General features: G+C 47.9%; 3 protein-coding genes across 5 annotated transcripts; all 3 read right to left on the bottom strand.

The window, feature by feature from the left end:
• Positions 1-10,614: 10,614 nt before the first annotated feature.
• NUPR1 (nuclear protein 1, transcriptional regulator) lies at positions 10,615-12,042 on the bottom strand. Its single transcript, XM_059692406.1, has 3 exons — positions 11,758-12,042; positions 11,211-11,358; positions 10,615-10,895 (listed from the first exon to the last, which is right to left on the bottom strand). Exons 1-2 carry the CDS (start codon positions 11,870-11,872, stop codon positions 11,222-11,224), a joined length of 252 nt encoding a protein of 83 aa, XP_059548389.1. The 5' UTR covers positions 11,873-12,042; the 3' UTR covers positions 10,615-10,895; positions 11,211-11,221.
• Positions 12,043-43,141: 31,099 nt separating this feature from the next.
• LOC132232793 (acyl-coenzyme A synthetase ACSM1, mitochondrial-like) lies at positions 43,142-129,856 on the bottom strand. 3 transcript variants are annotated; one of them, XM_059692392.1, is made up of 14 exons: positions 129,769-129,856; positions 78,764-79,001; positions 71,227-71,437; positions 67,833-68,040; positions 59,275-59,415; positions 56,267-56,426; positions 55,504-55,583; positions 53,076-53,199; positions 51,135-51,215; positions 50,569-50,670; positions 47,471-47,598; positions 46,379-46,478; positions 45,181-45,300; positions 43,142-43,477 (listed from the first exon to the last, which is right to left on the bottom strand). In XM_059692392.1, exons 2-14 carry the CDS (start codon positions 78,953-78,955, stop codon positions 43,382-43,384), a joined length of 1,743 nt encoding a protein of 580 aa, XP_059548375.1. In that variant the 5' UTR covers positions 78,956-79,001; positions 129,769-129,856; the 3' UTR covers positions 43,142-43,381. The 3 variants fall into 3 exon arrangements, with proteins under 3 accessions (XP_059548375.1, XP_059548374.1, XP_059548376.1); XM_059692391.1 differs by having other exon boundaries at positions 78,764-79,004; positions 129,769-129,851; XM_059692393.1 differs by lacking the exons at positions 55,504-55,583; positions 56,267-56,426; positions 129,769-129,856 and having other exon boundaries at positions 78,764-78,955.
• LOC132232797 (acyl-coenzyme A synthetase ACSM1, mitochondrial-like) lies at positions 95,285-129,382 on the bottom strand. Its single transcript, XM_059692405.1, has 13 exons — positions 129,226-129,382; positions 121,916-122,126; positions 118,420-118,627; positions 116,466-116,606; positions 113,319-113,478; positions 112,249-112,328; positions 109,093-109,210; positions 104,744-104,824; positions 104,154-104,255; positions 100,416-100,543; positions 99,312-99,411; positions 98,132-98,251; positions 95,285-95,620 (listed from the first exon to the last, which is right to left on the bottom strand). The coding sequence occupies exons 1-13, from the start codon at positions 129,232-129,234 to the stop codon at positions 95,525-95,527; spliced, it is 1,554 nt and encodes a 517-aa protein (XP_059548388.1). The 5' UTR covers positions 129,235-129,382; the 3' UTR covers positions 95,285-95,524.
• Positions 129,857-132,332: the final 2,476 nt, after the last annotated feature.

Here is a 132,332-nt window from a genome sequence, read left to right as displayed (position 1 = left end):
TGGAGAAGGAACAGTGTGTAAACAGTGGACGCTCGGTCCATATTTACTGAGCACCAAGGCGGTCAACAATGGGATACTAACAACAATGTCCCAGGCACTGTTCTAGGCACCAGAGCTACAGCAGTGAATGAAGCCAATAGAAACTTCTGCCTTCGTGGAGCTTATACTGGATGGAATAAAATTAAAATTATAACTAAAAAATTTACCCAAATGCTTATATGTCCCAGGCACTTTTCAAGAACGGGCATTTAACCCTATGTTGTGGATATTATTGCTCGTGTTCATTTTATACAAAAGAGGACCCTGAGGCCCAAAGAGGTTAGGCTTTGTGCTCAATGTTAAGTTAGTAAGTGGCAGCTCTGGGATTTGAACCCAGGATATCTGGTGTTCTTAACCACTATACTGTACTGCCTAGGACAGCAGTTAGCATTTGCTGAGCCTTCTCTGCATGCCAGTCGCTGTCCTAACAGCTTTACACGCATAAACTCACGTAATCCTTAAAACAATCCATGTTACAGGTGAGGAAACTGAGCAGCGCCGCCTCCAGCTCTCTGAGCTCCAGCCGCAGGAGAAGGGGGGTAAGTAAAGAGGTCTCTATCCCATGGCTCCTACAAAGCAGACTGCCCGCAAATCCACGGGCAGTAAAACACCAAGGAAGCAAATGGCTACCAAAGCCGCTCGATAGAGCGCGCCCTCTCCTGGAGGGGTGAAGGAACCTCACCATTACAGGCCTGGTACCATGGCATTTCGTGAAATTAGACATTATCAGAAGTCCGCTGAGCTTCTGATTTGAAAACTTCCCTTCCAGCGTCTGGTGTGAGACGTTGCTCAGGACTTAAAACAGATCTGCGCTTCCAGAGCGCAGCGATTGGTGCTTTGCAGGGTCACGTGAGGCCTGTCTGGGTGGCCTTTGTGAAGACACCAACCTGTGTGCTATCCATGCCAAACGGTAACAATTGCACCCCGACGGGGACCCAACCTGCACCGTGGGCATGTGCCCTGACCGGGAATTGAATTGGCGACCTTTTGGTGCATGGATGACGCTCAACCAACTGAGCCACACAGGTCAAGTCACACTTACTGGATTTTTAAAAAACAGGTAAATTTCTTATTGATGGCAGCTAAATGGTGTTTTAGCATTTTAATCATACAGTGGACTCCATCCATCCACTATACTTTCTGAGTTGTCCTACGTGTAAGTAGATATTTTTTAAAAAATATATTTTATTGATTTCAAAGAGGAAAGGAATGGGAGAGAGAGATAGAAACATGAATGATGAGAGAGAATCATTGATTGGCTGCCTCCTGCACAGCCCCCCCACTGGGATTGAGCCCTGAAACCCATGCATGTGACCTGACCGGGAATCGAACCATGACCTCCTGGTTCATAGGTCAATGCTCAACCACACCAGTCAGGCAGTACATGTTTTTAATGTTGTGTGTTTTCTGGGCTGTTTCTGTAAGTTTGCTATTAAGATATATTAAACTAGAACAAACCCCAACAATAGCAGAACTGAAATTTGAACTAAAACAGTATGACTTGAGAATCCACACTCTCTTTCTTCCCAATTTTATTGAGATGTAATTGACAAATAAAATTATGTTATTTAAAGTATACAATGTGATATATGCATACATTACAAAAGCTTTCCCCCATCGAGTTAGATAGCACATCCATCACCTCTCAAACTTATTTATTTTTTTGTGTGAGAACATTTAATTCTATTGTCTTAGTAAATTTTGATTATATAATACAATGTAATCAACTATAGTTCCAAGAGTCCACACTCTTTTTTAAAAAAAAATCTATGTTTGTATTGATTTCAGAGAGGAAGGGAGAGGGAAAGAGAGATTGAAACATCAATAATGAGAATCACTGATTGGCTGCCTCCTTCACACGCCCTACTGGGGATCAAGCCCACAGTCTGGGCATGCGCTCTGACTGGGAATCAAACTGTGACCTCCTTGTTCATCGTGGTTCAACCACTGAGCCGCACCAGCCAGGTAAGAGTCCATACTTTTTTTTTTTTTTTTTTAATCCTCACCCGAGGATATTTTTCCATTGATTTTTAGAGAGAGTGGAAGAGAGAGGGAAAGACAGAGAGAAATATTGATGTGAGAGAAACACATCAATTGGTTGCCTCATGCATGCGCCCCAACCAGGTCCCAGACAGGGAAGAGCTTATAACCGAGGTACGTGACCTTGACTGGAATCAAACCTGGGACCCTTCAGTCTGAGGCCGACACTCTATCCACTGAGCCAAACTGGTTAGGGCAAGAGTCCATACTCTTACCTACTAGTCACACCACCTCTAATGAATGAACAAAGAATGAAAGGGCCAGAAAACAGAAACATTCACCCATAAATGAAGGGGCAGTGCCCTGGCTGGTATGGCTCAGTTGGTGATGAGATGAGAGGTCACTGGTTAGATTCCCAGGCTCAATCCCCAGTAGCGATAATGCAGAAGGCAACCAACAGATGTGCCCAAGCCCTGTATTGATAAAGCCATGGTCCCTCCTGTATTCATTGAGAGTGCGATGGGCCCTAACTTGCCCTGCCTGCCACTCACGGTCTAATATCTTGCCAGGATGGGTATAGTGAGCAGCACAAATCAGAAGAATGCAGGGAACAGCCCTGGCTGGGGAGCTCAGCTGGTTAAAGAGTCCTCCCCATATGCCAAGGTTTCAGGTTTGATCCCCAGGCAGGGCACATATTCTCTCTCTCTCTCTCTCTCTCTCTCTCTCTCTCTCTCTCTCTCTCCAATCAATCAATCAATCAACAAAAAATTTAAAAAAAGAAGAATGCAGGAAACAGAAACAGTGAGAGGGCAGAGGAGAGAAGAGCAAGTCAGGAATCCCATGGCCATCCCCTCAAATTCCAGAATCGCTTGCCTGCCCAGGTGTAGGAATATGCCGCCCAAGCTTTCTCAGTAAATGCCAGGAAGCACGGAGGGAGGAAGGCAGGGACCCTGGTGCAAGAGCAGGAGCTGGGGCAGAGGTCAGCTGCCCCTCCTCTTCCATGGCCCCCGTCCTGTCTCATACTCACCTGGGTGGGTGACAGGTCTTGTGGGTAGACGGGCCCACTCAGCAGGACCCTCTCGCAGAGCTGGTTGGTCAAGACCTCAGTGCCCTCACGCTGTCTCCGTCGGCCTGAGAAACGGATACCACTGCCGACCTGGCCCTGGAGGAGGAGGGCAGAGCAGGTCCAGCCAACTCGGTTAGACGCAGAAGACGTACATGGACTCCCCTTCACTTCCTTTCATTCCCAGGGAAGCAGGCGCCCTCAGATCGGCTGCAGGGCCGCGCGAGTGGGGAGGGGCCCGGAGGGTGGGGACAGGGCGGCTCCTGTGAGAGTCTCTGTCTGGACTTGGCTCAGGGCTCCAGCTCAGTGGCCACAAAGCTGCCGCAGGCCTCCTAGCGAGTCACTGTCCTTTCATGCCTCAGCTCCCGGGTCTGTAAAACGGGATGGCGACGCCCCTTGCTGGATGAGCTTACTGGGAGGCCAGACCTGTTGGAGGACCAGGGAGGGGAACTGTAACGTGGGAAGGCAACATTATGCAAACAGGCTCATTTTTTCAGAAGGAGTGGGACTCTGACCGGAAAAGATGAGAAGAGACACGTCCCCAGCAACAGGATGGTGTGAAGAGAGACCGTTTCTGACACATTCACTCATGGATAGTTACTGTGCACCTGCTGAGTGCCAGGGACCAGCCCTGAGGAAGCGGCAGCGAAAGGCGCTTAGACTAAGTGCAGGTGGTTGAGATCCTGTGTCAGATGGGCAGTGGGAGCCCTGCTGGGAAGGTGGTGACAGAGTGGCTCGACAGGGCAGCCGCGGAGCCCCAGGGGGTGCGTCTCCTCCAGGAACAGGGCAGCAGCTGACGGGGGGACAGCGGGCTGGGCCGGGGGAGGGGGGAAAGGTGGAGGGGAGCACTTAGGCCTCCTTGCCCAGCCCCAAGCCCACCCCAAGCCCGCTCTCTGCCTGTGGCCACTCAACTCCTCTCCTTGCCTTGGGTTTCCCAGCTGCCAGTGGTCGCCTCCTCTGACCCCAGACAATAAATTAATAAGTAAAATATGCAGTTTGTCAGACAGTACTATGTGCTCTTAAGAAAATAAACAGGTCCTAACTGGTTTGGCTCAGTGGGTAGAGCATCGGCCTGTGGACTCAATCCCCAGTAGGGGGCGTGCAGGAAGTAGCCGATCAATGATTCGCTGTCATCATTGATGCTTCTATCTCTCCCCCTTCCTCTCTGAAATCGATAAAAATATATATACAAAAATAGGACTATCATCATGAGTCACTCCCTACCTTCCCTCTGGCCTTTGCTTAAAGGCCACTGTCTCGGGCAGGCTTCCCTTGACATTCTTATTTCCTTTGTGCACCTGTACTGTTTGTCTGCCGCCCGAGGATGCGAGCTCATGAGGCAGAAAGTAGTTTACCTCTGTACCCACAGCTTTTAGAACCCTCCCTGGCTCAAATACTTGCTGAATGAATAAATGATCATCTCCTCCAACAGTTAAAAACCAAACCAAACCAAACTTTCCCACCCTGTTCTCCAGAAAATGGAGACAGGCAAGGCGCACGGAGCGGTGTGAGCATTCTGGGAAGTGATACAACCCAACTTTCGTTTTATAACTTACATGTTTCGCAAAAGCTGGCAGGAGGGGATGTTGGGTCATTCAGGGGGGCTGAACCCGAGGTTGGGGGTCATCTTCTGGTTCCACAGCATGAACTGCTTTTGTAATCAGAAAAGCAAGGAAAACCTTGTTTTACGGAGAAAAGGAAGTGCTTGCTTCGGGTGGAGAGATGCCTGGGTTCTGGGTCTGGCCCCCGGGAGCGGCCTCCTTTGTCAAGGCTGGCAGCTTGCACAGGGATCTGGGACTGGAGTCCCCTGCTTCTTTGCCTGCCCCCCCACCCCCAGGCGCTCCCTGAAGTGCACAGAGCTCTCTAGATTCTAGAACAGCCGTGGGCAAACTATGGCCCGCGGGCCGGATCCGGCCCGTTTGAAATGAATAAAACTATTGAAAAAAAAGACCGTACCCTTTTCTGTAATGATGTTTACTTTGAATTTCTATTAGTTCACACAAACACTCCATCCATGCTTTTGTTCCGGCCCTCCGGTCCAGTTTAAGAACCCATTGTGGCCCTCGAGTCAAAAAGTTTGCCCACCCCTGGTCTAGAAGGTTTGAGCATGGCTATCAGCACACCCGGTCGACTTCTGGCTCACCCTGTGGCAGTGATGAGCACATGGCCCAGGTCTTTTCTCTCTCACAGAGCTCGGGAAATATTCAGTGCGATAACGATTAGGTCATGCATCTGGTGTGAGGTCACACAGTAAAAGAGCTGAGTCCAAACTCTGTGCTGTTAGTCGCTACCCTGCTATCTCCTCAAGTTCTTTTCTGGCTCTGGAACTCTGCTAAGTGCTTGGAAAACACAATCTCCTTGTGTTCTCAAAACCATGTCCGGAGGTGGATGCGCTTTGCATCTCCTGTTTACAGTGGTGCAAATCGAGACGCAGGGGAAGCGCTAACCTGTCCCAGGTCACAGCCAAGTTTGCAGACAGGATCTGGACGTAGGTCTGAGGGACACTGAGACCGTTTTGGCCCCTCTTGCTGTGTAACACATCACCCCCAAACGCAGTGCTGGAAACACAATTTTGTTATGCTCCCAGGTTTTGTGCTTGGAAATTACCCTGTCCCTGCTCCACAGAAGCTCAGGCCTCATCCCGGAAGACGCAGTTGCTGGAGGTGACTTGACACCTGGGCCTGGAACCCCTGCAGGCTCCCGTCCCTCACGTGCCTGGACCCTGAGGATGGCTTTCAGCTGGGACCCCACTGAGCTGAAGGCCAGCCCGCCAACATGCGTCTCCACCTTGTCTCTCCACGTGTGCAATCTTGGACTTCTGCACAGCAGGGTGTCGGAGACCCAGGAACCCCAGGGAGAAAGGGGGGTGTGTGGCACTCCCAGATGGCACCACCTGTGCCATACTTCATCAGCCAAGGCAGCCGTGAAGGATCTTGCGCGTTCAAAAGGAAGGCACACGGTCCCAGGCCCCTCGAGGCCACACCATGTGGAGAGCACGTGGGGTGGGAACTCCTGCTGGGACTGTCGTTGGTAAATACAATCTGAGACAGAAGCCTGGCATCAGTGGTCCTCAACTTCACTGCACACTACAATCACGTTTCTTTTCTTTTTTTAAAAAAGTATTTTTATTGATTTCAGAGAGGAAGGGAGAGGTAGAAACATCAATGATGAGAGGGAATCATTGATCGGTTGCCTCCTGCACGCCCCACACTGGGGATTGAGCCTGCAACCGGGGCATGTGCCCTGCTCAGGAATCGAACCGTGACCCTCTGGTTCATGGATTGAAGATCACCCACTGAGCCACGCCGGCCAGGCTAGAGTCACCTTTCAAAGCTACAATGCCTACGCTGTACCCCAGACCAATGACAGCGACGCTGGGAGTGGGAGCCACGCACCAGGATTTTCTTTAACTTCCGTGTGCGATCAACGAGGCTTTCTCCCAGGTTTGCCAAGCACCTGGCAGGGTGGCTGGCTCATGGACAACCAGCGCTTCTCCAAGTGTGAAAACCTATGGCTCTTTGTACGCAAGGTCATGGTAGGTCATGCGCAGGTGGACTTGAAAGTCATAACATGATAGTTAGGCATTTCTCTTTACTTATCTTCTGTGACAAGTGATTGTGGGTTTCCATCTTTGGTGGTTGCGCAGTTTCCTTTTTAAATACATTTGAGTACAGAAGGGAGGAGGTGGAGGTCATGTTTAGAATTCTAAGTAGTGGCATAGGGGGAATGCACATGGGGCAGCAATCACAAAAGTGCTGCATGAACGGCGAGGCTGGGAAAGCCTGCGGCAGGGCGTCAGGGGTGGCCGCTGTGGCTGTTGCCACGCCCAGCATCGTCTTGAAGGACTGCTAGCTGCACATCGACTTTGGGTGATTCTGAAATTTTAAAACCCGACATCTGAGAGCTGGCCTTGGAGAAAGGAATGGGCAGGCGGGGGCCGGGGTGCTTGTGAAGCAAATTCAGAGCCCAAGTAAGTGTCCTGGTTCTGCCAGGAGCTGGGAATCCTTTGAATGAATTGCGGCAGCCTGAGGGGAAGTTTCCGTAAGCCCTGAGGGGGAGGAGAGGTCAGTCATCTGTCTCTTTCTCGGGAGGAACCCAAGAAATTGGGGAAACAGATATCACATGCGACCGGAGGTGAAAAAGAAAGAGTGTAGGAGAAGAGGGGGTGGAACAGGAGGGAGGTTCTGGAGGGGAGAGTCAAGAGTGGGTTCTTGTTGCTCGGCCGGCGAGGCTCAGTGGTTGAGCATCGACTTATGAACCAGGCAGTCAGGGTTTGGTTCCCGGTCAGGGCATAGGCCCGGGTTGCAGGCTCCATCCTCAGTGTAGGGCGGGCAGGAGGCAGCCAATCAATGATTCTCTTTCATCATTGATGTTTCTATTTCTCTGTCCCTCTCCCTTCCTCTCTGAAATCAATAACAATATATTAAAAAAAAAAAAAAAAAGAGTGCGACTCTAACCCCAAGGTCCTTCCTGACCAAACATTCTGTAATTCCAAGAACTGCCTGGTTCCTGGAACACCCGCTTAAAGGCCTCCAGGCATAGGTTGTGCCAGGGAAGGGCGAGGCCAGGGAAGGCCAATCAGAGGCCAGGAGCGAGGGGTGGCATGTGGGACCTCCTGGCCAAGTGCCATAGGACCCAGTATCCAGGGTGTGGTCACAGCCAGCGAGGGACAGTGCACTTCCCAGCTTGTTTTTTCCTTTGACATAGACAGAGGGGAGGGTAGTCTCACCATCTGGTAGGTTAGAAAACGGAGGTTCAGAGGACTTACTGACCAGAAATTAACTAGCTTCCAGGATTCCTCATTGTCAGTATTCATGTTTCTTCTCAGGCATGTAGCATAAAGGGAAAAGCCCAGAGGTAGAAAATCAGATAGACCTGAGTTCAAAATCCCAGCTTCTGCAGGTTTTGGCTGTGTGACTTTGGGCAAGTTACTTGACTTCTCTGAACCTCAGTTTTCCAGTCTGTAAAGTGGGGTCAATAGTGGTACACCTATAGGGTTACTGTAAGGATTCAGTGACACAATGCCTATAAAGCACCTATCACAGAGGGACAGCCCAGTGCATGGAAGCTGTGGGCTATGATTTTTGAAGCTGACATAGCAGATCTGTGCTGAGCTGAGAGCTCACTGCCCCATGCTGCTCCGCCATTTGCCTCCTGAGTTCAAGAGCTGACAGTGGCCCTAAGGTCTGGTTCCAATCATACCAGGCTCCTATTTGTCCCTCCGTGCAGTGCATGCCTTCAGCCAGGCCGCTGTACAGTAGGCATCCAGTAAACATTAATTGATCGAATAAGTCACATGTGGGAAGAGGAGTTGGAGGGGGAATCTCAAGGAGCTGTATGGCAAATGGCGGTGCGCTCTGGGCACAGGCTGCCTGGGTGAGATCCAGAGACGGGGACGGGCTATGGGGGAGGCGAGGGGACAGGCGGTGAGGGCAAGTCAGGGACGACTTTGAAGAGGGGGAGGCATTTGAGCTGAGCCTCCTGGGATGGGCGGGATGAAAGGCAGCTCGGACAGAAAGGACCAGGAAAACAGGAGCTTGCTCTGGGGTAGGTGGGAGTCAGGTTTCAGTAGCTCTGAGAAGGAACCAGGCAGCTCCAGGCAGCAAGTTTCCTGTCCCAGTGATGGCCAAGCAAGCAGGTGACTCCAGCAGGAGCAGCTGGGGTTGGGCTGGGTGCCATTTATTTATTTATTTATTTATTTATTTATTTATTTATTTATAAATATATTTTTATTGATTTCAGAGAGCAAGGGAGAAGGAAAGATAGACACATCAATGATGAGAGAAAATCATTGATCAGCTGCCTCCTGCATACCCCTACTGGGTACCGAGCCCGAAACCCAGGCATGTGCCCTTGACTGGAATCGAACCTGGGACCCTTCAGTCCACAGGCCGACGCTCTATCCACTGAGCCAAACCAGCTAGGGCTGTCTATTTTTTATATTTTTTTTATTTTATTGATTTTAGAGATGGAAAGAGGGAGAGGGAGTTAGAAGCATCAGTGATGAGAGGGAATCATTGATTGCCATGCCTCTCACTGGGGATTGAGCCTGCAACCAGGGCATGTGTCCTGACCAGAAATCGAACCATGACCTCTTGGTTCCTGGGTCGACACAGAACCACTGAGCCACACTGGCTGGGTTAGATGCCGTTTCATCCCCTCAGTCTGAGATCCTGTGTGACACAGACAGGAACAGTCCAGGCTGTTCCCAGGCTGGACTCGGGGGAGGCCACTGGATAGAGATTCCAAAGGCGCAAGCTGGCCTCAGTCGGCTGTGCATGTGTATCTGGTACCGCTCCAGCAGGCGCTCACTCCTCTGTCCATATTCTCGGGTCCCTAAGAGCCATTGGTGCCCAAGTTCTGCAGCCGAGGGCTGGCATGGAGGGGTCAGGAGAGGAGAAAAGGCTCCACTCAGGGCCTGACTGAGTGGTTTCCTCCCCCCACTTACATTGTCTGTGGAAAACGCTTCTTGCTAGTTTTATCCAGTATTCACTCTCTCCTGCTTTCCTTAATAACAAAACCCGCCCTCCCCCAGTTTGGCTAACACGTGGCTATGCAGCTAAATACTAGGTTTTCCGAAACTTTCTCGTAGCTGGGTGTGGCCATGTAACTAAATTCAGAGCAGATGTGCTGTGTTGTTCTACTTTTAGGTTATGGCCTTAGAAATGAGCTGCTGTGGCCCGCCCTGGCCCTTCCCTGTTCTCTTCCCACAGGCTGGCCCTGGAGCAGCCAGCGTGGGCCTCAAAGTGGAAACCATGTTCTGAGGTGGCAGAACCAAGGACTGAAGGAGCTGGAATCCCTGACACGTGGCGTTGCCATTTTGGTCCGGCAGTACTTGCCCTGGGAGCTGGTCTGTGCCAATGAGATGCCTTTCTACCCATTTGGTTTGAGTCTTCAAGACAGCGGCCCAAACGCGTATCTCAATCAGTATGTCCGCTCAGCTCCCATCACTCCTCTAATTTGCCCCACGTTCTTCTCAAACCTGGTTCCGAGACGGGTAACACCAGGTCAGAACCTTCCTGCCCCGGCTGACCGCCCAGAGCCCTGTCCTGGCGGCCCCCGAGCAAAGGGACCCCCTCACTTGAGGACCTTAAGGATCCTGGGAGCCCTGCGGCACTTGGGGTGAGTCCCTCAATGGTTTAAGTCTCGGTTTGCTCTGTTTTGGCACCAGTAAAGAAATTCCCTCCAAAGGTGGTTTTATAGGAATACAACATGATCAACAAGGTTGTTGTTCTGCTGGGGAGGGGACTGTGTCATGGGCAGATTAAAAAGAAGCGGAGGATTGTCCTTGCACCCAGAAGAGATCACAGGACCGTCTGCACCAAAGCACATGCCCACCCAGACCAAGCCAGAACACACACACACTCCCCGCTGCAGGCCCCTGCAAAGTCAGACCCCCCCCCCCCGAAAAGTCAGATCCCTCCCTCCCCCGCCCCCACAGTAACCGAATACAGACCCGAACCAAAGCTCTCGGTCCACGCGGCCGCAGACACAGGGAGCCGGCGCGCAGAGCCACACCGAGAGGACAAGACTCACAGCTGCTGCTGCACTTTATTGCCGCGCCGCCCGGGGAGCTCCGGTTTCCTCGGCGCCTTTCTCTTTGGGGCACCTTCGTGGCTTTGCCCCTTCACGCCCGCCCTGCCTCTTGCCCCCTATCTTGCCCTTGTTCTGCAGGTGCTCCCTTGGGGGCCCCTCAGAGCCTGAGGCAGTCCTGGGAGTCGGGTGGGCGAGCAGGCCCGGGGCCTGCCTCCGGGCGCGGGGTCCTCCGTGGTCCTGCCAACGTCGCCGTGGGGGGTGCGCGCTCCGGCCTCCTCTGGGGAAGGAAAGCAGTTGGTGCGGGGGACAGAGGCCTGGGCCATTCTGCCATCACTTGCTCCGTGACTCCAGAGAAAGGCCCTCTCCTCTCGGCCTCAGTTTCCCTCTCTGTAAACCACATTTCCCTCCAGTAGGAAAGGGTCTGTCGACGTGTCCCCCTTTGCACCGGTCACTGGGAAACTGAGTCAAATGTATGTCTCGTTTACTTCTGTGTGGAGACACCAGGTCTTTAATCCCTCCTCCCCACCCAACCAGCACCTCCCGTCCTGGCCCTCCAAGCCCGTCTCCCGGCCCTGGGCCCCTGGCACCTCACCTCCCGCGGTCTCAGGGCCGCGCCCCTCGCTTGTTCCGCTCCGTGTTCTGCAGCTTGGTCACCAGCTTCCTCTCGTGCCCACCAGGGCTGGGGCGGTTGGTGTGGGCAGCGGCTTCTCTCTTGGTGCGACCTTTCCGGCCTCCCACTCCTGGGAACGCAGGCGAGAGCAGAGTGAGCAGCTGGAGGCAGGGGGAGGCGGCGGTGGAAAGAGCTGGGGTCTGAGTCGGGAGGCTGGGGTTGCCACCACATAGCTTTGGGGCAGTGGTTCTCAACCTTCCTATGCCGCGACCCTTTCATACAGTTCCCCATGTTGTGGGGACCCCCAATTTCATTGTTACAAATGGAACATAATTAAAGGATAGCGATTAATCACAAAACAATATGTAATTATGTGTTTTCCGATGGTCTTAGGCGACCCCTGTGAAAGGCTCATTCGACCCCCAAAGGGGTCACGACCCACAGGTTGAGAATGGCTGCTTTGGGGTATAGTCCCTATTCCCCGCCGGAGGAAGGAGGGTCAGAGTGGAGGGGCAGGGCCAGGCCTTACCCAGCTGGGAATAGGCCAGGCTGTAGAGGTCGGACTCGTCCAGGCTGGGGTCTTCGTCCTGTGGTCCCAGGGGCTGCTGCGACGAGCTGGCTGCTCTGGGGAAGGTGGCCATCATGGCTGGCTTACTAGTACCTCACGGTCCCTCTGGCCTCCTACAGCTCAGTTTGTGTCTGGTTTCCTGGCACCTCCCAGCTCACTGGATCCGACTTATAAGGCCACGTCTCCTCCTCAGCGGCCGCGGCCCAGCCCCGCAGGCCCTGTCTGATGCAATCTGGCCCTTTCCCAGAACCGCGGTAAACACCCAGTATGAGGGGGGAAAAGTCAGTCTCGTGAGTCCCAGCCCTTTGCCCCCCCACCCGCCCTGGTGTTTTCCACAGAGGAGATTCCCTGCCCCTCAGCGAGGAGGGGCCTGGCAAGGTCTGGCCATAAATAGTCCTTGGGAACATGGCCAGCAGGGACCTGAGGGCGGCCCACTCCTTCCTGTCCATCTGCTGCCCTCGGCCACGTGCCCCTTCTGGGGTCGGGGTCATGGTCACACGGCTGACCCTCACTCCCACCCCAGTTGTGGCTCAGATTCAGGACTGTGTGGCAGCATATGGGGTAAGGAATACGGGGAGAGGATATCAACAAACTAGCGCTAGGTCAGTGGTTCTCACCCCTATCACTCCTTTTTTTCCAAGAAACACCTTGGAAAGCCCCCTGAATATCCTGACTGGAGCCCCTCGGTCATTCCCTTCACCTGAGAGGGAGGCTAGCCGAGTGGTTACGGGTGCAGATTCTGGAGCTGGATCTCAAGCCCCTGGTCCACTATTCCTGTGTGACCCCAGACAAGCCACTTTACCTCTCTGTGCCTTGGTTTTTCCCTCTGTAAAACGAGGACGGTGGTAACTGAAGCTGCATAGAGCTGGTGAGAGGAGCATGTGGGAGGGCACTTGCAGCAGTGCCCAGCCCCGGCCCCGGCCCGTGCCCACCGCACTGTGTGAGAGTTAGTCACGCCCCTCACAGCTCAGTAGAGCGAGCCCTACTGTCATATAGAGGAACCAGAAGAGATTAATTCATCATAAAATAATATGCACTGCAAAATATGGTTACACCAAAGCAGAAGACGTTATGGAGCAAGCCGATGTTTGTAGCGATTTAATGTGAATTAAAAGAGGGGGTTCAGATACGAAATGTGTGAGAGTGGAATTTTCCACTCCTGCCTGAAGGATCTGGGTGGGTCGAGTTGCACCAGCTCCCAGCTCCCCTGTTTTTTGGTGTGTGTGTGTGTGTGTGTGTGTGTGTGTGTGTGTTTAACTCTGTGGTTTCTAAGGACAGGACTTCTCTGCCAGGCCCGGAGCTGGTTCTCCCCTCACGCCGCACCCCCCCCCCCCCCAGCTGTGAGCCTATTGAAGCGTCATCCCCTCTCAGGTTACCTGAACTCCATCCTCCCCCAGCCCAGGAATAACCCCGCTGTCCTCTGTTTAACAGGAAGCAGCGCTTCTGCTTGCATTTCTCCGGGGCCTGAGCCAGGATTAAGTTTAGCTTTTGTTTCCCAGATCTGGGTGATTTGTGAGTTCTTGAACACCCAGGAAATGAAAGTGAAGACTGGACGACACATGGATCAAATCAGAGTTGGGCTGATAGCAGATCAGGTGTTAAGAGAAAGAAAGAAAAATAACCTTCATTTAAACAAAGATCACACCAAGACAAATTCAAGGTGGAGACAACGCGGAGACAGGCGTTCTTGCGAAGGGGCGGGCTGTACCGCTCAGTGCCGTCCGTCATCATGGCATCAGGTGGGGTAGGAGGAGGCGCAGGTCGTCACGGTTAGTACGATTTTTAGCTTCATGAGTTTCTAGCAGGACCGTCCAACGTTGTGCAGGGTGTGGGGCAATTCTGTGGGCCACTGCTCTGTGCTGCCCCCCTTGTGATGACCAAGAGCCCCCCACCAATTCCAGAGCTGCCCCCCGAGGGTGGTCTTCCACTTACTCACCTCTGCCCCCAGGACCCCGCCACTGGTGAGATGCCGGGCTCACTTCTGAGCCGGCTGCCCTGTGAAGTGAAGCCAGCCACACCCCAGTGTGAGCCGCTGCCACGGGGCCTCGTCCAGAGCCCGCACGTGATGCGCTGCCCCCTGCCCTGCCCCCTGCCCTGCCCCGGCCCAGTTCTTCCAGGAGGGAAAAGGGAGACTCAGAGTGACTTGCTCAAGGTCAGGCGGCTGGTGAGGGGTGAAGGCCCCTCCCACGGCCCACCTGACCTTCTTCTGGGGCTTTCTCCATCAGCACAGCTGGCCAAACACTGGCAGGTGTGTGTGGAGGCACCTGCCCGGACCCCTCCTTCCCTCGCCCCCTTCCCCCACCCTCCTTCCCATCCCTAACACTTGGTGCCTGCCTCGGACCAGGCTGAGAGCTGAGCAAGCTCTGTGCCCTGAGGCGGGAGGGTCTTTGGCAGCTTCGTGCGCATCGCTGTCCAGAATACCACGCATGCCCCGGCGATCCTGCACCCACCCCCTGCTTTTACCTTACTTTCTCCGTAGGATTAGTTCCCGCCAATGGAAATATCTTTTTTTAAATGTTTATTGATTTTATTTATTTAAAAATATTTTTAAAAAATATATTTTATTGATTTTTCACAAAGAGGAAGGGAGAGGGAGAGAGAGTCAGAAACATTGATCAGCTGCCTCCTGCACACTCCCCACTGGGGACGTGCCCACAACCAAGGTACATGCCCTTGACCGGAATCGAACCTGGGACCCTTCAGTCTGCAGGCCGATGCTCTGTCCACTGAGCCAAACTGGTTAGGGCTAAAAATATTTTTTATTGATTTCAGAGAAGGGAGAGGGAGAGAGAGAGAAACATCAATGATGAGAGAGAATCATGTTTACTGATTTTAGAGAGAAACATCGATGTGAGAGAGAAACATTGACCAGTTGCCTCTGGGTATGTGCCCCGACCGGCGATTGAACCCGCAACCTTTCGTGGTACAGGATGGTGCTCCAACCAACTGAGCCACACTGGCCAGGGCTAGGAATATCTTTTTTGTTCGTTTGCTTCCTCAGGATTTGTCCCCACTAGGATGCGATGGTTGGTCTGCTTTGGTTAAAGGAGCAGGCAGCCTGCCTGAGTCCAGGTTTGGTTCCTCCACTTGTTAGCAGTGTGGCCTTAGACAACTTATTTAGCCTCTCCGGGCCTCCATTTCCTCCTGAAATGGGATGGATAATAGTATCTACCTAGTGGGCTTGTTGTGAAGATTAAAATACTAATTCTCATAAAGGCTTGGCACAGCCCTAGAAGATAGTAAGTACTTAATATATGTTAGCTATTATTATTATTATTCATGAAGGAAGGAATCTTATCTATCTTATCATTGTTGTATCACCAATGCCTGGCACACAGTCAGCACTTAATAAGTGACTAGTCGAGTACCTGAAGCTATGCTATGGTCAGCACTGCTTTTTCAGCTTCCAGATGCTCTGCTCTGAGGGAATGGAAACGCTCAATCCTAGCCTCCCCCGCCCCCCAAACCCGGAGCTGTGAGGTCACTGTGGCATCCTCCACAGAGCCAGGGAAGGAGGTCTAGGAGAGGGAAGACCAGGCCCTGGGGGAGGGCTGGGTAGAGGGAGGGTGGCCAGGAGAGAAGGGACTTTGGGAACCCACCACCTGTTGTACCAACATTGAGTAAACAGTGGGTGCTCCTACCATGTCGTGAGTTGGGCAGCTGGGCAGCACCTGCAGGAAGACAGCCAGGCGAGACACTGGTGAGCAGGTCAGATGCTGAACTCACCGGCAGCACAGTGGTTACCAGCATGGGCACTGCTGCTGGAGGGCCTGCGTTTAAGTCCCAGCTTGTTCCCTGTGTCTGTTTCAGGCCAAATGAGCCCCGATTCTCATGTGCTCTCAAGCCAAAAGTAACACAGAAATGGCCACCTAGCATCACAGAGAAAAGGTCCAGGGCTGATTTGTGGCATTTTTGTCAGATGGAGCTGCCTAGTCCTGCCAATGTAATGCCTTGTCCTCATATCCACACCGTCAGGCTACGTAAACCCCAGTCACCCAGGGAGGAGACCTGCCACTGTTGCAAATCGGCTGTGTGGTGTTCGTTACGTCCCTTCACCTAGACCAGCTTTTTAATAGATTCATTCAGACAGAAAACTGCTTTGAAAAGTTAAAAGTGCCTTAGCGACATTTCAGAAGTGCTACTAAAATGCAGCTGGTAATCAATACTTGCCAGACCCCGTGCTAGCTCCTGCATTTCACAATAACCGCATGGAGTTCGTATGCTCACCCCACTTTGCAGAAGGGAAAGCTGCGACACAGAGGACTAAGTGACTTGCCCAGGTCACACAACCAGCCGGTCGTGGAACCAGCATTTGCAGCCGGTGCTCTTAACTGCTATGTAACACCTCCTTTGTTCTATGCTTTGCTCTGTACAGAATTTATTTTATGTACAAGATTTATTAGAAAGAATGACTTAGGGCCTATGAAGCAGGAGGTCATGGTTCAATGTCCCGTAAGGGCACAAGTCCAGGTTTTGGACTCGATCCCCAGTAGGGGGCATGCAGGAGGCAACTGATCAATGATTCTCTCTCATCATTGATGTTTCTATCTCTCTCCCCCCTCCCTTCCTCTCTCTGAAATCAATAAAAATATATTTTAAAAAATGACTTAAGAAAAAAATGTCTAGAAAGTTATTTAATCATGCAACTATTTCCTCCAAGTACTCCTTTTTTTTTTTTTAAATCCTCACCTGAGATATGTTTCGATTGAATTTTCTAGAGAGAGAGAGGAAGGGGAAGAGAGAGAGAGAAACATTGATTAGCTACTTCCCATACGTGCCCCACCCAGGGATAGAACCTGTAACCTAGGTATGTGCCCCGACTGGGAATCGAACCTGAAACCTTTTTTGGTGTATGGGATGATGCTCCAGCCAACTGAGCCTCTGGGCCAGAGCTCCTCCAGGACTCTTGATGAAATCATCACACTTCCCTTATTGCCTTGCCTTACAAGAAGCTCAATATGCAATTTGCTGTACTTCTCCTTACTCTTATTAGTCTCCCTACTCCACAGCTCCAATCTACATTTTCCTAATAGGTTTTATAATTTTTAAAAGAATATATTTTTATTGCTTTCAGAGAGGAAGGGAGAGGGAGAAAGAGATATAAACATCAATGATGAGAGAGAATCATTGATGGGCTGCCTCCTGCATGCCCTACACTGGGGATGGAGCCCGCAACCTGGGCCTGTGCCCTTGGCCGGAATCGAACCCGGACCCTTCAGTCCACAGCCGAGGCTGTGTCCACGGAGCCAGACCGGCCAGGGCATACTTTTTTTTTTTATTGTCTCCTTTAGGTTTTATAATTTTTAAGTCGGTTTTCCTGTTGTTTCTGTTTGTGACACTTAACAGAAGCCACATCAAATCGTGTTTGAAAGGAGACAGAGTCAGAGTTTGTTTAAATCAGAGAATGAAAGAATCATTGAAGAGAATCTCCCGAGAGAGCCCATGCCTGACCTTTGACCCCGAGGATGTCATTTATGCCTCATTTTGCTCTTGGGGTATCTGCTGACAGCCAAACAGAAGTCTGGGTGGGCCCTTGACTCCTAAGAGATCTGGAGGCCCCAGGAGGTCAATGGCCCAGCTCCTCATCACGAATAGTGTCCACCATCGGCTGCGCCTTGCAAGCAAAACGAGCCCATTTCCACGGCTTTGTTGGCCCAGGTCAGGCCGTTTGCTGGTTTTATTTAGTGGCTGCCCTATCAAGTTCCACAGGAAAAACTCGTGTTTATTCTCCAAACTCCTCATAGACAATAGTCCCAAACTGGCAGTAACCCTAATGTCCACCAACAATAGGATGGAAAAATAAATTATGATTGATACACAGAATGGACTATTATACAGCAGGCGGGAAGAACAAACTGCTCATCCATGCAACAAGAAGGAGGGCACTCACAGAGAATATGTTGAGTGAAAGAAGCCAGACACAAAATATTACGTGTTATGTGATTCCACTTATATGAAGAGCAAAAAGAGGCAAAATTAATCGATGGAGATGGAGGGCAGAAGAACGATCGTTAACTTACGGAGTGTGGACGATGGCATGAGGTGCATGAGCACCTTTGGCAGTGATGTCTTGGTAAAGTGGTGGCTGCGTGGGTGTCTGTCACAGACTGACCGCTGTGTCTTTCCCAATTCATATGTTGAAGCCCGAACCCCCATGTATGTGGGGTATTTGGAGGTGGGCCCTACGATGGGATTAGTGCCCTTATAAGAAGAGAAAGCCTTCAGAGCTCACTCTGTCCACCATATGAGGACACAGCAGGGAGGCAGCCGTCTGCAAATCAGAAAGAGACACATCCTGGTCCCGCTCCTCGCCTCCAGACCTGTGAGACCTGCTGTTTAATCCATGGTATTTTGTTACAGCAGCCCAAATACAGGGTCTAACATAGGTAAATTATTTGCAAGCTGTAGACTGAATAGTACTCTATGCACTTTACTTTTAATCTGTGCTATACTTCAAATAAAAAAGGAGGCCTGGCTGGTGTGGCTCAGTGGTTGAGCATCGACCCATGAACCGGGAGGTCATAGTTCAATTCCTGGTCAGGACACAAGCCCAGGTTTCGGGCTTGATCTCCAGTAGGGGACACATAGGAGGCAGCTGATCGATATTGCTCTCTCACTCTGGATAGCTATGTATGCTCCTGATGGCCAGGGTTTCAGGAATGAGCTCAAGGTGTTCAACATCCAAGCTGTGTCTGACAAGGTCCATATTAGGTCTGAGGCTTGCAGGCCTGTCCACAGGCTGAGAAAAGAGAGGAAACACATGGACATCTACAACAGTGCATGTCGGGGTGAACAGAGCACGAGTGTGTATGCATGTGAAAGTAGGGGCAGGTATGCAGGCTCAGGTGAGTGTGTTTGCACACTTCGTAGGAGTGTGTGTAAGCAGAAGCCGGCAGAGGAAAGAGAGTTGTTCTATTCCCATATTCTGTTTCAAGAAGGGCAGGGTATTCAAAAGGTGTGACTTCAGCTGACATGACTAAACAGAGAATCGGGTTTCATTCTCATTTTATCCCCAGACTGTAGTACAGTTTTTGACATGTGGTAACCACCCAGGAAATTTTACTCACAGAAGACATCTAAGTGGTTATTCTAACAAGTAGCCTCGCTAAGTTCAAGTTCAGCTGAGCAGACTTTTGGTTCTCTTTTCTTGAAGCATCGCAATGGCCTAAGCTTGTTTCCTTTCTCCTTTTGGGCCAGAATAAAAGGTATTAGGCCCGCCTTAAAGCAGCAACACTTTAGGCTAGACACGAAGAACGTCCCCATGGCAGGAAATCACCGCAATGCGCGTCCCTTCCTGAAGATGGTTTATACTCTCGGTGCTGCAAGGAAACTAGGTCATAGCCTATTAGGAACAAATTTGGGGAGTGGGGTGGGAATTAATATCTTAGTTACATTTTTCAAAATATATTTTATTGATTTTTTACAGAGAAGAAGGGAGAGGGATAGAGAGTTAGAAACATCGATGAGAGAGATCGACCAGCTGCCTCCTGCACGCCCCCTACTGGGGATGTGCCCACAACCAAGGTACATGCCCTTGACCGGAATCGAACCCGGGACCCTTCAGTCCGCAGGCCGACGCTCTATCCACTGAGCCAAACCGGTTCGGCTCTTAGTTACATTTAAGTGATTTATCTTCCATACTTTCAAAACTATATTTTACCATAGCTCTTCTACTGAATTATTTCTATTAATAACAGGAACCTGGTAAGCAGCATGATGGGGCTGATGGAAACAGGTGTGCTCGGGCACGGGACCTTCACTTTGAAAGGTTTTAAAGGCTGGGAGTTGCGGGGGGGGGGGGGGGGGGGCGGTGTCTTGGGGAGATTCTCAATAGAATATTCATTAGCTTTCTGCTGATGTGCCAAAATGAGATTTATTCCCTTAACTTCATCTGTCCTTGGGTGTGGTTGGCAAAAGGCACTAATCATTTTGTTTTTAAATATATTTCTATTCATTTCAGAGAGGAAGTGAGAAGGAGAGAGAAACATCAATGATGAGAGAGAATCATTGACCAGCTGCCTCCTGAACGCCTCCCTCCCCCGCCCCACTGGGATCGAGTCTGAAATCCGGGCATGTGCCCTTGATCGGAATTGAACCCAGGACCCTTCAGTCCACAGGCTGCCACTCTGAGCCAAACCAGCCAGGACACAAATGGCACTAATTGGATTTCTGCTCCCTATCTCCCGAGTTGGGGTGACTTAAGCTGTTTACCCTCCGGCTGGGGAGAAGTGTCAATTAAGCGTCCTTGGTCACAGAAGACGAGATCTGCGAGAGGGCTGTGAACTGCTTGGCGGTTTAACTATCTGCCTGGGTTCCCATTCAGCGATGGCGCCACCCTCTCTTCCCTCCGGAGGCTACGGCTCTTCTCCATCTTTTTCTTTTTTTCTTTTTAAAAATTGTTTTATCGCTTAAAGTATTACAAATAGTATTACATATGTCTCCTTTTTTTCCCTGCCCTTGACAATCCCCTGGCCTCCCCTACCCCCAGTGTCTTATGTCCATTGGTTATGCTTATATGCATGCATACAAGTCCTTCGGTTGATCTCTTACCCCCGCCGCCCTCCTGCCCCCCAACCCTCCCCAGCCTTCCTGCTGCAGTTTGACAGTCGGTTCGAGGCTGCTCTGCCTCTGTATCTATTTCTGTTCTTAAGTTTACAATGGTCTTTATTATCCATGAATGAGTGAGATCATGTGGTATTTTTCCTTCATTGACTGGCTTATTTCACTTAGCATAATGCTCTCCAGTTCCATCCATGCTGTTGCAAATGGTAAGAGTTCCTTCTTTTTTATAGCAGCATAGTATTCCATCGTGTAGATATACCACAGTTTTCTAATCCATTCATCCACTGATGGGCACTTCGGCTGTTTCCAGATCTTAGCTATGGTGAATTGTGCTGCTATGAACATAGGGGTGCATATATCCTTTCTGACTGGTGTTTCCTTTTCTTTTCTTAAGAGGATTGTTTTCCGAGTTCTCTTTACAGTTGCTTCCTTCACCTTCTCCGTGCGTGCTAGATTCCAGCCTCGTAAGGGGGCTCGCTGGGAGCCCTGGTCTGGTCTCTGCCCAGGTGGGGGTCACCGCTCAGCAGAGGTTCTGTGCAGGAGAGCAGCTGGGGGGGGGGCGGGGGGGTAGGGGGGGGCTGGAGAAAGGCATCGTCGCTTTCCCCTGACCCGTTACCTTCGCCTTTCCCTCTCCTAAGCTCCAAGGGCCCTGCTTTTGCTTCTGTAACTTGTTTCCGAGCCTATGCAGCGCAGCCAGCTCATTTCTGCCACCCCTGTAACTTTCTAAGTAAACTTTCTCTTCTAATTTGAGTTCTTGGCTCTGAAATCTTTCTTTGCCAGCTCCGCTAACTCGGCGGGTAACACTCGGCGCTGTCCGGCTGTCTGGCCACCTGGGTCAGTGTTTGTTGGTCAAGAGATGAAGAGCCGCCAGGTGACCGCACAGCCCAGATTAGAGTCCCCGCGCGTTCTCCGCGGGTCCTGAGCGGCGGCCGGGGGTGGGGGCGGGCGATTTCGCTGCAGGAGGGAAAGGGCAGGGGGTGGACGCAGAGGCGGGCGGTCTATTCCGACCCCGACTTGAAGCCTCCGCTTGTGATCGCAGGAGGCGGTCGCCTGTGAATTCCGCGTGGGCGCCGCCGGGTGTGGAACCGGCGGCGGCCCGGTGCGCCCGGTGCTCGCGATCTCCGCGGGGCTGGGCGAGGCAGGCCGGGCCGGAAAGAGACGCGCCCTGGGCTCCAGCGACCCGGTGCACACCTTCAAAAACGCTCTAACGCAGGCGGGGCTGGGAGCCTGGGCTGGGCCCCCCGCGGCGCCCAGAGGTGCTCCCGAAACCCGCCCGAGCCGGAGGAGGGGCGGCGAGAGGAGGGCGCGGGCAACAGGTCTCGCTGGGCCACGGCGGGCGCGCTGGACGCCGGCGGGGCGGAGCGGTGCCCCTCCAGGACGTGTGGAGCCGCAGGACAAGGATGCTGGGACCGAATAGGTCGCGGGGTCTGAGACGCGGGCAGGCCGCTGCGCTCGCAGAGGCACGGGCGCCGCCGGTGGCCTCTCCAAGTTCCGAGCCTACTGACCGCCTGCGAGTCCCATAGCCCGGCCGCCTCCCCGCCTGGCAGGCCGCGGGAGAGCCCTCGCGTCGCGTCGTTTCTTTTCTAAAAGCCGCTTCTGTGTGTCTAGAGGAAAGGGCACCGCTGCGCTTGCTGGAGACGCTCTCGCGCGCCATCCCTGCCGGGGCGTGTGCCGGGGAGCCGCGAGCTGGTGCTTGCGGAGTGTGTGTGTGTGTGTGTGTGTGTGTGTGTGTGTGTGTGTGTGTTGGGGGGGGGGGAGTTCACTCAGCCAGCTAGCCCACCTACTCAGAATTCAAATTTAAGAGCCTTTACTAAGCTGGCCAGCTGACTACAGTCACAGCACCCTGCCGAAGCAGAGGCTGAACTGCAGCCCAGACTACAGGATTACAGCGTTTTTATTTGTAAAAACCACAAAGTTACCAAACCTTAGTTCCCGACACAGTATAGCATCATACAGTGACTACCTTCCTATCTATGTGTTCTAGGAACAGAGAGTACAGCGTGCTGGGAAGGGGCCATGAGACCATATCTCAAGGCCTGGCCTGATGTCAGTACCTTCCGATCTGTGTGTTTTAGGAACAGACAGCACAGCATGACCCGCCTGGCAGAAGCCCAGATATGCAGCCCAGCACATTCGCACAGCCCGGAGGCTCTGACTCTCCAGACGGCGACACTGAACCGCACCCCCGCCACCTGGCGTTTGGTTTCTGGGCTTTGGTTTTGTCCGGCCGGCACCCCGCTTTTCACCGTCAGCGGGAACCTGAATCACTGGCCCGCGGGCGACCTGGGGGCCCCGGGCTGTGGGCATACTCACAGGGGGCCCACTCTGCCGGGCGTCCCGCCAAGGTGGAGAGGTGGCAAGGGCGCTCGGCTTTCCGCCCTCGGGGAGGGCACGCGGCGCCGCAGCCCCCGCCCCCACAGCCCCCGCCCCCGCGACCGGAGGGCACGCGCCTCGCCAGCCTCCGCTCTGGCTCCGGCGTCAGAGAAGCGACTGGAGCCCGATGGGGTGCACCGCCACCTGCCGCCACGCCCGCTGCCACAGGGCTCCGGGCTGGGGCCGCCGAGGGCGCGTCCTCTCCTGGCCCTTGGGCTGTGGGCGCGGCCTAGAAGCCCGGTGACCCGCGCGCGGGGAGGCCTGCGGGGTGTTAGAGGCGGAGGTCGGCCTCAGGGCATCTGCCTTCCCCGCGTCACGCATCCAGCAGCTGCAGAACGCGCACAGGGACAGTCACGCTGGCCCACGCGCAGCGACCGATGCCCTCAAGCACCCGCTCACCTGGCAAATCCGCCGCAGGGCTTCCTGGGACCAGGAGGGTAAACGCCTGGGGTCTTGAGTAACCTTCGCAAGGCTTTTTTCATCTTAGAAATTCCCAACTCGGGGACACCTCGGCTGGCAGAAGCCCCCTTACTCCATAAAGGGGCGCGGGTGGGCCCCAAATCAGCTGGCAGCTCCATTCCGCAGCTGGAGCGTGTGTTCATTGGCCTCGTCTCCCCACCCGTCAGCCCTCTCCTGCCCCGACCCCTCCGTAGTGCCTGGGGTGCCACCCCCCGGCGCGCAGGAAGGGAACTGGGGGAAGGGGGAGCAGGTGAACTGGGGAGACCCTCCTGGTTCTCCCCAGCAGCGCCCTCCCCCTCGAATCCCCCCCCAAACTGGCAGCAGGCCAACCTGCCCTAAATGCCAGAGCAGAGGTGCGGGCTGCTGGGGTGGGGGTGGGGGGGTGGGGAAGGCATTGGCACCTTTGTGCACCTTCCACCTGCAGGTGGAACCCACCACCTTCATTCAGGTAACGCCAGGGGACCCCCAGTGCCCCCTCCCCAGGTGTATTCTGACAACCACTGGGAGGCATCACAGCAGAGGGAAGGGAAGATGCAGGCCAGTGATTTTGGGGGCGCTGCATTGGGTGTTTTATTTCATTTCCCACGTTTAGATGTCAGTCAAATTTTTATTTCCAGAAAAAAAAAGCTACCGAAAATAATAGGCTGTTCTAAAATCAACAAGGATCAACAGAGGGACTGGTCTCCCATAACCAGCTGCACACTATGCTCCTCCGTTAAAAAAAAGGTATTTTTATTGATTTCAGAGAGGAAGGGAGAGAGAGAGAGAGAGAGAGAGAGAGAGAGATCAATGATGAGAGAGAATCATGGATCAGCTGCTTCCTGCATGTCCTCCACTGGGGACTGAGCCCACTACCTGGGCATGTGCCCTGACCCGGATGGAATCATGACCTCCTGGTTCATAGATCTACGCTCAACCACTGAGCCATGCTGGCTGGCCATCCCTCAATTTTACGTCTTCAGTCAGCCATAAATTTCTCTCACTCACCCAATTACTGTTCACCCAGGTTTTCATGTTTTACGTTCATGGTTTTAAAGACATCAGTCACTTAACCAGCAACACCTTTGCCCTCATGGGCGGGGTCATCCCTGGGCTACAGGAATGCCGTTAAGAACAGTTCCTTTGCAGCAGCCAGAAAATTCCATTTCAGGTGTTCAGTGGGGAGGTGGCGTGGGGGAAGATTGTAAATTTTAACCATAGGCCAACGGTACCTCTTCCTTTCGGATGCGCTCTATTACATCAGTAATTTCTAATGAAAACCTTCATTCTCTATGCACTGTGGTTAGGCACCATCAAATCAGTACTGAAAAGACTGATCGTACTTGCAAGAGGCACTGTAATGAACTTTCACCGTCCAAGATTTCAAAGTCTGTAATGAACACTCTTGACAAATCCCTGGCGAATCTGTCACCTCTCAAAGTCTTTAACCACAAAGTTCAAGACCATCAGATGGGTAGTCCCTACACTTCCCACCCAGTGTGGTGTCGTTAGTGAAGAAAAATTTTCCTTTGACTTTGCATTAGGGAACAACCAATTTTTGTCATATATTCGACACTGGGGGAGATGCAATGATTTGAGTGAGTGTTGCGTGGCAGAGTATAGGTTTGGTCTGTCTGGTGCCGAACACAGAATAAGGGTCTAAAGTTGTATTTTTTACAACCTGCAAAATCAGAAGAAAATAGATTAACTTTAAGAAGAAGGAATTGAATGGCTGGTGCAGAAGAAAGTCGCCTCGCTCGCACTTGTTCAGGGAGTAACACCTCCAATGACGCTCTGATGAGGAAGCTGTGTGAAGGGAAAGGCCAGATGCTGACTGCTAAGATTTTTTCTAAACCCAACTTCCGGGCCTGTCTAAAATACTCCTCTCTCTTTCACTGTTTCTCACACGTGGCAACAGGAACCCAACAACCATTAGGGTCTCGATGCAAGGATCAGGCATGGTTCCTGTTATAACGTGTTTCAAGGCGATCCGGGCATTCTCCCACCTCTGCCTGTGAGGATGACGATGATGATGCTCATCCGTTCACTTACAGCGTATGCACTGGGGTCCTCGCCGGCTTTAGGGACCATGCGGGGCACTGGAGGCTTCGAGGTGCGCTCAGTGGGACTTTGTGCAAATATGATCTTAATACAAAATAAACTTAGGTAGTTAAGCATTTTTTTTCATTACCCGGGAGCCCTTTAGGGCTAACCAAAGTACCATGAAAGTTTAGTTTTCTTACCAAACCCACACTTCCATATAAGTATTAAAATGGTGCATATTGTAGGACCCCCCCACCCCATCTTGCCAGTATGTGACCTTAATTATGCTGGGCAGAGCACCCCAGCTCACCATCCCTTTACAAAGAAAGTGATGGTGAATAGCTTTTGAAAAAGAACATGAACAAGTTATAAATTCTTGCAGAACATTTTAAAGAGGACAGACCCGCCCTAACCGGTTTGGCTCAGTGGATAGAGCGTCGGCCTGTGGACTCAAGGGTCCCAGGTTCGATTCCGGTCAAGGGCATGTACCTTGGTTGTGGGCACATCCCCAGGAGGGAGTGTGCAGGAGGCAGCTGGTCGATGTTTCTCTCATCAGTGTTTTTAACTCTCTATCCCTTTCCCCTCCTCTCTGTAAAAAATCAATAAAATATATTAAAAAAAAAAAAGAGGACAGACCCAAAGCAGAGGCGGCATCGCTCTAAAAACAGTAAGAGCCTAAGAGCCACTGGAACTTCCCTGGGAGTGGAATTTGAGAATGTCTACTTTAAAGAAAGCAGAAACACGGCCCGCATGGGGCAGCATGTGGATTTTCAGGGGGAGATTTAGAACATCATTCTGGTTCCCAACCCCTGCCCAGCAGCAGTAGGTTACTTCTTTTCCTCCTCTGTTGACTCTCCCTGCATTTTCCTTGTTCAGGTTGGGAGAGTAGGATGGCCCAGGATGGGCGAGGGCTGGGCTTTGCAGCCTGCTAAGCAAGCCCTATTTCCCATGGTGCTTAGGGTGGGAGGTGCCCAGTGCACTTGCAGCAACACCCCAGGTATTCCTGGGACTCTGAGTACAAGGCTTTCCTTCCTCTTTCCGTGCCCCCCACCTCAGATTGTGTCGAGCACCTTCCCCCAACTTGAAATGACCCTCAACCAACCCCTTTCTTACCCGGCGGCGCTGAGAGAGTCTGTCTCTATCCCTTGGATCCCATTGCCTGGGACTTGCCTTGACCAATAAAATGTGGAGGAAGTGACACAGGGTGAATTCCCAGAGTGTGGCCTTTTTTTTTTTTTTCCCATGAGGATTGGAAAAGACTTTTATTCTTTTCACAAAGAAGGAAGAAACGATGACCTGTGTTTTTTTTTTCTCAGACATTCTGTAAAGGAGAAGGTCTGAGTGAGGTAAGAGTTGAGATTTTTCTTTGGTTTCAATGGTATCAGTGTTGTTTTCATTTCCTATCTCAGGAGGTAAAACCTATAATGAGTTCTTTCTGGTTATGTGCTGGGGTCCAACCCCAGCAGGTCCAGGGGCCCCCAAAGGTGTGGACGGAGTCGGCGAAGAAGGAATGACACGGAGACAGCATTCAGTTGGTCAGCAGCCTAGCCAGGATCTCTAGCCAAGTTCTGGTTCGGTTCTCTCACTAGGTTCTCCAGGTTCTCCAGCCAGGTTTGGTCGCCAGATTCTGTAGCCAGGTTCTTCAGCCAGGTTCTGTTGCCAGGTTCTGTCTAGGTTCTCCAGCCAAGTTCTGTAGCCAGGTTCTGTCCAGGATCTTTTGCCGTGTTCTCTCGCTAGGTCCAGCCAGGTTCTCTTGCTAGGTTCTGTCTCTAGGTTCTGTCGAGTGTGGCCTTTTAGAAGGCTTGCAACAGCCACCTTGCTCTCCTAGAACCCTGACGTCACTTCCTGGCGCCCCCCCCCCCCCAGGATGAAAGGCCATGCGTCTATAAATAAGAATAGTGTAAATCCATAAACGTTAAGAAATATTTATCTTTTACATTTTCATTGAATTTCATGGGGTGACATTGGTTAATAAAATTATATAGGTTTCAGGTGTACAATTCTATAAAACATCATCTGTATATCATATTGTGTGTTCACCACCCCAAGTCACCTCTCCTTCCATCACTGTTTATCTCCCCTTTACCCTCTTCTACCTCCCCCCACACCCTTTTCCCTCTGGTAATCACCACCCTGTTGTGTGTCTGAGTTTTTTCTTTCTTTTTAATCCCTTCACATTTTTCTCCTAGTCCCCCAATACCCTTCCCCTTTGGCAGCTCACTGTCAGTCTGTTCTCTGTATATATAAGTCTTTTTATTTTGTTTGTTCGTTTATTTGTTCATTAGAGTCTACATATAAGTGAGATCATATGGTGTTTGTCTTTCTCTGACTGGCTTATTTCACTTGGCGCAATACTTTCCAGATCCAGCCATGCTGTCACAAAAGGTAAGATTTTCTTCATTTTTACAGCCAAGTAGTATGCCCTTGTGTAAATGTACCACAACTTTATTATCCACTCATCTACTGATGGCACTTGGGCTGCTTCCAAATTTTGGTGAACATAGGGATGCATATATTGTTTCAAATCGTGTTTCAGGCTTATCCAGGTATATTCCCCAAAATGGAATTGCTGGGTCATAAGGCAGTTCCATTTTTAATTTTTTGAGGAAACTCCATACTCTTTTCCACAGTGGCTGCTCCAGTCTGCATTCCCACCAGCAGTGCACCAGGATTCCATTTCATCCACATCCTTGCCAGCACTTGTTGTTTGTTGATTTATTGATGACAGCCATTCTGACAGGTGTGAGGTGCTATCTCATTGTGTTTTTAATATGCAATTCTCTGATGATTAGTGATGTTGAGCATATTTTCATATGACTATTGACTATATGTCTTCTTTGGAGAAATGTCTGTTTAGGTCCTTTGCCTATTTTTAAATTAGATTGTTTGTTTTGGGGGATGTTGAATTGAATAAGTTCTTTATAAATTTTGGATATTAACCCATTATCAGATGTGTCATTGGTGAATATCTTCTCCCATTCAGTGGGTTGTCTTTTCATTCTGTTGATAGTTTCCTTTGAGATGCAAACACTTTTTAGTTTGACATGGTCCCATTTGTTTATTATTTTTTGTTTCCCTTGCCTGAGGTGACATATCAAAAGAATATTGTGCCCTGGCTGGGCAGCGTGGGTTGTTGGAGCAATATCCCATGCACCAAAATGGTTGTGGGTTCCATTCCTGGTCAGGTTACATACCTGGTTTGAGAGTTTGACCCCTGTTCAGGCTACATACAAGAGGCAAGCTATCAATGTTTCACTCTCACAATGATTTTTTTTCTCTTTCTCCCTTTCACTTCCCCTCCCTTAAAATCAGTAAAAACATATCCTCAGGTGAGGATATGTATAATATATATTATACTAGAGGCCCAGTGCACGAGATTCGTCCCTCAGCCCGGCCTGCGCCCTCTCGCAGCCCGGAACCCCTCGGGGCATGTTCACCTAAGCAGGCAGTCAGACATCCCTCTCGCAGTCTGGGGCTCTCCTTGCAGTCCCGGACCCCTCCCTCCATACCGCCCACCTGCAGCGGAGGCAAGAGTGCTCGCCAGATGTGAGCCCGGCTTCTAGCTGAGCAGAGCTCCCCTTGTGGGAGTGCACTGACCACCAGGGGGCAGCTCCTGTGCTGAGCATCTGCCCCCTGGTGGCCAGTGTGTGTCATAGCAACCAGTCGTTGCACTGTTTGGTTGATTTGCATATTATGACTTTATTATATAGGATTTTATATATATTAGTAGAGGCCCAGTGCAAGAAATTAGTGCACAGAAGGGGGCGGTTCCCTCAGCCCAGCCTGCACCCTCTCCAATCGGACATCCCTCTCGCAATCTGGAACCTCTGGCTCCTAACTGCTCATCTGCCTGCCTGCCTGATCGGCCCTAACTGCCTCTGCCTGGCAGCCTGACCACCCCTAACTGTTCTCTTCTGCCGACTGGTTGCCCCCAACTGCCCTCCCCCGCTGTCCTGATTTCACCCCAAACAGCCCTCCCCTGCGTCCTGATCTCACCCCCAACTGCTTTCCTCGGCTGGACAATTTGGTTCTGATTCGTCAGTTTCTATGCCAGTAAATGTCAAAAGCTCTGCCTCCTAAGGGGCCATTAGTTCTTCAGAGCACATTTGGTTCTGATTGGTTGGTTTCTATGCTAGTCAGTGTCAAAAACTCCACCTCCTTGGCAGCCATTGGCTCCCCACAGCACCCAGATTTGGTTCTGATTGGTCGGTGTCTATACCAGTCATCGTCAGAAGCTCTGCCTCAAGGCAGTGATTGGTTCTTCAGGCACCCACATTTGGTTCTGATTGGTTGGTACTGATGCCAATCAGCATCAAAATCTCCACCTCCTAGGCAGCCTTTGGCTCCCCACAGCACTCAGATTTGGTTCTGATTGATTGGTCTCTATGCCAGTCAGCATCAAAGACCTATCTCCTAGACAGCCATTGTTTATTCTCAGCACCAACATTTGGTTCTGATTGGTCAGTTTCTATGCCAGTCATGGTCAAAAGCTCCACCTCCTAGGCAGCCATTGGCTTTCCACAGCACACACATTTGATTGGTTGGTGTCCATGACAGTCAGCATCAGAAGCTCCACCTCCTAGGCAGCCATGGGTTCTTCAGTCACAAACATTTGGTTCAGATTGGTCAGTTCCTATGCCAATCAGTGTCAAAAGCTCAGCCTCCTAGACAGCCATTGATTTTTTACAGCACCCAGATTTGATTCTGATTGGTTGTTTCCTATGCCAGTCAGCATCAGAAGATCCACCTCCTCAGCAGCCATTGGTTCTTCACAGCACCCACTTTTGGTTCTGATTAGTTCGTTCCTATGCCAGTCAGTGTCATATTATCTGCCCCCTAGGCAGCCATTGCTTCCACACAGAACCCATTAGTTCTGTTTGGTTAGTTTCTATGATAGTCAGTGTCAAAAGCTCTGCCTCCTAGGCAGCTATTGGCTCTCCACAGCACCCAGATTTGCTTCTGATTGGTGGTTCCTTTGCCAGTCAGTGTCAAAAGCTCTGCCTCCTAGGCAGCCATTGGCTCCCAGAGCACCCAGATTTGGTTCTGATTGGTCAGTTTCAATGCCAGTAAGCGTTCAAAACTCTGCTTCCTAGACAGCCATTGGTTCATTACAGCATCCACATTTGGTTCTGATTGGTTGGTTCCTATGCCAATCAATTTCAAAAGCTTCACCTTCTAGGCAGCCATTGGCTATCCACAGCACCCTGATTTGTTCTTATTGGTTGGTTTCTATGCCAGTCAGCATCAAAAGGCCCACCTCCTTGGCAGCCATTGGCTCCTTGGAGCAACCACACTTTGTTCTAATTGGTTGATTTCTATGCCAGTCAGCGTCAATAGCTCTGCCTACTAGGCAGCCATTGGCTCCCAGAGCACCCAGATTTGGTTCTGATTGGTCAGTTTCTATGCCAGTCAGCGTCAAAAGCTCTGCCTCCTAGGCAGCCATTGGCTCCCACAGCACCCAGATTTGGTCCTGATTGGTTTGTTCCTATGCCAAACAGTGTCAAAAGCTCCGCCTCCTAGGCAACCATTGGCTCCCCACAGCACCCAGGTTTGGTTCCGATTGGTGAGTTCCTATGCCAGTCAGCATCAATAGCACCACCTCCTAGGCAGCCATTGGCTCCCCACAGCACCCAGATTTGTTCTTATTGGTTGGTTTCTATGCCAGTCGGCATCAAAAGCTCCGCCTCTAGGCAGCCATTGGCTTCCACAGCACCCAGATTTTGTTCTGATTGGTCTGTTCCTATGCCAGTCAGTGTCAAAAGCTCCGCCTCGTAGGCAGCCATTGGCTTGTTGCAGCAACCACAGTTGGTTCTGATTGGTTGATTTCTATGCCAGTCAGCTTCAAAAGCTCTGCCTCCTATGCAGCACCCAGATTAGGTTCTGATTGGTGGTTCCTTTGCCAGTCAGCGTCAAAAGCTTTGCCTCTTAGGCAGCCATTGGCTCCACACTGCACCCACATTTGGTTCTGATTGGTCAGTTTCAGTGCCAGTCAGCATTCAAAACTCTGCCTCCTAGACAGCCATTGGTTCATCACAGCATCCACATTTGGTTCTGATTGGTTGGTTCCTATGCCAATCAATTTCAAAAGCTTCACCTTCTAGGCAGCCATTGACTCCCCTCATCACCCAGATTTGGTTCTGATTGGTCGGTTCCTATGCCAAACAACTTCAAAAGCTCCACCTCCTAAGCAGCCATTGGCTTCCAAAGCATCCAAATTTGGTTCCGAATGGTGAGTTCCATGCCAGTCAGCGTCAAAAGCTCCGCCTCCTAGGCAGCCATTGTCTCTGCACAGCACCCAGATTTGGTTCTGATTGGTCAGTTTCTATGTCAGTCAGCATCTCCAGGCCGATCTCGGGCCTGTTCAGAGAGGCCCGGCTGAACAGCAGCCCCCCGGCCGCTGGGAGAGAAAGAAATGCCCCACTGCTGGCGAAGCTGGAAGGAAAGAGGGAGAGAAAGAGAGAGGCAAATACTGATCAACAGCTGCCACTGAGGCTGGGATCAGACCCTGCCTCTCTCTCTGGGTCTCAGCCCCCTGGGCAGTCAGTGCTGAGTCCTCACGAGCTGACTGAAGGACTTCCGGGTTGGTCAGCCTTCCGTTGTGATCAGTGTTACAACCCTGGGCTTTTATATATTAGGATAAATATATATATTTTACACATATTGTATATAGACATATATATATATATACTAGGGGCCCGGTGCACGAAATTTGTGCACTGGGTGTGTGTGTGGGGGGAGTGTCCCTCAGCCCAGCCTGCCCCCTCTCACATACTGGGAGCCCTCAGGCGTTGACCCCCATCACCCTCCAATCGCAGGATTGGCCCCTTGCCCAGGCCTGATGCCTCTGGCCTAGGCGACGGGCCCGGGCAGCGGGGACCTGCAGTGGCAGCGGGGGGCGCTGCGATTGCGGGGGCTCCACCCCTGCCCCTGCAGGATGCCTCTGGCTGAGGCGTCCAGCCCGGGCAGCGTGGACCCGCAGCTGCAGCGGCCCCGCGATCGTGGGCTTCGCTTTAGGCCCAGGCAAGGGACCCCTAGCTCCTGGGACTGCCAGCTTGGACCGTGCCCAGCTCCCATCGCTGGCTCCACCCCTACTTCCTGCTATCACTGGCCAGGGCGGAAAAGGCACCTGATTCTCCGATCATGGCTGGGGGGCAGGGCAAAGGCGGCCCCAGGGCCGCCTTTGCCCTGCCCCCCAGCTCTTAGCTCCCCCCTGGGTTTCCGATCACTGTCAGTGGCAGGGGGCTTCTTCCTGCTTTCCCTTTCGCCTCCCTGCATTGTGCCTACATATGCAAATTAACCGCCATCTTGTTGGCAGTTACCTGCCAATCTTAGTTGGCAGTTAACTGCCAATCTTAGTTGGCAGTTAATTTGCATATAGCCCTGATTAGCCAATGAATAAGAGTGGTGAAAGAGGACATCCCTGACTTGTTCCTGATCTCAAGTTAAACATTTTTAGTTTTTGCCCACGGAGTATGATGCTGGCTGTGGGTTTGTCATAATTGGTCTTCACATTGAGGTATGTTCCCTCTATTCCCACTTTGCTGAGGGTTTTTAAAAATCATAAGTGGGTGTTGGATTTTATCAAATGCTTTTTCTGCACCTATTGATACGATTATATGACTTTTACCCTTTATTTTGTTTATGTGGTGTGTCACATTTATTCATTTGTGACTATTGTACCAGCCTTAGACCCCCAGAGTAAATCCTACTTGATCATAGTGTATGATGTTTTTAATGTATTGCTTTGTCTGGTTTGTTGAGGATTTTAGCATCTATGTTTATCAGGGATATTGGCCTACAATGTCCTTTTCTTATAGTGTCTTTATCTGGTTTTGCAATTAGGATAATGTTGGCCTCATAAAATGAGGTTGGGAGTCTTCTGTCTTCCTGAATTTTTTGGAATAGTTTGAAAAGGATAGGTGTTAGTTTTTTGAATGTTTGGTAAAATTCACCTGTGAAGCCATTCAATCCAGGACTTGCTTGTTGGGAGGCTGTGTTTTTCTTTTAGTTTTTTTTTTTTTTTTTTTACCGCTTCAATTTTTTAAAAATATGTTTTTATTAATTTCAGAGAGGAAGGGGGGGGGGGAGAGAGAGAGAGAGAGAGAGAGAGAGAGAGAGAGAGAGAGAGAGAGAGAAACATCAATTAGGAAAGAGAATCATTGATCAGCTGCCTTCTGCACGCCCCCAACTGGGGATCGAGCCAACATACAACCCTGACTGTGAATCGAACCATGACCTCCTAGTTCAGTGGTTCTCAACCTTCCTAATGCTGCGACCCTTTCATACAGTTCCTCATGTTGTGGTGACCCCCCATTTCGTTGTTACAAATTGAACATAATTAAAGCATAGTGATTAATCACAAAAACAATATGAAATTATATGTGTTTTCTGATGGTCTTAGGCGACCCTGTGAAAGCGTTGTTTGACCCTCAAAGGGGTTGCGACCCACAGGTTGAGAACCGCTGCCCTAGTTCATAGGTCAATGCTCAACCACTGAGCCACACCAGCCGGACTATTGCTTCAATTTCATTAGTTGTAATCTGTCTGTTCAGATTTTCAGATTCTCCCTGACAGTTTTGGAAGATTGTATATTTCTGGGAATTTATCCACTGTTTCCAGATTGTCCAATTTGTTGGCATATAGTTGTTTGTAATATTCTTACAATCCTTTGTATTTCTTTGGTATCAGTTGTTATTTTTCTTTCATTGTTTATTTTATTTATTTATTTGGGTCATTCTCTTTTTTTTCCTGATGAGTCTGGTTAAAGGTTTGTCAATCTTCTTTATCCTTTTAAAGAACCAGCCCTTGGTTTCATTGATATTTTGTATTGTTTTTTAAGACTCTATTTTGTTTATTTCTGCTCTGATCTTTATTATTTCTTTTCTTCTACTCACTTGTGCTTTGTTTATTGTTCTTTTTCTAGTTCCTTTAATTGTAAAGTTAGATTGTTTATTTGAGATTTTTCTTGAAGTAGGCTGGTAATGCTATGACTTTCCCTCTCAGAATTGCTTTCCCATGTACCCTAGATTTTGGGTTATTCTCATTTTCACTTATTTCAAGGTACTTTTTAATTTCTATGTTGATCTCATTGTTAATCCATTCATTGTTTAGTAACATGTTACTTGGCCTCCATGTCTCTGGGTGTTTTTCAGGTTTTTTTCTTGTGATTGATTTCTAGTTTTGAAGCATGGTAGCAACCATCTCTGGTAAAAATTGCTGTTTAATATTTTAACCCTGCTGTTCTGGCTTCTGTAATTATTTGCTTGCTAAAACAATAGAAAAGTTATTTTGATTTTCTGAACTATATAAATCATCCCATTTGATTGAATACCCCATTGATTGTGGTTTGAATACCCCATTGATTGTGTTCTTACTGGTCTTAAAAAACACATTCCTCTGCACCTGGAGACCAGGGCAGCACAATTACTTTAAATTACCTCAGTGGCTCCAGATAATGTGTTTCCGTTGACTCGGTGGTCCAAAGACCTGAAACTATAATTAATCTTTGTCGATAACTAATCTGCTCAATCTAGCTTCTGTAGCAAACTGCTTTTTGCAAACCAGGTTCCTCATTCCAAACCTTGGGATGTAATCAATACCTTTGTGATATTTGCCTCTATAAGTCTGATGTTTCGACCAAGGGGGCACTGCGAGATTTGGAGCCCCTTCTTCCTTGCAGTCGCCGGCTTTATTGATTAAATGACTCATTGATTTGATCTTGCATCCTGTGTGTCACTCGTGGGGACATTAAAACAGTTTCATACCATTATGGTCAGAGAAGATGCTTGATATGATTTCAATTTTCTTAAATTTATTGAGAGTTGTTTTGTGTCCTACAATGTGGTCTGTCCTTCTCTGGTTAGTGTGGCTCAGCAGTTGAGCATCAACCCAGGAACTAAGAGGTCACCAGTTTGATTCTTAGTCAGGGCACATGCCTGGGTTGTATGCTTGATCCCCAGTAGGGGGCATGCAGGAGGAAGCTGATCAATGATTTTCTCTCATCATTGATGTTTTCTCTCTCTCTCTTCCTCTCTGAAAAATCAATAAAAATATATTAAAAAAATAAAATTCCCTCCTATGGGTGTATTACTGTCAGTCTCTCCCTTTATGTTCAAGATATGCTTTACATATTTGGGTGCTCCTATGTTGGATGCATAAATGTTTACAAGGGTTATACCTTCTTGTTGGATTGCTACTTTTGTCATTGTGTAGCGTCCTTCTTTGTCCCTTACTATTGCCTTTGTTTTAATGTCTACTTGATCAGATATAAATATTGCTACTGGGCTTTTTCCCCCTTCCCATTTGCATTAAATATCTTTAAAAATAAATATATTTTTATTGATTTCAGAGAGGAAGGGAGAGGGAGGGAGAGACAGAAACATCCATGATGAGAGCGAATCATTGATAGGCTGCCTTCTGCATGCTGTACCCTGGGGGCTGTGTCCACAATCTGGGCATGTACCCTGACCGGGAATCGAACTGTGATTTCCTGGTTCATAGGTTGATGCTCAACCACTGAGCCACACCGACTGGGCTACCCTATGTCTTTTGATTGGAGCATTTAAGCCATTTACAATTAAAGTGATTATTGAGAGGTACATATTTATTGCTATTTTATTCTTTTAACTATGTTCCTCTGTTTCTTCTTCTCTGCCTCCTCCTTCTTTTTCATTGTCTTCTTCTTCAGGAAGACCTTTTAATGACATCTTGTACTATTGATTTGGTGGTAACAAACCCCTTTAATTTTTTTTTTTTTTTTTTTTTTTTGCCTAAGAAGCTCTTTATTTCTCCATCACTTTTAAATGATAGTCTTGTTGGGTAAAGTAGTCTTCAGTGTAGGTCCTTGCTTTTCATCACTTTGACAATTTCATGTTAAGCCCTTCTGGCCTGACATGTTTCTGTTGAGAATTCAGCTGTCAATTTTATAGAAGGTCCTTTGTAGGTAACTGACTTTTCCTTACAATCAACCTGGCTTGGATCATGCTTCGGACTTTCCTAAAAGCTCTTAAAGTTTCACAAACCCTAAACTAGTAGCATCTGGCCTCTGCATACCCAATACCTGTTGCTACAAAGCAATCTGTAGGTGGCTGCTACTTGTGCGGGGCTTGGAGGTACCCAGGAAAGGCTAAGCTGAGAACCAAGGCCGGCTGCTGCTAGTGTCAGGGCTGGGGCCACTTAGTAAGAGGTACAGGGCATGCTGAGGCCAGATACTGCTTGTTTGAGAGATTTTAGGAAAGTCTGAAGCATTAACCAAGACAGACCACTCATATGGAAAAGCAACTGGAGACAGCTTGGATGGGCCTGAAAGTTGGCTGGGATGGGGCCTTGGAATCCACAGGGCAGGGCAAATAGTGTGAGCCAGGTTGATGAAATTTCCAATATGGCAACTGCCTGCTAGCTGGGGGAGGGAGGGGCTTATCTAAGGAGCAATGACCTCTGCCAGCACTTCAGTCTGGCAGAAAGCTGCCCCCAGGTCTTGCCCTGATGCTCAACAATTCAGTTCCTCACAATATGTCTCTGGTGCCCTTCAAATTGCTGCCCCAGTGCTGGAGCTCAGAGGGAGAGAGTCTTTCAGAGGAACTGCCTGGGACTCCAGCAGCCTGTGTTTCCCTCAGCCTCAATTCCCACTGGTTTTTATAGCCAGAAGTTATAGGGACTTCTCTCCCTGGCACTGGAATCCTGGGTGGGGGTTAGGACCCATTTGCTACCTCCATAGTTGAGATATCCCTTTCAATTTTTAGCCACCACACTGGGTACATGACCGGCCTGTTACACTGTCTGCCTCTCCTAATTCCCTAATTGTAGGACTTCCATTCAGCTTGATTTCAGGCCATTCTAAATGACGGTTGTTCTATAGTTCAGTTGTACTTTTGATGTGGTCGTGGGAGGAGGTGAGCACAGTGTTTATGCCACCATCTTGCCCAGAAGTCTATGATTAAATTTTGTTGAAATAACAATACCAGTATTATTATAGTCTATCTCTGTCCATTATGTCCATATATATAAACATCTTTATATATATTATTCTCATTTGTATATTTATCATACATTTTTTGTGGTTACTGTGTTCCATTTTTTATACAGTTTAGACATGTATTTGGTGATGTTCCAAAGGATTTAATCCAGGTATACCATGAATATACAACAGAAAAAGTAACCTTCCCTTCCACTATAAGTTGGTATTTGTTTTTTAGTTTTATGTTTTCTTGTAAATTCATAAGTTAAGCTTTTTTAACTATGTAAAAAATATATGCAATGTGTTCGTCAACAACATAAAATCCTTACTAGTTTTTGTATCAGATTTTTTTCCCTATAGCTTAACTGTAATATAATTTATGTGTAATAGCACCTTTTTCATAAATAAAGCTTGTTGATATTTGACATATGTATGCATCAAAGAAGCCATCAGCACATTAAGGTAGTAATCACACCCGAAAGTGTTTTCCTGCTCCTTTTAAAAAATATATTTTTATTGATTTCAGAGAGGAAGGGAGAGGGAGATAAAAACATCCATGATGAGAGAGAATCATTGATCAGCAGCCTCCTGCACATACCCTACTGGGGAATGAACCCAAAACCTGGGCATGTGCCCTGACCAGGAAGCATGTGCCCTGACCAGGAATTAAACGCTGACTTCCTGGTTCCAAGGTTGATGCTCAGCCACTGAGCCACACCAGCCGGGCAGTACCTTAATTCTTTTTTTTTAAAAATTAAATCTTTATTGTTCAGATTACTACATTTGTTCCTCTTTTTTCCCCCCCATAACTCCCCTCCACCCAGTTCCCACCCCACCCTCCGCCCTCACTCCCTCACTGTCCTCATCCATAGGTGCACGATTTTTGTTCAGTCTCTTCCCGCATCTCCCTCACCCCTTTCCCCCCCAAGAATAGTCCACTCCCTTTCTATGCTCCTGATTCTATGATAATCACCAGTTCATTCTGTTAATCAGATTATTCACTTGATTTTCAGATTCACTCGTTGATAGATGTGTATTTGTTGTTCATAATTTGTATCTTTACCTTTTTCTTCTTCTTCCTCTTCTTAAAGGATACCTTTCAGCATTTCATATAATCCTGGTTTGGTGGTGATGAACTCCTTTAGCTTTTCCTTATCTGTGAAGCTCTTTATCTGACCTTCAATTCTGAATGATAGCTTTGCTGGATAAAGTAATCTTGGTTGTAGGTTCTTGGCATTCATCACTTTGAATATTTCTTGCCACTCCCTTCTGGCCTGCATAGTTTCTGTTGAGAAATCAGCTGACAGTCGTATGGGTACTCCCTTGTAGGTAACTGAGTTTCTTTCTCTTGCTGCTTTTAAGATTCTCTCTTTGTCTTTTGCTCTTGGCATTTTAATTATGATGTGTCTTGGTGTGGTCCTCTTTCGTTTCCTTTTGTTTGGGGTTCTCTGCGCTTCCTGGACTTGTCTCTTTCTTTCACCAGGTGGGGGAAGTTTTCTGTCATTATTTCTACAAATAGGTTTTCAATATCTTGCTCTCTCTCTTCTTCTGGCACCCCTATAATTCGGATGTTGGTACGCTTGAAGCTGTCCCAGAGGCTCCTTACACTATCTTCGTATTTTTGGATTCTTTTTTTCATTTTGCTTTTCTGGTTGGGTGTTTTTTGCTTCTTCGTATTTCAAATCGTTGACTTGATTCTTGTGCTCCTCTGGTCTGCTGTTGGGAGTCTGTATAATATTCTTTATTTCAGTCAGTGTATGCTTAATTTCCAGTTGGTCCTTTATCATAACATCGAGGGTCTGACTAGATTTCTTGAGGATCTCACTACATTTATCAGTGGTCTCACCAGTCTTTTCGAGGGTCTTACTAAATTTATCGGCGGCTTCTAGAAAGTTCTTGAAAAACCTTAAAAGTGGGGTTTTGAACTCTGTATCCAGTAGTTTGCTTTCCTCCATTTCTGTCATTTGTGTCCTGTTTCTTTGTCTCCACATTTTTTATGCTTCCCTGTGTTGATAAAGTGGTTTTCTGTGCTAAGTGTACTCTAGGGCCCAGTGGTTCAGCCTCCCCAATTACCTGAGGTGGACACTCTTGGTGCACCTCTTTGTGGGCTTTGTGCACAGTCTTATTGTAGTTAAGCCTTGATTGTTGTAGTTAACACTGGGAGGGAATGACCTCCAGGCAAATTGGCTGTGAGAATCAGCTGTGTCTGCAGTGGGAGAACTTCTGTGCTGGAGACACTCCTGTAGGGCAAGGCTTGCTTCAGTGGGGCTTTGGTGCTCACTGGGTCTGCCCCCTGAGTGTGTCCTTTAAGGGTCCGAGAAGCTGCAAACTGGATGGTCCCACTCTGACCTCTGGGTTTCCTGGCTCCTGGATCTCTAGGGAGGTGCTAATCTAGCCTTTGCCTGAGGCTATCCAGCAAAAGCCTCCCTGCAGGGCTTGGTCGGAGAGGGTCCCACGGGATCAACAGGGCAGAGTGAGCAGTTATGGCTGCTCTCAGTCCTGCCCTCAGAGGCTCTGCTTCTCAGTGTCCCGGTAATCGCTGCAAGCACCTCTGAGAGAAAGCTGCCCTCGAATTCTGACCGATGCCAGACAGTCCCGCTTCTTCTGTATGAGTCTGGGTCTCCAAAGACTCGCCCGGAACTGGAGCTCAGAGCCTGAGACTCCCTCCCGATTGAAAAAGACAACCATGCCCTCAGCCACCAGCCCGCTCCGTGTGCGCCTCTGTACCTTAGTATTTTCTTCCGCACCGCACCTCCTCTGAGTCTCGGTATGCTTTTCTCTTTCCTTCTAGTTGTAGAGTTTCCACTCAGCCAGCCTTCCTGTGGTTCTGGATGATGTCCATTCCGTCTTTTAGTTGTATTTTTGAAGTGGTTGTGCGAGGCAGCAAACTCCGGTGTTTACCTATGCTGCCATATTCAGTACCTTAATTCTTTTTTTTTCTTTTTTTTATTATTAAATCTTTATTGTTCAGATTATTACATTTGTTCCTCTTTTTTTCCCCCCCCATAACTCCCCTCCTCCCAGTTCCCGCCCCACCCTCCGCCCTCACTCCCCACCCACTGTCCTCATCCATAGGTGCACGATTTTTGTCCAGTCTCTTCCCACATCTCCCACACCCCTTTCCCCCCCAAGAATAGTCAGTCCATTCCCTTTCTATGTCCCTGATTCTATTATAATCAACAGTTCATTCTGTTCATCAGATTATTTATTCACTTGATTCTTAGATTCACTTGTTGATAGATGCATATTTGTTGTTCATAATTTGTATCTTTACCTTTTTCTTCCTCTTCCTCTTCTTAAAGGATACCTTTCAGCATTTCATATAATACTGGTTTGGTGGTGATGAACTCCTTTAGCTTTTCCTTATCTGTGAAGCTCTTTATCTGACCTTCAATTCTGAATGATAGCTTTGATGGGTAAAGTAATCTTGGTTGTAGGTTCTTGGTATTCATCACTTTGAATATTTCTTGCCACTCCCTTCTGGCCTGCAAAGTTTCTGTTGAGAAATCAGCTGACAGTCGTATGGGTATTCCCTTGTAGGTAACTGAGTTTCTTTCTCTTGCTGTTTTTAAGATTCTCTCTTTATCTTTTGCTCTTGGCATTTTAATTATGATGTGTCTTGGTGTGGTCCTCTTTGGATTCCTTTTGTTTGGGGTTCTCTGCGCTTCTTGGACCTGTAAGTCCATTTCTTTCACCAGGTGGGGGAAGTTTTCTGTCATTATTTCTTCAAATAGGTTTTCAATATCTTGCTCTCTCTCATCTTCTGGCACCCCTATAATTCTGATGTTGGTACGCTTGAAGCTGTCCCAGAGGCTCCTTACACTATCCTCGCATTTTTGGATTCTTTTTTCATTTTGCTTTTCCGGTTGGATGTTTTTTGCTTCCTCGCATTTCAAATCATTGACTTGATTCTTGCGCTCCTCTGGTCTGCTGTCGGGCGTCTGTATAATATTTGTTATTTCAGTCCGTGTATGCTTAATTTCTAGTTGGCTCCCCAATATAAGATACAGGGTCTTATTAGTTTTCGTGTAGATCTCATTAAGTTTATCGGCAGCTTCTAAACAGTTCTTGAGAGACCTTAAAAGTGTGGTTCTGAACTCTATATCTTCCATTGACAATTTTGTCCTGTTTCTTTGTCTCCGCATTTTGTTATGCTTCCTTGGTGCACCCCCTAGTGGTCTTTGTTCGCAGTCTTATAGTTAAATCTTGATTGTTGTAGCTAATTCCAGGGAGGGTTTGACCTCCAGGCCAAGTGGCTATGAGAATCAGCTGTGTCAGCAGTGAGAGAACTTCTGTCCTCTAGGGAGGTGCTAATCTAGCCTTTGCCTGAGGCTATCCGGCAAATGCCTCTGTGCAGGGCTTGGGTAGGGCGGGTCACACAGGATCAACAGGGTGGGCCGGAGAGAGCAGTTATGGCGGCTCTCAGTCCTGTCCCCAGGGGCTCTGCCTCTCTGAGTCCCAGCACCCGCTGCAAAGCTCGGAGAGAAAGCTGCACTCGCTCTGACCGAAGCCAGACAGTCCCGCTTCTCCCGTTTGAGTCTGGGTCCCTAAAGACTCGCCTGGATCTGGTGCTCAGAGTCTGCGACTCCCTCCCGATTGAAAACAACAACCGCGCCCTCAGCCGCCGCCAGCCCGCTCCGCGCACTCTGCACCTCAGAATTTGACTTCAGCACTGCGCCTCCTCTGAGTGTCCGTGTGCGTTTCTCTTTCCTCCTAGTTGTAGGACTTCCACTCAGCCAGCGTTCCTGTGGTTCTGGGTGATGTCCCTTCCATTTTTTTGGTTTCACTTTTGAAGTAGTTGTTCAAAGCAGCAAACTCCGGCGTTAACCTATGCCGCCATCTTGGTTCTCCTCAGTACCTTAATTCTTAATGTGTTGAATTAATATGACTCAGTATTTTGGAAGTGTTTGTTTTGCGTGCGTGTGTGTGTGTGTGTGTGTGTGTGTGTGTGTGTGAATTTTCTGCCCCTTTGGATGTTCCTGATTGTATCTGTGTATTTGTGTTCCTCTTTATGTCTGTGTTCTGTTTCCAAGTATGTTTGTGCTGGTGTGTGTGTGTGTGTGTGTGTGTGTGTGTGTGTGTGTTCTCCTCAAGGTGCTGTTGCCCATGTTTACAGTGTGAGTCTGTGTGAGCCTGGCCATGATCCCTGCACCTGAGTGCCCAGGTGGGCCTTGGGGTGTCTGTGTCTGGCTATCTCTGTCTTGTGGTGTCTGTATATTTCCCTGTGAGCTTGTGTGTCTGTGCCCCCGGGGAAACAGCAGCTTTAGAGGCGATCTCCCTAAGAGTGACTCCCAGGGGTGAAGGAGAAGGAGACAATATGTGCTCCTTCCCCACCCCAGGCTGAGCCCCTTCTGCCCCTGCTGCTCCCAGCCTGTGATGTGCCCCTGAGGGTCTGATCCGAAGGATGGATGAAATGAAGGGTTAGTTCATAGAACCCCACGACCAGGTTGGGGGAGAAGGTGGGGAAGACTCTGGTGGCAGAAAGAACTTAAAGAGTGTGGAGGGGGAGTTTTTAGGGAGGACTCTGGGCCCTGGGAGAAGGGCTGGAAGACCCTGGATCCCTGAGAAGGAATGCGTGGGCTGGTGCACATGGGGGAAAGCTGAGGGGTAAGACCCCTACGCCCCTGGCCCCTCCTAGGAATGAGGGACGGGGCACCTCTGGAGAAGCTGGGAGAGTCCTGTGGAGCCCGGTCCCTGGAGAGCTGGTCACTCCCTTGCCCACCCCGGGCCTAGGCTGGGACCCAGCTGAGGCAGGTGCCTGGGTGCTCAGAGCATCACTCCCGGAACTCTGGGTCCTGGACATTGACTGGACGTGCAGGGCCACCTGGGAACACTGGGGCGTGTGCGGGAGGCAACAGGAGCGAGAATCAGGCCCTGTGCTCTCTCCGGGGGGAGTGGGGAGAGCAAGGGGGGACCGCATTCAGCACAGGTTCATGAGCATGATGAAGGCACAACGCAGGAGCACCCTGATGTCATGTCAGCACTTTATTATCTTCAGCCCTGATCTGAGCGCCCGCCTGGGCATCCAACAAAACAAGAGCCTTGAAGGCAGGGTAGTGACTGATGTTCACTTAAAAGAATAGAAATGCGGGAATGCTGGCTGTCCTGGGCCCTTCCCCATCAGCCCTCAACATCCCCCCTCGCCGCGCGATATGGGGGCACCGAGGCAGCCAGGGTGTGTGCCCAAGGTCACACCCAGAAGGGATGCTGAATTTACTGCCGTTGCATCTGACCGAACTCCTTTTCCCGAAGTTCACTCCTTTTGATCTTGCCGAGGACAGTTTTGGGCAGCTCAGGGACAAACTCCACCTGGGTGAGGAGAAAGCAAACCATCCTGAGTCCTGCTGTCACTTCCTACCAGTCCCCACTCCTCCCTTCACCCTGCATGTCCCCCATACAGGCTGCAGCAGGTGGTGGCCTCAATGGTGGGGCCAAGTATGTCAGGTCCTCCTCCTGACCCCCTGAAGCTGGCTGCAGCCCTGTGACGCGCTCTGACCAATGAAATGTGGGGGAGTGAAGCGTGCCACCTCGCACAGGAGAGTCGGAACCTCTGAGCCTGGCCACCCTCTCTGTCCCTCTCTGACAGCACCAGGCAGGTATCTATGTGGTGGCTGCTTCTCTACCTGGTCCCAGGAGACCAGGGTGGGCATGTGGCATGAGCATGGCAGCTGCCTTCCCTAGAATAAGCCACGTGGCTGTGGGGCTGACTGTCACAGGGACATAGCCAGTCCTAACTGGTACGCATCCCTGTTCTATCTCTAGGAGGCAGCAGAGTCTGACATTAAAAGCAAGAACGCTGCTGCTGTTGGAGACACGTGGTTCGAGGTCCAGCTCTGCCTGTATTAACTCTATTCTCTGAGCCTCAATTTCAACTCTGTAAAATACTTGGTTAGACCATCTCAGGCTGCGGAGAGGATGAAATGAAATAATAATGCACGTGAAGCATTGAATCCAGGGCCTGGCACAGGAACTAAATATTCAGTAACTGTTAACTACACAGCTTTACAAGATGCACTGACTATAAACATTCAGACAATGTAGGAAATGTTAACTGTTGGCATCCGTATCTTTTCAATCTTTGTTTTTAAACAAATACAATAATGTTATGCTTATTCTCTCATCGCCCAGTTTTTGTCTTAATAATATATTGTGGTATCTTTATATTAAAAATAAAAAATCTACATCGTTTAAAATTACCAGATAATATTACGTTTCAGAAATAATTTTATAACTTCTCTATTGGACAAATGCAGCCCTGGCCAGTGTTTCTCAGGGGTTGGAGCGTCGGCCCACACAGCGAAGGGTCTCAGGTTTGATTTCAGGTTCAGGGCATGTGCCTGGATTGCCGTTTCCATCCCTGGCTCTAGTTAGGGTGTATACAGGAGGCATGCAATTGATGTGTCTCTCTACGTCAATGTTCTCTCTCTCTCTCTCTCTCTCTCTCTCTCTCTCTCTCTCTCTCTCTCTCTTGTCCTCCCTCTCTCCCTTCATTCCACGCTCTCTAAAAATCAATGGGAAAAATATCCTCATGTGAAGATTGACAATAAATAAATCTGTAAACAGAAAAACCAATGCAGTTGAATAAAAAGTATAAGAATGGACTGCATGTTCTAAGGATAAATATAATTTTGTTAACACTCGTTTGTTGTGTACATAAGTGTTAACTGACAGTATTGAATGTATTTCTTAGTATGAATCATGCTTAGAAATAGTTAGAAAGCGGCTGATTTGGATGTCTTTTTCAAATTTTGAAGGATGTTAAATAGCCTCCTTGGATAGCTTTGGGCACTGGTCTGATATTTTTTGCCCTCAGGGGAATGTGCAGCACGTTTTGGGGTCCGATCCAGAATAGAGGTTCCATCCCATTCAGTTGGCTGCATCCACCCCTACGCCAAATTGCTTCTTCTGCAGAGAAAAATGCTCCTTCTATGTTCGGTTTCAGCATCTCCCGGCCACCCCACCAGACTTGGGGCAGCAGAGCTCAGGAGGGCTCGAGCATCGGCCCCACTCACCTTCCTCGGGTACTTGTACGGGGCTGTCACTGCCTTCACGTGCTCCTGCAGCTCCTTGGCGAGCTGGTCCGGGTCATGGGACAGAAACTGTGGGGTCAGGACAATGAAGGCCTTCACCACCTGCAACGCAGAACCAGAGCCGGGGCTCAGGGTGAGTGCCACCCAGTTGCCCGGTTTAAAAGTAAGTGTTTATGCAATGAATGGCAAAGCAAGCTGACACCTGAGCCTTTGGAAAAGGACAAGACCAGGTTCAAACCCAAATACTCCCAATTTCTCCTCTTTCCCTTGCAAAATTACTTAACCTCAAATTCCTTCTCTGTGACCTGCGCAGAGTACAGGCTCATCCCATGGAGCTGGACATGGTGGCCTTATGTTCAGATTCCATGAGATGATACACATAAAACATTCACCCAGTGTAACTTTATTATTACCCCCACCATCATTGTTTTCATCATCATTTTTACCACTAATGTATGTACAGTTCTGTGTCTAGAACCTTGTGGGCATTTAATAATTGTTGGTAACTTATTGGTCTTATTGTTTTTATTTTTAAGTAGTTGTTGATTCTTTTTTAAAAATACATTTTTATTGATTTCAGAGAGGAAAGGAGGGGGAGAGATAGAAGCATCAATGATGACAGAGAATCATCACTTTGCTTCCTCCTGCAGGCCCCCTACTGGGGATCTGGCCTGCAACCTGGCATGTGTCTTGACCAGGAATCAAACCTGGTTCCTGGGTCGACACTCAACCACTGAGCCACACAGGCTGGGCTGAACTTATTGCTTTTATATTGTTATTTATGTCCCCATTTATGTTATTTATGTCCTTACAATGCACAGGCCTTGAACATAGTAGGTGCTCAATAAATCCAATGAATGCATTGGAAACAGAGTGCTCAGATTCCCATCCTGGCTCCACCACAGTGCAAACTGGGCAAGTTATTTAACTTCTGTGTGCTGTCTCTTTGTTTATTAAAAGATATAATAAGTAAGAGTCTCTAACTCAATAGGTTGTTGTGAGGGTTAAATGAGCCAGCTCACCCAGTAGCTAGTCAGGATGTCACGGATGATGCCACAGTGCCTCCTGCTGCCCACACGGTGTAAGTGCGCCACGCACACCAACTGCTCTGGAAGTTTCTCCTGCACCAGCCTTCCAGTGCCCACACACAGACCCCATGACGTCCTGTCCTGCTCCTCACCTGCCCTCGGATCGGGTCCGGGCTGCTCACCACAGCTGACTCAGCCACCGCCGGATGCTCAGCCAGGGCGCTCTCCACCTCTGCCGGCCCAATGCGGTACCTGCGGAACCAAGGGTTCCTGCTCTGGGTCTGAGCAGATGCCAGGGCTGGAGTGACCCAGGCCTCCAATCCCATGTTTGGGAGTCACACCTTCCCTGGGCACAGAGGGCAATTATCACGAGAGCCAGAGGCCTGTGAAAAGGCTCTGCAATGGGACCAGGATGTGGAGACCTGGGCATTCCAGGCTCAGATGCCCCCAGGTCTCCCTGCACTGCCTCTGGTGGGTGGGTGGGGGTGGAAGGCTGTCCTCCTGGGGCTGTGGGCGTGGCACCATGAGCTTCCCAGCAGGACTCTTACTGTACTCTTGGGAGCCTCAGACTTGGTCTTAAATGTTTAGAGAAATTCTGTCTCACTACATCAGCATCTCATTTAGAAACTTAAAAAGTAAAACAAACTTAATTTCCCTGATGCATCCAAGGGAAGTTGTTACTTGTGTCACTTTTTCTCCCTACATCACCTAAGCGGTAGGAACAACAGATGGGGAGCCGCACTGCCTCGGTTCAAATCTGGGCTTCTCCCTGCACTACCTTGGGAACTTTCAGCAACTTAGTTCACTGGTCAGTGACTCAGTGTTCTCATCTATAAAATAGGCACAATAATGGCATCTACTGGGTTAAACAAAGCACAAAGGAGTGTACTTGCACACAGTTAGGACTCCATAAGCTTAGCTGCTGTTGTTGTTGTTCTGTGACATGTGTCCCATTCAATTAGAGGAACACAGAGAATAATTTCCCCAACCAATGGGGACAAAAAGGGGCTCAAATAAGCCTCCCTTCCCAACCCTATATCCCCTCTTTAAATTGCACAGTGTCTACTGTGGTTGCACTTCCAGGCCTTGAACTTTATTTTGATGTTGGGGGAGATGCACAGATACCCCGGCCAGGGCCCTGTAGACATGGCTGCATCAGGAATAGCCTGAGGGTCCCGTCCCCAGTGCATGGAGGAATGGTGAAGCAAGCTACAGCTGCCAGGCCCCAGGTCAGCCACACCTACCCAGAGGCGTTGATGATGTCATCGTCCCTCCCCAGGAACCAGATGTAGCCCTCTTCATCTATAGTTGCTTTGTCTCCAGTGTTGTAAAAGTCCCCACACTCCACTTTGGCTGTCTTCATTGGGTCATTCTGCAAAGAGAAGGGCGCTCTTGTTAAAGGTAGTGAGGTTAGAGATGTTGAGGTGCAACCTGGGGCACAGATCTGGGTTTGAATCCTGCTTCTCACTCCACCAGGCACCTGTGCAAATTTTGTAAATCTCTCTGTGTCTATTTGCTTTAAATGCAAACACTCAATGCATGCTACTGGTCAGTTAATGCACAAAACACACTGGCAATTGATATTAATATAACACAGTAGCTGAATAGACGAAAGGTGTCAATAAACATTTGCTAAATGAATTTTCTTCCCCAAGTGCTATCTCATATCTTCCTCAAAGAAAGCTTGTGGCTCTGGCCAGTGTGTCTCAGTTGGTTGAGCATCATCCCATGTACCCAACGGTTGCCAGTTCACTTTCTGGTCAGGGCACATGCCCAGGTTGTCGGCTCAGTCCCTAGTATGGGCCGTGCAGGATCTAGTTGGTCAATGTTTGATGAATTAATGGCAGACTTCTCTAACCAGGTGGAGGAAAAAGTCACATAAGTTCAGAAGGCACATAGAACCCCATGTAGAAGAACCCAAACAGGCCTGTGCCCTGACACATCTTAAGTAAAATGCCAAAAATTGAAAACGAAGAGAGAATCTTAAAGGCAGTGAGAGGAAAGCAAACTGTTACCTACAAAGGAGTTCCCATAAGGCTGACACCTGACTTCTCATCAGAAAATCTATAGGCCAGAAGGGAATTGCATGAAGTACTCAAGGTAATGGAAAGCAAGGATCTGAAACCAAGATCACTATAACCAGCAAGGCTATCATTAAAAAAAAAAATGCCCAAAGGATTACATCACCGCCAAACCAGCATTACAAGAAATGCGATAGGCACTGCTGTAATGAGAAGGAGAAACAGAGAGAGAAACCTACACATACAGAATTAAAATGGCAACAAATAAGTACCTATCAATAACCCTAAATGCAAATGGATTAAATGGTCCAATCAAAAGGCATAGGATAACTGAATGGATACAAAAATATGAGCCAACCTCAGAACAAAAGACATGCACAGGATGAGAGTGAAGGAATGGAAAAAAATGTTTTCCATGCAAATGGAAAGGAACAAAAAGCAGGAGTAGCAATACTCATATCCGAAAAAATTGAGTTAAAAATGAAGGCCATCCATCACAAAAGACAACAAAGATCACTTTAGTACATAATACCAAAGCGATGGATCCAACAAGAAGATAGAACCCTGGTAAACATATACACACCCAATATAGGAGCACCTAAATATATTCCAAAAACTGCTAGAGGACTTTAACGGAGAGATTGACAACAATGCAGTCATAGCAGGGGACTTTAACACCTGCTGACTTCAATGGATAGATCTTCCAGACAAAAACGTGACAAGGAAACAGTGACTCTAGAGGACACACTGGATCAGATGGATTTAATTGACATTTATAGAACATTTCACCGCAAAGCAGCAGAAGATACATTCTACTCCAGTGCACATGGATCATTCACAAAGATAGACCACATGTTAGGGCACAAAACAAGTCTCTACAAGTTCAAGAAGATAGAAATCATATCAAGCATCTTCTCAGATCACAGTGGAATGAAATTAGAAATCTACTACAGTAAAAGCCCCCCAATAACATTCAAACACATGAAGGCTAAATAGCATGTTATTAAACAATGTATGGGTTACCAATGACATCAAGAAATAAATAATAGACCTAACTGGTTTGGCTCAGTGGATAGAGCGTTGGCCTGCAGACTGAAAGGTCCCAGGTTCGATTCCTGTCAAGGGCATATACCTTGGTTGCAGGCACATCCCCAGTGGGAGGTGTGCAGGAGGCAGCTGATCGATGTTTCTCTATCATCGATGTTTCTAAATCTCTATCCCTCTCCCTTCCTCTCTGTAAAAAATCAATAAAATGTATTTAAAAAATAAAGAATAAAGCCTTTCTGGAAACAAATGAAAATGAACACACAACTCGAAATCTCTGGGCCACAGCAAAAGCAGTCCTGACAGGGAAGTTCATAGCACTACAGGCTTACCTCAAAAAACAAGAAAAATTAACAATAAATTATTTAAGCCTCCAACTTAAAGAACTACAACGTGGACAACAAGAAAAGCCCGGAGTAAGTAGAAGGAAGGAAATAATAAAGATTAGAGCAGAAGTTTATGACATTGAGACAAAAAACCAAAACAAAAATACAAAAAATCAATGAAACCCAGAGCTGGTTCTTTGAAAAGATAAACAAAATCAAAGAATGGTTTAGCCAGTGTTTTTTACTGTTGGTTGATAGTATAACATGAGGAGCAATGCCCCCTGGAGGCCAGAGTGATGACAACAGTGAAACCAGGAGAGAGACCCTCTGATGGCTGTTCTTTGGGAGAAAGGAGGTGGAATCTGAGATCAATTTCAGGTGTGCCCACCCTTCCAGGGCCCATCTTGGAAGCTGAGAATTTCCGCTCAGTGGCCTCTACTACTCTGGGAGGGGTAGGGGTTATCGGGGCAGTTTCCTTAGAGCCCATCACAGGCTCTGTAATCCCTGGATTTCCCATTAGGCCTTGGGGCTGAAAGACATGGGTTTAAATCTTAGATCTGCCGTTTATTTGTCATGGGGAAACCCATGACTCCTACGGTCTGCAGGCGGTGTGTCTGAGAAGTGGGGGAGGGGAGGCCTCAGGAGGCTCAGGACAGTGACTAGGTTTGTTCCCACCCTGTTGGTAAACTGGATGGTAGGACGTGAACCCAGCCGAAGCCGGCATTCTAATCATCAGCCCCAAGTCCGATGATCCCGAAGCCAGGCTTCTCTACCCCATCAGCCACATGGGTTAGGAGGGGAAAGGCTGTGAGCTTTGGGGGAACTAGACCTGGCTTCACTGAACTGGGGCACATACGGAGATGGGAGGAGTCTCAGGATGCAGAGTTGAGTCCCCTCCCTTCTCGCTGCAGGGGTACCCGGGACAGGGAATGGCAGGCGGGGCACCCTCACCTCATACAACATGAACAGGCCAATGGGCTTGGTGGGCTTGATCCTGATGCCAAGGTTGCCCTCAGTGTTGGGCGGCAGGATGTTGCCCTCGTCGTCGATGACCTGGAACAAGAGGTGTGTGAGTCCCCCTGCAGGGCTCCCAGCACTCCTGCCCACCCAAGCTCTGCCTGGCTTATGCGTGTGACACCAGTGGGGACCATGGGGAGGTCCCTGGCAGAAAACAGGATGAAACTGTCAAGTCTTTGAAATCAGCAAGTCTTGGGTGTGTTTGTTTCCTGGTACATGGACATTGCATGTGTCTTCAAGCTACAAAACAGGGTCAGGACAAGCTAAAAGCCCCGGCGGGTGGACAGAGCTGCCAGCGCTCCTCCAGGTCCCGTGTGCCACGGCTGTGTGCGGCCTCGGCTGGGAGTACTGAATCCTCCCAGGAAATCAGAGGGAACTCGGAGGAGAGGAGGAAGGACACCGCGGGCAGGGGGCACGGCTGCTTCTGCCGCCTGGTGTCACACGGAGTTTGTTCCCAGCTGAGCCCTCAGTGGTCCCTGGCCCCGCCTTTAGCACCAAACCTGGACGTCAAAGGGTGGGATGGCTTTCCCCATGGAACCGGGCTTGACCTGTGATCCCCGGAGGGTGGCGCATGTGAATCCCTGTGCACAAAAGGAAGAGAATACCAATGGTCAAAGGGTGCAGGCGGATCACAGAGCAGCAAGAGTCCAACACAGCACCCCTGCTCACAGAGCCTGTGGGGAGCTGGGAGCTCTGCATCCTGGGCCACAGGGTCCCGTGGGGGGGGGCCAAGAAAGGAGCAAAGGGCTGAGCTCGGGGCTGTGGGCAGGTTGTGGGTGGGGGAGTGCCCACCGCACGCCAGGCTTGTGTCCATTTGACCAACACTTACTCCAGGCTCCCTGCCCCATCTGCCCTCGGGGCTGCGCTGAAATCACTTAGGTTGCTCCTCTGCCACCACTCCCACCCCATTGCCCTCCTGGTGACCTCTGCCTCCTTCCTGGTTCTCTGAAGCTACCATCTGTCCTAGAGGGAAGCCTTCACAGTCAGAAGATGAGGTGATGCCCTGGGTCTCCTCTGTCAGAGGGGCTCGGCCTGCACCCCCTCTCAGAGCCTGGGGGGTGGGGAGCTGCACAGGCCACACCCATGAGCTCACCTGGCTCCTCAGGGCAACCAGCCAGACTCAGGCCCCAGGAGAAGGCCTGGGCGACCCTCCTTCGGTGGTACTTTCCCCCATTTCTGTTGTCGCCAACAGGGCATTATACTGACTTTTGGGGGTGTTTCCCTCCATAGAAAACAAGTGTCTGTGCGGAGAGATGGCCCCTTGGGCTCTGCACCCCTGACACCTGGCGCACGACCCCCCACATCAGTGAGGACAGGGGGCCGGCCCTGGGGGATGTGCAGGCTGGGCACAGCCCGGGGGGGGGGGCAAACACACCCTTCCCCTCCCCTCGCCACCACCCGCAGGGTCAGCATTCTGTTCCCAGTTTGGACACTGGGAAGCCCAGCTTCTGGCGGGTCCCACCTATGCCTATGGGCTTGAAGCTGCCATGGGCGATGCTGAGAGGAACTGACACCTGAGCTCCTGGGAGTGGAAGGCCTCCCTCTCCAAGCTGCTGCTCACACTTCAGGACACGGAATCGCCAGGTGAGCGAGCGGGTTGCAAGGGCTTTGGGAAATGAGGCTCCAGGCAGCGAGGAGGGAGTATTCTGTGGCTTCAAGCAAAGGGACTGGGGTTATGGGTGTAGCGTGTGCTTCTCTGTTCAAAAGTGAACTGGCAGCCATGCAAGGTCAGGCCTCGAGCCCTCACATTTCTCAGGCTGGAAGCAGACCACTTAACTGACTAAAATAAAACATTATTTTTTGCAAAAAATAACACACCATCAGACAAATAAGTGAATTAGGACCAAAAGAGCCTGCCCTACGCATCAGGGGGTTGAAGATGCCAGCACGGCAGATTGCACGGCCTGCCCACTGCTCAGTGATCGCCTTGGGGGTGACAGTGTGTGTGTGTGTGTGTGTGTGTGTGTGTGTGTGTGTGTGATGCCTGTGCTCCCTCCTCCCCTCCTGCTCGTGCCCCACAATAAAACCTGTGTGCTGCCCTCATACACCCAGAGGTGAGCTTCCGGGCCCAGCTCCTGCCTGGCCCTGTGGCTGCTGTTTAGGGAGGGAGGGTGACGTGGGCAGCACTCACAGACTGGGCCTCCGTGAGGCAGGAGGCGCCTTTATTGCCATCGCTCCTCCCGGCTCCCCTGATCCCAGGGACCCAGCCCCTGTCCTCAGACGCCTTTGGGAGGTTTTGTCCAATAGTCGTCAGCACACTGAGGTCTTGACAAGTCAACGACTGTGTGTGAATCCTCTCTCTGCAAACTTTTGGGGCCAATTAGCCTGGAACTCCAGAGCAGCCCTCTGCTGGCTTTGGGCACAGTGGGGCCTGTGCACACGCTCTGGCAGATTCAGCTCCTCTGCTGGGCTGCGTGGCCCAGAGGGGCCCGTCCACCTACTGTTTCTGACTGTCCGTAGACCTGGTGGACCAGAAGGCCTGTCCGTTGTCTCCACTTCCCTTGCTCCTCCGGCAGCACGGCCTCCCCGCCAGCAGCGCAATGCTCCAGAGTGGGGAACCTGAGGCTTGGGGGAGACAGAGCTTCAGGGCAGACATCTGGCTCTCTCCCCTCCCTCTCACCACCCTCCCCAACACCTCTCCTGGGACACAGAGTCAGGAGTGGTGGACAAGGGGCTGGTTTCATTAGGGGTGTCTTCCTCACTCATCTGGAGCTTTCTCCAAAGTAGGTAAAATTAGCAGAGTCTCCAGTGGAGTCATTAGTGATGCCCTGATTGGATTTTTACTGGGTTTGGACCAAGTTCATCATCTGAGGAATGTTGCAAATAGTGGCTGTCATAGGAGCTTTGAAATACAGATCGAGGCAGACTCCAAGGTCATGCTGTGATGGAGGCTTTGTGAATAAATGCAAGTTGTATTTCAGAGTTAGCTTCATAAGGGTAGTTGTTCAACTCCTTGACATTTTAACTCTGTGTCTAAAAGTTATTAGGTCTGATTTTTGAGGCAGCCATTCCCATTTTAGAGTCTCTAAAATATACATAAGTGCCCATTAGGTTCAAAGACAAGATTAGCTCAAAATTAATCTACAAACACAGGGAAATACAAAAATAATACTATAGCAAAATGACACTACCTGCATCAGATTGGTAAAAATTAAAGACTCTGAGAAGAACAAATGTTGTCAAAAATGTAGAACAAGGGAATCCTGCCTCCCTGCTAGTGGGCGCACACGCGATTGGATACTTTGGAAAATGGGTGGTAGGATGCGGTGTCAGTGTGACTCAGCAATTTCTCCGAGAAAGACCCCCCACACAAATGAGTGCTGATGTGCACAGGGTGAATGCACAAGAACAGTGTCAGTCATCAGCAGCCCTCAACTGCAAACCACCCAGATGTCCATTAGTGGTAGAACAGAATGAAGAAAATATGGACTTTTTATAAAATGAGATATTATACAGCAATAAAAGTTAGCTACAGCAACATGATGCAACATGGGCACATCTTAGAAATATAACATTGCAAAAAGAAGCCAGACATTACAGAATAATATGATTACAAAGCTCACAAGCAAGTAAAAGAGACTAATATTTCCTTAGGAGGTAAACTACAAGGGAGAGAGGGGGAGAAAAACACACACAAATGAGTGGACACCATAAAAGTCAAGATAGTGAGTTCCTGTAGGGAGTTGGAGAGGTCTGAGTAGGTCACTGGGGACTGGCGATGTTCTCTTATTGTGATTTGAATGAGTGGTTACATATTGGTATAATTCTCAACAATTTCTTAATCTACAAATTTTTGTCTTTTGTATTTTTCTGTGTGTTTGTTATTTCACAATAAAAAAGGTTAAAAGAGGGGAAAAGGCCACGATGATGCAAGGCTCACTGTTTCATTTGTATCTGAGTCCTGCTTAATTAACTGATTAGACTGGCTGATAATTATCGCTACCCGCATTTCACACACACACACACACACACACACACACACACACACACACACACACACACACACACACTAGCTCTCACTGTCCTCAAAGAACCAGAGTTAAAACAGTCAGGCTGTTACCATCCTTGTCTGGTGATTGAAAGAAACAGAGCCAGGGCAGAGGCTGACAATGTGGAGCACAGGCAGCTGGGAAGCAGAGGCCTGTTTGCTTCACCAGGAAGCTCCAGTTTCACACCCAAGAAATGGCAGCACAGTCCCCCCAAGGGGATTATCACCCCTCTCTCCCCCTCTGGGTTGGGATTGTGTGTGGGAGGGGGCACAGGGGAGGTCAGGAACTGCCCAGTAAAGTCAAAATGGCGCAGGGGGAGGTGTGGGACCACAGAGACTGTCAGTCTAACCTGGGAAAGATCGTTGGCTGGGGGTGGGCCCAGTGCATGCCGCTGGAATCTTGGGAAGTTAGTGGGTTGTTTTGAAAAAGCTCCTGGTTGAGACCCGGGGGGTAATGCTGGCTGTCTCTCTTGCCTGGGACCCCAGTGGCCCAATTTGTTCCTGTCCCCTCCCGCCCAGGAGCAGAGGACCATGCAGGTCTGGAGGCCACCTGGGCCGGGGGAGACGTCCAGGCCGAAGGATCATGAAGCAGAAACTCCGGGCATTGGCCTTTGCGTTGGCTGTTGAAGAGGAGACTGGACTCTTTCCAGGGCAGGGCCCAGGGAGATGGGGCATTGGGAAGCCGGGAGGAGAACTCTATTGATGTTACCTAACAAATAAACCACATCGCCACATTGCAGTCTCCCGGGCGTGGATCCTTGGGATTCTTTCCTCCCAACACCGTGGAAGAGCCTGTTCCCCACCAACAACAAGACCACAGTGAAATAGACTCCTTAAAATCCTCCCAAAGATTGTGATTACAACAAGCTATGTCTACATACCTGCCAAAATTCTGCTGCAGAATCATTCGATATACAGAGGGCGCAGCAAAGTACTGGGTGATGGGGTATTTAAAGAGTGTCTACAAAGCAAGCAGAGAAAAATTTTATTTTTATGGTTAAGATGAGAAACACTGGCCAATTATTCCATTCTTTTGTTGTTGGTGGTGGTAACTCTATTTTTTCAATTATTACCATTTTAATTCTGATCTCCCTTCTAGGAGAGCACATTTATTCAGGATGTGCTCATGACAATAATAGCAACTGCTACCAGTTCCTGCATGTTTTCAGGTGCAGGCCTCAGGGCTAGCACTTTACACACTTTGCCTGTATCATCTCATTATTCCCAACAATTTTACGAGGTAGTAATTATTAAAACACCCATCTTACAGGTGAGGAGACTGAGCTCAGAGAGGTAAGGTTACCTCTAACAATGTTAAAGGTGTGAAAAGGAACTAGAACCATCCTATTCCAAGGGCTCTGTTTTTAAACACTTCAATAAATTCACACGCACACACCAGCTACCCAGCCCTGGAGGAGCCATGAGACCTGAGATTGTTCTGGTTGCTTTAATTTCTCAAAATGTGTATTCTGGGAGACTCACTGACTGATTCAGCGCCTCACATTTGAGACCCCCAGAGCCCAGGTTCTATCACCTTAATGGGCTTCTTTGTTACATACTCTCTTCTCAGCAGGGGCCAGCTTTTGAACCTGAAATATGAGTTTCTCTGGGAGTTTGTTGACACTGAGAGATTAGTCCTCTTACCTCCACAATGACCTTAGGGTCAAACTGGGGCAGATGGTGGATGAAGACTGTAGACCCTGCTGTCCATGGTTCAAACAGGGTCCCCACGGCAGCCACAATCCAGCCTGGATCTGACAGGCACCAGAAGACATCAGAGGCCTTCAGCTGCAGTAATTTCCTGCTGACTCCAAAATACAGTGGCCTCAGCTTTGTAACCACAGTTGCATTCCCGGTCAAGGCACATGCCTGGGTTGTGGGCACGATCTCTAATCATTGATATTTCTATCTCTTTTTCCCTCTCCTTTCCTCTCTGAAACCAATCTATACTAATAAAAGGGTAATATGCTAATTAGACCAGAAGTCCATCTGAACAAAGCCATCGTGGTGGGGCCAAGGCTGAGGGGGTTACGGGTGATCAGGCTGTCAGGGGAGAGCATTTAGGAGGATCAGGTGACAGGGGAGAGCAGTTAGGGATCAGGCTGGAAGGCAGGCAAGTGGTTAGGAACCAGCGGTCCCGGATTGTGAGAGGGATGTCTGACTGCTGGTTTAGGCTTGATCCTGGCAGTGGGACATCCCCCAAGGGGTCCCAGATTGGAGAGGGTGCAGGCTGAGCTGAGGGATACCTCCCTGACCCCATGCATAAATTTCATGCACCGGGCCTCTAGTTAAATAAAATTTTAAAATGTGAAAGTTTGAGTCCTGCACTGTCATTCATTAAAAAAATAATAAAAAATAATAATAATCAACGGGGGGTGGGGGAGTATGTCCTCCAGTGAGGATTAACAAAAAAATTAAAATAACAGAAACAGCTGGTAGATGGAAAATTGAATCCAGTGGCTACTCAGCTAGGTCTGAAGCATTTCTCCACCCTACTCTTACTGTTTCTGAGGGACCTCTGTGTGCATAACTCCTTGAGAAAAACTCAACTCTCCCATGAGGAGCTATGGCTTTGAAGTGCTCATCTATTAGTAGGGAGGGGCCTGGAGAGCCATTCACACTCCCTGTTCCCATCTCTCTGAGGGCTGTGGCACACCCACAGGAAATTACATGCTAGGGACCTCTGTTCTGAGCTTCAGACTCAACTGCCCACTGAGCATCTTTTCTGGGATGTCTCTCGGGCATCTCAAACCCACAGCATCCTAATCTCTCCTGCCTCCCGGGACTAATTCTTCTCCAGTGCTCTCTGTGTTTCAGTGAATGTCATTACTGTGCAAACTCAAAACCTGGGAGTCCACCTTGATTCTCCAGCCCCTCCTCCCTCCCACATCTAGCCAGCACACCCTGCAATTCTAGCTCCAAAATTCTCAGCCATCTTAACTTCCTCATGTCCCCAGCACCTTGTCCAAGCCACCACCATCTTGCACCTAAATTATTCTAAGACCCTCTAACAGGTCTTTCTAAATCTACTCTTTTTCCAAGCCATTCTCCACCCCGCAGCCACAGTGATCTTTTCAAAATACAAATTGGATTAGGTCTCTCCCTTGTTAACAACCTTTCAATACCGCCCAGTGTTTTCCCAATAAGCTCACTCTCTACACCAAAGTCCCCACGACCCTGTGTGCTCTGGGCCCCACTCACTTTCTCGGGTCCTCCCATCTGTGCCTCTCTGACACCCACAGCAGCAGCTCCTCTCAAATCTCTGTAGTTCTATGAGTGCTACTTTTTAAAAATATTTTTTTATTGATTTCAGAGAGGAAGGGACTGGGAAAGAGAGATAGAAACATCCATGGTGAAGAGAATCATTGATTGACTGCCTCCTGCATGCCCTACTCCACGGATGGATCTCGAAACCTGGGCACGTGCCCTGATCTGGCGTTGAGCCATTGCCTCCTGGTTCCATAGGTCGATGCTCAATCACTGATCCATGCCAGCTGGGCTATGAATGCTACCTTTTATATCTTTGTGCCTTGGCTTGTGTTATTCTGGCCTCACAGAAAACTCTCCCCTTCTTTCCACCCCCATTCCTCCAAGGTTTTGTTGATCAAGTGATATCATCAGCACAGATACCCAGTGTCCACAAGACACCTTCTCTGCCCCCTGCTCTGCTTTATAAGGTACAAAATACATAGAACTTTGCCAGGGCTGACCAGCAGACCCTGAGAGATGGATGGACAGATTACTTTGACACACGTATCTGTGAAAGAGAAGGCTAAGGGGCTTGTTTGGCTTTAGGAACCAAAAGAGCCTGAAATGCCTGCCCTGTGAGCCTTTTATTGTAACAACGGCTTGAACTAAATTTAACCTCTAGATACAATCAGCAGGGTAAAATGCTTCTTCAAGGTTGTGTCTTAAAGAATAAACATAGAGATTCCAGCAAAGCACCCAGGAGATCGGACTTTTTTGGAAAAGTCAAGGTAGGGGCTGCCTCCTTTGGGAAGGTCCCCCCAGAGGCCCTCGACCTTTTGGAGAATCCTCCTTACAGACTTGCCAACCAAGGCCCATACTTCCCCACAGAACTTGGTCTGGTCTGAATATTACTCCTTGGGGAGGAGGAAGTAGGAGGGAAACGATGTTTGGTTTAAAATTGTTTACATGGTTAACCCAAGGCTGTGTCTTCAGCATCTACAATTATTTATTTTAGGTTAAAGGCAGTGGCCTGGTTCCAGGTATTACTTCCCCCTAATGGTTCATGATTGGGAAACTCCACCTCTGTATCTGTTCACTTCACATAGCTAGAACTTTCTGTCCTCCTCCCACCAAACCTGGATGGAACCAGTGACAAAGACACATGGTTTGCCATTTGTGCAGCTTGCAGAATGCCTGCTGCCTCCACCCACGTTCCCTCCACACATGTGAAGGTGCTCAGGCAGGACCCCCTTGTCACTGGGAGGCTTCTGTCAACACACACTTAGAAGTCCAGACCTTCGCCTCGGAGACCCTCAGTGGTCTGAACCAAAGAGAGCAGAAGGGAGAAGCAGGATGGACTCAGTTCTACTTAGAGCACCTTTCCCAACACACACACACACACACACACACACCCCTTGCCCCAGACTGTGACCCAGCCTCTAAGTTGCTGCCCTCTTTCCTACCATGAAGGGAAGGAGTGTCGCAAGGAAAGTCCATGGCTGTGTTTTGCCATCTTGGGGAAGCCGGTGGTGCCACTGGTAAAGAAGATGACCATTGGGTCCGTGGTCTTTGACTTAATACAGGTGTGATCTGGGGATGCTGATCTACAAAGGGATGGAACAGAAAAGGAGAGAAGTCAAGTCTTCTGGCTCCACCCTCAGGGTCAGCAAAAGACACAACATGAGGCTCAAAGTCAGAAACCTGGTTTGCTTATATAGATTTTAGAGAGAGGAAGGGAGAGAGGGAGAAGGAGAGAGAGAGAGAGAGAGAGAGAGAGAGAGATGGATTTGATGTTCCACTTATTTATGCTTTCATTGGTGGATTCTTGTATGTGCCCTGACCAGAAATCCAACCCACAACCTTTGCATTCTAACCAACTGGCCAGTGGAGAAACTGGGGTTTTGCAACACTGGAGGAAGAACTGGTCTCCAGGTCTGAAGCATCAAACAGAGTTTATGGGTGACTTGGGTAAGAAGACTGACATTTCTTCATTTAAAAAATGGGGAAACACAGCCAATTATTTTATAATTTAACAAACATTGAAATAGAACTTCCTGTTTCCGAAAATGCTCTAAATGACTTACAAATAAGAGCTCATTCAATCTTCAGAGCAATCCTAAGAGGTGCCTATCCCCAACTTGTCATGCTCTCTTTGTGGATGAGGAAACTGGGGCTCAGAGAGGTTAGGTAACTTGCCTGAAGACACACAGCCAGCAATTGGCAGAGCCAGGGTTCAAACCCTGTGTGATACATAGACTGTCCTCTTACTCCCACTGCTAAGCTTCTTTTCACACAAACTAACTTTGCAGGAAGTTCACTCCATAACCTTGGTGATAAGGGGTGGGGAGGAGTGGGGAGGATCGGAGAAAGAAAGGGAGAGTGAGAGTGAAAGAAAAAGAATCATTTGGCCTTGATTCCTGGGAGCTTCTACACTCAGTTTTCCGGGCCTGCGATGATTGGGTTTGCGAGCTTCGTGTGTTATCCAAATAAACTTCAAACCATCCAAATGCTGGAGGGAACACTGGCTCTTGCTGAGAAATGGTACCATCCTGACTCTGAGCAATATAAGGGATTTTTCAACAGTATTATTTTTTAAACTATGTTGTATTGATTTCTGAGAAGAAGGAAGAGGTAGAAACATCAATGATGAGAGAGAATCATTGATTGGCTTCCTCCTGCACACCCCGCCTCCCCACCTTGGTTCCAGACTGCAACCTGGGCATGAGCCCCGACTAGGAATGGAACCTCGACTTCCTGATTCATAGGTCAACACTCAGCAACGGGCCATGCGGGCTGAGCAACAGTTTTATTTATTTATTTATTTATTTATTTATTTATTTATTTATTTATTTTTATTTTTAGTTTTATTTTTTTAAGCTCCTTGAAGCAAGACTATACAGAGACAAGACCCCAACCTCACTGATTCTAATATTTGTGCTCATATTTGATATTTTCAAGATGAAAAACACTATTCATTCACTGCTCTTTTGAGGGGAGCTTGATGCAAAAGGAATCCTTTTCGTTTTTTAATTAAAAATTTTTATTGTTTAATATATTACATAAGTCTCCTTTTTCCCCCATTGACCTCTCCCCGGCCAACCCCAATCCCCAGCACATGCCCTCACCATCCCCCCTCCTGGTTATGCTCATATGCATACAAGTCCTTTGGTTGATCGCTTACCCCCTCACTGCCCACCACCACCCGCCCCCACCTCCTACCCTCATAGGTTAGACAGTCGGTTCGATCCTTCTATGACTCGGGTTCTATTTTGTTCATCAGTTTATGTTGTTCATTATATTCCACAAATGAGTGAGATCATGTGATATTTATCTTTCTCTGACTGGCTTATTTCGCTTAGCATAATGCTTTCCAGTTCCATCCATGCTGTTGCAAATGGTAAGAATGCCTTCTTTTTTACAGCAGCATAGTATTCCATTGTGTAGATTTGCCACAGATTTTTTTAAAATTAAATCTTTATTGTTCAGATTATTACATTTCTTCCTCTTCCCCCCCCATAACTCCCCTCCTCCCAGTTCCCACCCCACCCTCCGTCCTCACTCCCCACCCACTGTCCTCATCCATAGGTGCACGATTTTTGTCCAGTCTCTTCCCGCATCCCCCACGCCCCTTCCCCCCCCCCAAGAACAGTCAGTCCATTCCCTTTCTATGTCCCTGATTCTATTATAATCACCAGTTCATTCTGTTCATCAGATTATTTATTCACTTGATTTTCAGATTCACTTGTTGATAGATGTGTATTTGTTGTTCATAGTTTGTATCTTTACCTTTTTCTTCTTCCTCTTCTTAAAGGATAACTTTCAGCCTTTCATATAATACTGGTTTGGTGGTGATGAACTCCTTTAGCTTTTTCTTATCTGTGAAGCTCTTTATCTGACCTTCAATTCTGAATGATAGCTTTGCTGGATAAAATAATCTTGGTTGTAGGTTCTTGGTATTCATCACTTTAAATATTTCTTGCCACTCCCTTCTGGCCTGCATAGTTTCTGTTGAGAAATCAGCTGACAGTCGTATGGGTATTCCCTTGTAGGTAACTGAGTTTCTTTCTCTTGCTGCTTTTAAGATTCTCTCTTTGTCTTTTGCTTTTGGCATTTTAAAGCTGTGCTTTTACCTACTCAATGGGACTATCTGCCAGAGCAGCTTTTGGCATTTTAATGATGATGTGTCTTGGTGTGGTCCTCTTTGGATTCCTTTTGTTTGGGGTTCTCAACGCTTCCTGGAGTTGTAAGTCTATTTCTTTCACCAGGTAGGGGAAGTTTTCTGTCATTATTTCTTCAAATAGATTTTCAATATCTTGCTCTCTCTCATCTTCTGGAACCCCTATAATTCGGATGTTGGTGCGCTTGAAGCTGTCCCAGAGGCTCCTTACACTATCTTCGTATTCTTTTTTCATTTTGCTTTTCCGGTTGGGTGTTTTTTGCTTCTTCACATCTCAAACCTTTAACTTGATTCTTGCGCTCCTCTGGTCTGCTGTTGGGAGTCTGTATAATATTCTTTATTTCAGTCAGTGTATGCTTAATTTCTAGTTGGTCCTTTATCACAACATCGAGGGTCTCATTATATTTCTTGAGGATCTCACTATATTTATCAGCGGTCTCACCAGTCTTTTCGAGGGCCTTACTAAATTTATCGGCGGCTTCTAGACAGTTCTTGAGAGACCTTAAAAGTGTGGTTTTGAGCTCTATATCCAGCATTTTGCCTTCCTCCATTTCTGTCCTGTTTCTTTGTCTCCGCATTTTTTATGCTTTCTTGGTGCACCCCCTAGTGGTCTTTGTGCGCCGTCTTGTTGTAGTTAAGCCTTGATTGTTGTAAGTAACACCGGGAGGGATTTGACCTCCAGGCAAACTGGCTGTGAGAATCAGCTGTGTCTGCAGTGGGAGAACTTCTGACCTCTAGGGAGGTGGTAAGCTAGTCTTTGCCTGAGGCTAACCAGCAAATGCCTCTGTGCAGGGCTTGGGCAGGGGGGGTCCCAGGGGATCAACAGGGCGGTCTGAGGGAGCGAGCAGTTATGGCTGCTCTCAGTCCCGTCCCCAGAGGCTCTGCCTCTCAGTGTCCCATCGACCGCTCAAGTACCTCGGAGAGAAAGCTGCCCTCGAGTTCCGACTGATGCCAGACAGTCCCACTTCTCCTATTTGAGTCTGGGTCCCCAGAGACTCACCCAGAACTGGAGCCCAGAGCCTGAGACTCCCTCCCAATTGAAAACGACAACCGCGTCCTCAGCCGCCAGCCCACTCCGCACGCACCTCCGCATCTTAGTATTTTACTTCCGTACTGCGCCTCCTCTGAGTATGCTGAGTATGCTTTTCTCTTTCCTTCTAGTTGTAGAATTTCCCCCTCAGCCAGCTTTCCTGTGGTTCTGGGTGATGTCCGTTCCGTCTTTTAGTTGTATTTTTGAAGTGGTTGTGCGAAGCAGCATTCTCCAGTGTTTACCTATGCCACCATCTTGGTTTTGGCCAACAGTATTATTTATTTAAGTTTTTTTTTTTAAAAACTCTCTGACTTTATTTATTTATTCAAATTATAAAAGAAAGCTTATCTAGAAAGCCACAGAGGTAGTAGAAGTGAGCCAGCTGGGCTGCATTGGCTCAGGACACAAGTTTGGGGCAGAAGAAGGGCCCTTGGTGTTGAGGAGAGAGAAAGGCAAAGGTAGCACCAGGGGAAGGTGAGGGCGTGCTCCCTGGGGGGAGAGCCCAACTCTCGGACCTTAGAGTCCAACACAAGGTGTGACTTTGCTGTGTTTGCCTTTTGGGGTTGAATAACATTTTACTTTAAAAACAGAAGGGTTACTTTAAGAAAACAAACCCAGTACAACTTATATGTTATAAACCAATGTTACCTCAAAAAAACAAAAGAGACAAAGTAAAGAAACCTAGCAAGTTTTGAGCTGTGGGTGGAAAAGGGGGCTCTTGGAACGAACCTCACAGGTGATCTGATTATAAATTCCTGACCTGGCAGGGCATGGCAGGGATTCAGACCCCTGACACATAATTTCTCTGGTGAAAGGTTTATCATTGCCTTAAACAAGCCTGTCCATTGTTCTTGTGCATCTAGGTTAACATACCCTTCCTACAAAACTGTTTTTCTCCGGAGCATTTGAGGTCTTGCTCCCCAGCATATGTAGTCAGTTTGGCTCAAATAAACTCATAAAAATTTTCTACAGGTGTGGAATTTTCTTAGGTCAACAGTGTAAAATATCCCTTTGGATATTCTGAAGGCTCAAAGAATTAAAGGATTGGAGCTGGAAGGTCTTTCTGACCTCCTGTCATTTTTCTAGCTTTCTAAGGGAACCCAGAACCTGGGAGATGTTTGCCCCCAAAACCCTCTGTCAGTCACAACCTCATTTTTTTCTTGCAGTCTCAACTTTCACCTTCAAGATCCATTTTAACCTCTCATTCAACTTATCTATAATAATAAAATCGTAACATGCTAATTAGACTGGACGTCCTTTTGGACGACCTTCTGGATGAAGCTGGGGTTGTGGGGGAAGCCCAGGTCCCGGGTGCCAGAGGGAAGCTGATGCCAGCAGCCGCGGGAAGGAAGGCCTACTCTTGTACGAATTATATGCATCGGGCCTCTAGTTCGTATATATCCTATCTAATAATAGACAAACATGGCAATTGACCATACCTTCGATACACCTCCCATTGGCTAAGCAGAATGATATGCAAATTAACCACAAACAAAGATGGCAGTTAATTTGCATATACCGGCTGGGAGCGAAGACTGAAGACAAAATGGAAATGAAGCGCTACAGAAGGGAGCAAAGTAGAGGCAGCGGAGACAGGAATGGAGCCAAGACTGCGGACGTGGGAGGCGGGAGGGCAAACCCAGCCAGATGGCTGGGAGCGGGAGGGGAAACCCAGCAGGAGTGGCTGGGAGCGGGAGGGGAAACCCAGCAGGAGTGGCTGGGAGCGGGAGGGGAAACCCAGCAGGAGTGGCTGGGAGCGGGAGGGGAAACCCAGCAGGAGCAGCTGGGAGCGGGAGGGGAAACTCAGCAGGAGCGCCTGGGAGCGGGAGGGGAAACCCAGCAGGAGTGGCTGGGAGCAGGAGGGGAAACCGAGCAGGAGTGGCTGGGAGCGGGAGGGGAAACCCAGCAGGAGTGGCTGGGAGCGGGAGGGGAAACCCAGCAGGAGTGGCTGGGAGTGGGAGGGGAAACCCAGCAGGAGTGGCTGGGAGCGGGAGGGGAAACCCAGCAGGAGTGGCTGGGAGCGGGAGGGGAAACCCAGCAGGAGTGGCTGGGAGTGGGAGGGGAAACCCAGCAGGAGTGGCTGGGAGCGGGAGGGGAAACCCAGCAGGAGTGGCTGGGAGCGGGAGGAGAATCCAGCCACAGTGGCTGGGAGCAGGAGGGGAAACCCAGCAGGAGTGGCTGGGAGCGGGAGGAGAATCCCGCCACAGTGGCTGGGAGCAGGAGGGGAAACCCAGCAGGAGTGGCTGGGAGCGGGAGGGGAAACCCAGCAGGAGTGGCTGGGAGCGGGAGGAGAATCCCGCCACAGTGGCTGGGAGCAGGAGGGGAAACCCAGCAGGAGTGGCTGGGAGCGGGAGGAGAATCCCGCCACAGTGGCTGGGAGCAGGAGGGGAAACCCAGCAGGAGTGGCTGGGAGCGGGAGGGGAAACCCAGCAGGAGTGGCTGGGAGTGGGAGGGGAAACCCAGCAGGAGTGGCTGGGAGCGGGAGGAGAATCCCGCCACAGTGGCTGGGAGCAGGAGGGGAAACCCAGCAGGAGTGGCTGGGAGCGGGAGGAGAATCCCGCCACAGTGGCTGAGAGCAGGAGGGGAAACCCAGCAGGAGTGGCTGGGAGCGGGAGGGGAAACCCAGCAGGAGTGGCTGGGAGCGGGAGGAGAATCCAGCCACAGTGGCTGGGAGCAGGAGGGGAAACCCAGCAGGAGTGGCTGGGAGCGGGAGGAGAATCCCGCCACAGTGGCTGGGAGCAGGAGGGGAAACCCAGCAGGAGTGGCTGGGAGCGGGAGGGGAAACCCAGCAGGAGTGGCTGGGAGCGGGAGGGGAAACCCAGCAGGAGTGGCTGGGAGCGGGAGGGGAAACCCAGCAGGAGTGGCTGGGAGCGGGAGGGGAAACCCAGCAGGAGTGGCTGGGAGCGGGAGGAGAATCCCGCCACAGTGGCTGGGAGCAGGAGGGGAAACCCAGCAGGAGTGGCTGGGAGCGGGAGGAGAATCCCACCACAGTGGCTGAGAGCAGGAGGGGAAACCCAGCAGGAGTGGCTGGGAGCGGGAGGGGAAACCCAGCAGGAATGGCTGGGAGCGGGAGGGGAAACCCAGCAGGAGTGGCTGGGAGCGGGAGGGGAAACCCAGCAGGAGTGGCTGGGAGCGGGAGGGGAAACCCAGCAGGAGTGGCTGGGAGTGGGAGGGGAAACCCAGCAGGAGCAGCTGCGAACGGGAGGGGAAACCCAGCTGCAGCAGCTGGGAGCGGGAGCGAAGCCCGCCTCAGTGGGTTTCACTCCCTTCTCTGCTTCGCTCCAGTCGCAGGAAACCCTATTCTTGCAGGAATCTTCCTGCAATGAGCCTCTAGTGTATTTATATTTATATATGAACTAGAGGCCCAGTGCACAAAAATTTGTGCACTCGGGGGGAGGGGGGGTCCCTCAGCCTGGCCTGTGCCCTCTTGCTGTCTGGGACCCCTCAGGAGATGACCACCTGCTGGCTTAGGCCTGCTCCCTGGGGGATTGGGCCTAAGATGGCAATCAGACATCCCTCTGGCAGCCCGGATGCCCACTTGCCAGCAGGGAGTAGACCTAAGCTGCAGTCGGACATCCTTAGTGCTGCTGAGGAGGCAGGAGAGGCTCCCACCACCACCGTTGTACTGGCAGCCATCAGCCTGGCTTGTGGCTGAACAGAGCTCCTCCCATGTCAGAGTGCCCTCACCACCAGAGGGCAGCTTCTGCATTGAGCGTCTGCCCCTTGGTGGTCAGTGTGTGTCATAGTGACCAGTCATTCCCAGTCCTTCTGATGTTAGGGTCAGTTTGCATATTACCCTTTTACTATATTGGATAGAGGCCTGGTGCACGGGTGGGGGCTGGCTGGTTTGCCCTGAAGGATGTCCCGGATCAGGGTGGGGGTCCCGCTTGGGTGCCTGGCCAGCCTGGATGAGGGGATGATGGCTGTTTGCAGCTGGTCACATCCCCTTCAGGGTAGGCGTCTCCACTGGGGTGCCTGTCCAGTCTGGGTGAGGGGCTGAGGGCTGTTTTCAGGCTGGCGGGTGACTGAAGCTCCCAACCTCTCCTTTTTTTCTTTTTTTTTTTATTCTGGGATTTATTTACCTTCTATGGCTGTCACTGGAGCTGAGAGCCGGCTTTAGCTCTGAGGCTCGGCTCCAGCTCTGAGACCTCGGCTGCTGAAAGCAGGTATCTGCATTTGTTTGGGTTCTATAATTGTAACACTGTTGCGATCTTGCTAGCTCCAGCTCTGACGGCTGAAAGCAAGTTTCTGGGGTTTTGTTTAGCTTCTATAATTGCAACATTGTTTCTTAGACTGCAGCTCAGAGGCCGGCAATGGCAGGCGGGGAACCTTGGCTTCCTCCATCACTGGAGCAAGCAATCCTCCTGTTTGCTTCAGCCGGCCGCCATCTTGGTTGGCAGTTAATTTGCATACCTTGCTGATCAGCCAATGGGAAGGGTAGCAAAGTTACGGTTAATTACCATGTTTCTCTATAATTAGATAGGATAATCTTTTAGGTTCCCACCTACAAGAAGCTTGAAACACAGTAATCCTCTGACGTGACACCTCCTTTCACATCCCAGGGGTGATCAAACTTTAGGGAGAGAAGCATAGAAGCGCACTGTCCTGATATTACAGATGAAGCAACCTTGGCTAAGAGAGGGGCAGGAAGGAGCCCAGGGGCACACAGCAGGTCAGGGACATAGCTGGGAGGAGGTTTCTGGAGCCAGGCCTGGTGAGCTTCCTCCCACCAGCTGTCTGTCTACAGCGCTTGGGTGCGGAGGGCCTTCTCCCACCGTTCCTCAGAGAGCACCTCCGTCAGACCCGAAACTCACTGAATCAGAGATCGGAAGTCCAGCCACCCCTCACGGCCGTGGTCAGACACCAGGAGCTTGGTTTTCAGAGCGGGACACTCAGAAGCCACAGAGTCCACCTCCGGGGCAAGGGCATCTGTGGTCACGATGCTCTGGGCATTGGACTGCTTTAGCCGGTAGAGGATGTCCTTGGCCTTCAGCTGGGTTGTCCCTGGCATGAAGATAATCCCTGGGGATGAGAAAGAAATTATCTGTTTCATTTCCTCTTTCACAACCATGGGCTTCAGGCCTGGTTTATCTGCATAGAAATCCCCTAACCTCTTGGTATGCAAAGACCCTCAGTATCAGCACCACTGAGCCACACCCCAAACCTACCGAATCAGAACCTGCATTTAAAAAAATATATTCATATTGATTTCAGAGACAAATGGAGAGGGAGGTAGAAATATCAGTGATGAGAGAATCATTGATCGGCTGCCTTCTGCAAACTCCCACACTGGGGATTGTGTCTGCAACCTGGGCATGTGCCCCAACCAGGAATTGAACCATGACCTCCTGGTTCATAGGTCAATACACAACCACTGAGGCAAGGCAGCAGGGCAGAACCTGCATTTTAACAGGACCTCCAAGTGATTCCCATGCACATTAAAATTTGAAATGCTTGCCCTCAACCTGTCTACTGTAGATGGGTGCAGCCAGTAGACAGGTGGGTCCTACTTTGCAAGAGATTACATGGGACCTGGGAGCACAGATGCAAGGAGGACAGAGTCTCTGACATCAGGAATAGCTGCATCCCAGCCCCCACCTTTCTGCTCCCACCCCCTTCTCTCATCCCTGTGTCATTGGGAATCCCTTCTTTCCTTCATCCCTCACATGCAAATTAACCATATTGCCCCTTGAACTTTCCTACCCTCCCTCCCATCTTCTCTCGCCAACAATTAGTCCCAGTATTTGTGTGCACCTATTGGATTCTAATCTCCCCACCAGATGCCTTGCCCTGGAACTTCTGTGTTATTACCTGGGTAAGTTCCCCAGACCATCAACGTTCCCCTCACATTTCCTGTTGTTAGGACTAGAAGGCAATACAACCCTTGACAGCCATTTGGAAGCTTCCGGCCACAGGAGAACAAAGACCAGGAAATGATTGCCGGGCACCAGGAATCAGTCCATGTAAGGAACTGGAACTGTCCTGAAGCCCCCTGATCCCACACCTGCATTCCATCCCCATTCCAAGCCCACCAGCTCAGCCCCCAACCCACTGACGACAAGAGATTCCCACCCGTGACTGCACATCAGGATGAAACTGCAGCTGCTGGGTGCCCACCAGCCCCTTGGCTCCTGGCTGTGCAGCCCTTCCCTTTGGATATCCCACCCCCACCCTCCTTTCCTTAAATAAACCCAGTTTTCTTTAATCACTTCTGAGATGGCCATTTAGCCTGCCTGCCCACCACGTTCACCTTCACTTCTCTTCACTAACACCTGTGTCCTCTCTCCAGGAAAACAGCTCGCTCCCCATTCTGGCACTGAAGACGCTGCCCACGCTCCACCTTTCTCTCCCACACCTCTATTCTCTATTTCAAAATGGCCATTCACATGGGCAACTCCTGTCTCTAAGCCTTTGCATGTGCTAAGCCCGTTCTTGGAATTCCCTTTCTCTGCTTCTACTCCTCTTCAATTGTATTTACCCCCGAGGGCTCAGCTCACGTCTTAGCTCTACAGATGACACGGCTTCTTTATGGTCCCTCTGCTGTTGCTATTAACGTTTGATTCCACATGACTTTGATTGATTAATCCACTATTTTATGAGGGAAAAAAGAGAGAGAATATATAAGCAAGAGCATGAACAGACTGTTGTGTAAATATGTGATTCAACTGAAGTGATTAAAAAAAATCCATGAGTCCCATTCTGATTCTAAATTAGATAGATACATAGATAAGCAATTAAAAGGGAAAGGGAAATTCCTACAGAAGAATGCTAACTAATGAATGTAGAGGGGGTGATGTAAACAGAAAATCCTCATATAAAACCACCATAATAATATTCAACTCAGTCAAGAATCATCAGGGGATACTCAAACCACGGGGTGAAAGACAGTGGGGGAGCAGGGTAGTCACTAGTCTCATATGTGTTACCGCACAGACTACTTACTAGTCAGGAAGAGAAAAGGTTTCCTGACAAAGTTGAATATCACCCTTCTAATGAGATAAACAGTATCACTGATGGAAGAGAAAACAACTGCAGAGATCCCTCATGTGATGCACCAACAAAGACACAACACTGTCCTCCCAGCACTCCTGCTAAGATGTTTTAAGATGAATATAATCGTGAAGCAAGAGTCAGAAATACCAATTTGTGTGCACCTCCTGCAAAGCAACTGGCTTAGACACTTCAAAATGTCATTGCCGTGCAGAAAAGGCTAGAGAGCCCTTCTAGATTAAAGGAGACTGAGAAGACATGACACCTAAATGCAATGCATGATCCTCAATTGGATTTTGGACTTAAAGGAAAGAAGTGGCAGTCAAGGACATGATGAAGGCAGTTGGGGAATGTTGACTATGGTTAGCTATCAGGTAACACATATTGTACCAATGTCAGACGTCTTGTTTGATAAGCCTGCTCTGGTGATGGTGAAGGAAATGTCTGGGATCCAGGGTTTATGGGTATTTACATGGTATTTATGGGTGTCACAATGTCTGCAACTGACTCTGTAATAACTCAGTGGGGGGCTCAAATATGGCAAAAGGTTAACAGTCAATGAATTTCAAAAAAGTAATGTCTGAGACTGTGCAAAGGAAAGTGTGTGTGTGTGTGACATTGCATTTGAGCATATGTGAGGGTGAGGGAGAGAGTGAGGGATAAGGGGTAAAATATGTGAGGTCTGAGAAAGAGAAATACTGTGAAGAAGAAAGAATGTAGGGACGAGGAAGCACCTAGTGAAGCATCCATCTTATATAAAAACTGCTGTTTGAAATTTTTACCCTGCATTTTGGCTTCTGTAAATGCTTGCTGGCTTAAATAATAAGGAAAATAAGACTACTCCCATTTCAGAGAGGCCATCAAACCTTCCCCAGACAAAGTTATCAGTGCTGACACCAGGCCAAGCCTTTGGTTGAGGTCTCAAAGCCCCAGCACATAGGGGCTCTTAAAGAACTTGCAAAGGGGGCCAGAACAGAACCCCATATTTGGGAGACAAAGAGGGTAAGAAAGTATAAATACAGGAAACTTTCTGTGTGACAGGGCCCAGAATTTGAGAGGTAATTTTCCTCTGGGCCCGCGTGAAATAATAATAATAAATGTAACTCCATCTCTGTAAGCGTTGCTTGGTTCTTCTCCCGTTTTCTGTAACACTAGTATTCCTGGACCAGTTGGCTCCAGGACACCCCTAAGGTCTCTATGGGTCTCTGAGTCACTGACCTGTTCGGATGCAGCCCACGGCCACCAGCCACCACTCAGGCACTCGAGGCAGAATCAAGGCGAGACGGTCTCCCTGCTGCAGGCCACAGGTCTGCGTGAAGACGTTGGCTGCGCGGCAGGTGAAGTCTGTCAGCTCTCTGAAACTCCACTTCACTTCGTCTCCTTGGCTGTTCACCCACCACAGGGCTGGGTTGGGGCCTCTCTTGCCTTCCTGGTCAAGATCACACACCATGTGTTACTTCTCGCTTCAGAGGAAAAGGGCACTTATTTCCTCAATTCACTGTCACAGTCACATTCTAGTGTGAGCATAGCTCAGGAACCGAGACCCCATTTTATTTTATTTATTATTATTATTATTCTTTTTAATCCTCACTCTAGGATATTTTCCCATTGATTTTTAGAGAGAGTGGAAGAGGGAGCAAAAGACCCATTGATTTTTTGAGATTGTGGAAGAGGGAGGGAAAGACCGAGAAAAATATCAATGTGATTGGTTGTCTCCTGTATGGGCCCTGACCAGTGCCCGGGCCAGGGAAGAGCCTGCAATCGAAGCATGTGCCCTTGACTGGACTCGAACCTGGGACCCTTTGGTCCATAGGCTGATACTCTATGCACTGAGCCAAACCAGCTAGGGCCTGATACCTCATTTTAAATCATTTAAAGAGCCAAGGAAAGTTAGGGTGTGATCTAGCCAACTTCTTCTGGTCTACTGTAGCCACCTCCTCTCAAGTCATATGAAACCATGAATAGCTTCATGTCTCCAATTGAAGACTTAAAGCTCCATCCCACGTGTCTTAATTCCATGCAGACAGTGCGTTCCTCTTTGTGCCCCAGCATTCTCATCTAGGAAGTGACAACAATATTACCTAGAAGGTCGCAAAGTCTAAATGAGTTATTTAATGAGTGAAGTGTACATAACAGTAGGTGCTCCATAAATATGACTATTATCATAATTGCTACACAATAGAAGTGGCTAATTTAGCCTCTGAATATCTTGTGGAATTAATTTTTAAAATTAACTTGCCTCTAAAGGTGAAATTCATAAGAAGCAGACTGGGAAGGTCGAGGCCCCTATTAGAAACATCTAGTAAACAGACTAAAATGGCTTTGTCAAGGCTCTTAAAACAGTCAAGGATCTGCAGCAACCAACAAATGCCCAAACAGCTAAAGCCACACTCAGAACGGTAGGGCATGTGACGTTTGTGCTCACGTTTTTTAACAAAAATATGTTTTATTGATTTTTTACAGAGAGGAAGGGAGAGGGATAGAGGGTTAGGAACAGCGATGAGAGAGAAACATCGATCAGCTGCCTCCTGCACGCCCCCTACTGGGGCTGGGCTCACTTTTGCACCCCCCTTCTCTGATGTGGTGCCCCAGGGTTGGGAGGACGTGTTGCCAGGTTCCCAGCCTCTTTTTGGGACAGACATAGAAGAGTGAAATTTGTTTGCAATATTCAGTGGGGAGTGAGATGTAGCTGGAAAGGAATTTACTTATTCATTTATTTATAAATTCCCTAATAAAAACTAATGTTGAGTATCTTTTGTGCTTGTTTGCTGTCTGTGTGACTCTCAAGTGAGATGTCTGTTCAGAATCTTTTGCCAATTTTCTAAGTGGGTTGTTCCTTTTTTATTGTTGAGTTTGAGTCCTTTGTATATTTTGAATATACAAAATATATTTTTTTCTTTTCTTTTTTATTTATTTTTTTAATATATTTTTATTGATTTTTTACAGAGAGGAAGGGAGAGAGATAGAGAGTTAGAAACATCGATGAGAGAGAAACATCGATCAGCTGCCTCCTGCACATCTCCTACTGGGGATGTGCCCGCAACCCAGGTACATGCCCTTGACGGGAATCGAACCTGGGACCTTTCAGTCCGCAGGCCAATGCTCTATCCATTGAGCCAAACCGGTTTCGGCTTTTCTTTTCTTTATATATCTTCAAAGTTATTATTAGTTCTAGAGGCCCAATGCATGAAAATTCATGCACTGGAGGAAGCGTCCCTCAGCCTGCCCTGCCCTCTCTCACAGTCTGGGAGCCCTCAGGGGCGAGAGGTGACCCGGCGATCAGGAGAAGGCGATGCCCATCACACCTCTGCTGCTGCCACTGCTGGCAGTGCATGCCTCGGACGGCCCTGGTTACCTGAGCCTTGGGTGGCCCTAGGTGGCTGGGCAGCGGACATCTGAGGCTTGCCTGTGCCTTGGGCATCGGTTGGGCAGCCACCATTTGAGGCTTACCTGCACCTAGGTCTGGCCCTGGGAGGTTGGGCAGCTGCCATCTGAGGCATGCCTGTGCCTTGGGTCAGCCCTGGCCAGCTGGGGGGCTGAGAGGACTGGGGGACTCTGGAGGCAGGCGTGTGGAGTGGCCGGGTCTGCCTGAGGCGGGCCTGGCCTTGCCACATGCCTGCCACCCCAGCGTGGCTGAGGGGACTGGATGCCACCATCTTGTGGCTGTGGGCATCGCCATATTTGAGGGCATAACAGTCAATTAGCATATTCCCTCCTTATTGGCTGTGGGCGCCACCATCTTTGTGACCGCATGAGGGTCAATTAGCATATTCCCTCTTTATTAGATAGGATTATTCAAATTTATCTAGGAATATGGTTTTTATAAGCAATTGAAGGTAAGTTGTTATTAGATTAAAATAGATTTCTATAACTTTAAGACATTATATGTAATATACACAGTTCACAGAGTATACACAGAAGGAAATGAGAAGAGAATCAAAACATACCACTACAAAAAATATCTACCAAACACAAAAGAAAGCTGTAAAAGAGGAAATGAGGAACAAAAATAAAAGCTATATCAAGAAAACATTAACAAAATGGCAGTAGTAATTCCTTCCATATTGGTAATTACTTTAAATGTAAGAGAACTAAATTTCCCAATCAAAGACAAAGATTGGCAGGATCTAACTATATGCTGTCTACAAAATTATAGAATTAATAAAACCATTTTTTTGCAATAAAATGCTAACAATACATCAATTTATATAAGCAAAACCATATTTACATTATAATTCAAATTGAATAATAATTATTCACTTATTCATTCAATATTAGTTAGATCTTATTATTTCTTAGGCCCTGTTCTTAGACCACAAGGATTCAGGCAATACAGAAACTTATGAGTAGAAAAGGTTCTCAGAAACAAAAGGATTTCTTCAAATTTCTCATCACATTTTTCCTCCCTGAATGTTAGCACTGAAAATGGTTTAGTGTACATTTTTCCAGCAATTTTTTCCTGACAGATGCACAAAAATGATCCTTTGAGTCAGATGACTGAAACCAAAGAATGTATCTCATCTGAGATAAGATTAATATATGTGCATATTTGTGCTGCTCCAGCATGGCCAAGGGTGAACCTGAGGAGGGGCAGTGAAGGATTGAAGAAAAGACAGACAAGAGAATACAGCTGGGGCTCGGTATATCTCCTGTGCCTGGATGAGGACACAAAACACCCAGCCTGCAAACCAATGCTTTATTTTATAGTCTGATTAAAACAAGGGTAGATTAACATGTATACAAATGTTCTTGTTTTGGCAACACCTGCTGCACCTCCCACAGCCCACTAGCTACTTAGGAAGGAATTAGAGAGGGCTACAAGGTCAGGCTTAATTATGCTAGGAGAGCTCTGCCCCCCAGGCTGGGACTTGTTTGTGGCCCTGTCACAGGTCAGCCAGAGGCTTGACCCTAGAGCCGCTCCCTACACATATACATGTGTGTCATACAGCTTTAAAAAAATCAGTGCTGTGAAAAAAATTCTTGCCCAACAGATTAAAGAATATTAACAAGTATTGATGACAAGTTGTGCACTGCTTACATACAGGGAGCCTAGTACAGTACACAAGATTTCTGCAGGATTTTAAAAATGATGGAAAAGCTGGTATATCAAGTAGAAAACAATTGTTGCTCAGAATTCAGTCTGTGTTAGATCCTAACTCCTGCACCTTGAAGAAGATATCACTTTAGTAGTTATGTATTTTTGTGTTAAGGATTAATTTGATAATGTGATGTTGACATGAAGCTGTTTTCAAGAAGATAAAATACAACCCTTAAACTAGATTTGAAATTTAAAGTTTTAAGGGGTGAGATGAAACTAAGAGATATTGAGAAATAGTTTTAAAAGATAAAACACTGAGTAAGTAAGTCAGCAGTAGAAAGAAATGAACAGCCCGGGCCAGTGCGGCTAGAGTGTCTGCCCTTGCTCCAAAGGGTTTTGGGTTTGATTCCTGGTTAAGGGCAAGTCCCAAGGTTGCAGGCTCGATCCCAGTCGGATACCAACTCATGGATGTGTCTCTCACATGTTTATGTTTGTCTCTCTTTCTCCCTCTCCTTTCTCCCTCCCCCTCCCAATCTCTTTAAAAAAAATCAATGGGAAAAATATTCTCTGGTGAGGATTACAAAAGAAAAAAAAAGAAAAAGAAAAAAGAAATAAACAAACAACTAATCCACAAAAACATTATGCTAAGTGAAAGAAACCAGACACAAAAGGGTGCAAGAGCAGGTCTGTGGTTGCCTGGGGCTCAGGGTGGGGTGGGAGGGGATTGTCTGAGAAAGGTCAAAGAAAGCTTTTGGGGTGATAGAAATAGTCTAGAACTCCGTTTCAGGTGTACAACCTAATGATTAGACATTTATATAACTTATGAATATAACATTGTATGTCAATTATAATTGAAAACAATTTTTGATTATAAAAAAATAAAGCCCTGACAAGTTTGGCTCAGTGACAAGTTTGGCTCAGTTGTTAGAACGTAGGCCTGTGGGCCGAAGGGTCTGGAGTTAGATTTCCAGCCAAGGGCATGTACCTCAGCTGTAGGTTCATTCCCAGACCCTGACAGGGCAACTAATTGATGTGTCTCTCTCACATCAATGTTTCTCTCTCTCTCCTCTTCCTCTCACTCCCTTCCCCTTTCTCTAAAAAATCAATGGGAAAAAATATCCTTGGGTGAGGATGAATAAAGATATCCAAGTCACAATAAAACAAACAAAACCTTCACACATGTGAGTTTATTGCATGTAGAAAAGGTTTGCCTCATATTCTTTAAAATTTTTATTTATTGATTCATTTTAAAGAGAGAGGAAGTGAGAGAGAAACATTTGTTGTTCCATTTATTTATGCATTCATTGGTTGATTCTTGTATGGGCCCTGACCAGAAATCAAACCCACAACCGTGGTGGGTTGGGACGATGCTCTAACCAACTGAGCTACCCAGCCAGAGCGACAAAGCACTTTCTTTTGTTTTATAATGAATTCCTTGCCCCCCCCCCCCCCACACACACACTCAGGAGAGGGCACACAAAAATGCTGGATTTCTAACTTAAGACTGTTAGGTTTTGAGGGAAGTTCATGGAGCAGAGTGGACCCCAGTGGTGTGCCATCTGCAGAGTCTTTAATAGCAGCAGCACCAAGATCTATGAATTGTAAGGCAGGTTTCAAAATTAATTTACTCCACACACGTTTGTTGAGAAACTTGTCAGACAACCCACATCCCTAGAGAGACGCTGATCATGCTTAAGGCAATTGGAAAAGTGAAACAGACAGATCAGAAGTGTTGTGAGAATGAAAATTAATGGAATGAGGGTGCTGGGGGACAGTGGGAGATACGGAGGAATTGACAATCACTGATAACAATGATATAAAACCCAACAAGAACAGGTATTCCATGGGGAATCCTATGTGCTTGGTGGTTATCTCCATAGGTGGATGCATGAACTAATGAGTAAGAATATTATGAAGATAATTGAGAAAATGAAGTGCTGGGCCCCTTTCCTCCTCTCTGCCTCCTCCCACTCCAGCCCATCTCATGGTCCACAAGGTCTCCATCAGATTTTTGGTCTGGACAGTAATGGAAGTCAATTTATAGTCTGAAGGCAAAGATTTGGCATCTTCAGATCATGAGACCAAGTTTAAAAAAATGTATTTTAGAACTAGACAATTTGGACCCAAATTCTGCTCCTCTACTTCGGTATGTAATTTCTGTAGGTAATGTAAAACTCAGATCCTCAGTTTTCTCATGTGGGAAATCCTATTTAATGAAGAGGGAATATGCTAATTGACCCTCACACCATCACAAAGATGGCGGCACCCACAGCCAATAAGGAGGGAATGTGTTAATTGACTGCCCCGCCCTCAAAGATGGGGCTCTCACAGCCAATAAGGAGGGAATATGCTAATTGACTGTCCCGCCCTCAAAGATGGAGTTCTCACAGCCAATAAGGAGGGAATGTGCTAATTGACTGCCCCACCCTCAAAGATGGTGGTGCCCACAGCCAATAAGGAGGGAATATGCTAATTGACTGCCACGCCCTCAAAGATGGCGGCACCCACAGCTGCAAGATGGTGGCTTCCAGTCCCCTCAGACCCCTATCCACCCAGGGCTGCCATAGGCTCAGGAAACCAGGGCCTGCTGAGTCTTGCGCTGCCGGCAGTGGCGGCAGCAAAGGTGTGATGGGGCATCGCTTTCCCTTGATCACCAGGGTGCCTTCCACCCCTGAGGGCTCCCGGACTGAGAGGTGGCAGGCCTGGCTGAGGGACCCGCCCCCTCCAGTGCATTAATTTTCATGCACCGGGCCTCTAGTGTGGATAATAAAAGTGCTCCTCATAACCAAGGCTCTATTTTCCTGGGAGTTCTTATGGAAACTCAGAGACAGGAAAAAGAAAGAGGGAGAAGAAGCCCCGTGAAAGGCATATAAGCCCTGAACACTAACACGTGAATGCGTATGTTAAATTCATGGGAAACTTAAACATTCCATCAACTCTCTGACTGCATTGCAGGTGGATTCGCTCTTTGTACAAAGATAATGTTGGGTAACTTTTCACACTGTGATCATCATCAGCTCGGACTTAGTAGCTGGAACACCACCCATTGTCCACCCCAGCCCCTGTGGTTGACATCACCGCTCCCCTTTTGGTTTCAAGCACTTGGTTTCTTCTGAAGAGACCTGTAACTCTAGAGGCTGCAGGGACTGGTTTCTCTGGACAGACCCCAATGCCACACCCACGTAGGAGTTGGTAGTGAGGTCTGCAGTGACCTTCCTCTCCCCACAGGAGGACGGCTGACTGAGCTCTAGGTGTCAGGTGCGCAGGGGCACCAGCAGGGGGCCTGTCCCTTCCCTCTGAGTGCAGCCTGAAGTTGAGTCCCAGTTTGATGAGATAAATCCCAGTTAGGCGCACAGTCCCATTAGTGGAAGGTCAGAATTCACATTACCGTCAAGTTGCTGACCTTTAGTTAGAACTTTGCATTTGGTCACAATTATCTGACTGTGTACCAGGTACACTACCTGCTGTCTTGTTTCTTAAGTGAGATTATCCCCATTTCACAGATAAAACCACTGAGGCTCAGAGAAGTGCGAAGTGGCCAGGATGAGAATTGAGAATTGAACCCAAAAACATAAGCTTCTCCCATGACACTGGTAAGGTGAGGTCTGCGTGTATCGGCTGCATTGGGTCTGTGCCCTTCAGCCTCTGAGGAGCAAGATAAGCCAGAGAGATCAACCTATCCCCTCCGCCCCCGCCCCATCACAGGCGCCCCCTCACCTTCTCCATTTGAGTCCAGTAGTTCAGAACATCACTGGCAAAGTTAAATTTCTCAGGTCTATCATGGTCATTCCATCTCGGGGCACCAATTGCTGATACAGACTGGAAGCGCAAGGTCCGAGGGGCCAGGTGGAAGGCGTGGCAGGATTTGTGGGTGCCCCAAAGGACCCGGAGCCTCATCAGCCACTGCATGGCGGAGCAGTCCTCAGGAAGCAGGCACGGACTTCTCGGTCACCACCTGCTTCGGGAACAGATGGCTAATAGGTCAGTTGGTTCATGGCTGCAGTTCTGTTTCAGCTGACCAGTATTTGGAGGCACAACTTGGTGACTGAGGATTTAGGATTTCTCTTCCCAGCTCAGGAACCACAGGCAGAGAATGATGGGGAGGTATTATATAGGGTGTCCCAAAATTCACGCCAGATTTGAATTTTGTGTGAGCAACAACAACAACAACAACAACAACAAATAAAATCCTAATTTTACTTGGTTTATTGAATCAGATTCTAATATCTGATGTTCTTTGATTTCAATCCTTTCAATTTGATAAGCATTACCAAGGACCAATTATGGCCCAGGGGCGGGGACAATGGAGACCAATGAAGACCACGTCATTGTGTATGTGCCAGCAAAGCTGTGGAGGCCATTTACCCAATGTGCTATTCCATACATAAGCCTATACTGTATACTTTATGAATCAATAAAAAATTTACAATTTTCAATTATAAACCTGTGTTTTCTATCAAAATTACTTCTTGAGTGAATTTTGGGACACCATATAGCTACTAGATGAGATTGGTACACCTTCCTGAGGGTCTACTTCCTTCTCTCTCACCCCCTGGGAGTTAAGCTCAGGTCGGCAGCCATGGGACCAGCCCCTTTGTGGGAAACTCACCATTAGAAAGTCCTGTTCTCCACACTAGCCTGGCTCTAAGACCTCTCTTCCTGCAGAGCCCAACTGTGCCGTTCTCATGGAACCTGTTATATTTTTAGATGATCCCAGCCCCTGTTCAAAGTTCATTGGTCCAGGGTTGAGCAATCATCCCTTATGAATTTTTAATCCAGACCGAGCTACCCACAATCCCTTTCTCAAATGTGTGTGTGTGTGCTTCTTACCGAGGTACTCTCTGTAACACTCTAAGTCTAACCACTGAGCGAGCAACCAGCCAGGTCTGGAGGAAGAATGTTTAAAGAGGTAATTAAGTTAAAATGAGGTCACTAGGTGGACCCTAATCCGATATAACTGACGTCCTTCTAAGAAGAGATCGGGGCACAGACACATTGAGGGAGAATGTGGTGTGAACATGAAGACGGACAACTTCAAGCCCAGAGCTAAGCCCAAGAAGAGACGCCCCCCACTCCCCGTTGACCTTGATCTCAGACTTCTTGCCTCCTGAACTGTGAGAAATAAATTCCGGAGGTTTAAGTCCCCGAGGCTGTCGTAGTTTGTTGTAGCAGCCCTAGCTATCCAATACACTTCTCTTAATCAAATAACAAAAAAATGACTTTGGCATTATCTTATCCTGTAAATGTGTTTGAAATTCGGATTTAATCTTCATCATGCGAGGGGACCAAGTGCCGCAAGCACCCAGCTGGGAGGACTGTGGGAGCTGACAGGGTGCCCTTGGGAGCCGATCGGCACAGGTTCAAACCCAGCCCCTGCACTCCTCACCTACACAGCTTTGGGCAATTTACTTAACCTCCCTCTAAACTATGGAAATATTAGCAACACCTGGAGTAGTGAATGAATGACTTCCTGTGTGAAGCATGTGAGCACAGACTCAGCACAGGTGAATAATCCAGGCATGGGGGTTTCTGCTAACAAACACTCTGTCTGAGGAAACTCAATGAACAATCAGGCTTCAAAAGAGATGGCTGCTTGAGCTTTGGGATTAGCGTCTAATGAGAAGGAACAGGGATACGTTGCTGAGCAGACAGCACAGCGTCCAGCTTCTGCATTAATAGGTTAAGAAGGCTAAACATGGAGAAATCCATACTTACATGTCCATCTCTATCTTCATGTATATGTCTTAACTGTCAATATCTATATCTATAATTATGCCGCTATCTGCTGTCACTATCTGTAGCTTTATCATATCTATACTTATAACTACATCGATAGCTGTATTTCTATCTATATCCATGTTGATATTGATATGTCTCACTATGAAGTACTATAGTGATATTTACAACCACATTTGTATCTGTGAGGGGGTCCGTGACTAGACTACGCTGGGTGTTTGAGGCTAATTTGCTATATGTATGTGCAGAGGCATCGAGACAGTAGTTTTACTGTACACACTGCGCAGGTGCACCATTATCTTATTTAACGAACGACACTATTTGGCAAGAAGCCTCTCTTTTCTGAGTTGGTGTAAGAATGTGTTGCTGACCAGCCAGTGTGCGGCTGCTTTGCGGGACTACATGGAAGAACGTGGCTGGCATGGCTCAGTGGTCTGATAGGTCCTGTGTGAGCAATGGCTACTTTGTCTGCAATAAAGTCTCTCCTATATGCCTGCGGCGACTCATGTCTTCTTCTGATTCCTGCGTCCACGGAGGTCCAGTCCTTAGCAGAGGGGCTGTGACCAGACACTGTGTCTATATCTCTGTACTGCATTTTTCCGTGTATAAGATGCGAACTTTTTCTAAAATCATTCGACTGAAAATCGAGGGGCGTCTTATACACCGATGTTAGCCTAGGAAGTTGCTGCACCTATACTTTGTCAAACAGGCTTCCTCCAATCAGGAGCCTTATTGTTACTGACGTCAGCTGATGCTGTATTTGGATGTGGAGGAGAGAGTGCGCAGTTGCAACAGGGACCGGAGCGTTCTGAGCCCATAAAGATGTCAAAAAATAAAAAGATACATACCGATAAGCAATTGCCTTACTCTGCAAAATTCAAACTGAATGTAATCAGCTGTGCAAAACAGCATGGAAACAGAGCAGAAGAGAGACAGTTTGGACCTCCTCCCACTGAGTGTGTGATCATCCAGTGGAGAAAACAGGAAGAACAACTCCTTAAGATGCCAAAAAAAGGGAGAAGGCCTTAAGAGGAAAACCGGCAAAATGGGCAAATTTGGAGCAGAGGCTTAAGACTTAGGTTATGGAGTAGGACCAGAGTGGCAACCAAGCTTATTCAATGTCAGGCAAAATTGTTTGCAAGGGAAATGAACATTGTTGATGTTACAGGAAAGGCAAAATGGTGCTTCAATTTTATGAGGAGAGAAGGGTTGGCCATGAGAACAGAAACAAAGTTAGCTCAGAAAATGCCACCAGTTTATGAGGATGCTCTCACATATATAGACTGTGACTCTGAAGACAACAGTGGTACAATAGAAGTTGGAGATATTGATATGTCTGGAACTAATAGTGATGAAGAAGAGAGCAGTGATGCAACAGAGGCTAAATAAAGTGACATGCTGCAAAATATCATAGTACTGGTATGTAAACATTGCCTGCAGTTAATTACTAAATAAAAATGTGTTCTGTTTTGTTTAAAATATTGATTTCTTAATATTGGGTTGGAAAAGTGGGAGGCATCTTATACATGGGGCATCTTATGTATGAAAAAATACGGCATATGTATATGTATTTGTTAAGTGTATGTGTATATGTATGCACATTCCTCACAATATTTGACATTGGAACTCAATAAAATGTTAGATTTTCCTTTTCTGCCATAATTGGGAAAACTAAAAGATGAAAATTGGGGGAGAAGATATAGTGTGTCTATAAAAATGTGTGAATTACAGATAAATATATTTTCCACTCATCAAATATTCTGTGCCACGCATGGTTTTAGAACATCAGAGATTATTTAGGCTGCAAGAGTTCTTACCCTCTTGGGCTTTATAATCTAAGGCATTAATTTTCATCCTGTGTACCACAAGAATTTTTAAAATATGCAATACCTTACTATTTAGTCAGTGGAACTGACCTCTTTTCCCTTAGAGTGTCAATTTTAAAAAAGGACAACATCCAACACAACAATAGACAGCCAGTGTTCATGAATAAAAATTATAACAATTTTTGGTCAGATCGGAAAAAAATATAGTATAGTTTTTGGTGTGCCCCCGAGTTGTAGTAATTAGTTGATGTGTGCTATGGGATAAAAATGATGAAAAATCACTCGTCTAAGGACATCCTACAAAATAGTTTTAAAGAACAATGATTTAAACCTGGCTGGCATGGCTCAGTGGTTGAGTGCCGACCTATGAGCCAGGAGGTTGAGGTTTGATTCCAGGTCAGGGCACATGCCCAGGTTGCGGGCTGAATCCTCAGTGTGGGGCGTGCAGGAGCAGCCAATCAATGACTTTCTCTCATCATTAATGTTTTTATGTCTCTTTCCCTCTCCTTTCCTCTCTGAAATCAATTAAATATATATATATATATATATATATATATATATATATATATATATGTATAAAAATATGTAAAAGAATAATCCTTTGAAATGCTTTAAGGTGGATTTCAATTGGGCACTGGGTTTTGAGAGGTGGCTCGGCCCACTACTCTATGCCTAGGCCCACAGTGCCTTGAGATCTAGCAACAAAGCTCTGAGTTCACGAGACTTCAGCATCAAAAAACTATTTATTTTATCACATAACAGACTTAGTGTGTCCCAGGGGATCTTAGAGTTACACAGCCAGGTTCGGTTCCACTCCCTACCAGCTGAGTGATTTTGGCCACTATTTGTGTCTCTGAACTTGAGGGCATAGTAACAATACCTACCACCCAGCTGCCCACAGGATTAGTAAGATCATCTACAAAAATCTCTTTGCCAGTGACAATCCAAGTGCAATAGACACTGTGTCTAATAAGGGTAAGGGCTCAATAAATGTGAGGTGCCCTGTAGCAACCAGCAAATTCTAAAGCCGACCCCCCTGTTAGATATGATCTTTTAGGAAATAAGAGCCACAACCTTTATATAATGTGAACCCACTACTGCATGGTGCAGTCTTATTCCAGATATTCACCCTCTGGGTCTTTTTAATCCCCTCTGCACCCTCCACCCCATGCACAGCTGTCTAACATTACATTGATCACCTGCTATGTACCAGCAACTGTGCTAGTTACAGCCTGTGCATATCCCCATGGATCCCCTACTCAATATCACCACCTTCATTTTGCAGTTCAGGAAATGAAGTCTCAGAGAGGTTGCTGCTCAGATGTGTCCCCTGGGCACACCTAATCTCCTATGTGTTTTTTTAATTGATGAGAGAGAGAGAGAGAGAGAGAGAGAGAGAGAGAGAGAGAGAGAGAGAGAGAGAGAGATTTGTTGTCCCATTTATTTATGCATTTATTGAGTGCTTCTCGTATGTGCCCTGACTGGACATTGAATCCACAACCTTGGTATATCTGGATGACACTAACCAACTGAGCTACCTTGGTGGGTCTGGATGACACTCTAACCAACTGAGCTACCCAGCCAGGGTATGGTTGTTTTGTTGAGGTTCTGATTAGATGGAATAATTTGTGGGAGCATATAGCACAGTGCATGGCATAATCAATGTTGGTTGTTTGTATCAGTTTGGGATTTGAAGTATAACATTGGTGTACTAGCAAAATGCAGGGCCTTTGGAATCTCACAGCTAAAATTCTGGCTCAGCCACTTCTAAGATGGCCCGTGTGCAGGCCATTTGCTATTCTAACCTTGGTCTTCTGGCCTGAGAAATGGAGGTGTAAGGGCTGCTGCTCAGATGTGTCCCTGGGCTCTCTGAAAGGGCTGCATGAGGAAATGCCTGGGAAGCACCTGGCCTAGGCATGCAGATGGGAGTGGGTACTGTCACAGGTAGTGGCTTGAACTGTTAGTTCTCTCCTAGAGCCATTTGGGGGTGTTGTTGGGCGTATTGTTGGGGGGTAGGCGCGTTTCCACTGTTCTGGCCCCACTTTCCTATTACATTTTATCTCCCATTGAACCAGGAGAGAAATACCACTGTTCAAAGTCACCAGCAAAGATTATTGTAAACACCTAGAACACCCCTGTGGTGGCTGAGGGAAACCTCGCTCTGAGCGTGGGTCTTGTTCTTCCTGAGTGATTCATTAATGATGAACTTTTTGCTCAGACAGACTTTTATTTCATGGAACGAGTGAAAGAGAAGGCAGGGCTAGTAAAGGTTAAACACCAAAACTATCAAAGTACAAAAAAACCCCCTGTCATTCAAGCAGAAAAAGCAGTCACTCATCACTTTTGAGAAGAGAATGGAGACAGGAAGAAAAGTCCATGGGATCCTCTCTGGATCTCAGTGGATCTCCTGTGGGGAACTTAACAACAGTGTTGAGGTCAAGGAGACAGGGGCCAGGAAGCCTGGGTTTCAGTCAGTTGCCAGTTGCCAGCTCTGTGACATTGAGAAGGTTTCTTGTCCTTTGGTGCCTCAGTTTTCTCACCTTTGACAATGGGTATATGGTAGAGATGTAGAACTCTCTGAAGACTGCGTGCACACGTTTCTTTCATTGCCAAGCCTCTCTTGCAGTGAGAATGAGGCCACTGAATTCCAGTTCTGGTTCGTGAACCCCAGTTGAAGGTGTCACAACTCACTGGTCTAGGGCATTTCAGGTCAGGTCTGAGTTTCGACACTCTCTTCCCCGACTCATTAGTCCTGGAAACCACGTGTGAAGGTGGTAAACATCAAAACATGGCAGAGAATCATCAGCCCAGTTCTCTGAGTAACTGTGCAGCCCTCTCCTGTCAACCTGAACACATTTCACCCATTAACTTTCTTAACCTTATGACAAACCTACGGAGCATTCGTTCATGCAATAGACATATAATGGGCACCCTCCAGGTATGGATATAGCTTTGGACATGTCTATCAAAGTTACTGCTCTCAAGTTTATATTCCCATGAGAGGGAGGCAGAAGACTGCAAACAAAAAAATCAATCAATCAGAAAGAAAGGAATCAAGATAGCGGCATAGGTAAACACCTGAACTTGCTGCCTTGCACAACCACATCAAAACTACAACTAAAAGAAAAAATGGATATCATTCAGAACCATGGGAAGGCTGGCTGACTGGAAGTTATACAACAAGAAGGAAAGCGAAAAGCGCACTGAGACTGGGAGGAGGTGTGGAGGTGCGGAAGTGTGGAGGTACAGAGGTGCGTGTGGAAATGGACTGGCAACTGGGAGCGCTGTTGACTTTTTCATTTGGGAGAGAGACACAAGCTCCTGACTGCTCTGAACTCCAGTTCTGGGCGAGATTCTGGAGACCCAGACTCATATGGGGAGAAACTGGACTGTCTGACATTGGGGCGGAACACGAGGGCGACTTTTTCTCAGAGGTGCTCGCAGCGATCATTGTTCCTGCACTGTGCTGAGGGACACAGAGACCCAAGGACCTCTTCGGGGCAGGGCTGATTGGCAGCCATTGCTGTTTTCTCCTCCCTGGTGATTCTCTGAGACCCCATACCACCCAATTTACAACCCTACCCAAGCTGTGCACAGAGGCTTTTGCATATGAATGGCCTGGCCTTTTGCAATCTAAAACCTAACAAACTGCAGCTGCGTCAGTGAGCCCAGGGCTTCCAAAAGAAGGCTCAAGGCTCGATAGCAGCCTGCATTGTTTCACAGCTGGACCTCATCTGGGCACCTCCAAACCCCAAACAAAGAGGAGGTATCTGCAGATCTCTCTGTAGCTCCTGCTGGGTGGCCTCAGGCAGTGGCTGACTCTGCATCTCCTTGGAGATCTAAGAGCCAGTGTAACCAGTGGTCAGAGTGAGATCATACCAGATTACAACTCTTCACATCCATAAGAGACACACTCATGGGGAAGACTCAGTGAGCACCAAAGCCCCACTGAAGCAAGTCCTGCCCCATAAGTGTGTCTCCAGCACAGAAGTTCTCCCATTGTAGACACAGCTGGTCCTCACAGCCAATTGGCTTGGAGGTCAATTCCTCCCAGTGATACCAACGGCAATCAAGGCTTAACTACAATAAGACTGTGCACACAAAGAGGTGCACCAAGAGTGTCCACCTCAGGTAATGAGGGAGGCTGAGCCACAAGGCCCTATAGGACACCTAGCACACAAAGCCACAGGAAGCAGCCAAAATGCAGAGACAAAGAAACAGGTCACAAACGAAAGAAATGGAGGAAAGCAAACTACTGGATATAGAGTTCAAACCCACGGTTATAAGGTTACTCAAGAATCTTCTAGAAAACTCTGAGAGATTTAGTGAGACCCTCAAGGATATGAAAAAGGACCAATTAGAAATTAGGCATACACTGACTGAAATAAAGAATAATATACAGAGATCAAACAGCAGACCAGAGGATCTCCAAAATCAAGTCAAAGATTTGAAATACGAAGAAGGAAAAAACACCCAACCCGAAAAGCAAAAAGCAAAAAGAATCCAAAAATATGAAGATAGTGTAAGGAGCCTCTGGGACAACTTCAGGCATACCAACATCTGAATTATAGGGGTGCCAGAAGAAGAGAGAGAGCAAGATCTTGAAAACCTGTTTGAAGAAATAATGACAGAAAACTTCCCCTACCTGGTGAAAGAAATAGACTTACAAGTCCAGGAAGTGCAGAGAACCCCAAACAAAAGGAGTCCAAAGAGGACCACACCAAGACACATCATAATTAAAATGCCAAGGGCAAAAGACAAAGAGAGAATCTTAAAAGCAGCAAGAGAAAAACAGTTAGTTACCTACAAGGAGCACCCATACGATTGTCAGCTGATTTCTCAACAGAAATGATGCAGGCCAGAAGGGAGTGGCAAGAAATATTCAAAGTGATGAATAGTAAGGACCTACAACCAAGATTACTCTACCTGCAAAGTTATCATTTAAAATTAAAGGTCAGATAAAGATCTTCACAGATAAGAAAAAGCTAAAGGCATTCATCACCACCAAACCAGTATTATATGAAATGCTGAAGGGTATTCTTTAAGAAGAGAAAGAAGAAAAAGGTAAAGATAAAAATTATGAACAACAAAGTGACAACAAATACATATCTATCAACAAGTGAATCTAAAAATCAAGTGAATAAAAAAATCTGATGAACAGAATAAACCAGTGATAGAAAGGGATTGGACTGACAATTCTCAGGGCAAGGTGGTGTGGGGTGGGGGGTGGGGGGGTGGGAAGAGACTGGAAAAAATTGTACACCTATGGACGAGGACAGTTGGGGGGCGGAACTAAGGGCATGGGATGGGGTGGGAACTGAGTGGAGTGGAGCTATGAGGGAAAAAAAGAAGAGCAACTGTAATAATCTGAACATTAAAGACTTATTTAAAAATCAATTAAATTAACAAGGGAATCCCAAATGGTAGTATGTGTCCAGAAGAAAATAGAACAAGATAATAGAACAAGTGTGACTGGGCGGGGGTTGGGGGGCTGACTAAGGTTATCCTCTCTTAGGAAGTGACATTTTGTCACAGGAGAAGGAGGAGAAGATGCCAGCCATGCGAAGACCATGGGAAAAGCGTTCCAGGCAGGAGGAGCAGCAAGTACACAGGCTGGAGGCTGAGCTTTCCTAGATTGAAGCTGGGGTGGCCGATTAGTGAGTGAGGAAGATGAGTCTGGGTTCAGAGACACAGGCAGGAGACAGAGCACAAAGGAGACTCTTTTGGGCCATAATTAGGAGTTTGGATTCTGCATGAAGTATGATGGGGTGTCTTGAGAGGATTTTAAGAGAAAAGAGACACAATTCAGTATTCAATTAAATGGCTGATGTCCTTGGTTACTTAATTTTGAAATAAATTAGCATGGGAAAGGGGTAATTCGGAAGCGACATGATCAGGTTTGTATTGTAGAGAGCTCGCTGGCAGTTCTGTGAGAAGGGCTTTCAAAGTGAGGAGGATGCTGGATGGCCTAAGCTGTGATGGTGGCTTGGGCAAGCTTGACACAATGATGACAGAGAAGTGGCGGGTGTGAGGCAGCATTTCGAGACACCATCAGGAGGACTTACTAGTACTGATGGTTGGATAGAGGAAATGAAGAAAAGAGGGATTGAGGTGACTCTCCAGCTTTTGGCTTCTGCAATGACACGTGTAGTCGGTCATGTTATACCGCTGTAGAAGCATGCTGAAGAGATTGCCTAACATGGCCAAGGACTTGAGGCCTGCCTTTCTTTAAGGCGGTCTGCCTTGCTCACATCTCCAGACAATATTCTGCTTCTATCCTACCTGCCACATGTCTCCATCTCTGATTTCTGGCTTCTTTTATCAAAAACAATAGATATGAGCTGCTCAACTGAGAAACTGGGTACTGGGTGAGAGGGAATCCTACTTTCTTTACATTTTCTGATCAACCCTATCTGCTCTGGAAGGAAAAAAAAATTTGACTCTGGAATTTATGACACTACACAAACTGGGTTGGTTTTATGTTTGGCTAAGGCATAGGAATTCACCAATGCCTTCCCCAGCCATTTCAGATCCAATATTGCATCGACTTGTGTCCCAGAGAGGGAGCCATTTGAGATAATGTTTGGAAGACACTCAAAGTGGCCTAGCATATGGAGCAATGGAAAGTGCTTTTCAAATGTCAGCTGTTGTTGTTTTTAAAACAGACTCCAGTGCCAAATAAGCAAAGCAGAGATTCTCTTTACCAGTTACCATATCACAAAGATCCTGAGAAAGTCATTGCAATGCTGTGCTTCAGTTTCTTCACCCAAAAATAAGAATAGTAGTACCTACCTGATAGAATTAATATGAGAACTAAAGGAGATAATACATGCAGACTGCTTGGAACAGTGCCCAGCACATAGTAAGAATAATAGTAGTAGTAGTACTGTTAGAGAGGAAGGGCAGTGCGAAGAGAGAAGATATAATTACTCCTTTAGGACTTCTTGCCTCAAGGAACATAACCTCATTTATACATATACATATACTAGTGACCTGGTACACAAAATTTGTGCACATTTAAAGGGAATTAATTAGAGGAAATATTTTAATATTGCTATTTGCCCTTTCTCTATAATAGAAGTGTCAGAGATGAAAGAAAATTAGTAAAATGTATATGAAAATCTTCCTCCTGTCAGAGTCTGGGGCTTGCCACAGGACCCAGAATCAAGTCCTCGCCCACCAACGTGTGCCTCGAAATTGTTCGAGACCCTGAACTGGCCGGCCCCACCCCCATTCGGCTAGATTTAGACCTGGCCAGCCCCAACCCATCAAGCCCCACCGGGTGGGGGTATGGCTTCAGGTTGCCTGGCCCGGTGCCAGGGTGGGTGCACAGCCTGAGATCCCCTGTCAAGTCCCACCATGCGGGGGGCACAGCCTTAGGTCCTTGCTGATTGCTCATTAAGGCTCATTATGGGAACTCGGCCTCCACTGTTGGTGCAGCCATCTTGTGTTACAGAATCCGCCTCTGCTGTGGGCACTGCCATCTTTGTGATGGCATGACGGTCAATTTGGATATTCCCTCTTTATTAGATAGGACTAGAGGCACGATGCACAAAATTTGTCTAAAGGGACTGCCTTGGCCCTGGCGCCCTGGCTGCCTCATGGCCCCACGGACCTGCCCACTGGTTGTTTTGGAAGGTTGTTCTGCCGTCCTGTCAAATTAGCATATTGGTTCTTTATTATATAGGATTAGTACCTTGTTTTTCTTTTCATTAAAGAAATGAATTAAATTGAGACTGAAACTTCTCATGAATAAAAAATATTGACTCAAATTTATTGAAAATTGATTATGTTACAGGCACTGTAACAAAACATTTACATGTCATCTATAATAATAAAAGCATAATATGCTAATTAGACTGGACAGCCTAACAACCATCTGGACATCCTTCCGGACGACCTTCCGGACTACCTTCAGATGAAGCTGGGGCTGCAAGGGCCGAAGCAAATAGCCGAGGTTGCAAGGGGCTGTGAGAGCTGGATGAGGCTGTGAGGGGCTGCAAGGGCCAGCCAAGGCAGCTGGGGATGCGAGTTCCAAGCATTTTGCACAAATTTTGTTCATCGGGCCTCTAGTATAATATAAATATTATTTGGAAATTACAATTATTGACTCAGAGGAGATTAAAAATGGGGGTGGAGTAAGTGGATGCTGCACAGACAAACTGGAATTACTAGGTGTACTGGTTAATTACTAGGTGTAATGGATTTTTTTCAATAGATGGAGTTACACATATGGGGATATATATGCAATTTGATATGTATGCTATTTTGTTGTATTGACTTCATATGTCAAATTTGCTGAAGTTGTTAACATCATAGATATTTTTACACTTAAAAATATTGAATTTTGGCCGAAACTGGTTTGGCTCAGTGGCTAGAGGGTTGGCCTGTGGACTGAAAGGTCCCAGGTTCGATTCCGGTCAAGGGCATGTACTTTGGTTGCTGGCACATCCCCAGTGGGAGATGTGCAGGAGGCAGCTGATCGATGTTTCTCTCTCATCGATGTTTCTAACTCTCTATCTCTCTCCCTTCCTCTCTGTAAAAAAATCAATAAAATATATTTTAAAAAATATTGAATTTTGTGCCAAAAAAAAGAGCATTTGTGGAAAGTTATAATTCATTAATTTATTTTGAAGAAAAGTGGTGCTGAATACTTAGGGAAGCTTATGGTGAGCATGCTCCATCTCAAGATACTTGTGAACGCTGGTTAAAAAGCTTTAAAAGTGATGATTTCGATGTGATAGACAAAGAATGTCTGGGTCAACCGAAAAAGTTTGAAGACCAACAATTACAAGCATTATTGGATAAAGATGCATGTCAAACTAAAAAACAACTTGCAGAAAGATTAAACCTTGCTCAGCAAACAATTTCTGATCATTTACAAGCAATGGGAAAGATTTTCAAGAAAGGAAAATGGGTGCCACATCAACTGAACGAAAGACAAATAGAAAACCGAAAAGTCATCAGTACAATGTTGCTGCAGTGATGAGAAAGAAAGTCTTTTTTGCATGGAATTGTGACTGGTGATGAAAAGTGGATTTATTTTGAGAATCCCAAATGCACAAAACCATGGGTTGGTCCATGTCAACCATCAACATCGACTGCAAGGCCAAATCACTTTGGAAAGAAGACAATGATCTGCATTTGGTGGGATCAGGAAGGTGTGGTGTATTATGAGCTTCTAAAACCAGGTGAAACTGTTAATATTGATCGGTACTGACAACTACTAATCTGTTTGTACCAGGCTTTGATCATGAAACGACCAGAATGTTTCAGAAGACACGGCAAAGTAATTTTCCTTCATGATGAAGCACCATCACACACTTCAAAAGCAGTTAAATACACTTTAAAAGATCTTGCCTGGGAAGTATTAACCCACCCGCCATATTCACCAGACCTTGCTCCATCAGATTACCACTTGTTCTGATCGATTGCACACTCACTTTCTGAGCAGTACTTCAAAACATACGAAAAAGTGGAAAATTGGGTCTCTGAATGGTTTGCCTCAAAACAAGAAAAGTTCTATTGGGAAGGTATCCACAAATTACTTGAAGGATGGGGATATGTGTAGCAATGGACATTACTTTGAATAAAGCACTTTTGATGTTTCTCTTGAAATTATGAGGTTTTTTTTTATTACAAAATCCACCATTATTAACTGCTACACCTAGTAGAAATAAAATACAGAAAAACTGCCTTAATAATCAATGTATGACTCGCTAGAGAGAACCCTGATAATGGAGGACCAAAAGTGGAGACTGCATAGAGACTGGTAGGAGGGGCAGAGTGGAGAAAGATTTGGCCGGGCATCCACGGATAGCAACTGGAGTTCCCGAGAGATATCTCAGCTGTGGGGTTTGCCAATGAGAGCTCTGGGTTCTAATCACCAAGCTGTCCTCCCACCCCCCTGTCCCTGTAAAGAGCACCAGAACTGAGAAGGGTACCCACATAACATCTGGGTGAAAAGCACTGGAGTTGCTGTCTGCCAGGAAGACATGGTGGAAATTCAGGCACCCTCTTAAAGGGCCAACACACAAAATTCCCTGTGTAGCCACCTACTTTGTGCTCAGGCAGAGGGAGGGCAGAGTGGACTGGAGCTGTGGGAGTAGAAGCCAGGATCAGGGGCTCTGGGGTTAGAGCTCAGAAGGAAGACACCATGGTTTCCTGTGCTGAGTCAGTCCCCTATGCAGCAGAGGACATCTTTCCCACACGGACATTTGCTGTACAGCAGGCTTTGCCTGGGGGTGGACAGTTGACCCACCCTATTGAAAAACACCTTGCTCCACAGTGCTGAGTTCCTGAGGTCACTTAAGAGGCTAAAAATAATAGTTAGCCTCCAAGTAGAAGCATCTGCCCCACCCTGTTAAAAAAAACCTCTTGCCACACCTGGTGACAATTGCCTGAGGGCAATTCAAGTCAGAATCCTTTCAGTCTGCAGGCAGAGGCTGTCTGGAGGCTTTAAGTCTTTGCCTGATCTAATTAGTTAGAAAAAGCATTTGACACAGTTCTGCACTAGAAGTTGAGAGGCATAGCAGATGTACTTAATACAGTGACAAACCCAAACACACAGCCAAAAGGAGGAGACAAAGAAACCACCCCCAAAAGAAAGAACATGAGACTTCTTCAAAAGAAGAGATAAATGAAGCACAGATAAGAAATTTATCTGAAACAGTTCAGGGTAATGATGGTAAAGATGCTCAACACCATGAAAAAAAGGTACAGTAACTCTGACTCTGAAAACAGAAATAACAAATGACATACACAAATAAATAACACCTTGGAAGGAATACACAGCAGATTGGGGGAAGCTGAGGATGGAATAGTGAATTAGAAGACAGAGTTGAAAAAAAATCACTCAATAAGAGAACCAACAAGAAAAACCATTAAAAAACAATAGAACAGCTTAAGGGAACAGTGGGACAACATGAAACTGAAGCATAGTTGTCCCTCCTTTGGAGAAACTGCTGTTATTCTTAGTCTCTTATTCTGTAGGTCAACTCTGTTATTTTTAGACTGTAGAATAACTTTTTTTTTGCTTGAATAATATAAAAGATAAACTTAACTGTCTGACCTTGCAAGCTAGCCATCTGAAGGGACTGATACACTGATACTGATAATAATTCCCATATTCTCATGCCAAGTGTTTGTTCATCCAAGGTTACAGGTGTCTATATAGCTATGTACTCAAGGTTACAAATTGTCTGTACAGATATGACAGGTGTTTGTTAGATATGACATGTGCTCAAGGTTACAAATTGTCTGTAAAAATAACTTACACAAGGGCATAAAAGAATGTAAAAAGAAAATGCTTCCTCCTTTGGGTGTTCAGAATATGACAGAGGTAATCTGCTCTGAACCTGAGTGCAATAAAGATGCCTCCTAACTAACTGGCTTATTAACGCGTCTTGTCCAGCTCACTGATTTGTGATACAGCAAAATGTAGCAATGTTCACATAGTAGGTGTGCCAGAAGAGGCACAAAGGGAGGAACTGACAGAGAACATGTTTGAAGGAATAATGGCAGAAAACTTTTCTAACCTGGTAAAGGAAAAAGTCACACAAGTCCAGGAGGCATAGAGAACCCCAAGCCAAAATAACCCAAATAGGACCGCCACCAGACACATCATCATTAAAATGCCAAAAATTAAAGACCAAGAGAGAATCTTAAAGGCAGCAAGAGAAAAGAAAACTGTTACCTACAAAGGAGTTCCCATCAGGCTGACACCTGATTTCTCATCAGAAACTCTACAGGCCAGACAGGAATATCATGAAGTACTCAAGGTAATGGAAAGCTAGGATCTGAGACCAAGATTACTATATCCAGCAAAGGTTTTCATTCAAAATAGACGGTTAAATGAAGAGCTTCCCAGTGGGGGTAGCGGGAAGGCTGAAGGAGTACATCACCCCTAAGCAGTACCTGTACATTTCGCTGTGAGTTTGTGTGTCCGTGCCCTCTTGCAAAGGGCTTTAGAGGCGATCTCCCTAAGAGTGACTCCCAGGAGTGAGGGAAAAGGAGACAATATGTGCTTCTTCCTTACCCCCAGGTTGAGCCCCTTCTGCCCCTGCTGCTCCAAGCCTGTGATGTGCCCCTGAGGGTCTGATCCGAAGGATGGATGAAGTGAAGGGTAAGTTCATAGAACCCGACGACCAGGTTGGGGGAGAAGGTGGGGAAGACTCTGGTGGCAGAAAGAACTTAAAGAGTGTGGAGGGGGAGTTTTTAGGGAGGACTCTGGGCCCTGGGAGAAGGGCTGGAAGACCCTGGATGCCAGGGAAGGAATGCATGGGTGGGTGCACATGTGACGAAGCTGAGGGGTAAGACCCCTACGCCCCTGGCCCCTCCTAGGAATGAGGGACGGGGCACCTCTGGAGAAGCTGGGAGAGTCCTGTGGAGCCCGGTCCCTGGAGAGCTGGTCACTCCCTTGCCCACCCCGGGCCGAGGCTGGGACCCAGCTGAGGCAGGTGCCTGGGTGCTCAGAGCATCACTCCCGGAACTCTGGGTCCTGGACATTGACTGGATGTGCAGGGCCACCTGGGAACACTGGGGTGTGTGCGGGAGGCAACAGGAGCGAGAATCAGATCCTGTGCTCTCTCCAGGGGGAGTGGGGAGAGCAAGGAGGGACCGCATTCAGCACAGGTTCATGTACATGATGAAGGCACAACGCAGGAGCACCCTGATGTCGATGTCAGCACTTTATTATCTTCAGCCCCAATCTGAGCGCCCGCCTGGGCATCCAAAGGAACAAGAGCCTTGGAGGCAGGGTAGTGACTGTTGTTCACTTAAAAGAACAGAAATGCGGGAATGCTGGCCGTCCTGGGCCCTTCCCCATCATCCCTCAACATCCCCCCTCGCCCCGCGATGTGTGGGCACCGAGACAGCCAGGGTGTGCCCAAGGTCACACTCAGAAGGGATGCTGAATTTACTGCCGATGCATCTGACCAAACTCCCTTTCCCGAAGTTCACTCCTTTTGATCTTGCCAGTGACGGTTTTGGGCAGCTCAGGGACAAACTCCACCTGGGTGAGGAGAAAGCAAACCATCCTGAGTCCTGCTGTCACTTCCTACCAGTCCCCACTCCTCCCTTCACCCTGCATGTCCCCCATACAGGCTGCAGCAGGCGGAGGCCTCAATGGTGGGGCCAAGTATGTCAGGTCCTCCTCCTGACCCCCTGAAGCTGCCTGCAGCCCTGTGACGCGCTCTGACCAATGAAATGTGGGGGAGTGAAGCGTGCCACCTCTCACAGGAGAGTCGGAACCTCTGTGTCCCTCTCTGACAGCACCTGGTGGGCATGTGGCTGTGGGGTTCTTTGTTACAATAACATGGTTTCCAACATGGGGCACATGCCCCACAGGGGGTCAATATGATTTTTAAGGGGAGCAACTGGAGAATGAGTTACCAACAGTGAATTTTTTCCATTTCTTATGGTTCTAGGGGCCTCATATACAGTATATAAATATATATTGTGTCATAGCTATGCATTTCAGTTCTCCATTATGTTTTAAAACTTTAGTTGCTATTTTTTCACATCACTTCATATTATTATTATTTTTAACAATTTCTTAGTGATTTCTTCTTCAGTACTTCAACTGTCCTTTTGTTCTTTTATTTTTCTCTTTCATGGGTGCCATGTTCTTTGGAAGCTTGTTTAGACCAAGTTAATGGCCTTTTAGGCTTCCTTCACATGAGTAGGAGCTCACTTTTCGAATAATAAGAATTATATGTCACAAGAGGGACCTCATGATTTTAGAGATGCTTAGATGGGGCATGGTCCAAAAAAAACGGTCCTAACTGGTACGCATCCCTGTTCTATCTAGGAGGCAGCAGAGCCTGACATTAAAAGCAGGAACGCTGCTGCTGTTGGAGCCACATGGTTTGAGCTCTGCCTGTATTAACTCTATTCTCTGAGCCTCAATTTCAACTCCGTAAAATACATGATTAGACCATCTTAGGCTGCGGAGAGGATGAAATGAAATAATAATGCACATGAAGCACTGAATCCAGGGCCTGGCACAGGAAGTAAATATTCAGTAACAGTTAACTAGACAGCTTTACAAGATGCACTGACTATAAACATTCAGACAATGTAGGAAATGTTAGCTGTTGGCATCGGTATCCTTTCAATCTTTGTTTTTAAACAAATACAATGATATTATGCATATTTTTTCATGGCCTGCTTTTTGTCTTAATAATATATTGTGGTACTATTATGTTAAAAATAAAAATCTACATCATTTTCACTTACACGATAATATTGCTTTTAACACATCATTCAATAATTTCTCTATTGGATATTTTTGTTATTTTTACACAATAGTTAAAACAAATGCAGCCCTGGCAGCCTGGCTCAGTGGTTGGAGCATCAGCCCACAGAGCGAAGGGTCTCGGGTTTGATTCCAGATCAAGAGCATGTACCTGGATTGCAGTTTCCATCCCAGGCCCCAGTTGCGGTGTGTACGGGAGGCAGCCAATTGATGTGTCTCTCTGCATCAATGTTTCTCTCACTCTCTCTCCCACCCTCCTTCTCTCCCTCATTTCCTCCCTTCCTTCCACTCTTTTTAAAATCAATGGAAAATATATCCTTGGTGAGGACTGACAATAAATAAAGATGTAAACAGAAAAGCAAATGCAGTAGAATAGAAAGAATATGAATGAACTGCCACAGATGAGATTTAAAATGGCGGCAGAGGAAGTGGGTGCTGCACAGATATGCTCCCAGGAGCAAACTGGTATTACAACTAAAATGCAGAAAAACTTCCTGAATAATCAACAGAAAACTCGCAGGAGAGAACCCTTATATCTGAGGCCCGAAAGTGGAGACCGCATAGAGACTGTTGGGGCGGGGGGCGGGCAGAGGCTCGAGAGGGCTGGCTGGGCGCCCAAGGACAGCAACTGAGGCCCCGGAGAGATAGATATCTCAGCTGTGGGGGTGCCACTGAGAACTCTGGGGTATCTTCCCCAAGCTGGGCTCCTCAGCTGAGAGATCCTAACTGAGGAGGGTACCCACATAACATCTGGCTGTGAAAAGCAGTGGAGTGCTGTCTGCCAGGGAGTAACAGCTGAAAATTCAGGCACCCTCTTAAAGGGCCAACACACTAAATTCCCTGTGGAGCCACCCACCTTGTGCTCTGGCAGAGGGAAGGTGAAGTGGACTGGAGCTGTGAGAGCAGAACCCAAGACCGGGGACTCAGGGAATAGAGCTCAGAAGGCAGACACCCCAAGTTTCCTGGGCTGAGTCATTCCCTCAAGGGGACACCGTGCCCACATGGACATTTGCCTCACCTGGAGGGAGACAGTTGATACACCCTATTGGAAAACACCTTGCCCTCAGGGGAATGTGCAGCACGTTTTGGGGTCCGACCCAGAATAGAGGTGCCATCCCACTCAGTTGGCTGCATCCACCCCTACGCCGAATTGCTTCTTCTGCAGAGAAAAATGCTCGTTCTATGTTCGGTTTCAGCATCTCCCGGCCACCCCACCAGACTTGGGGCAGCAGAGCTTGGAAGGGCTCAAGCATCAGCCCCACTCACCTTCCTCGGGTACTTGTACGGGGCTGTCACTGCCTTCACGTGCTCCTTCAGCTCCTTGGCGAGCTGGTCCGGGTCATGGGACAGAAACTGTGGGGTCAGGACAATGAAGGCCTTCACCACCTGCAACGCAGAACCAGAGCCGGGGCTCAGGGTGAGTGCCACCCAGTTGCCCGGTTTAAAAGTAAGTGTTAATGCAATGAATGGCAAAGCAAGCTGACACCTGAGCCTTTGCAAAAGGTCAAGACCAGGTTCAAACACAAATACTTCCAATTTCTCCTCTTTCCCTTGAAAAATTACTTAACCTCAAATTCCTTCTCTGTGACATCCGCAGAGTACAGGCTCATCCCGTGGAGCTGAACATGGTGGCCTTACGTTCAGATTCCATGAGATGATACACATAAAACATGCACCCAGTGTAACTTTATTATTACCCCCAGCATCATTGTTTTCATCATCATTTTTACCTCTAATGTACGCACAGTTCTGTGCCTGGAACCTTGTGGGCATTTAATAATTGTTGGTAACTTATTGGTCTTATTGTTTTTATTTTTAAGTAGTTGTTGACTCTTTTTTTTAAATGCCTATTTATTGATTTCAGAGAGGAAAGGAGGGGGAAAGATAGAAACATCAATGATGACAGAGAATCATCACTTTGCTTCCTCCTGCAGGCCCCCTACTGGGGATCTGGCCCCCAACCTGGTATGTGTCTTGACCAGGAATCAAACCTGTTCCTGGGTCGACACTCAACCACTGAGCCACACAGGCTGGGCTGAACTTATTGCTTTTATATTGTTATTTATGTCCCCATTTAATTGCACGGGGCCTTGTACATAGTAGGTGCTCAATAAATCCAATGAATGCATTGGAAACAGAGTGCTCAGATTTCCATCCTGGCTCCACCACAGTGCAATCCGGGCAACTTATTTAACTTCTGTGTGGTGTCTCTTTGTCTATTAAAAGGTATAATAAGTAAGAGTCTCTAACTCAATAGGTTGTTGTGAGGGTTAAATGAGCCAGCTCACCCAGTAGCTAGTCAAGATGTCACGGATGATGCCACAGTGCCTCCTGCTGCCCACATGGTGTAAGGGCGCTGCACGCACCAACTGCTCTGGAAGTTTCTTCTGCACCAGCCTTCCAGTGCCCACACGCAGACCCCATGACCTCCTGTCCTGCTCCTCACCTGCCCTCGGATCGGGTCCGGGCTGCTCACCACAGCTGACTCAGCCACCGCCGGATGCTCAGCCAGGGCGCTCTCCACCTCTGCCGGCCCAATGCGGTACCTGGGGGACCAAGGGTTCCTGCTCTGGGTCTGAGCAGATGCCAGGGCTGAAGTGACCCTGGGCCTCCAATCCCATGTTTGGGAGTCACAGCTTTCCTGGGCACAGAGGGAAACCTTCACGAGAGTCAGAGGCCTGTGAAAAGGCTCTGCAGTGGGACCAGGATGTGAAGACCTGGGCATTCCAGGCTCAGATGCTCCCAGGTCTCCCCTCACTGCCTCTGGTGGGCGGATGGGGGTGGAAGGCTGTCCTCCTGGGGCTGTGGGTGTGGCACCAGGAGCTTCCCAGCAGGACTCTTACTGTACTCTTGGGAGCCTCAGACTTTGTCTTAAAGTTTAGAGAGATTCTGTCTCACTACATCAGCATCTCATTTAGAATCTTAAAAAGTAAAACAAACTTAATTTCCCTGATGCATCCAAGGGAAGTTGTTACTTGTGTCACTTTTTCTCCCTACATCACCTAAGCGGTAGGAACAACAGATGGGGAGCCGCACTGCCTCGGTTCAGATCTGGGCTTCTCCCTGCACTACCTTGGGAACTTTCAGCAACTTAGTTCACTGGTCAGTGACTCAGTGTTCTCATCTGTAAAACAGGCACAATAATGGCATCTACCTGGTTAAGCAAAGCACAGAGGAGTGTACTTGCACAAAGTAAGCACTCCATAAGCTTATCTGCTGCTGCTGTTGTTGTTTTTCTGTGACATGTGTCCCATTCAATTAGAGGAACACAGAGAATAATTTCCCCCAACCAATGGGGACAAAAAGGGGCTCAAATAAGACCTCCCTTCCCAACCCTATATCCCCTCTTTAAATTGCACAGTGTCTACTGTGGTTGCACTTCCAGGCCTTCTTGACCTTTATTTTGATGTTGGGGGAGATGCACAGATACCCTGGGCCAGGTCCCTGTAGACATGGCTGCATCAGGAATAGCCTGAGGGTCCCGTCCCCAGTGCATGGAGGAATGGTGAAGCAAGCTAGAGCTGCCAGGCCCCAGGTCAGCCACACCTACCCCAGGGTTTTGATGATGTCATCGTCCCTCCCCAGGAACCAGATGTAGCCCTCTTCGTCAATAGTTGCTTTGTCCCCAGTGTTGTAAAAGTCCCCACACTCCACTTTGGCTGTCTTCACTGGGTCATTCTGCAAAGAGAACAGCGCTCTTGTTAAAGGCAGTGAGGTTAAAGATATTGAGCTGCAACCTTGGGCTCAGATCTGGGTTTGAATCCTGCTTCTCATTCCACTAGGCACCTGTGCACGTTTTGTAAATCTCTCTGAGTCTGTTGGCTGTACATGCAAACACTCAATGCATGCTACTGGTCAATAATGCACAGAACACACTGACAATTGATATTAATATAACACAGTAGCTGAATAGATGAAACATGTCAATAAACATTTGCTAAATGAATTTTCTTCCCCATGTGGGTCTCATCTCATTCTCAGAGAAAGTCTATAGGGCCCTGGCCAGTGTGGCTCAGTTGATTGAGCATCATCCCATGTACCAAAAGGTTGCCAGTCACTTCCTGATGAGGGCACATGCCCAGGTTGTGGGCTCAGTCCCTATTAGGGGGCATGAAGGAGCCAGCTGGTCAATGCTTGAGGAAATAATGGCAGAAAATATCTCTAACCTGGTGGAGGAAAAAGTCACACAAGTTCAGGAGGCACAGAGAACCCCAAGCAAGAAGAACCCAAACAGGCCCATAACCCAACACATCTTAATTAAAATGCCAAAAATTAAAAACCAAGAGAGAATCTTAAAGGCAGCAAGAGAAAAGCAAACTTTTACCTACAAAGGAGTTCCCATAAAGGTGACACCTGACTTCTCATCAGAAAATCTATAGACAAGAAGGGAATAGCATGAAGTACTCAAGGTAATGGAGAGCAAGGATCTGAAAGCAAGATTACTATACCCAGCAAGGCTATCATTCAAAATGATGGTCAAATGAAGAGCTTCCCAGACAAAAAGAAAAAAAAAGGCCAAAGGAATACATCACCACCAAGCCAGCATTACAAGAAATGTGATAGGCACTGCTGTAATGAGAAGGAGAAACAGAGAGAGAAACCTACACATACAGAATTAAATTGGCAATAAATAAGTACCTATCAATAACCCTAAATGTAAATGGATTAAATGGTCCAAACAAAAGGCACAGGATAACTGAATGGATAAAAAAATATGAGCCAACTATATACTGTCTGTAACAGGGGTGGGCAAACTTTTTGACTCGAGGGCCACAATGGGTTCTTAAACTGGACCGGAGGGCCGGAACAAAAGCATGGATGGAGTGTTTTTGTGAACTAATATAAATTCAAAGTAAACATCATTACATAAAAGGGTACGGTCTTTTTATTTTTTAGTTTTATTCATTTCAAACGGGCCGGATCCAGCCCGCGGGCCATAGTTTGCCCACGGCTGGTCTATAAGATTCCCACCTCAGAACAAAAGACATACACAGGATGAGAGTGAAGGAATGGAAAAAAAGTTTTCCATGCAAATGGAAAGGGTTAAAAAAAAGTGGGAGTAGCAATACTCATATCTGACAAAATAGACTTCAAAATGAAGGCCATCACAAAAGACAACCAAGATCACTACACAATACTAAAGGGATGGATCCAACAAGAGGATAGAACCATGGTAAACATATACGCACCCAATACAGGAGCACCTAAATATATTCCAAAAACTGCTAGAGGACTTTAACGGAGAGATTGACAACAATGCAGTCATAGCAGGGGACTTTAACACCCTGCTGACTTCACTGGATCTTCCAGACAAAAACGTGACAAGGAAACAGTGACTCTAAAGGACACACTGGATCAGATGGATTTAATTGATATTTATAGACTATTTCTCCCCAAATCAGCAGAATATACATTCTACTCAAGTGCACATGAATCATTCACAAAGATAGACCACATGTTAGGACACAAAACAAGTCTCTACAAGTTCAAGAAGATAGAAATCATATCAAGCAACTTCTCATATCACAGTGGAATGAAATTAGAAATCTACTACAGTAAAAGCACCCCCAAAACATTCAAACACGTCGAGGTTAAGTAGCATGTTATTAAACAAAGAATGGGTTACCAATGAAATCCCATATAATAAAGAGGTAATATGTAAATTAGCCCTCGTGCCCTCACAAGATGGCTGCCTAGGACCAGGCTGGCAGGGGGGTTAATGAGAGACAACCAAAGGACTCAACAAGAAGGCTGAGTGGGGCAACAAGGCTGGCAAGGGTTTAGTAAGGGACGACCAAACAACTGAGCAAGCACGCTCTGTGGGGAGACCAGGCCAGCAGGAGGGGCAGTTGGGGGTGATCAGGTCAGCAGGGGGGGAAGTTGGGCACAACCAGGCCATCAGGGGGACAGTAAGGGATGATTAGGCTGGCAGGGGAGGCAGTTAGGGAAAACCAGGCCAGCAGGAGGGGCAGTTAGTGGCGATCAGTCTGGTGTGTGTAGGGGGGAGTTAGGGGTGACCCGGCAGGCAGGCAGGTGAGTGATTAGGAACCAGCAGTCCAGGATTGTGAGAGGGATGTCCGACTGCAGGTTTAGGTCTGATCCCCAGGATTGGGCCTAAACCTGCAGTCAGACATCCTCCTAGGGGCCCCATATTGGAGAGGGTGCTGGCTGGGCTTAGGGGACCCCCCGCCCCCGCCATGCACGAATTTTGTGCACGGGTCTCTAGTCAAGAAATAAATTTTAAAAAACTTACTGGAAACAAATGAAAATGAACACACAACAACCTAAAATCTCTGGGACACAGCAAAAGCAGTCCTGAGAGGGAATTCATAGCCCTACAGGCATACCTCAAAAAACAAACAAAAAAATTACCAATAAACTATTTAACCCTTCAACTTAAAGAACTAGAAAGAGAACACCAAGAAAAACCAGAGTAAGTACAAAAAGGGAGATTATAAAGATTAGAGCAGAAATAAATAACATAGATAACATTGAAAAAATACAAAAAATTAATGAAACCAAGAGCTGGCTCTTTGAAAAGATAAAGAAAATTGATGAATGGTTTAGCCAGTGTTTTTTACTGTTGGTTGATAGTATCACATGAGGAGCAACGTCCCCCTGGAGGCCAGAGTGATGACAACAGTGAAACCAGGAGAGACCCTCTGATGGCTGTTCTTTGGGAGAAAGGAGGTGGAATCTGAGATCAATTTCAGGTGTGCCCACCCTTCCAGGGCCCATCTGGGAAGCTGAGAATTTCCTCTGAGTGGCCTCCACTACCCTGGGAGGGCTAGGGGTTATCGGGTCAGTTTCCTTAGAGCCCATCACAGGTTCTGTAATCCCTGGATTTCCCATGAGGCCTTGGGGCTGAAAGACATGGGTTTAAATCTTAGATCTGCCGTTTATTTGTCATGGGGAAACACATGACTACTAAGGTCTGCAGGCGGTTTGTCTGAGAAGTGGGGGAGGGGAGGCCTCAGGAGGCTCAGGACAGTGACTAGGTTTGTTCCCACCCTGTTGGTAAACTGGATGGTAGGACGTGAACCCAGCCGAAGCCGGCATTCTAATCATCAGCCCCAAGTCCGATGATCCCGAAGCCAGGCTTCTCTATCCCATCAGTGCCACATGGGTTAGGAGGGGAAAGGCTGTGAGCTTTGGGGGAACTAGACCTGGCTTCACTGAACTGGGGCACATAACGGAGATGGGAGGAGTCTCAGGATGCAGAGTTGAGTCCCCTCCCTTCTCGCTGCAGGGGTGCCCGGGACAGGGAGTGGCAGGCGGGCGCCCTCACCTCATACAACATGAACAGGCCAATGGGCTTGGTGGGCTTGATCCTGATGCCAAGGTTGCCCTCAGTGTTGGGCGGCAGGATGTTGCCCTCGTCGTCGATGATCTGGAGCAAGAGGTGTGTGAGTCCCCCTGCAGGGCTCCCAGCACTCCTGCCCACCCAAGCTCTGCCTGGCCTATGCGTGTGACACCAGTGGGGACCATGGGGAGGTCCCTGGCAGAAAACAGGAGGAAGCTCTCAAGTCTTTGAAATCAGCAAGTCACGGGTGTGTTTGTTTCCTGGTACGTGGACATTGCATGTGTCTTCAAGCTACAAAACAGGGGTCAGGACAAGCTAAAAGCCCCAGAGGGTGGACAGAGCTGCCGGCGCTCCTCCAGGTCCCGGGTGCCACGGCTGTGTGTGCAGCTTCGGCTGGCACGGTGAGCTGCACTGAGGCCCACTGTACTGAAACCTCCCAGGAAATCAGAGGTAACAAGGAGAGGAGGAAGGACACCGTGGGCAGAGGGCACGGCTGCTTCTGCCGCCTGGTGTCACAGGGGGTCTGTTCCCAGCTGAGCCCTCAGTGGTCCCTGGCCCCGCCTTTAGCACCAAACCTGGACGTCGAAGGGTGGGATGGCTTTCCCCATGGAACCGGGCTTGACTGGTGATCCCCGGGGGGTGCCGCAAGTCAATCCCTGTGCACAAAAGGAAGAGAATACCAGTGGTCAAAGGGTGCAGGCGGATCACATACACAGCACACCTGCTCACAGAGGTCATGGGACGCTGCTCATAGAGCCTGTGGGGAGCTGGAAGCTCTGCATCCTGGGCCACAGGGTCCCGGGGGGAGGCCGAGAAAGGAGCAAAGGGCTGAGCTCGGGGCTGTGGGCGGGTTGTGGGTGGGGGAGTGCCCACTGCACGCCAGGCTTGTGTCCATTTGACCAACACTTACTCAAGACTGCAGCTGACAGGCTCCCTGCCCCATCTGCCCTCGGGGCTGCGCTGAAATCACTTAGGTTGCTCCTCTGCCACCACTCCCACCCCACTGCCCTCCTGGTGACCTCTGCCTCCTTCCTGGTTCTCTGAAGCTACCATCTGTCCTAGAGCGAAGGCTTCACAGTCAGAAGATGAGGTAATGCCCTGGGTCTCTTCTGTCAGAGGGGTCGAGCCGGCACCCCCTCTCAGAGCCTGGGGGGTGGGAAGCTGCACAGGCCACACCCATGAGCTCACCTGGCTCCTCAGGGCAACCAGCCCAGACTCAGGCCCCAGGAGAAGGCGTGGGCGATCCTCCTTCAGTGGTACTTTCCCCCCATTTCTGTTGTCGCCAACAGGGCATTATACTGACTTTTGCGGGTGTTTCCCTCCATAGAAAACAAGCATCTGAGCATAGAGACGGCCCCTTGGGCTCTGCACCCCTGACACCTGGCGCACGACCCCCCACATCAGTGAAGACAGTGGGCCGGCCCTGGGGGATGTGCAGGCTGGGCACAGCCCGGGGGGGGGGGGCAAACACACCCTTCCCCTCCCCTCGCCACCACCCGCAGGGTCAGCATTCTGTTCCCAGTTTGGACACTGGGAAGCCCAGCTTCTGGCGGGGCCCACCTATGCCTATGGGCTTGAAGCTGCCATGGGCGATGCTGAGAGGGACTGACACCTGAGCTCCTGGGAGTGGAAGGCCTCCCTCTCCAAGCTGCTGCTCACACTTCAGGACACGGAATCGCCCACAGGTGAGCAAGCGGGTTGCAAGGGCTTTGGGAAATGAGGCCCCGGGCAGCGAGGAGGGAGTATTCTGTGGCTTCAAGCAAAGGGACGGGGGTTATGGGTGTAGCGTGTGCTTCTCTGTTCAAAAGTGAACTGGCAGCCATGCAAGGTCAGGCCTGGAGCCCTCACATTTCTCAGGCTGGAATCAGACCACTTAACTGACTAAAATAAAACTTTTCCTTTGCAAAAAAACAACACACCGTCAGACAAATATGTGAATTAGGACCAAAAGAACCTGCCCTACAGGTCCTGAGAGGAATGACTTTTTGAGCTGACAGGATAGTGGGAGGAGGGGAGAAAGGCTGTGTCAGCATCAGGGGGTTGAGGAAGCTTTGGGAGAGAGGCAGCCCCTCTTCCTACCACTGAAGCCCTGCCCTGCCGGAAGCCAATCCGCCAAGAGCCTGACTTCCTGGGCTGAGAAAGCCCTGTTCCAGGACTGTCCTTTGTCCTGTATTGGCCTCTCTTACCCTTGTGTCAAGAGGGACCCTCTTCTTACAATCCAATTGCCCATAGCTGTTGCCTGAGGTCTCTGTTCATGCTGAGGTTGAAGCCTCATGGTGGCTGGTACCATGGATCTGTCTCTCACCCAATGGCGTGAGCTGGGCCCTCCCTGGAGAAGAAACCTGGGTTCCCCAAGATATGTGATCAATGCCAGGGCCCCGCCAGCAGGCGAGGGGATCCCAAGGCAGTTGCTGGGCTTGGAGGCCACGGGGGTATAGGCTACCAAGGAGACAGAACTGACCCTCACATCACCCTGCCTGGCCCTGAAGGATGGCTGGTTAGTCAAAGACGGGTAAGATTCTTCAGGGAGGAACGACCTAAGACAGGCACAGTCGCAGAGGGGCCGGCAGGAGAGAACTTGGGGGTCAACAGAGGTGGGGCATAGATCCTCACCCCCCCAACTATGCAGGGGCTTGAACACTCGCCCCTTCTGAGGGAGGTCTCCTTCCCCCATGGCTGCTTCCTGCTTCCCACGCCCAGCTCAGATCGGGACCCAGATAACAGAAAGAGACTTGGCCCAGCTCAGATCGGGACCCAGGTAAAGACAGAGACTGGCTGACAGCAGCTGCCCTCTCACTGCAACAGGACTTGTTTCCCATTTCTACCTTGGACCACAGGGAAAGGGGCAGCTGAAGGAAAGGGCTGTGTCAGGATGCTGCCTTCTTCCCTTTCTTCTCCCTCCTTTTTCTAAACACTTCCATGCCTTGTAGTTCTTTTGCTTTATCTTCTTTTTCTCTCTACTACCCTCCATCTTCCATATCAGCTGACCCAGAGGGCACAGCTTACTCCTCCTCGGACACCGACACCACCATCAAGCACAGCCCTGATGGACCCTTTGATACAGTCCTTCAACTCGCTGATGCTTTGGGAAGCCCATCGCCAGTGACGCCGACCGCTAGCCAGACCAACAAAGACAATCAAACCAACAACTTGAGGCCAGCTGAAATCCCTTGGCTGAAGAGGCCAGCAACCTTCTACAGGAACGGGGCTCCTTGTGCGCTCCATCCACTATGTTTATAGCTATGCTTATTGTTATTGCTTGCCAGTCTTCTTCCAAGTCTTAAACAGCCCAATCTGAGAGGTGGCCACTGATTTGCATGTGCTATCATTTAAAAAATAAAAAAGGGGGAATTTGCCGGAAGCCGGTCCATCCTTGCTGCTTGACACAGTCTCTGCAGGAAAGAAACATCTGCACAGCATATGTTTCAAGGGACCTGGCGTATATGGCATACTGTTCTTAATATGTTTGCTCCCCTTAGCGCTATGTGTTTTAACCAAGGTCACCTCTCCGAGAAAGGTTGTTTCCCCAGGTAGGGATTTTCCCCTGAAGTTAGGGAGGGGATAAAACCCCTTAACTAAGTGCCAGGCGGGTAGTTAATCACTTTAACTATAAACAATCACGCTTAAGCTACATAATCTTTACTCCCTGGAATGGAGATAAGAAATGCCCTAACCTTTGCAATAGAAATTGACAGGATTAAAATCAACTGGTATAAATACAGATGTAAGACAACAGAACACAGAACCTACACACAGAACCTAGACACAGAACCTACACAGAACCTAGACTCAGAACCTACACACAGAACCTAGACACAGAACCTACACAGAACCTAGAGACAGAAGAACTTCGCTGGAGAGAACATGGCAAAAGATCCTGGACAGAAACTGGAGACAGAACCTGGAGACAGAACTTAGCGAGAGAACATGGCAAAAGATCCTGGACAGAAACTGGCCACAGAACCTAGAGACAGAACCTAGCGAGAGAGAACCTGGCTGAAGAACCTAGAGAGAGAACCTGGCTACAGAACCTGGATAGAACATGGCAAGTGAACCTGACTAGAACCTGGTGACTGAACCTGGCTGGAGAACCTAGCGAGGGAATATGGCTACAGATCCTGGCTGGAGAACCCGGAGAACCTGGCTGGAGAACCTAGCAAGAGAACATGGACACAGAACCTGGCTGGAGATCTTAACCAGAACTTCGCTGGAGATCCTGATCAGAACTTGGCTGGAGATCCTGGCTAGAGATCCTGGCTAGGCTGCTGATCAACTGAACGCTGTCTCCGTATCATTCCTTCTTCGCCGACTCCATCTACACCTTTGGGAACCCCTGGAGCTGCTGGGGTTGGACCCCAGCACTGCCCACTGCGTGCTCAGTGACACCCTTGGGGGTCACAGTGTGTGTGTGTGTGTGTGTGTGTGCACGCACGTGTGTGTGTGTGTGTGTGTGTGTGTGTGATCCCTGTGCTCCCTCCTCCCCTCCTGCTCGTGCCCCACAATCAAACCTGTGTGCTGCCCTCATACACACCCAGAGGTGAGCTTCCGGGCCCAGCTCCTGCCTGGCCCTGTGGCTGCTGCTTAGGGAGGGAGGGTGACATGGGCAGGACTCACAGGCGGGGCCTCCATGAGGCAGGAGGCACCTCCATTAACATTGCTCCTCCCGGCTCCCCTGATCCCAGGGACGCAGCCCCTGTCCTCAGACCCCTTTGGAAGGTTTTGTCCAGTAGTCATCAGCACACTGAGGTCTTGACAAGTCAAAGACTGTGTGTGAATCCTCTCTCTGCAAATATTTGGGGCCCATCAGCCTGGAACTCCAGAGCCACCCTCTGCTGGCTGTGCGCACAGTGGGGCCTGTGCACACGCTCTGGCAGATTCAGCTCCTCTGCTGGGCTGCGTGGCCCAGAGGGGCCTGTCCACCTACCGTTTCCGACTGTCCGTAGAGCTGGTGGAGCAGAAGGCCCGTCCGTTGTCGCCACTTCTCTTGCTCCTCGGGCAGCACGGCCTCCCCGCCAGTAGAGCAATGCTCCAGAGTGGGGAACCTGAGGTTTGGGGGAGACAAGGTGTCCACAGAGCTTCAGGGCAGGCCCTGGACGCTCCTACCCAGGCCCAGGAGTTAGGAGCCCATCCTCCTTTCTGCTTCCTCACTTCCTTACTTGCCGTCCGGGTGGACGTCATTCACTTCCTGTCTGTCAGTCCCTATGAACTGTTCTTCAGGCGGGGAGGGGGAGGGGTGATGATGGTGGTGGTGATAAGGCTATGGGTTCAGTTAAGGATCCAACTCATTTTGGACATAGGCCTCGTCTGAGGGAAGCTTCTATGTGGAAAGAGTGATGTTTTATAAACCATGAGGGGGTAAAGGCTAAGATTTTGGGAACACACAGGGATGGTTATTGGACTGCTCTTCCGGCCTTGGGGGAGATGGGTTATGTGAACTGAAGGGCTTTTGTGTTCCCGAGGGGAGAATGCAAGTTAGGGATTGTCAATCAATTGCATTGGTCATTAAGGAAGATTGGGCTGAGTGTGGGAAACAGGACAGGGGTCACAGGTAGCAGCCCTTTAAGAAGGCATTTTGGAGACAACAGAAAAGTCTGCTATGAGCCTGTAGCAGGTATATCCTGTACTAGGCATGCCGTATGCTGTACATTATTTCTCCTCCATTTTCCTCAGGGAAATTCCAGAAATAATACAAAAACAATCACCCAATCATAATGGACTCCCTGAAGGAAATGAGGAGAAGTGACTAAGGTCTGAGCATCAGCAGGCCCAGCTAAACTAGTTCTTGGCGATGAGGGAAGTGGCAGATTTCTGGCTCCTCTCCCCCGCCCCCCCAACACCTCTCCTGGACACAGAGTCAGGAGTGGTGGACAGGGGGCTGGTTTCATTAGGGGTGTCTTCCTCACTCATCTGGAGCTTTCTCCAAAGTAGGTAAAATTAGCAGAGTCTCCAGTGGAGTCATTAGTGATGCCCTGATTGGATTTTTACTGGGTTTGGACCAAGTTCGTCATCTGAGGAATGTTGCAAAAAGTGGCTGTCATATGAGCTTTGAAATACAGATAGAGGCAGACTCCAAGGGCATGCTGGGATGGAGGCTTTGTGAATAAATGCAAGTTGTATTTCAGAGTTAGCTTCGTAAGGGTACTTGTTTAACTCCTTGACATTTTAACTCTGTGTCTAAAAGTTATTAGGTCTGATTTTTGAAGCTGCCATTTCCATTTTAGAGTCACTAAAATATACATAAGTGCCCATTAGGTTCAAAGACAAGATTGCACTTTAGCTCAAAATTTATCTGTAAACATGGAGAAATACAAAATAAAACTATAGCAAAATGACACTACATGCATCAGATTGGTAAAAATTAGAGACTCTGACACGAACAGATGTTGCCAAAGATGTGGAACAAGGGAATCCTGCCTCCCTGCTAGTGGGCGCACAGGACGATGGGATACTTTGGAAAATAGGTGGTAGGATGCGGTGTCAGTGTGACTCAGCAATTTCTCCGAGAAAGACCCCCACACAAATGAGTGCTGATGTGCACAGGGTGAATGCGCAAGAACAGTGTCAGTCATCAGCAGCCCTCAACTGCAAACCACCCAGATGTCCATTAGTGGTAGAGCGGATGGAAGGAAATGTGGACTTTTTATAAAATGGGATATTATTCAGCAATAAACATTAGCTACAGCAACATGATGCAACATGGGCACATCTTAGAAATATAACGTTGCAAAAATAAGCTGGACATTACAGAATAATATGATTACAAAGCGCACAAGCAAGTAAAATAGATGGATTTGTTTCAGAATATTTCCATAGGAGGTAAACTACAAGGGGGAAAAAAAAGAAACAACACACAAATGTGTGAACACCATAAAAGGCAAGATAGTGAGTTCCTGTAGGGAGTTGGAGAGGTCTGAGTAGGTCACTGGGGGCTGGCAATGTTCTCTTATTGTGACTTGAATGAGTGGTTACATATTGGTTTAATTTTCAACAATTTCTGAATCCACAAATTTATGTCTTATGTTTGTTATTTCACATAAGAAAGCTTAAAAATGAAAACTTTTCATTTGGATCTGAGGCCTGCTTAATAAACTAATTAGACTGGCTGATAATAATCGCCACCAGTGTTTCTCTCTCTCTCTCTCTCTCTCTCTCTCTCTCTCTCTCTCTCTCTCTCTCTCACACACACACACACACACACACACACACACACACACACACACACACTAGCTCTCACTGTCCTCAAAGAACCAGAGATAAAACAGTCAGGCTGTTACCATCCTTGGCTGGTGATTGAAAGAAACAGAGCCAGGGGAGAGGCTGACAATGTGGAGCACAGGCAGCTGGGAAGCAGAGGCCTGTTTGCCTCACCAGGAAGCTCCAGTTTCACACCCAAGAAATGGCAGCACAGTCCCCCCAAGGGGATTAACACCCTTCCCTCCCCCTCTGGGTTGGGATTGTGTGTGGGAGGGGGCACAGGGGAGGTCAGGAACTGCCCAGTAAAGTCAAAATGGCGCAGGGGGAGGTGTGGGACCACAGAGGCTGTCAGTCTAACCTGGGAAAGATCGTTGGCTGGGGGTGGGCCCAGTGCATGCCGCTGGAATCTTGGGAAGTTAGTGGGTTGTTTTGGAAAAGCTCCTGGTTGAGACCCGGGGGTAATGCTGGCTGTCTCTCTTGCCTGGGACCCCAGTGGCCCAATTTGTTCCTGTCCCCTCCCGCCCAGGAGCAGAGGACCATGCAGGTCTGGAGGCCACCTGGGCCGGGGGAGACGTCCAGACCAAAGGATCATGAAGCAGAAACTCCGGGCATTGGCCTTTGCGTTGGCTGTTGAAGACGAGATTGGACTCTTTCCAGGGCAGGGCCCAGGGAGATGGGGCATTGGGAAGCCGGGAGGAGAACTCTATTGATGTTACCTAACAAATAAACCACGTTGCCACATCGCAAACTCCTGGGTGTGATTCCTTGGGATTCTTTCCTCCCAACCCCGTGGAAGAGCCTGTTCCCCACCGACAAGACCACAGTGAAATAGACTCCTTAAAATCCTACCCAAAGATTGTGATTACAACAGGCCATCTCTACATACCTGCCAAAATTCTCCTGCAGAATCATTCGAAATACGCAGGGCGCAGTAATGTACTGGGTGATGGGGTATTTAAAGAGTGTCTACAAGGTGAACAGAGAAAAATTTTATATTTATAGTTAAGATGAAAAATACTGGCCATAAACAACAGCAACAAAATACTGGCCAATTATTACCATTTTTATTCTGATCTCCCTTCTAAGAGAGCCCATTTATTCATTTGTTAATTCCTCCAGTATGTATATATTGAACATGCATGTGTTTATGGACTGAGGGAGTAGAGTTGATGAGAAGTAAGAGACTGATAATACAGAAGAAAGGGTATAATGGATTAAAGATGAGCAGTGAGGGGCTCCAATGGAAGGGCCTGGAGAAGAACAGGCCCCACAGTGGTGAGGGGAGGGGCTGGGACTTGAGTGGTGGAGAGGAAGAGGCAGGTCTGCGGAAGGAAAGCAAGGGTGCAGTGAGTGGAGACGCAAACAGCATGTTCAGGAGCAGGGCAGTCATTTGAAAGGGTTTATGGAGGCAACTTCAATTGTCACCATGGTGTGCTCATAACAATAACAGCAACTGCTACCAGATCCTGAGTGTTTTCAGGTGCAGGCCTCAGGGCTAGCACTTTACACACTTTGCCTGTATCATCTCATTATTCCCAACAATTTTATGAGGTAGTAATTATTAAAACACCCATCTTACAGGTGAGGAGACTGAGCTCAGAGAGGTAAGGTTACCCCTAACAATGTTAAAGGTGTGAAAAGGAGCTAGAACCATCCTATTCCAAGGGCTCTGGTTTTAAACACTTCAATAAATTCACACGCACACACCAGCTACCTGGCCATGGAGGAGCCAGGAGACCTGAGATTGTTCTGGTTGCTTTAATTTCTCAAAATGTGTATTCTGAGAGACTCACTGACTGATTCAATGTCTCACATTTGAGACCCCCCAGAGCCCAGGTTCTATCACCCTAATGGGCTTCTTCGTTACATACTCTCTTCTCAGCAGGGGCCAGCTTTTGAACCTGAAACATGAGTTTCTCTGGGAGTTTGTTGACACTGAGAGATTAGTCCTCTTACCTCTACAACGACCTTAGTGTCAAACTGGGGCAGATGGTGGATGAAGACAGTAGACCCTGCTGTCCATGGTTTAAACAGGGTCCCCACGGCAGCCATAATCCAGCCTGGATCTGACAGGCACCACAGGACATCAGAGGCCTTCAGCTGCAGTAATTTCCTGCTGACTCCAAAATACAGTGGCCTCAGCTTTGTAACCACAGGAGGATGTGACTGAGGGCTCGGGAATCTGGTTCTCAGACAGCGAGCCACCCCTCTCGCTCTCAAGTCATGTGGTTTGTGTGGGGCTCCGGACTCACTCCCACCCCAGTCCCAAAGGCACCCCAATCGGATTTCCTGGTCACATGCCACTTCAACTGGTTCAATCAGAATGATCCTTAAGGCTGGGAATACTGGAATGAAGTCTGTTGCTCTTTTTCTGGATTCACATTTGTTATTGGTACAGTTTGGGGCAATGCTGGCAGCCATCGGGGATAATAAGGGAGGGGCCTTTCTGAGAACAGCATCAGAACATAACAGAAACAGCCCGAGCCGGTTTGACTCAGTGTTTAGAATGTTAACCCATGGACTGAAGGGTCTTGGGTTTGATTCTGGTCAAGGGCATGTGCCTCAGTTGCAGGCAGCCCTGGTTGGGGTGTGTATGGGAGGAAACCAATTGATGTGTCTCTCTTACATCAATGTTTCTCTCTCTCTCTGTCTCTCCCCCTCCCACACTTTCTAAAAATCAATGAAAAACAAATATCCTCATGTGAGAATTAACTACAAAATAATAATAATAAAAAAAACAGGAGGTTGGGTGCGCTAGAAGGAGGGAGTGGGGGAAAAGGGAACATATGTAATACTTTGAACAATATACATTTAATATTTAAAAACACACACACACAACAGAAATGCTTAGTAGATAGAGAGACAGAAAATTTAATCCCGTGGCTACTCAGCTAGGTCTGAAGCATTTCTCCACCTTACTCTTACTGCTTCCGAGGGACCTCTGTGTGCATAACTCCTTGAGAAAAACTCAACTCTCCCAAGAGGAGCTGTGGCTTTGAAGAGCTCTTCTATTAGTAGGGAGGGGCCTGGAGAGCCATTCACACTCCCTGTTCCATCTCTCTGAGGGCTGTGGCACACCCACAGGAAATTACACGCTAGGGACCTCTGTTCTGAGCTTCAGACCCAACTGCCCACTGAGCATCTCTTCTGGGATGTCTCTCGAGCATCTCAAACCCACAGCATCCTAATCTCTCCTGCCTCCCGGGACTTCTCCAGTGCTCTCTGTGTTTCAGTGAATGTCATTACTGCCCAAGCTCAAAACCTGGGAGTCCACCTTGACTCTCCAGCCCCTCTTACCTCCCACATCTAGCCAGCACAACCTCCCATTTTATCTCCTAAATTTTCAGAATTCTGAACTTCCTTCTTGTCCCCAGCACCTTGTCCAAGCCACCACCATCTTACACCTAAATTATTCTAAGACCCTCTAACAGGACTTTCTAAATCTATTCTTTTTCCAAGCCATTCTTCACCCTGTAGGACAGTGATCTTTTCAAAATACAAATTGGATTAGTTCTCTCCCTTGTTAACAACCTTTCAATACACCAATAAGCTTATTGTTTTCCCCATAAGCTCAATCTCTGCACCAAAGCCCATGACCCTGTGTGCTCTGGGCCCTACTCAATTTCTCAGCTCCTCCCATCTATGCTTCCCAAACACCTGCAGCAACAGCTCCTCTCAAATCTCTGTAGTTCTTTGAGTGCTACTTTTTAAAATTTATATTTTTATTTATTTCAGAGAGTTAGAGACTGGGAAAGAGAGATAGAAACATCAATGGTGAAGAGAATCATTGATTGACTGCCTCCTGCATGCGCCACACCATGGATGGATCCCACAACCTGGGCATGTGCCCTGACCTGCCATTGAGCCATGACCTCCTGGTTCATAGGCCGATGCTAAATCACTGATCCACACCAGCTGGGCTATGAACACTACCTTTTATATCTTTTTGCCTTTGCTTGTGTTATTCTAACTACACAGAAAACTTTCCCCTTCTTTCCACCCCCATTCCTCCAGGGCTTTGCTGATCAAGTGATATCATCAGCACAGATACCCAGTGTCCACAAGACACCTTCTCTGCTCCCTGCTCCGCTTAATAAGGTACAACATGCATAGAACTTTGCCGGGGCTGAGCAGCAGACCCTGAGAGATGGATGGACAGATTACTTTGACACATGTGTCTGTGAAAGAGAAGGCTAAGGGGCTTGTTTGGCTTTAGGAACCCAAACAGCCCCGATTGCCTGCCCTGTTAGCCTTTTATTGTAACAACGGCTTGAACTAAATTTAACCTCTAGACACAATCAGCAGGGTAAATATCCAGGAGAAAGCACCTGCTTCTTCAAGGTCGGGTCTTAAAGACTAAACATAGAGATTCCAGTAAAACACCCAGGGGATTGGCCTCTTTTGGAAAAGTCAAGGCAGGGGCTGCTGCCTTCGGCAATGTCCCCCAAGAGGCTCCTGACCTTTTCAAATTCCTCCTTACAGACTTGCCAACCAAGGCCCATACTTCCCCACAGAACTTGGTCTGGTATGAATATTACTAGTTGGGGAGGAGGAAGTAGGAGGGAAAAGATGTTTAGTTTAAAATTGTTTACATGGTTAACCCAAGGCTATGTCTTCAGCATCTACAATTATTTATTTTAGGTTAAAGGCAGTGGTTTGGTTCCAGGTATTACTTCCTCTTAATGGTTCATGACTGGGAAACTCCACCTCTGTATCTGTACAGTTCACATAGCTAGAACTTTCTGTCCTCCTCCCAGCAAACCTGGAACCAGTGACAAAGACACATGGCTTGTCATTTGTGGAGCTTGCAGAATGCCTGCTGCCTCCACCCAAGTTCCCGCCACACCTGTGAAGGTGCTCAGGCAGGACCCCCTTGTCACTGGGAGGCTTCTGTCAACACATGCTTAGAAGTCCAGATCTTCGCCTCAGAGACCCTCAGTGGTCTGAACCAAAGAGAGCAGAAGGGAGAAGCAGGATGGACTCAGTTCTACTTAGAGCACCTTTCCCAACACACACACACACACACACACACACACACACACACACACACACCCCTTGCCCCAGACTGTGACCCAGCCTCTAAGTTGCTGCCCTCTTTCTTACCATGAAGGGAAGGAGTATCGCAAGGAAAGTCCATGGCTGTGTTTTGCCATCTTGGGGAAGCCGGTGGTGCCACTGGTAAAGAAGATGACCATTGGGTCCGTGGTCTTTGACTTAATACAGGTGTGATCTGGGGATGCTGATCTACAAAGGGATTGAACAGAAAAGGAGAGAAGTCAGGTCTCCTGGCTCCACCCTCAGGGTCAGCAAAAGACACAACATGAGGCTCAAAGTCAGAAACCTGGTTTGCTTGTATAGATTTTAGAGAGAGGAAGGGAGAGAGAGGGAGAGAGAGACAGACAGACACACACAGAGAGAAACATGGATTTACTGTTCCACTTATGTATGCATTCATTGGTGGATTCTTGTATGTGCCCTGATGGGATCAAACCCACAACCTTGGCACTCTAACCAACTGAGTACCTGGCCAGTGCAGAAACCGGGGTTTTGCAACACTAGAGGAAGAACTGGTCTCCATGCACAAGAACAATGGACAGGCTTGCTTAAGGCAAAGATAAACCTTTGACCAGAGAAGTTATGTGTGAGAGGCCTGACTCCCTGCCATGCCCTGCCTGGTCAGGAATTTATGGTCAGATCACCTGCGAGGTTAGTTCCACTGAGCCAGCTGGGCTGCATTGGCTCAGGAAACAAGTTCCGGCAGAAGAAGGGCCCTTGGAGTTGAGGAGAGAGAAAGGCAAAGGTAGCGCCAGGGGAAGGTGAGGGCCTGCTCCCTGGAGGGAGGGCCCCAACTCTCGGACCTTAGAGTCCAACACAAGGTGTGACTTCACTGTGTTTGCCTTTTGGGGTTGAATAACATTTACTTTAAAAACAGAAGGGTTACTTCAAGAAAAAAAACCCAGTAGAACTTACACGTTATAAACCAATGTTACCTCAGAAAAATAAAAGAGACAAAGAAAAGAAACCCAGCAAGGTTTGAGCTGTGGGTGGAACAGGAGGCTCAGGAAACTAACCTCACAGGTGATCTGATCATAAATTCCTGACCGGGCAGGGCATGGTGAGGAGTCAGGCCCCTGACACATAACTTCTCTGGTGAAAGGTTTATCTTTGCCTTAAGCAAGCCTGTCCATTGTTCTCGTGCAGGTTGGATAATACGTCCTTGAAATACGGAAAGTGATATCCCTTGTAGGGGGTGTTACCCCGCAAGAGAGCACTTAATCTTAACTATCCTGTCATCCCATCCCCACCTGGCTTTCTCCCACTTTCCTGTAATCTTTCTTGCGTCACCTCCTGAATGTCAAATGCATGAAAGAAGCTACAAAACGGTTTTCCTCCAGAGCATTTCAGATGTTGCTTCCCAGCATATGTTGTCAGTTTGACTCAAATAAACTCATAAAAATTTTCTACTGTTATGGGTGTTTCTTAGGTCGACTGTGTAAAAAACCCCTGAAGGCTCACAGAATTAAAGGATTGGAGGTGGAGGGTCTTTCTGACCTCCCAGCATTTCTCTAACTTTCTAAGGGCACCCAGACCCTGGGAGATGTTGGCCCCCAAAACCCTCTGCCAGTCACAGCCTCATTTTTTCTTGCAGTCTCAACTTTCACCTCAAAGATCAAATTTAACCTCTCATCCAACTTATTCATATATGTGTGTTTATATTTATGTGTGAATATTCTTTTAGGTCCCCACCTACAAGAAGCTTGAAACACAGTAATCCTCTGACGTGACACCTCCTTTCACATCCCAGGGGTGATCAAACTTTAGGGAGAGAAGCACAGAAGCGCACTGTCCTGATATTACAGATGAAGCAACCTTGGCTAAGAGAGGGGCAGGAAGGAGCCCAGGGGCACACAGCAGGTCAGGGACACAGCTGGGAGGAGGTTTCTGGAGCCAGGCCTGGTGAGCTTCCTCCCACCAGCTGTCTGTCTACAGCGCTTGGGTGCGGAGGGCCTTCTCCCACCGTTCCTCAGAGAGCACCTCCGTCAGACCCGAAACTCACTGAATCAGAGATCGGAAGTCCAGCCACCCCTCACGGCCGTGGTCAGACACCAGGAGCTTGGTTTTCAGAGCGGGACACTCAGAAGCCACAGAGTCCACCTCCGGGGCAAGGGCATCTGTGGTCACGATGCTCTGGGCATGAGACTGCTTTAGCCGGTAGAGAATGTCCTTGGCCTTCAGCTGGGTTGTCCCTGGCATGGAGATAATCCCTGGGGATGAGGAAGAAATTATCTGTTTCATTTCCTGTTTCACAACCATGGGCTTCAGGCCTGGCTTATCTGCATAGAAATCCCCTAACCCCTTGCTAAGCAAAGACCCGCAGTGTCAGCACCACCGCGCCACCCCAAACCTACCGAATCCGAACCTGCATTTTTTAAAATTTTGTTTAAAATACATTTTCATTGATTTCAGAGAGGAAGGGAGAGGGAGAGAGAGATAGATACATCAGTCATCAGAGAGAATCATTGATCGGCTACCTGCTGCACACCCCCACACTGGGGATCCGGTCTGCAACCCGGCCACGTGCCCCAACCGGGAATTGAACCGTGACCTCCTGGTTCATAGGTCAATACACAACCACTGAGCCAAGGGGTCAGGGCCAGAAACTGCATTTTGGCAGGACCTCCAGTGATTCCCACGCACATTAAAACTTGAAACGCTTTCCCTATCCTGTCTACTCTAGGTGGGTGCAGCCAGTAGACAGGTGGATCCTACTTTGCAAGAGTTTACATGGGACCTGGGAGCACAGATGCAAGGAGGACAGAGTCTCTGACATCAAGAATAGCTGTATCCCAGTCCCCGCTTTTCTGCTCCCACCCTCTTCTCTCATCCCTGTGTCATTGGGAATCCCTTTGCTATGCCCAGATTTCAGGATCCCCAAAAGACCACCAGGGAGCCAGCCGAGTCTGATACAAAAGCTAGCTTGGCTCCCCGACCACACTCACCGACGCAGCGGCAAGCGGCATAAAGAGAGAGAGAGCTCTGTGTGGAGAGGGGTTTTATAGGGGGGTTAGAGTAAGGAGAGGGGAGAGGACTGTGGGCCCTGCCGATTGGCCGGGCGCAAGTCAGTGTCTTGTTACACAGGATGTGGTCGTATCTATGGTGTGCACTTCCTTTGATTATTATTGGTTAGTTTAAAGAAATCCTAGGTGTGGCTAGCAGAGGCTTGGGCTTCTGGGAAGAAGCTCCTTGCTGAGCACATGGCTAAGGCTGCTGCCCAAAAATGCAGGATCCGGGGTAAGATGGAGGGTGTAGCCCTCGCCCTGGGGCAAGATGGAGGGCGTAGCCCTTGCCCTTTCACCTTCTTTCTTTCATCCCTCACATCCAAATTAACCACATTGTCCCTGGAACTTTCCTACCTTCCCTCCCTTCTGCTGTCACCAACAATTAGTTCAAGTATCTGTGTGCACCCACTGGATTCTAATCTCCCCACCAGACGCCTTGCCTTGGACTTCTGTGTTATTACCTGTGTAAGATCCCCAGAGCATCGACGTTCCCCCAGCATTTCCTGTTGTTAGGACTAGAAGGCAATACAACCCTTGACAGCCATTTGGAAGCTTCCGGCCACAGGAGAACAAAGACCAGGAAATGATTGCCGGGCACCAGGAATCAGTCCATGTAAGGAACTGGAACTGTCCTGAAGCCCCCTGATCCCACACCTGCATTCCATCCCCATTCCAAGCCCACCAGCTCAGCCCCCAAACCCACTGACAACAAGAGATTCCCACCCGTGACTGCACATCAGGATGAAACTGCAGCTGCTGGGTGCCCACCAGCCCCTTGGCTCAGTGCTGTGCAGCCCTTCCCTTGGGATATCCCACCCCCACCCTCTTTTCCTTAAATAAACTCAGTTTTCTTTAATCACTTCTGAGATGGCCATTTAGCCTGCCTGCCCACCATGTTCACCTTCACTTCTCTTCACTAACACCTGTGTCCTCTCTCCAGGAAAACAGCACGCTCCCCATTCTGGCACTGAAGACGCTGCCCACGACCCACCTTTCCCTCCCACACCTCTATTCTCTATTTCAAAATGGCCATTCACATGGGCAACTGCTGACTCTAAGCCTTTGCATGTGCTAAGCCCGTTCTTAGAATTCCCTTTCTCTGCTTCTACTCCTCTTCAATTGTATTTACCCCCGAGGGCTCAGCTCACGTCTTAGCTCTACAGATGACACGGCTTCTTTATGCTCCCTCTGCTGTTGCTATTAATATTTGATTCCAAAGGAACTAGATGGATTAACCAACTATTTTATGAGGAAAAAAAAGAGAGAGGAATATATAAGGAAGAGCATGAACAGACTGTCGTGTGAACATGTGATTCAACTGAAGTGATTTAAAAAATCCATGAGTCCTATTGTAATTGTAAATTAGATAGATAGGTAGATAGATAGATAGATAAGCAATTAAAAGGGAAAGGAAAATATCTACAGAAGAATGTTACCTAAAGAATGTAGAGGGGTGATATAAACAGAAAATCCTCATATAAAACCACCATAATAATATTTAACTCAGTCAAGAATCATCAGGGGATACTCAAACCACGGGGTGAAAGACAGTGGGGGAGCAGGGTAGTCACTAGTCTCATACGTGTTACCCCACAGACTACTTACGAGTCAGGAAGAAAAAAGGTTCCCTGACAAAGTTGAATACAACTCTTCTATTGAGATTAACATTATCACTGATGGAAGAGAAAACAACTGCAGAGACCCCTCATGTGAGACACCAACAAAGATACAACACCGTCCTCCCAGCACTCCTGCTAAGATTTTTTAAGATGGATATAATCATGAAGCAAGAGTGTGAAATGCCAATTTGGGCGCACCTCCTGCACAGCAACTGGCTTAGACTCTTCAAAAATGTCATCGCCGTGCAGAAAAGGCTAGAGAGCCCTTCTAGATTAAAGGAGATTGATAAGACATGACAACTAAATGCAATGCATGATCCTCAATTGGATTTTGGACATAAAGAAAGAAGTGGCTTTCAAGGATGTGATGAAGGCAATTGGGGACTGTTGACTATGGATAGCTATCAGGTAACACATATTGTACCAATGTCAGACTTCTTGTTTGATAAGCCTGCTCTGGTGATGGTGAAGGAAATGTCTGGGATCCAGGGTTTATGGGTATTTACATGGTATTTATGGGTGTCACTGTGAGTGCAACTGACTCTTTACTAACTCAGTGGGGGCTCCAATATGGCAAAAGGTTAACAGTTGATGAATTTCAAAAAAGGAATAACGTCTGAGACTGTGCAAGAGAAAGTGTGCGTGCGTGTGTGTGTGTGTGTGTGTGTGTGTGTGTGTGTGAGAGACATTGTGTTTGAGCGTATGTGAGGGTGAGGGAGAGAGTGGGGGATAAGGGGTAATATGTGTGAGGGAGTCTGAGAAAGAGAAAGACTGTGAAGAAGAAAGAATGTAGGGAAGAGGAAGCACCTAGTGTTCCAGGACCAGTTGGCTCCAGGACATCCCTGAGGTCTCTACGGGTCTCTGAGTCACTGACCTGTTCGGATGCAGCCCACGGCCACCAGCCACCACTCAGGCACTCGAGGCAGAATCAAGGCGAGACGGTCTCCCTGCTGCAGGCCACAGGTCTGCGTGAAGACGTTGGCTGCGCGGCAGGTGAAGTCTGTCAGCTCTCTGAAACTCCACTTCACTTCGTCTCCTTGGCTGTTCACCCACCACAGGGCTGGGTTGGGGCCTCTCTTGCCTTCCTGGTCAAGATCACACACCATGTGTTACTTCCTGCTTCAGAGGAAAAGGGCACTTATTTCCCCAATTCACTGTCACAGTCACATTCCAGTGGGAACATAGCTCAGGGCCTAAGACCCCATTTTAAATCATTTAAAGAGTCCAGAAAAGTTAGGGGCGGAGTGTGATCCAGCCAACTTCTTCCAGTCTACTGTAGCCACCTCCTCCCAAGTCACATAAAACCATGAATAGTTTCATGTCTCCAAGTGAAGACTTAAAGCTCCATCCCCATGTGTCTTAGTTCCATGTAGACAGTGCATTCCTCTGTGTACCCCAGCATTCTCATCTACAAAGTGGGGACAATATTACCTAACAGGTCATAAAGTGTAAATGAGTTATTTAATGAGTAAAGTGTACATAACAGTGCCTGGCACAGTAGGTGCTCAATAAATATGACTATTATTATAATTGCTACACATTAAAGAGGATAATTTAGGTTCTGAATATTTGGGGAAATTAATTTTTAAAATTAAGTGCCCTTTAATGGTGAAATTTGGAAGAAGCAGACTGGGAAGGTCCAGGCCCTATTCCTTCAGAGAAACATCAAGGAAACAGACTAAAATGGCTTTGTTGGGGTTCTGGAAACAGTCAAGGATCTGCAGCAACCAACAAATGCCCAAACAGCTAAAGCCACACTCAGAACGGCAGGGCATGTTGTGATGTTCTGCTCACTTTTGCATGCCCTTCTCTGATGTGGTGCCTCAGGGCTGGGAGGAGGTGTTGCTGGAGTCTCAACCCCTCTTTGGGACAGAAGGAAAAGAGTGAAACTTGTTGGCAACATTCAGTGGGGGTTGAGATGTAGCTGGAAAGGAATTTGTTTATTTATTTATAGATTCTCTAATAACAAGTAATGTTGAGTACCTTTTTGTACTTCTTTGCTAACTGTGAGTCTCTCAAGTAAACTGTTCAGATCTTTTCCCAATTTTTCAAGTGGGTTGTTTCCTTTTTATTGAGTTTGAGACCTTTGTATGTTGTGGAAGCAAGTCTTTACTTTTTTACTTTCTTTATATATCTTTATTATTTCTTAAATTTATCAAGAAATAGGGTTTTTATAAGCAATTAAAGTTAAGTTCTTATTAGTTTAAAATATATTGTTATAACTTTAAGGCATTATATGTAATACTAGAGCCCCGGTGCACGGATCGTGTCGCAGTGGGGTCCCTCGGTCTGGCCTGCACCCTCTCACAATTCGGGACCCCTCGGGGGATGTGAGACTGTGGGTTTCGGCCCAATCCCCCCAGGCTAGGCCGAGGGACCCCACCGGAGCATGAATCTGTGCACCAGGCCTCTAGTATGCATATAAGATGTTTGTTTAATCTCTTCCCATCCTCCAAACTCCTCATTCCCTCTGAGATTCATCAGTCTGTTCCATGTTTCCATGCCTGTGCTTTGTGCATCTGCCCCCTGATGGTCAATGCATGGCATAGCTACTGGTTGAATGGTCGAATGGTCAGACACTTAGTATATTAGCCTTATATATATATAGATATGCAATTCATAGTATATACACAGACAGAAATGAGAAGAGAATCAAAACATATCACTACAAAAAAACCACACACACACAAAACACCAACCAAACACAAAAGAAAGCTTTAAAAGTGGAAATGAAGGTCAAAAATAAAAGGTATGATACCAAGGAAACAATTAACAAAATGGCAGCAATAAGTCTTTCACTATCAGTAATTACTTTAAATGTAAGCAAACTACATTTCCCAAAAACAAAGATTGGCAGGATATAACTATTTGCTGTCTACAAAATTATCCTATAAAATAAAAGGCTAATATGCAAATTGACCAAACAGCAGAAAGACTGGTTGCTATGACATGTACTGACCACCAGGGGGCAGATGCTCAACACAGGAGCTGCCTCTGGTGGTCAGTGTGCTCCCACAGAGAGAGTGCTGCTCAGCCAGAAGCCAGGCACACAGCTGGCCAACGCAGTGGTGGTGGCGGGAGCCTTTCCCACTTCTGCTGCAGGTGGGCAGTAAGGAGCGAAGGGTCCCAGACTGCGAGAGAGATGTCTGACCGCCAGATGAGGTACATCCCCCGAGGGGTCCCAGGCTGTGAGAAGGTGTAGGCCAGGCTGAGGGACACCCCCCCACCCCAGTGCACGAATGTCATGCACCATGTCTCTAGTAGAATTAATAAAACAAATTTTAAAATTCAGATCTTTTACAATAAAATGCTAACAATATAATATCAACTTATATAAGCAAAACCATATGTACATTATAATTCAAATCTTATATAATAAAAGCCTAAGTGGCCTCACGTGCGACATCACAAGATGCCACCACAAGATGGCCGGCAGGGGAGGGCAGTTGTGGGTGATCAGGCAGGCAGGGGAGGGCAGTTGGAGGTGATCGGGCCAGCAAGCGAACACAGTTGGGGGCAACCAGGCCTCCAGGGGAGGGCAGTTGGGGTGACCAGGCCTGCAGGGGAGGGTAGTTGGGGGCAATCAGGCCAGCAGGGGAGTGGTAAGGAGGCGATCAGGCTGGCAGGCAGAAGTGGTTAGGGCCAATCAGGCAGGCAGGCAAGTGAGCGGTTAGGAGCCAGCAGTTCCAGAGTGTGAGAGGGATGTCCGACTGCTGGGTTTATGCCTGATCCCACAGGGATTGGGCCTAACCTGGCAGTCAGACATTCCCCAAGGGGCCCCAGATTGGAGAGGTTGCAGGCCGGGCTGAGGGACACCACCCCGTGCATGAATTTCATGTGCCAGGCCTCTGGCATAATAATTATTATTCACTTATTCATTCAATATTAGTTAGATCTTATTATTTCTTAGGCACTGTTCTTAGACCAAAAGGATACCATGGTAAACACGGCGCACATATGTGCCCATATGTAAATGTTTTAAATATTTATTTCCAATTTTCTTGTTTAACTCAACTGTCTTCTTTTCCCCAAGTGTTTTATAATAAACATGGTTTCTTAAAAAATATTTTTTTATTCCCCAAACAAAACATGTTCAGAGTAAAAATTCAGGCAATACAGAAACTTATGAGCAGAAAAGGTTCTTATAAACAAAAGGATTTCTTCAAATTTCTGATCACATTTTTACTCCCTGAATGTTAGCACTGAAAATGATTTAGTGTATATATTTTCCAGCAATTCCACCCCCCTCCAAGATGCACAAACATGATCCTTTGACTCAGATGATTGGAACCAAAGAATGTAGCTCATCTGAGATAAGATTAATATATGTGCATATACATGTGTGTCTTTACAGCTATAAAAAGAATCAGTGCTGTGAAAAAAATTCTTGACCAACAGGATAAAAAATATTAACAAGTATTGATGAAAAGTTGTGCACTGCTTATACAGGGAGCCTGGCACAATGCACAAGATTTCTGCAGGATTTTAAAAATGATGGAGAAGCTGGTATATCAAGTAGAAAACAATTGTTGCTCAGAATTCAGTCTGTGTTGGATCCTAAATCCTGCATCTTGAAGAAGATATCATTTTAGTAGTTATGTATTTTGTGCTAAAGATTAATTTGATAATGTGATATTGACATGAAGCTGTTTTTGAGAGGATAAAATACAACCCTTAAACTAGATTTGAAACTTTAAGTTTGATGGGGTGAGATCTGAAACCAAGGGATATTGAGAAATAGTTTAAAAAGATAAAACACTGAGTAAGTAACCCAGCAGTAGAAAGAAATGAACAGCCCCGGCCAGTGCGGCTAGAGTGTCTGCCCTTGCTCCGAAGGGTTTTGGGTTTGATTCCTGGTTAAGGGCAAGTACCAGGTTGCAGGTTCGATCCCAGCCGGCTACCAACTAATGGCTGTGTCTCTCACATGTCCATGTTTATCTCTCTTTCTCTCTTTCTCCTTCTCTTTTCTCCCTCCCCCCTCCCACTCCCTCTCTAAAACAAACAAACAAACAAACAAACAAACAAACAAACAAACAAAAACAATGAAAAAATATCTTCTGGTGAGGACTAACAAAAAAAGAAAAAGAAAAAAGGACACAAGCAAGTAATCCACAAAAACATTACACTGAGTAAAATAAACCAGACACAAAAGGGTGCAAGAGCAGGTCAGTGGTTGCCTGGGGCCCAGGGTGGGGTGGGAGGGGATTGGCTGAGAACTGACAAAAGAAAGCTTCTGCTGTGATAAGAGTCGTCTAGAACTCAGTTTCAGGTGTACAACCTAATGAGTAGTCATTTATATAACTTACGAATATAACATTGTATGTCAATTGTAATTGAAAGATTTTTAAAATGATTGAAAAAATAAAGCTCTGGCTGGTTTGCCTCAGCGATTAGAGCATTGGCCCTTGGAACAAAGGGTCACAAGTTCGATTCCCAGATAAAGGCATGTGGCTTGGTTGCAGATTCATCGCTGGCCCCTGTCAGGGCACCTGCAGGAGGCCACCAACCAAAGTGTTTCTCTCACATCCATGTTTCTCTCTCTCTCTCTCCCAATGCCTTCCACCCTTCCCCTCCCTTTCTCTAAAAATTCAATGGAAAAAATATCCTTGGGTGAGGATTAAAAAATAAAAGATAAAAAATAAATAAAGGCATCCAAGTCACAATAAAACAAACAAAACTCCCCCATGCATAAGTTTATTGCTTGTAGAAAAGGTTAGCTTCAGTATTTAAAAATGTTTTCATTTATTGATTGATTTAGAGAGAGAGGAAGTGACAGAGAGAGAAACATCAATTTTTTTGTTCCCCTTATGCATGCTTTCATTGGATTTGATTCCTGGAAATCAAACACACACACACACACACACACACACACACACACACACACACACACACATTGCTCAGCTGGTGTGGCTCAGTGGTTGAGCATCAACCTATGAATCAGGAGGTCATGGTTCAATTTCTGGTTAAGGAACATGTCCAGGTTGCTGGCTTGATCCCCAGTCTGGGGTGTGCAGGAGGCAGACAATTAGTGATTCTCCCTCATCATTGATGTTTCTATCTCTCCTACCTCTCCCTTCCTCTCTGAAATCATGAAAACATATCTATAATAATAAAAGGGTAATATGCTAATTAGACCAGACTTCCTTGTGGACATCCTTCGGGACAAAGCTGAGGCTGGAGGGAAGCCAGCCCGGGTCCCCTGTGCCAGAGGGAATCAGTGCCGGCAGCCGGGGAAAGGAAGGCCTACTCTCTTGCACAAATTTCATGCATTGAGCCTCTAGTTTAAAATAAAAAGAAGAGGCCACATAAAAATGTTGGATTTCTAACTTAAGGGAGGCTTAGGGAGCAGAGTGGACCCCAGTGGTGTGCCCTCTGCAGAGTCTTTAATGGGAGCAGCACCAAGATCTGTAGATTGTAAGGCAGGTTTCAAATTAATTTACTCCACAAACGTTTGTTGAGAAACTTCTAGGTGTCAGGGACCCCACATCCCTAGAGAGACACTGATCATGGTTAAGAAAATTGGAAAAGTGGAAACAGATCAGAAGTGCTGTGAGAATGAAAATGAATGGAATGAGGGTGCTGGGGGGACAGTGGGAGATACGGAGGAATTAACAGTGACTGATAACAATGATATAAAACCCAACAAGAACAGGTATTCCATGGGGAATCCTATGTACTTGGTGGTTATCTCCATGGGTGGATGTGTGAACTAATGAATGGGAATTTTATGAAGATAAATGAGAAAATGGAGTGCTGGGCCCCTTTCCTCCTCTCCAGCCCATATCATGGTCCACAAGGTCTCCATCAGATTTTTGGTCTGGACAGTAATGGAAGTCAATTTATAGTCTGAAGGAAAAGATTTGGGGTCTTGAGATCATGGGACCAGGTTTAAAAAAATATATTTTAGAACTAGACAACCTGGACCCAAATTCTGCTCCTCCACTTAGGCATGTGATTTCTGTAGGTTATGTAAAACTCGGATCCTCAGTTTTCTCATCTGGGAAATGGGGATCATAAAAGTGCTCCTCATAACCAAGGCTCTGTTTTCCTGGAGGTTCTTATGGAAACTCAGAGGAAGGAAAAAGAAAGAGGGAGAAGAAGCCCCATGAAAGGCATATAAGCCCTGAACACTAACACGTGAATGCGTATGTTAAATTCATGGGAAACTTAAACTCTCTGACATTGCCCTGACCGGTTTGGCTCAGTGGATAGAGCGTCGGCCTGTGGACCGAAGGGTCCCGGGTTCGATTCCAGTCAAGGGCATGTACCTTGGTTGTGGGCATATTCCCAGGTGGGGGGGTGCAAGAGGCAGTTGATCGATGTTCCTCTCTCATTGATGTTTCTAACTCTCTCTCCCTCTCCCTTCCTCGCTGTAAAAAATCAATAAAATATATTTAAAAAAACAAACAAAACAAAACTCTCTGACATCAACTCTCTGACTGCATTGCAGGTGGATTCTCTCTTTGTACAAAGATAACGTTGGGTAACTTTTCACACTGTGATCATCACCAGCTGGGACTTAGTAGCTGGGACACCACCCATTGTCCACCCCAACCCCTGGGGTAGACATCACGGCTCCCCTTTTGGTTTCAAGCACTTGGTTTCTTCTGAAGAGACCTGTAACTCTAGAGGCTGCAGGGACTGGTTTCTCTGGACAGACCCCAATGCCACACCCACGTAGCAGTTGGTGGCGAGGCCTGCAGTGGCCTTCCTCTCCCCACAGGAGGACGGATGACTGAGCTCTAGGTGTCAGGTGTGCAGGGGCACCAGCAGGGGGCCTGCCCCCTCCCTCTGAGTGCAGCCTGAACTTAAGCCCAAGTCTGATGAGCTGAATCCCAGTTAGGCTCACAGTCCCATTAGTGGAAGGCCAGAATTCACATTACCGTCAAGTTAGAACTTTGCATTTGGTCACAATTATCTGACTGTGTACCCGATATTTTTACCTGCTGTCATGTTTCTTAATGAGATTGTCACCGTTTCACAGATAGAACCACTGAGGCTCAGAGAAGTGCGGAAGTGGCCAGGGTGAGAATTGAACCCCAAAACATAAGCTTCTCCCATGACACTGGTAAGGTGAGGTCGGCCTGTATCAGCTGCATCGGGTCTGTGCCCTTCAGCCTCTGAGGAGCAAGAAAAGCCAGAGAGATCGCACCTAGCCTCCCCCCATCACAGGCGCCTCCTCACCTTCTCCATTTGAGTCCAGTAGTCCAGGACATCACTGGCAAAGTTAAATTTCTCAGGTGTATCATGGTCATTCCATCTCGGGGCACCAGTTGCTGATACAGACTGGGAGTGTAAGTGCCTCGGAACAGGGTGGAAGGCGTGTCAGGATTTGTGGGTGCCCCAAGGACCCGGAGCCTCATCAGCCACTGCATGGCGGAGCAGTCCTCAGGAAGCAGGCAGACTTCTCAGCCACCACCTGCTTCGGGAACAGCTGGCTAATAGGTCAGTCCTGGAGCAGGACTTTCCTCCACAAGACGAGGCACATTTGGTTCATGGCTGCAGTTCTGTTTCAGCTGACCAGTATTTGGAGGCACAACTTAGTGACTGAGGATTTAGGATTTCCCTTCCCAGCTCAGGAACCACAGGCAGAGCATGGTGGGGAGGGATTATAGCTACTAGATGAGATTGGTACAACTTCCTGAGGGTCTTCTCCTTCCCTCTCACCCCCTGGGAGTTAAGCTCAGGATGGCAGCCATGGGACCAGCCCCTTTGTGGGACACTCACCATTTGAAAGTCCTGCTCTCCATGCTAGCCAGGCTCTAAGACCTCTCTTCCTGCAGAACCCAACTGTGCCGTTCTCATGGAACCTGTTATATTTATAGATGATCCCAACCCCTGTGCAAAGTTCAGGGTTGAGCAATCATCCTTATGATTTTTTAATCCACTGAGGTACCCACAATCCCTTTCTCAAATGTGTGTGTGTGCTTCTTACCGAGGCACTCTCTCTAACACTCTAACCACTGACCCAGCCAGCCAGGGCTGGAGGAAGAATCTTTAAAGAGGTAATTAAGTTAAAATGAGGTCACTAGGTGGACCCTAATCCGATATAACTGAGGTCCTTATAAGAAGAGATTGGGACACAGACACATAGAGGGAGAATGTGGTGTGAACATGAAGATAGACAACTTCACACCCAGAGCTAAGCCCAAGAAGAGACCCCCCTGTTGACCTTGATCTCAGACTTCTTGCCTCCTGAACTGTGAGCAATAAATTCCTGAGGTTTAAACCCCCCAGGCTGTTGTACTTTGTTATAGCAGACCTAGCTATCTGATACACTTTTCTTAATCAAATAGGAAAGAAATGACTTTGGCATTATCTTATCCTGTAAATGTGTTTGAAATTCTGATTTAATCTTCATCATGTGAGGGGACCAAGCGCCGCAAGTACCCAGCTGGGAGGACTGTGGGAGCTGAGAGTGCCCTTGGGAGCCGATCGGCACAGGTTCAAACCCAGCCCCTGCACTCCTCACCTACACAGCTTTGGGCGATTTTCTTAACCTCCCTCTAAAATATGGAAATATTAGCAACACCTGGAGTAGTGAATGAATGACTTCCTGTGTGAAGCATGTGAGCACAGACTCAGCACAGGTGAATAATCCAGGCATGGGGGTTTCTGCTAACAAACACTCTGTCTGAGGAAACTCATTGAACAATCAGGCTTCAAAAGAGATGGCTGCTTGAGATTTGGGATTAGCGTCTAATGAGAAGGAACAGGAATACGTTGCTGAGCAGACAGCACAGCGTCCAGCTTCTGCATTAATAGGTTAAGAAGGCTAAACATGGAGAAATCCATACTTACATGTCCATCTCTATCTTCGTGTATATCTGTCTTTATAACTGCCAATGTCTATATTTATAATTATGCCAATATCTGCTGTCACTATCTGTAGCTTTATCATATCTATACCTATAACTACATCAATAGCTGTATTTATATCTATATCCATGTTGATATTGATATGTCTCACTATGAAGTACTATAGTGATATTTATAACTACATTTGTATCTGTGAGTGGGTCTGTGACTAGACTACGCCAGATGTTTGAGGCTAATTTGCTATATGTATGTGCAAAGGCAACGACACGGTAGTTTTATTGTACGCACTGCGCAGGTGCACCATTATCTTATGTAACGAATCTCACTATTTGGCAAAAGGTCTCTTTTGTCTGAGTTGGTATAAGAATGTGTTGCTGGGGGAAGAACCAAGATGGGAGCATAGCTACACACATGTACTTGCTGCCTTGCACAACCACATCAAAACTACAACTAAAAGACAATTTCAAACAGCTATCATCCAGAACCACAGGAAGGCTGCTGAGTGGAAGTTCTACAAAGAGAAGGAAAGAGAAAAGCACATTGAAGCTGGTAGGAGGTGCGAAGGTGCGGAGTGCGGAGGTAGAGGCGTGCACAGAAATGGGCTGGCAACTGGGTACGCTGTTGTCTTTTTCAATCGGGAGGGACATACAAGCTCCCAATTGCTCTAAACTCCAGTTCTGGGCGAGACTCTGGGGAACCAGACTCATACGGAGAGAAACTGGACTGTCTGGCATCGGGCCAGGAACGCGAGGGTGGCTTTCTGGCAGAGGTGCTTGCAGGGATCATTGTTCCTGCATGGGGCTGTGGGACATAGAGACTTGGGAACCATTCTGAGGTGGGACTGACTGGCAGCCATTGCTGGTTGCTCCACCTGGTGAATTCATGAGACCCCGCCCCACCCAATTTACAACCCCACCCAAGCTGGGCGAAGAGGTTTTTGCATATGAATGGCCTGTCCCTCTTGCAACCTAAAACCTAATAAACTGCAGCTGGGTCAGAGAGCTTCAGCTCTTTCAACAGAAGGCCTAAGGCTTTACCACAGCAGCTTGCATTGCTTCACAGCTGGGCCTCATCTGGGCACCTCCAAACCCCAAACAAAGAGGAGGTATCTGCAGATCTCTCTGTAGCTCCTGCTGGGTGGCCTCAGGCAGTGGCTGACTCTGCACCTCCTTGGAGATCCAAGAGACAGTGTACCCAGTGGTCAGCGTGAGACCATAACAGAGTACAACTCTTCAGATCCATACGCGACACACTCAGGGGGCAGACTCAGTGAGCACCAAAACCCCACTGAAACAAATCCTGCCCCATAAGGGTGTCTCCAGCACAGCAGTTCTCCCATTGTAGACACAGCTGGTCCTTGCAGACAATTGGTCTGGAGGTCAATTCCTTCCAGTGATACCAACAGAAATTAAGGCTTAACTATAACAAGATGTGTACACAGTCCACAAAGGAGTGCACCAAGAGTGTCCACC

Source organism: Myotis daubentonii, chromosome 4, assembly GCF_963259705.1.
Source record: "Myotis daubentonii chromosome 4, mMyoDau2.1, whole genome shotgun sequence".
NCBI lineage: Eukaryota > Metazoa > Chordata > Mammalia > Chiroptera > Vespertilionidae > Myotis > Myotis daubentonii.
Note: the sequence above shows the minus strand (reverse complement) of the source record. Positions and strands in the feature narration are given on the sequence as shown.

Coding starts and splice junctions, on each gene's coding strand:
- NUPR1 (XM_059692406.1), bottom strand. CDS start 11,872: ATGATGGCCACCTTCCCCAGAGCAGCCAGCTCGTCGCAGCAGCCCCTG. Junction 11,359..11,757: donor CCTGGCCTATTCCCAGCTGG/GTAAGGCCTGGC, acceptor CTGCGTTCCCAG/GAGTGGGAGGCCGGAAAGGT.
- LOC132232793 (XM_059692392.1), bottom strand. CDS start 78,955: ATGCAGTGGCTGATGAGGCTCCGGGTCCTTTGGGGCACCCACAAATCC. Junction 55,584..56,266: donor ACCCTAAGGTCATTGTGGAG/GTAAGAGGACTA, acceptor CTTGCTTTGTAG/ACACTCTTTAAATACCCCAT. Junction 45,301..46,378: donor CGGACCCGATCCGAGGGCAG/GTGAGGAGCAGG, acceptor TCTGCGTTGCAG/GTGGTGAAGGCCTTCATTGT.
- LOC132232797 (XM_059692405.1), bottom strand. Junction 116,607..118,419: donor GACTTCCGATCTCTGATTCA/GTGAGTTTCGGG, acceptor ATCCCTTTGTAG/ATCAGCATCCCCAGATCACA. Junction 109,211..112,248: donor CTGCAGGAGAATTTTGGCAG/GTATGTAGAGAT, acceptor CCCAAACCTCAG/GTTCCCCACTCTGGAGCATT.